This window comes from Cherax quadricarinatus, chromosome 18 (assembly GCF_038502225.1).
Source record: "Cherax quadricarinatus isolate ZL_2023a chromosome 18, ASM3850222v1, whole genome shotgun sequence".
NCBI lineage: Eukaryota > Metazoa > Arthropoda > Malacostraca > Decapoda > Parastacidae > Cherax > Cherax quadricarinatus.
Window position 1 is genome coordinate 40,966,627 of NC_091309.1, and position 133,863 is coordinate 41,100,489.

The window sequence follows — 133,863 nt, forward strand, 5'->3', positions numbered from 1 at the left end:
GGCGATAGTGGGAGGCATCATGTCCTGTAGTACCCGGTTTGCGGAAAGGGAGAACAATGGCAGATTTCCACAGCTGGGGAAGAACTCCTTGTGCCCAAATAAGATTGAAGAGGTGTAAGAGGACTACAAGGGCTGACCGATGTAAATGTTGTAACATACGAATATGAATGTCATCAGGCCCAGCTGCCGATGATCGGCAAGCTGAGAGCGTTGCCTCCAGTTCTTGAAGTGTAAAAGGCACATTATACTGTTCTTCTCCGAGAGAAGAAAAGTCCAAGGGTACTAACTCTCTGGCAGACTTTGAGGAAAGAAACGAGGGGCATAGATGGAGCCCTCGGGAAATACGGACCAGATGTGTGCCAAGTTCAATGGCAACGTCGAGAGGGTTTGCTATATCAACACCAGTGACCCGTAGAACAGGAGCCGGGTCAGGAGAGTATTTACCACTCAATTTCCTCACTTTTTTCCAGACTGCACTCATAGAAGAAGCAGAGGTGATGGTGGAAACATAGTCTCGCCAACAAGTGCGTTTAGCTTCACGGATGACACGGCGAGCGATCGCACGCTTCTGCTTAAAATCAACAAGTCTCTCAGCGGTTCTATTGTACCGGTACCTGCCCCATGCAGCACGTTTCAAACGTACTGCACGAGCACAAGCAGGAGACCACCAAGGCACGCACTTCTGAGAATGCCTGCCTGAGGTTTGGGGTATAGAATGAGAAGCTGCGGTATAAACTGATGTCGAGAAGATGTGTAGGAGCTCATCAATGGAGGATGAAGAAGGAACCTCACTAAAAGCAGTGAGGTGTGAGTAAAGATCCCAATTTGCCCGATCAAATTGCCAGCGAGGGCTACGGGAAGGTGGTGAATAGGAAGGAGAAGTAAGAATGATCGGAAAATGATCGCTGTCATGTAAGTCTGGTAGAACAGACCAGGTGAAGTCTAGTGCAGTGGAGGAAGAGCAGACTGATAGATCGATGCAAGAGAGAGTATGAGTACGAGGATCAAAATGGGTGGGAGTACCCGTATTTAAAACATGGAGGGGGTGAGAGGCAAGAAAAGCCTCCAACTGAATGCCACGTGAGTCACAATGAGACCCCCCCCAGAGGAAATGGTGGGCATTAAAATCACCAAGTAACAGAAGTGGTGGTGGTAAGGATGAAACAAGAAAGGCAAAGTCTGGGATAGAAAATGCTCGAGAAGGAGAGAGATATAAAGAACATATTGTAAACCACTTATTCAAGTGGATACGGGCTGCAGTGTAATGCAGCGAGGTATGGACAAATAGTTGACAGTACGGAATATCATTGCGTAGAAGAAGGGCACTTTCATTAAAGGTCCCATCTGAGAAAGGATCCGAAGAATACAATAAATTATAGCCTGAGATAGGTTGGAAAACAGCCGAGTGTAATTTTGGTTCTTGTAAGCAAGCACCAACAGGGGAAAACCTGGAAAGCAACATCTGAAGCTCACCCCGATTACCCCTGAGGCCGCGGATATTCCACTGTAAATAGGCCATGATTGGCGATGAAGAAAATATCAGGAATCTGTAGGTAAAGGCACCTACGGACTAGAGGGGTTAGAAAAGTCAACGTGTGGTGGCATTGGAAGATGTTCAAGTAGCGAAGGAACGGAGCGTTGCGAAGAATGGGGTTGTGAAGATGGAGGAGAGGGAAGAGAAGGAACAGGAAGTGAATCAGTGTCCATTGAAGGTTTAGTCTCTGCAATATATTCTGAAATGGCTTCAAGTGTTTCTGAATTCAAAGATGTATGGGAAACCATATTGGAGATCGGAGGAGGAGGGTGAGTAAAGATTGGGACAGTAATGGACTGTACCAAAGTAGAGGGGGAGGGAAAAGTGTAAGGGACTGGAGATGAAGTGTGGGGGGGGACAGAAGAGGTAGAAACCTGGGAGGTGACAGAAGAGGGAGAAACTTGGGAGGGGACGGGGGTGGAAGGCATAGTACGAGGAGGAGGGTGAATCTCCACACTTGTAATAGAGCCAGAGAGAGGGGAAGAACTAGGTACAGAGACTGGAAAGGTAACGTGTGGAGGTGGAAGAAGGGAAGGAAGGGGCAAAGAAGATTTGAGCAATGTGGATTTTTTGGACTTCTGAGTAGAGGGGCGATTGGTATTAGGTGTCGTACGAGGTCTTGTCGATACTGGGGCTTGTGAGGAAGGACGCGAAGATGTGAGAACAGACTGAGTTGTAGTCGGGACGTCAGAGCCAAGGACAGCAAAAGGATTAGATGCCATAGTGGCTATGGGAGGGGTAACAACAGAGGAGGCTGCAGAAGATGGGACCCCAGAAGTGGGGGGACGTTTGGAAACACGAGAATAAGAAACACGGGGTAGTCTCCCTTGGAGGCGGAGATGAGTAACTGCCATAGCATAAGGGAGACCTTCTGCCTCTTTGAGGCAACGGATTTCACGTTCATTTAAGTAGACCTGGCAACGGCGGGAGTACGAAGGGTGAGCTTCATTACAATTTAGGCAAGATGGAGGTTGACTGCAAGATGTATTAGAATGGTTGTCGGCACCACAGACTGGGCATTCGGCCATAGATCTGCAATATTTCGCTGGGTGACCAAAACGCCAGCAATTTCTACATTGTTGCAGTGTAGGTATCACCTTTCGAACTTGTAACCGATGTCCCGCGACATATACAGAGGACGGGAGTTCTCGGCTGTCAAAAGTTAAACGAGCCACATTGCAAGGGTAACGTCTCCGCCCCCGGGCAGGAAGGACATAAGTGTCTACTTTGAGGATTGGGAGATCCTGGAGTTCCAGCTGTTCAAAAATGTCATTGCCACATGACTGGAAATTCTGTTGGACTATGGTATGGGGCAGAATGACAGTACCACTACAAGAATTGAGAGAAAGATGTTTTTCAATAGTGATAGGAGTAGTATCGATATTCGAAAGGAGAGAAAGATCATGAGCTTGGGTAGCATTCTGGACAGTGACGATGCGTGTACCGCTCTTGAGAGCGTGAAATGAAATATCTCTGCCAACATGACGCAGGAGCGCTTTGGCAATACTATGGTCAGAAAGGTAGGCAGAAGAAGAAGTTGGTCTTAAAGTAAAGAATTTAGTCCATTGTGTGGTCCGAAACTGAGCGTGGAGAGGGAGTGCTTGACGTGTCGGTCGTTTCCGAGTAGAATGGGAAGGTAACGACGGAGCATCATCAGGAGATTGACGTTGGCGTTTAGGAGTAGGACCGGAGTTGGTCCGGCAGGAAATGGGTGGGCGATTCGAAAATTGCCGTACCGTAGAGGGAGAAGCCGGAAGCATAGTCAAAGGAGAGCGGAGTTCAGACAAATCGAAGGAGTCAGTCGAAGCCCCGGTACCTGAAGCGGGTGAGGAAACAGCACCAGCAAGAGGTACAGGGGCATCAGGAGTGTCCGAAGAGTGGTCTAAACACAAGGCAGGGTCAGAATGGGGTGCGGTATCAAGAAGGGGCCCGGGGGTAGTGGTTTCATGGACTAGGGCTGCCATGGTTAGGTTACTCCTTTGCTTTTTGTTTTTAAGAAAAAAAAAGAAAGAAGAAAAGAAAATAAAAATAAAAAAAAGAATAAAAAAAGGGGGGAGCGGGGAGGAATAGTTCCCAGGAGGAATGAAAGGGCCGGAAATCCCCCTCCGCGCCCAAGAGGACTCGACACCGCTAGTAGCGCAGATGCAGCATGGAACCCGTGCCATACCCTACCCTTCATGCCAGTAAACCAGCAATCTGGGATAGCAACCTCACATCTGCCGAGCTACCTCGGTGGACAAAAGAGAGGGCGGCCGGATATCCGCCACAAAGCATACCTCCTTCAGCCACCACCCCCGGAATCCGAAAGGTGGCTTCCAGAGATACACCCGTCGCCCAAAAGACACCCAAAGCCACTCCGGGATACCGGAGAGGGATCGGGACATCCCTAGGCAATCCAGATTCCACGGCAAACTACGCCACCGCCAAGAAACCTCAACGGAATGGGATGGACCCCGGTGTCCTTTCCCCTACCTAGGAACTAGCGCGCCTGTGGGAGAAATCACGAAGGCTAAAAAGAGGAAGGGCAAAAGGGAGGGGTGAGGAGGAGGAGGAGGAATGGAAAAAGGGGAGGATGGGGAGGATGGGATAGGGGAGGGGAGAATGGGGGGTAATTAGGTTCGGTCTGAGGAAGAAGACCGACAGGGCTAATTCCTCAGACCAAGAGCCTCTTCACCACGCCAAGGAGCCCCCCTTGAAGAGGATGGAGTCCCTGAGAAATACGGACCAGATGACTGCCAATTTCATTGGCAACATCTAGTGGGTTTGCTATATCAACACCGGCAACCCGCAGAACAGGAGCCGGGTCAGGAGAATATTTACCACTCAGTTTTCGTACTTTTTTCCAGACTGCACTCATAGAGGAAGCAGAGGTGATGGTGGAGACATAATCTCGCCAGCAAGTGCGTTTAGCATCACGGATGACACGGCGAGCGATCGCACGCTTCTGTTTAAAATCAAGGAGTCTCTCTGTGGTTCTATTGTACCGGTACCTGCCCCATGCAGCGCGTTTCAAACGTACTGCACGAGCACAAGCAGGAGACCAAGGCACGCATTTCTGAGAATGCCTGCCCGAAGTTTGGGGTATAGAATGAGAAGCTGCGGTGAAAACGGAGGATGAGAAGAGGTGTAAAAGCTCATCGATGGAGGACGAAGAAGGAACCTCTTTAAAAACAGTTAGGTGTGAGTAAAGGTTCCAATTTGCCCGATTAAATTGCCAGCGTGGGGTGCGAAGAGGTGGCGAATATGAAGGGGAAGTAAGAATGATTGGGAAATGATCACTGTCATGCAAGTCCGGGAGAACAGACCAAGTGAAGTCTAATGCGGCGGAGGAAGAACAGACTGAGAGATCGATGCAAGAGAGAGTATGAGTCCGAGGATCAAAATGGGTGTGAGTACCTGTATTTAAAACATGGAGGGGGTGGGTGGCAAGAAAAGCCTCTAACTGAATTCCACGGGAATCACAGTGAGACCCCCCCCCAGAGGAAATGGTGGGCATTCAAATCACCAAGTAACAAAATCGGTGGTGGTAATGACGAAACAAGAAAGGCAATATCCGCAATACATAATGCCCGAGAAGGAGAGAGACATAAAGAACAGAGCGTATACCACCTATGTAAGTGGATACGGGCTGCTGTGTAATGCAGCGAAGTATGAACAAATAGCTGATGGTACGGAATATCAGTGCGTAGAAGAAGGGCACTTTCATTAAAGGTCCCATCAGGAAAATGATCTGAAGAATGCAATAAATTATAGCCTGAGATGGGAGAAATAACAGCAGAGTGTAATTCTGGTTCCTGTAAGCAAACACCAACAGGGGCAAACTGGGAGAGTAACATCTGAAGCTCACCCCGATTACCCCTGAGGCCGCGTATATTCCACTGTAAATAGGCCATGATTGGCAATGATAGAGATACTTGAAATCCGCAGGTAAGGGTTCCTACGGACTAGAGGGGTTAGAAAAGTCCACATGCGGAGGCAGTGGAAAACGTTCAAGCAGCGAAGGAACGGTGCGCTGTGAAGAAAGGAGTTGCGCAGATGGAGCAGAGGAGAGAGAAAGAGCGGAAGGTGGATCAGTGTCCATTGATGGTTTGGTCTCTGCAATATATTCAGAGATTGCTTCAAGTGTTTCGGAATTCAGAGACGTCGTATGGGAGACAATATTGGAAATGGTAGGGGGAGGATGAGTAAAGATTGGAACTGTATTGGACTGTACCAAGGTAGGGGGGGGGCGAAAGGGTGGAGGGAACTGGAGAAGCGTGGCAGGGGACAGAAGAGGCAGAAACCTGGGAGGTGGCAGAAGAGGAAGAAACTTGGGAGGGAACAGGGGAGGAAGGTACAGTACGAGGAGGAGGGTGAACCTCTACACTTGTAACTGAGCCAGTGAGAGAGGGAGAACCAGGGACAGAGACAGGGAGGGTAAAATGAGGAGGTGGAAGATGGGTAGGAGGTGTTAACGGACCTTTTTTTGACTTTTGAGAAGTAGAGGGACGATTGGGAGGAGGTGTCGTACGAGGTCTCGTCGATACTGAGGCTTGTGAGAGAGAACAAGAAGAAGCGAGATCAGACTGAGGCGTTGAAGTAGGGACATCTGAGCCGAGGACAGCAAAAGGATTAGATACAGGAGTGACTATGGGAGAGGTAACCACAGAGGTGGGTGTAGAAGATGGGATACCAGAAGTGGGGGGACGTTTTGAAACACGGGAATAAGAAACACGTGGGAGTCTCCCTTGGAGGCGGAGATGAGAAACTGCCATGGCATAAGGGAGACCTTCTGTCTCTTTGAGGTAACGGATTTCCCGCTCGTTTAAATAGACTTGACAACGGCGAGAGTACGAAGGGTGAGCCTCATGACAGTTAAGGCAAGAGGGAGATCGATTGCAAGACGTATTAGAATGGTCATCGGCAACACAGACTGGGCATTCGGCGATAGATCTGCAATATTTCGCTGGATGGCCAAATCGCCAGCAATTTCTACACTGTTGTGGTGTAGGGATCACCTTTCGAACTTGTAACCGATGTCCTGAGGATGGGAGTTCTTGGCTGTCAAAAGTTAAACGAGCCACATTGCTAGGGTATCGTCTCCGCCCGCGGGCAGGAAGAACGTAAGTGTCTACCTTGAGGATTGGGAGATCTTGGAGTTCCAGCTGTTCAAGAATGTCAGTGCAACTTGTCTGGAAATTTTGTTGAACTATGGTTTGGGGCAGAATGACGGTACCACTACAAGAATTGAGGGAATGATGTTTTTCAAGAGTGACAGGAACAGTATCGATATGTGAAAGACGAGAGAGCTCATGAGCCTGGGTAGCATTCTGTACGGTAATGATGCGCGTACCGCTCTTAAGAGCATGAAAAGAAATATCTTTACCAACATGGCGTAGGAGTGCCTTGCCAATACTGTGGTCAGAAAGATAGGCAGTAGAGGAAGTCGGTCGTAAAGTGAAGAATTTAGTCCATTGTTCAGTCTGAAACTGAGCGTGGAAAGGTAGTGAAGGACGTGTCGATCGTTTCTGAGAAGAACGAGAAGGTGGAGAACGAGAAGGTGGAGAAGTATCATCAGCAGGTAATTGTCATTGTCGTTTAGGTGTGGGACCAGAGTTGGTCCGACGTGGAACGGGTCGGCGATTTGAAAATTGCCGCACCGTAGAGGGAGAGGCCGGAAGCATAGTCAGGAGAGCGAAGGTCCGATAAATTGAAAGAGTCAGTCGAGGCCTCAGTACCTGAAGCGGGTGAGGAAACAGCACCGGCAATAGGTATGGAGGCATGAGAAGTGTCTGAAGAGTGGTCCAAAGACGAGGCGGGGTCAGAACGGGGTGCGGTATAAAGAAGTAGACCGGGGGTAGTAGGTTCATGGACTAGGGCTGCCATGGTTAGGTTACTTCTTTCTTTTTGTTTTTAAGAAAAAAAAGAAAGAAGAAAAGAAAATAAAAATAAAGAATAAAAAAAGGGGGGACCGGGGAGGGATAGTTCCTAGGAGGAATGAAAGGGCCAGAAATCTCCCTCCGCGCCCAAGAGGACCTCAGCACCGCAAGTAGCGCAGATGCAGCATGGAACCCGTGCCATACCCTACCCATCATGCTAGTAAACTAACAATCCGGGATAGCAACCTCACATCTGCCGAGCTACCTCGGTGGACAAAAGAGAGGGCGGCCGGATATCAGCCACAAAGCATACCTCCTTCTGCCACCACCCCCGGAATCCGAAAGGTGGCTTCCAGAGATACACCCGTCGCCCGAAAGACACCCAAAGCCGCTCCGGGATACCGGAGAGGGATCGGGACATCCCCAGGCGATCCAGATTCCACGGCAAACTACGCCACCGCCAAGAACCTCAACGGAATGGGATAGACCCCGGTATCCTTTCCCCTACCTAGGAACTAGCGCGCCTGTGGGAGAAATCCCAAAGGCCAAAAAGAGGAAGGGCAAAAGGGAGGGGTGGGGAGGAGGAGGAGGAAAGGAAAAAGGGAAGGATGGAGAGGATGGGATAGGGGAGGGGAGATTGGGGGGTAATTAGGTTCGGTCTGAGGAAGAAGACCGACAGGGCTAATTCTTCAGACCAAGAGCCTCTTCACCACGCCAAGGGGCCCCCCTTGAAGAGGTTTCTGTGCCATATGTTGATTTTTAGGGTGTTATTAATACTTGATATTTTGTGCATAATTTACCCTTGCAGGTACAATCTTGCTGATTTTTAGGGGGGGTTATGCTCACCTAAATTTCTGGGAATAATTTACCTTTGCAGGTGCAGTAGCTTTTCTTTTTTTTTTTCTGCCAGGGTTTTCTTTTTGTGTGCAATCCTGTTTAATTTGAGGGAGTCACATGACAACTCCTTGTGAATATACTACTTTATTATTTTATATCAGTAAGTTCTGTGGCTGGTAGTAAGATTTGGTGCTATTATTTCCCAAAATGGCTGACACTGGAGAAAATTCTGAGGATGACATGCATTTGGAAGGTGACATTGAATCAAATCCCCGTGATAGGGACCTGGATAAGGAAGTAGTAATTTTACAAATGAAATTAGCCCTAGTTGCAGAAGAAAAGGAACAGTTAAGGATTGAGTGCACAAAGATCCAGGAACAGAGAGCCTTAGAGGAGCTTAGGGCTCAAGAAAGAGCTAGAGAGGCAGCTTGCTTCTCACCCAGACACAGACACAAGGGTAGATGTTTTTCATTTGGATAAAGCCATAAAATTTGTGCCCAAATTCCTAGAGAAAGCCCCAGACCAGTTTTTTCTGTTATTTGAAAGTACGGCCAAATCCCAAGTTTGGCCGGAAAAGGAATGGGCGACATTAGCAAGAACCGAATTAGTTGGTAAAGGGTTACAGGCTATTAATTCTTTGGAAGGATCTGCCTTTTCTGATTATTATAAGCTAAAAGAGGTAGTTTTACTGGCTTATCAAATGTTGCCGGAAAGGTACCGGCAGAAATTCAGAGGACTAAAGTTTCAGTCAGGGCAGTCTTTGGTGGAATATGGTAAGGAGAAGATGTCACTTCTAAATAGGTGGTGTCGCTCAAAGGGGGTGGTAGGCAATTATGAAGGTGTAATTACTTTAATTTTGTTAGAGGATCTTTTGGGAAATGTTCCTTCTGACCTTACGACATATCTTGAGGAGAAGGATCTTGGTCTGGGTGACAGATTTTTAGCTAACCAAAAATTTGGTAGTAGTTACCACACCCCACATACTAATAATGGTAAGTTTTCTCCACCCACCAATAGGAATAAGAAATTTCAGAAGTTTAAGCCACCCATTTATCAGCCTAATAACCACAAGAGTTTTAATAACCATAATTTACCAGTACCCACTCGAGGAGGTTTTAAGTCAGCTGTCACAGGTCCAGGACTACAAGGAACAGATGAGACAAGCCCAGTTCCCCAGAACCAAGGGATCCAACCTAGGTCAAATGGGCAGGGGGCCTTTAAACCTTATCACTATATATATTGTGTTGCAACCCCTGAACGGGTTACAATGATTATTATGTATTTTTTTTTTATTATTATTATCACACTGGCCGATTCCCACCAAGGCAGGGTGGCCCGTAAAAGAAAAACTTTCACCATCATTCACTCCATCACTGTCTTGCCAGAAGGGTGCTTCACACTACAGTCTTTAAACTGCAACATTAACACCCCTCCTTCAGAGTGCAGGCACTGTACTTCCCATCTCCAGGACTCAAGTCCGGCCTGCCGGTTTCCCTGAATCCCTTCATAAATGTTACTTTGCTCACACTCCAACAGCACGTCAAGTATTAAAAACCATTTGTCTCTATTCACTCCTATCAAACACGCTCACGCATGCCTGTTGGAAGTCCAAGCCCCTCGCACACAAATCCTCCTTTACCCCCTCCCTCCAACCTTTCCTAGGCCGACCCCTACCCCGCCTTCCTTCCACTACAGACTGATACACTCTTGAAGTCATTCTGTTTCGCTCCATTCTCTCTACATGTCCGAACCACCTCAACAACCCTTCCTCAGCCCTGTGGACAACAGTTTTGGTAATCCCGCACCTCCTCCTAACTTCCAAACTACGAATTCTCTGCATTATATTCACACCACACATTGCCCTCAGACATGACATCTCCACTGCCTCCAGCCTTCTCCTCGCCGCAACATTCATCACCCACGCTTCACACCAACATAAGAGCGTTAGTAAAACTATACTCTCATACATTCCCCTCTTTGCCTCCAAGGACAAAGTTCTTTGTCTCCACAGACTCCTAAGTGCCCCACTCACTCTTTTTCCCTCATCAATTCTATGATTCACCTCATCTTTCATAGACCCATCCGCTGACACGTCCACTCCCAAATATCTGAATACGTTCACCTCCTCCATACTCTCTCCCTCCAATCTGATATCCAATCTTTCATCACCTAATCTTTTTATCCTCATAACCTTACTCTTTCCTGTATTCACCTTTAATTTTCTTCTTTTGCACACCCTACCAAATTCATCCACCAATCTCTGCAACTTCTCTTCAGAATCTCCCAAGAGCACAGTGTCATCAGCAAAGAGCAGCTGTGACAACTCCCACTTTGTGTGTGATTCTTTATCTTTTAACTCCATGCCTCTTGCCAAGACCCTCGCATTTACTTCTCTTACAACCTATAAATATATTAAACAACCACGGTGACATCACACATCCTTGTCTAAGGCCTACTTTTACTGGGAAAAAAATTTCCCTCTTTCCTACATACTCTAACTTGAGCCTCACTATCCTTTTGACTGTTATATTGTTATTTGACTTATGTTGTTAAGATGTGACATATTATGTGCACAGTTCAAGTCTTGATTGTCAAACTAATGTAATTATCGCTTGTCACTCGTTAGACTGCCGGCTTCTGAGCTGTGCTGTCCACGGAGCTATCACGTGATCGAGGGGGGGTGTCCTCTCCTCGCGTGATGTATTCAGTCTGCTCTAGACTCGCTTGCTGGTTGGACAGATTGTCTGTCTCATTATTCTTGTTAGTTCTGTAGAACTCTGTTCACAGAACATTGTATAGACTTAGTGATTTTCGACGTTGTACTGAGGTTGTGTGTCTCATAGACACTCGAAACATCTCAGGTCCTGAACTATAGCTTATGACCTAATTTGTACTGGTTTCTGTGTATTATCACAGTCAGGTATTTTCCTATGCTGAACTTAGATTCAGTAGTATGGGAGTTTTGTAACTTTTGTGGAGGATCTGCTGATGGTCCCTACTTAGTGTCGTTATATTATCTCCCTGTTCCTGATTCTGTGTCGCAGTCGCTTATTGCATTGCTATGGGGCTTAGCATTCTTTGTTGTTCAAGCAGACTGTTCGGGTTGCCAGTCAGTCAAGAAGTTAGTTCATTTGAGGACTTGGTCAGTCACTTGTTTAAGTCTATTCGAGTCTTGAGACATAGCGAACTACTTAGAGCACTTACACACATACACACACTTGTACATATTTGTAATATCTTATTAAATGTTAATGTACCAGACGGTACTTAAGAATTATAAATGTGATATGTGCTTTCAGCACAATAATATTTTAACTCGAGAGATGTGATATTATTTTGATTACTGTGATTAATTTAATTTAATTTGATAATATACCTCTAGACTTAATAAATTTATTAAATTTTAATTTCTCTAGTTAGTAGCCTACCAGTTGTAATCCTGAAGCACTGTTGAATCCTACTGAATTCTTATGGATAATTGGACAAGGATACTGACTACTTGTTACGAAAACCCAGTAACAGGCTGGATGCTAGAAGGGCCGTCCTTTCTAGTGTTCACTGGAGATCTCTAAGCTTTTAGAATCGCGTTTTTTGTAACAAATGGGGGCCTGTCCGGGAGGCTCTTGATCCAAGGTGTTGGAGAAATTGTCCAGTTTGACATACTAGTAACTCTATGATCAAACACTTTGAGTACTTTCCTAATCTGAAGATTTTGAGTTTAGTCTTATACAACATACCAGGTGGATGTATGTACCTGACAGTCTCTTGATCCAAGGAGATGGAAATACTGTTTATGAGTTCTAGCTCTAAGACAACCAACACTAAAATTCCTATCAGGATTATAGTTTCTCATAATCACTCTCTCGTAGTACAATTATTTTCGTGATGTATGCCAAAGTGAAACAGTTAATTGATACTCTGACTTTGTCTGAGTTGAGTACATTAAAACTTCAGACGTGTTGGCGAGTAGCCAAATATCTCGGTGTGACGTATAACAGGAATTACACCGCAGAAACTGTCAGAGCGTTGATTAACCCTTTGAGGGTTTTCGTCGTACTAGTAAGTACGTCTTATGCGTAGGGGTTTTTGTCGTACTAGTACGCATAAATTCTAGCGGCCTCAAATCTCACAGGAAAAGGCTGATAAGCCTAGATGTGAGAGAATGGGTCTGTGTGGTGGGTGTGCGCAGTAGGAAAAAAATCTGGGACCCAGTGGTGCATTGTGGGAATGCCATCATAGTACACAATTTCCACCGTGCCCTGTGGTAAGAAGTTCCTCACTCCTCGGCGAATTGGGACACTTTTGTTCCCCAGTGACAGTTCTAATACAGATGGAAGTGACAGTGAAGATGAGTTTCAAGGTTCTGGTGAGGTTTTGACCGAAACTAATGACCATAATATGGGTAATAGTGAGGAAAACCCAGACAACCCACAGCCTTCCACCTCTGGTGCTGGGCCGTCGTTCAGTTGTACCAGAATCAAAGAGGAAACTCCTATTTCCCAAAATCCCAGACTCAGATGTGAGCATTGGTGATGATAATGATAGTGATTATGAACTACAAGATCTTCAAACTTGTTCCAAGAATGGAGGAGGAGGAGGAGGAGGAGGAGGCAGAGGAGGAGGAGGCAAGAGGAGGACGAGGCAAGAGGAGGAGGAGGCAAGAGGAGGAGGAGGCAGAGGAGGAGGAGGAGGAGGAGGAGGAGGAAGAAGAAGAAGAGGAGGAGGAGGAGGAGGAGGAAGAAGAGGAGGAGGAGGAAGAGGAGGAGGAGGAGGAGGAAGAAGAAGAATACGTAATGATAACAATAATACATAATAATAATACATAATAATAATAATACATAATAATAATAATAATAATAATAATAATAATACATAATAATAATAATAGGTAATAATAATAATATGTAATAATAAATGTTCACCCATGACAGTAACAAGATAAGGGGAGATAACATCTGATAAGTGCTGACGTTTGATGAGGGTAAATGAGGGTAGAGGTGATGCCAAAAGATGAGATGAACATCGCCCTCCCTTTGTTTTTGCTGGTATACTAACATTTCTGTCTGTCTATTTGCCTGTCTGTCAAGCTCCCTGTCTATCCATCTAGCTCTGTCTCAGAGAGCCACAAGACTGCGTCATCACTTTTACTCACATCTTCAAGCAGAGTATAGCACTTTGTCTGGGTTTCTTGGGTTATCCTAGGTAATTTATACCATGTATTCTTGTATTTATGTGTACCTGTGAGACAGAGATAGACAGACAGATAGAATGAGGGAGAAAGATAATTAGATAGAATGGAGGAGGGGAAGCAGCATCCGACCCCATTGTTTTGACAGGCCGAGGGGGAAAGAGTAATGAGCCAATATGTCACTTTGACAGCTGCGGACTCCTTGTAATTTACACTATGGACAAGGAGGAGAAGGAGTAGGGGGAAGAGGAAGAAGAGGAAGAGGAGGAGGAGGAAGAGGAGGAGGAGGAAGAGGAGGAGAAGGAAGAGGAAGAGTAGGAGGAAGAGGAATAAGAGGAAGAGGAGGAGGAAGAGGAATAGTACGAGGAAGATTAGGGGGAAGAGGAGGAAGAGGAAGAAGAGGAGGAGGAGGAAGAGTAGGAGGAAGAGGAAGAAGAGGAGGAGGAGGAAGAGGAGGAGGAGGAAGAGGAAGAGTAGGAGGAAGAGGAAGAGGAGGAAGAGGAAGAGTATGAGGAAGAGTAGGGGGAAGAGGAGGAAGAGGAAGAAGAGGAGGAGGAGGGTGGAACACTAGTACACTGGTACTGGTACACTAACATTTCTGTCTGTCTATTTGTCTGTCTGTCAAGCTCCCTGTCTATCTGTCTATCCGTCTAGCTCTCTGTCTCAGAGAGCCACAAGACTGTGTCATCATTTTTACTCACATCTTCAAGCAGAGTATAGCACTTTGTCTGGATTTCTTGGGTTATCCTAGGTAATTTATACTATGTATACTTGTATTTATGTGTACCTATGAGACAGAGATAGATAGACAGATAGAAAGAGAGAGACAGATTGAAAGAGATAGAATGAGGGAGAAAGATAAAACACCATTGTGTATGACACCATGTTTCAGAGTTCCACAAGCTGCAGAACTAATAGGAATATGTTCAGTGACTGTATATGGGTATATATATTATAGAACAATAATAATAAACAATGTTTTGTATTGTTTGTTTTTGTAAACAAGTTTTGTAAACAATATATTGATAATTATGTTTGTGTGCTTATTGTGTTGTATACAACGAGTGTATATATGTACATTGCACCTTACTTTGGTCTCACAGGCCACATAAGTTATGTGAAAAAATAAAATAGTGAAAAAAACAACAAACCTTCAAATACAAGTAAACTAAAGTTTACCGGGTGAGCGGCAGTCGCCGCTGTTGCCATACGCGGCTCATTTTCTGCAAACTTCATGCATCCATATCTCCGTAAGTATTGATGGTAAATTTTTTTTGTTTATCCTATAATGTTTAGAAAAAAAAACTATTTTTTCATAAGAAAAAATAATTTTTTTTTTTTTTGAAATTTGGCCGACCCTGAGAACGAGTTTCAGAGAGGGCCTGTCGACCCTCAAAGGGTTAAAGATATATTGTTTCCTGCTCATACAGAGATGTCTGATTATGATTCAGATTCAGAAAGCCTAGTGTCACAATTAGGAAGTATGACTCTATTTAATGTAGATGAAAGAGCAACTATGGCAGAAGTGTCTGAGCCTAGTGAACCTCCGCTCACACCTTCCCTCCTCACTGACACAATAGTACAGAGTGTAGCTGGTTGGATGACGCAGCCACAAACTAGTACAGTGTATGTTACTCCTGTATCTACTTATCCTAGACCAGATCTAGACTCTCTAGAGACGGCTGGACTAAGTGTCCGACCTAAGGACCGTCCAGACCACGTTAATTTCCCTACTCCTCCATTACCCACTGGTCCTATCTCTCAGGAACAGTTTGAGAGGTTTGAACGCCTCATCATGTTGCAGACTGCACAAATAGAGGCACAGAGGAAATTGAACGAAGAAGATTTCCAAGGAGAAAATGTTCGTCTGGGAAGACAGACTGATAGATCACAGGACACATTTAATGTGCAGAAAGCTGCCTCTATGGTTCCTAAGTTTTTTGAAAGTGACTTAGACACCTATTTTGATGTGTTTGAGAACCAGGCACGTGCTATGAACTGGCCACGTAAGCACTGGGCAACACTGTTGCATACAGCGTTGACAGGAAGAGCTCAAACTTGTACTGCTGCTTTACCATTTGCCAAGTACATTAGTTATGACGCTGTCAAACAAACTATTCTAGAGACATATAACTTGTTACCTATAAGTTATCAAAGCGCATTTCGTACGTTACAACGACAAGATCAAACTTGTGTAGAATTTGCTCGTGAGAAAAAAGTTGCATTTGAGAGATGGTCTAGAGCTGCCAAGTGTAACAACTACAACAGCCTTGTTCAGTTGTTACTACACGAAGAGTTTAACAACTGTATGTCTGCTGACATACAAGAATATCTGATCGATCATACTACCTCAGCTATTCTGGAAACTGCAGCATTAGCAGACAATTACGAGATTTCTCACAAACTTGTACGTACTAAAACACAAAGAAACAAGGTAACTAAAGATTGTCCTAGAAGTTGGCAACCTAAATCAGCTGCTCATTGCCGGCCTGATCTACCTGCTACTGTATCTTCTCGTACCTTTACCAGGAAAACTCACAATCCTGAATGTCTCTGTGGCTAGACAGAAATCTGATATCGAGAAGAAAGTTAAATGTACATATTGTAACAGAAAAGGACATGCTAGAGAGTATTGCTATAAGTTAGAAAGAGATACGAGAAGCAGTCATGCGGCTGGCGCCCCCACTCAAGTCGTATCTTCCGAGCAACAAAGACACCAAAATCCTAGTAATACCTCTGATCCTACTGTTTTAGATAATGTTACTCAGGATAGATGACTAGCCTCAGAAAGTGTATCTGACGAAAAGATTCGTTCAGCGATGAGTCCTTACTTTTCAAGAGGTAGAATAGGATTTGACGAATCACATCTGACTGAGATAATTACTTTCAGAGACACTGGCAGTTATCTCACGTTATTAAGAGAAGATGTATTGCCCATAATTGATGATACCTATTGCAAGATAGATGTATTGTTAGAAGCCTATGGAGGGGCTGTTATAAAAGTGCCTCTGCACAAAGTTTATATTCAGACAAGCTATTATACTGGTTATATTTCAGTGGGTATTTCCAGTGGTGTATTTCCCATCAGGTCAGTGGACTTGTTGATAGGGAACGATATCCTTCATGCTGGTATATGCAAAGAACCACTTGTGATTGATAATAACACTGATGATAATTATGCCATTGAAGCTTGTAGAGAGAAGCCAATTTTATTTCCTCTCAGCGCAATTACTAGAGCTATGTCAAAGATTCAGCAACCATCCTTGTCTCCTGTTGAGTTAGTGGATGACAATGATTTGGGCTTGAATATGTTGTTTAGCGACGCTCTGCGCCCAGGATCATTAACACCAACTCCCCCGTGTCATCAACCTAGTCAGGACACAACTGACGTTAAATTTCTAACTCATGATGATTTAATCAAGGATCAGTTTGTTGATCAGTCACTGGAAAGACAGAGATATAGCAGTTACTGAGAGTGAAGCAAAGGATCTCGATAATTGTTACTATTATAGTAATGGTGTACTGATGGAGAAAAATACATGTAAGTTGTCAGCTGATAGTGTTTCCACCACAGTCAAGCATCTCGTAGTGTTACGAGTTACATTTCGTGAACAATCCATTGATTTTGCTCACAAAAGTCCCATAGGAGGACATTTGGGTGTCAAGAAGACACTCGGTAAACTAGCAAAACATTTTACTTGGCCAAAGATGAAGGAAACACTTGCTGATCATATGCGACGTTGCCACGTGTGTCAAGTGAGGCAAGCAGCGCACACTCCACCTACACCTCTCACTATGAGCTCTAGTAGCAAAGTTCAGTCCATCTGGACTAGACATTGTTCAGATTTGTTCAAAAGGTTGAAGCATCTGCTTTCCTCTGCTCCTGTGTTGAAAAGTCCTAATTTCAATCTTCCCTTCTTTTTACATATAGATGCAAGTGGCTATGCAGTGGGTGTTGCGCTGCTCCAACGGTCAACATCCACTGATATTCTCCATCCTATATGTTACTATTCATCTAAGCTCAAACGACACCAGAAAAATTATGCTCTAGCTCTTGTGGTGTCCTTTGAACATTTTGATGAGTATTTGGGCACTTCCCCATTTAAAATTTACGTAATTTTATGCCCAAATACCTTTTGTTACTTGCTATGTCAAATTCAGTAAAGTAACTTAATCCCTCCAGCCCATATTAACTATATATACTCATGTCTAATTATTATATTTATATATTCACAGTATTGTTGTGTATGAGGAGGAGACAAGCTGAGTGTTGAGTGGGTAGTGTGGTGTGGGCGATGGTACTGTGTGACGCAACACTGTCCTGCCGCAGACCCCCCCCCTTCACTACACACCTTAAGCTGTTTCATACTCAGATATTCATACTGCCTCGCATTCCACAACCACTACTTAAGAGTGGAATGCAGTCTCCTCTACTGTGATCGAGCCTCAAAGTGCCCTGCTCATATGCGCTATCCTGTCTCTACACTTATGTACATAACCACGAGTATGCAGAGATACGATACTGTGTACTGCCCTAGTACTAGGGGCACATCCTAGTGACGGACGCTGTGAAATTGTAGAGGTGCTTAGGACGAGAGTGACTAAATAATTTTTATATTATATTGTATTGATATGAGTAATCAGTAATAATGTGAAAGACATTAATGCAACTCCTAGTGCGACCTTCTGTCGTGTTGGGGGGGGTGTTGCAACCCCTGAATGGGTTACAATGATTATTATGTGTATATAATGTATATTACCTTTTCATTTAATTTTATATTGCTTATATTTGCAATAATAGCTAAATCGTAAATGTATGACTTTATATTATTATTTGACTGTTATATTGTTATTTGACTTATGTTGTTAAGATGTGACATATTATGTGCACAGTTCAAGTCTTGATTGTCAAACTACTGTAATTATCGCTTGTCGCTCGTTAGACTGCCGGCTTCTGAGCTGTGCTGTCCACGGAGCTATCACGTGATCGAGGGGGGGTGTCCTCTCCTCACGTGATGTATTCAGTCTGCTCTAGACTCGCTTGCTGGTTGGACAGATTGTCTGTCTCATTATTCTTGTTAGTTCTGTAGAACTCTGTTCACAGAACATTGTATAGACTTAGTGATTTTCAACGTTGTACTGAGGTTGTGTCTCTCATAGACACTCGAAACATCTCAGGTCCTGAACTATAGCTTATGACCTAATTTGTACTGGTTTCTGTGTATTATCACAGTCAGGTATTTTCCTATGCTGAACTTAGATTCAGTAGTATGGGAGTTTTGTAACTTTTGTGGAGGATCTGCTAATGGTCCCTACTTAGTGTCGTTATATTATCTCCCTGTTCCTGATTCTGTGTCGCAGTCGCTTATTGCATTGCTATGGGGCTTAGCATTCTTTGTTGTTCAAGCAGACTGTTCGGGTTGCCAGTCGGTCAAGAAGTTAGTTTATTTGAGGACTTGGTCAGTCACTTGTTTAAGTCTATTCGAGTCTTGAGACATAGCGAACTACTTAGAGCACTTACACACATACACACACTTGTACATATTTGTATTATCTTATTAAATGTTAATGTACCAGACGGTACTTAAGAATTATAAATGTGATATGTGCTTTCAGCACAATAACATTGAACTCGAGAGATGTGATATTATTTTGATTACTGTGATTAATTTAATTTAATAATATACCTCTAGACTTAATAAATTTATTAAATTTTAATTTCTCTAGTTAGTAGCCTACCAGTTGTAATCCTGAAGCACTATTGAATCCTACTGAATTCTTATGGATAATTGGACAAGGATACTGACTACTTGTTACGAAAACCCAGTAACAGGCTGGATGCTAGTAGGGCAGTCCTTTCTAGTGTTCACTGGAGATCTCTAAGCTTTTAGAATCGCGTTTTTTGTAACATATTGCAATAAACAGGGCCACCTGCAGCCATATTGTCGAAAGATGCTTAGGGACCAGGCTGCGGCAGATGCTTCTCCAGTAAATACACTGATTACACATGATGTGGCTTGCATTGCAGTCTTGCCCCAAGGTATCCAAAGAAGACCAGCTGTCTTTGACCCTCAGATGAAGGCCTATTCAAATAAGTCTACTGTGGCCTTACACCAAAATGAAGGTAGGGTCACGGGTGTTATGTCTTTGAGGGACACTTGTAGCACATACACCTTGCTTCGCAGGGGTGTATTGCCAGTGTCGGATGACACCTACACCGGATTGGACATTTTTCTTAAAGGGATAACTGGAATCCCTGTCAGGACTCCAGTGCACAGGTTATGGGTAGAGTCTGCATACCAGTCTGGGTACCTACCTGTAGGTATTGCAGAAGATGTACCTTTTGCAGGAGTTGACCTTCTACTAGGCAACAATGTTGTGGGACTCCTCAAAAGTGAGGAATGTTTGGTTTTCCAGGACCCTGCTTTACAAGGTGGTAATGACCCAATTGGAGCAACGGTACCTGAACATTTTTCAATGTGCTTTCGGACTAAACAGGGGAACAAGGCAGGAGCTGTGCCTCCCTGTGACCCTTCTGCACACTGTGGTGATGGTTTGGGCATGGGGAGCCTGTTCATTGAGTCTGACCTGCAGGAGACTCTGAGCAGTGATGAACTGGTTCAACCAGAACTCGGTTGGAGAAGTGGTGCTGATGTGGGAAAAAATCCCGACTCTGCAGCAGCTGAGTGAGGCCCGAGAACGTTGTGACCTCCGGAATGCTATTCATTTATCAGTTGTCGCGGAGGATGTGGTTCCCAAATTTACCAAGTGTTTATTTTGCAGAGTTGATCAAATGAGCAAGACTCTTTTTAAGAGGACCTGTGCTTACGTGGCCACGGCAGAACTATTAGTGTCTTTGTCAGTATTTTTTACAGATTCTGAAGGAACGCCATTTCAGTGTTAAGACGGGAGAGCTAAATAATCAGTGTTTATTAATAAATTCCTTTTCTAACAGGTTACCAAAGTCTATACCCTTTCTGATTAATTTTGTGTGTGTGGTTTTAAGATTTCTGGTGAAACATTTTTCTCTCTTAGGCTTTGCACAAATCACCCAGAAGTCATATTTTATGAAATGTCATGTAGTTTTGAGAGGCCTACTTGAGGTTAAATTTACCAATGTATATCATCCTAGGAGTCAAAGAAAAGCACCATGGTTTTCCCAGTCTCTCAGGGCAATGCATGTTTGTTTTACCCAGTACCAGAAGGACTGGGAGGAGAGAATTCCCCTCCCTTTCATTACCGTGTGGGGAAGCACTCTGGAATCATTAACCCTTTGAGGGTTTTGGTCGTACTAGTACGTCTTACGCGTAGGGGTTTTTGACGTACTAGTACGCATAAATTCTAGCGGCCTCAAATCTCGCGCGAAAAGGCTGGTAGGCCTAGGTGTGAGAATGGGTCTGCGTGGTCGGTGTGCGCGGTAGAAAAAAAATCTGGGACCCAGTGGTGCATTGTGGGAATGCCCTCTTAGTAAACAATGTCCACCATGCCTCGCGGTAAGAAGCTCCTCACTCCTCGGCGAATTGGGACACTTTTGTTCCCCAGTGACAGTTCTAATAGTGATGGAAGTGCCAGTGAAGATGAGTTTCGTGGTTTTAGTGAGGTTCTGACCGAAACTAATGACCATAATATTGGTAATAGTGAGGAAAACCCAGACGACCCTCAGCCTTCCACCTCTGGTGCTGGGCCCTCTTGTTCACGTTCAGTTGTTCCAGAACCCAAGATGAAACTTCTATTTTCCCAAATCCCAGACTCAGATGAGAGCATGGGTGATGATAGTGATAGTGAATATGAACTACAAGCTCTTCAAACTAGTTCCAGTAGTGATAGTGAAGTGCAATATTCCCCAGTGAAGCGTCAGTATATACGACGATATATGCGCTCTGGTAGTGTGCCATATGTTATACCAAGGGGAAGGAGTGCATCTCGGAGTACATCCCATGGCTGTACAACAGGAACAGACAGTGAAAATGACGAAGATACTGTTGCAATTGGGATGGAAAATGTGCGTGGTGGTAGTGGTGCCGGCGGTGAGGCACCAGCAGTGGGCCATGCTGCCACCCACGCTGCCACCCACGCCGCTGCCTCAGCTGATCTAGAACAAAGGCCACCATCCCCCACTCACCCACCACACCAGCCTCCACAACCACCTCCTCCACAATCACAACCTCCACAACCACAACCACCTGTCATTGTCCAGTACCCACCAGCAGACCGCACCTGGGATTGGCAGGAAGCTGTCAATTTTGTTCCAAATCCCCACCAGTTTGATGGCAGCCAAAGTGGAATACGGCCATCTATTGTACCGGTACCTGCCCCATGCAGCGCGTTTCAAACGTACTCCACGAGCACAAGCAGGAGACCACCAAGACACGCATTTCTGAGAATGTCTGCCCGAAGTTTGGGGAATAGAATGAGAAGCTGCGGTTAAAACGGAGGACGAGAAGAGGTGTAAAAGCTCATCGATGGAGGACGAAGAAGGAACCTCCCTAAAAACAGTTAGGTGTGAGTCAAGGTTCCAATTTTCCTGATCAAATTGCTAGCGTGGGATGCGAAGAGGTGGTGAATATGAAGGGGAAGTAAGAATGATTGGGAAATGATCACTGTCATGTAAGTCCGGGAGAACAGACCAAGTGAAGTCTAATGCGGCGGAGGAAGAGCAGACAGAGATCGATGCGAGAGAGAGAGAGAGTCCAAGGATCAAAATGGGTGTGAGTACCTGTATTTAAAACATGGAGGGGGTGGGTGGCAAGAAAAGCCTGTAACTGAATGCCACGGGAATCACAGTGAGATTCCCCAGAGGAAATGGTGGGCATTAAAATCACCACGTAACAGAATCGGCGGCGGTAATGACGAAACAAGAAAGGCAACATCCGGAATAGATAATGCCCGAGGAGAGAGATATATAGAACAGAGCGTATACCACCTACGCAAGTGGATACGGGCTGCCGTGTAATGCAGCGAAGTACGAACAAATAGTTGATGGTACGGAATATCAGTGCAAAGAAGGGCACTTTCATTAAAGGTCCCATCAGGAAAAGGATCTGAAGAATACAATAAATTATAGCCTGAGATGGGAAAGATAACAGCAGAGTGTAATTTTGGTTCCTGTAAGCAAACACCAACAGGGGGAAACTGGGAGAGTAACATCTGAAGCTCACCCCGATTACCTCTGAGGCCGCGTATATTCCACTGTAAATAGGCCATGATTGCAAATGATAAAGATACCTGAAATCCGCAGGTAAGGGTTCCTACGGCCTAGAGGGGTTAGAAAAGTCCACATGCGGAGGCAGTGGAAAACGTTCAAGCAGCGAAGGAACGGTGCGCTGTGAAGAAAGGAGTTGCGCAGATGGAGCAGAGAAGAGAGGAGCGGAGGGTGGATCAGTGTCCATTGATGGTTTGGTCTCTGCAAATATATTCAGAGATTGCTTCACGTGTTTCGGAATTCAGAGACGTCGTATGGGAAACAATATTGGAAATGGTAGGGGGAGGATGAGTAAAGATTGGAACTGTATTGGACTGTACCAAGGTAGGGGGGGGGGCGAAAGGGTGGAGGGAACTGGAGAAGCGTGGAAGGGGACAGAAGAGGCAGAAACCTGGGAGGTGGCAGAAGAGGAAGAAACTTGGGAGGGAACAGGGGAGGAAGGTACAGTACGAGGAGAAGGGTGAACCTCTACACTTGTAACAGAGCCAGGGAGAGCAGGAGAACCAGGTACAGAGACAGGGAAGGTAAAATGAGGAGGTGGAAGATGGGTAGGAGGTGTTAACGGACCTTTTTTTGACTTTTGAGAAGTAGAGGGACGATTGGGAGGAGGTGTAATACGAGATCTCGTCGCTACTGAGGCTTGTGAGAGAACACGAAGAAGCGAGATCAGACTGAGGCGTTGAAGTAGGGACGTCCGAGCCGAGGACAGCAAAAGAATTAGATACAGGAGTGACTATGGAAGAGGTAACCACAGAGGTGGGTGCAGAAGATGGGATACCAGAAGTGGGGGGACGTTTTGAAACACTGGAATAAGAAACACGAGGAGGCGGAGGCGGAGATGAGAAACTGCCATGGCATAAGGGAGACCTTCTACCTCTTTAAGGTAACGGATTTCCCGCTCGTTTAAGTAGACTTGACAACGGCCAGACTACGAAGGGTGAGCCTCATGACAATTAAGGCAAGAGGGAGGTCGATTGCAAGACGTATTAGAATGGTCATCGGCACCACAGACTGGGCATTCGGCGATAGATATGCAATATTTCACTGGATGGCCAAATCGCCAGCAATTTCTACACTGTTGCGGTGTAGGGATCACCTTTTGAACTTTTAACCGATGTCCTGCTACATAAACTGAGGATAGGAGTTCACAGCTATCAAAAGTTAAACGAGCCACATTGCTAGGGTATCGTCTCCGCCCGCGGGCAGGAAGAACATAAGTGTCTACCTTGAGGATTGGGAGATCTTGGAGTTCCAGCTGTTCAAGAATGTCAGTGCCACATGTCTGGAAATTTTGTTGAACTATGGTATGGGGCAGAATGACGGTACCACAACAAGAATTGAGGGAATGATGTTTTTCAATAGTGACAGGAACAGTATCGATATGGGAAAGACGAGAAAGCTCATGAGCCTGGGTAGCATTCTGTATGGTGATGATGCGCGTACCGCTATTAAGAGCATGAAAAGAAATATCTTTACCAACATGGCGTAGAAGTGCCTTGCCAATGCTGTGGTCAGAAAGATAGGCAGTAGAGGAAGTCGGTCATAAAGTGAAGAATTTAGTCCATTGTGCAGTCTGAAACTGAGCATGGAAAGGTAGTCAAGGACGTGTCAATCTTTTCTGAGAAGAACGAGAAGGTGGAGAAGTATCATCAGCAGGTAATTGTCGTTGGCGTTTAGGCGTGGGACCAGAGTTGGTCCGACGTGGAACGGGTCGGCGATTCAAAAATTGCCGCACCGTATGGGGAGAGGCCGGAAGCATAGTCAGAGGAGAGCGAAGGTCAGATAAATCAAAGGAGTCAGTCGAGGCCTCAGTACCTGAAGCAGGTGAGGAAACAGCACCGGCAAGAGGTACAGAGGCATGAGGAGTGTCTGAAGAGAGTGGTCCAAAGACGAGGCGGGGTCAGAACGGGGTGCGACATCAAGAAGGGGCCCGGGGGTAGCAGGTTCATGGACTAGGGCTGCCATGATTAGGTTACTTCTTTATTTTTGTTTTTAAGAAAAAAAAAATAAAATAAAAATAAAAAAAAAGAATAAAAAAAGGGGGGACCAGGGAGGGATAGTTCCTAGGAGGAATGAAAGGGCCAGAAATCTCCCTCCGCACCCAAGAGGACCTCAGCACCGCAAGTAGCGCAGATGCAGCATGGAACCCGTGCCATACCCTACCCATCATGCCAGTAAACCGGCAATCCGGGATAGCAACCTCACATCTGCCGAGCTACCTCGGTGGACAAAAGAGGGCGGCCGGAAATCCGCCAGAAAGCATACCTCCTTCGGCCACCACCCCCGGAATTCGAAAGGTGGCTTCCAGAGATGCACCCGTCGCCCGAGAGATACCCAAAGCCACCCTCCGGGATACCGGAGAGGGATCGGGACATCCCCAGGCAATCCAGATTCCACGGCAAACTACGCCACCGCCAAGAATCTCAACGGAATGGGATGGACCCCGGTACCCTTTCCCCTACCTAGGAACTAGCATGCCTGTGGAAAAAAAAAAAAAAAAAAAAAAAAAAAGGCCAAAAAGGAAGGGCAAAAGGGTGGGGGGGAGGAGGAGGAGGAAAGGAAAAAGGGGAGGATGGAATAGGGGAGGGGAGATTGGGGGGTAATTAGGTTCGGTCTGAGGAAGAAGACCGACAGGTCTAATTCCTCAGACCAAGAGCCTCTTCACGCCAAGGAGCCCCCCCTTGAAGAGGAATGTAGTGTATAGATCACTTATCTATTCTTATTTTGCAGTAGACGAGTAGATGGAACCCTGGACCACCCAAAGGAGAAGGGCAGGTTGAGCTGGAGCTGGAGGTATCAGGATTCCCTAGTGTGTGTGTGTATTTAGGGGAGTAGTCACATCAAGGGCCATGCCTAGGTAAGGTATGCTACGTTTTTTAGGTGTTGGCTGGAATGCCTCGCCTCTGTTTTATGTTGATATAGGGACTGTTGGACCTAACGTTTTAGTGAATGTGGGGCTGGCGGTGATGCCCTCCACTGTTTGGGTCATGTCTTTTGATCCGAGGTGTTTTGGTTCTCCAGGACTTTTTCAATTTTTCCTTTTTGGATCACCGCTGGGGTGACTCCAGGGTCCTTGGAATGACATGTAGGTGACGGCCTGGGAGGTCCACCTTTTGGGGGTCTTCAGTGATGACTCCAGGGTTTTACGGCCGCAGTCCCACCAACAAGATTAATGTGCCTATCCACCCGTTGTTTTTGGGGGCCTGATATTTTCCCCTCTCCTGTGCTCTCCTGATTCTCGCAGAGGTCTGTCATGGGGAACCAGTTTTGTTTACTAAAGATTGCTGTGAGATGGGAGTGATAATGTGATGTTTTCTAAGTAGAATTTAACATGTAACATCTGTTTTTTCTTTTCTTTGAACTCCTGAAAAATGTACTTACTGTTTAAAAGTTTTTTTTGGTGGCACCTACAGTTTGGTCTGCCTTGCAACATACTGAACTTTGGTGTTACTTCATAAAACGGCATTCCTCAGGGGCACTTTTGTACAAAGTTAACTTGCTCGTTTATAAGTTTGCTTAATGTAATTTAGGTAAAATGTATCAACGCCAGCGCCTGGCCAGCACTGTGTTGTAATGGTGCCTTTTCCTAAAATAGCTGTCTAAGAGTGTGACTGTGAGCTTGTTGGGCATAGAACTTGATCACTTATGTTCGGCGAGTTTCATATGTCTGCAATCTAGTACCTCAGTTTGTTAATATTGCATATTTGTAGTACCAAAAGACCATGATTGTATGGTGGTCATTCCCCAGTTATCATTTTGCCCATTGCCTCAGACCTTAATGTGGGGCTTATCTTCTTTTTTTATTTTCTTTTTGCCTAGCGGTGTCCATAGGGACCCCGCTAGCAGAGTGAGACCTATGGTCTGGGGGTGGGGGTGTTATGCAGGGTTCTGCATGACATCGTAATGTATATATAGTGGAGAAGTGTGCCATAATAGTATGAATATTATAATTGTAAAGAATAATTTTATAATTATAATGTGCATTTGGGGGTACTGTAAAGTACTCTAACTGTAATTATAAAGAAATTCTGTTAATGATTTATTTTCCAAGGATGTTTGGGTACGCAGAGTAAGCATGGGTTGGGGGAGTCACATGACGTTAGCATGGTGTGTAGAGGCTGGCGTCGGAGATGCTGTGTATTTAAGATAAGTTTGTAGTTGTGCACTCATTTTATCTAACTCAAGCCATAGGCTCTCATATGGCTTACCTGTATGTTCACCCAGGCTCTGACATGGTCAGGGTGCTGTGGGAGGAGTGAGGAAATAAGAAATGAGGTTGGGAGTGGAGTCGAGTGGGCCTGGCGCTTACTAGGCATAGTGGTTATGGTGGCTGGACCTCAAGCCAGCTGTTGCTTGTGCACCCTCATTTGGGCATTTAGGATTAAGGTGTTTCTGTTATGTTATGTTATGGTGACTAAATAGATATATTTTCCTAATTGGGATTTTTTGCCTAACCCTCTGCTACCCAACCCCTTTAAGTACACATACTAGTTTAGCACTTTCTGTTTTGACTGGGATAGCCCTGGGTGGCCGGTTTGGGCTTGAGATGTGTGTAACTTTTACCTTTGCCCTTAGACCAGGCTCAAGCCCCTAGCTATCCCACATTTTTGCGTAACACCTGGTCATTTGTTTCAAGTCACTAATCAATCAAAGCCATAGAATTCTTCTTCATTTCCACTTCCATCAGAGTCGAGACTATCAGTTACGAAGAGGAGAGTACCAATTCACCTTGCGGCGAGGCATGGTGAACAAAGGTCACTGAGGCGGCGGTCCCACAATGCCATGTGGGCACCTACAATTTTTGTTTACGGCGCGCGCACAGAACCGTTCTCTCAGATGTAGGCCTACCAGCCTTCTCAAGCTAAATCTTACTCATTCGATAGAATTTTGGTGTAGATCTACTGTTTGGACCCTGAAAGGGTTAAGGACATATATGGAATGTGGAATAAGTGGCAAAATTTTGTGGAAAAATACCACCCTGAGCAAGCTGAAACAAGCCATCTCTGCAACATGTTCAGTGACAAAACAATGTCCCATTTTAGGCAAATTTTAAAGAGACTCCAGAAACAGAGCACTCTTAAAAGTTATTTTGTGCGACAGGGGTCCAGTGACTCAAGCTGGTTCTAGTGGCATAAAAGACAAAGAAGGGAAGTAACCCCAGATAAAGACTTGTTACCTAAAGTCTTAATGGAAGGGGATTCCCCTTCCAAACAATAAGTTCTCCCTCTCTCTCCTCTTCCCTGTCTTCCAGATGCCAGCAAGACTTCAATAAAGGTACATAAATATGATTTTGAATGTTTATTTATGTATTGTATTACTCATTTAAGTACTGTATGCAAGTTAAAATATAATCCTTAAAAAATGTATATTGTTGTGAATATTTTTGTGGGTCTGGAATGGATTAATTGTACTATTTACATTATTTCTTATGGGAAATACTGCTTCGACTTTAGGCCGTTTCAAGTTTAGGCCTAACTCCTGGAACGGATTACGGCCGAAACTCGGTTCCACTGTAGTAGGTTCACTGGTTTAGTCCCGGCCCAGGTCCTTTCCACCCTGATGAGTACCGAGTGTCTTTCTACTCTCAGAGCCCGGCCATGGGCAGCTACTGAATGAGTGACAATGAATGACTTGCCTTTTTCTTTAGGTCACCCTACCTTGGTCAGAGACTGACATTGTGTTAAAAAATAATAATGTACCAGGAAAGGGGCACAGTTTTGTAATACTAAACACAGCTGACCACCAGTTAACATGAGAGTTACATTCATTAAAATGGTGTGTAATCAAAAAATTATGTAAAATGAACTTACGAACATATGGGAAACATAGGGTTTGTAAAAGAAAAAGTTGCAACTGTATGGGAGATGTAGTTGGGGTTAGAGTGGTTGGGGTATGGGGATTAGGGTTTACACAGGAGGGTCAGAGCAGCTGGGGTGAGAAGAGGTTCACTGCGAGGACTGCTGGTTTGAGGGTGGGGATCAAATGATGGAGGACTGGGGACGGGAGCTGTAGGCTGGTGTTCAGAGGTGGAGGGTGCTGGAGATTTGAGAGGTGTGAACAGGAAAAAGCTGGAAGCAACGAGGCAGTGTGATGGTGGGAGGGTGATGGGGATTAGGCATGATGGGTAACTGGAGGCTTCCAGGGTTGAGTGTGCAGTTGATGGTGCAAGTAATAATGAGGAAGGTAAGTGGTTACATGACTAGGTGTGAGAGCTGTGAAAGCATGAGTGAAGTGTGGACATGGGAGTGGGGTTATGTGGGCTTGAATCTGTGGGTGAGTAGTGTGGGTGAAAGGTGAGGGTGTGCCAATGCCTGGTGTATATGGCAGAGTGGATGATGGGTAACTGGTTGGAAGGTGGTGTGGTTAGTAATAAGTGGTAACTAAATGATTAGAGACTGGTTAGCATGTTAAGAGAAACACTGAGCAAAATGTGGGCATGAGGTTGTGGGGAAATGGTGTGGGTGAGGTTGTTGGGGTGGACAAGGTGTGGTCTCGAGGTAGTAGGAAAATGTGACCATAGGGGAATGGTGTAGGTGTAGCCATGGGAGAATTCTTTGGTGGGTTGTGCCAATGGAGGATTCTGGTTGGGATGGTGTAGGTGAAGGCATGTGGCCATGGGGGAGTTGTGTGGGTGGAAGTTATCACTTGCATGACAGGAGACAGGAGGCGTAAAGCAGTATGACGAAGGCATGTGGCCGAGGTATAATTTTGGATGTGTACATGGAGAGCACTGTGGAGAGGGTGATTGTGTACATTAAGGCATCCCCAATAAGACAATGGGCATGCCTGTATAATCACCACATGACAGAGGAAAGAACCTGGCTTGTGCCACACTTTTCCCCTACATTAACTCGGTCATATATGCCACAATTTATTAACCGTGTTAATATAAAAAAAAAAAAAAGATGCATATTAACCAATGATCTACTGAACAACTAGGCACTAAATACCAACCTTAAACAGCTACAGAAGACTTGAATGTAATAACATACCTAAATTTAAGGCCAAAGCTAAGGGGTATCTAAATCACGAAGCTGAAGGAAGCAAAGTGACCTTTTATATTTGCATCAAGTAACTCACCTGTGACAGATAATGTATTAGCTGTAATTATGGCTGATGATATTTGTTCAATTAAAGACAGCCAACATATGCATGTGCCTCAGAAAGATGCAAAACAAAAGGAACTTCAATGAAAATAAATCAAACTATGATAAACATTTAAAACATCAATTTGTAAAAAATAACATTTAAAATTAATCTGAATAAGCAATACAACTTCAACACAATATGAGTCGCATTAATCCTCTTAAACTGCAATTATTAACAACATAAAACGATACTTATACAAGTAATTTTTCTTAGCCTTAATGTAATAGTGAATGTTCTCCAGCTTGTATGAAAACCATTATATTTACCCTGAGGTGATCCTCTGAGCTGAACTCTGACATAACCAACATTTCCAGAGTTGAGCCCTCTTAAGTAGACTGAAGTTGTTGGTGCTGTGCTGTGTATGGTCCAACAGGATTGTTAGCAGAACCAGCAGGAGGTCCAGCAGGAGGTCCAACAGAAGGTCCCTCAGGATTGTTAGCAGGACCAGCAAGAGGCCCAACAGAAGGTCTCACAGGATTGTTAGCAGGACCAGCAAAAGGCCCAATATGTCAGGCATGAGTGCCACAGAAGACACAACAGCCTCTTCTGCAATCTCATCACCTTCAGGTGCCAGAGTTGTGTGATACTGAACAAGAGTGAAGTTATCATTGGTATCACTGAAACCAATTGTGGGATAAATGGTGACAAAAAGGTGCCAGGGGCACCAGGAGGGAAGAAGTGCCAGGGGCACCTGGAGGGAAGAAGTACCTGGGGCAAGCCTTCCTGAGTGTGCATTCCCTGGAGTACTATTGCTCTACTCCTGGCATACACTCAGAGAAAACAAACTACTATCACCATTGATATGTCCCTCCAACCTTCCAAGTCATCACTACCAGGATGTCTTGTAGTTCCTGGTGAATCGGGGGGAGGGGGGAATGTTGTGTTTCACGCCCACAGGAGTCTCAGAAGGTACCACATGATGCCTAGGAAGGACACTCAACTTCTTGTTCCTCATAGGACCACCCATGCATTCTGACTTGGATGTTTCTGCCAGAAAAGCATTGACAGTATTTACGTCAGGGGTGTTTCTTGCCAAGGTGCAGCCCTCCATGGCATCTGCCCAGGTGAAAGAACAAGTGTACAGTTTTTAATTTTTTAATTTTAAGTTTTGACAATAAAAAAGAGCTTCTAAAGTCTAATCTCTGAATTATGCAGCATCTTATATGTTCAATAAATGTCACTGGTAATTTTAGCTATCAAATAATGTTCAATATTATTTCTGTCAAGCAGTGTCTTACCTGCCATTACATGAAGGTTAAAGAGGACTTGAGAGGCTACTGGTACAAGTGCTAAGGTAACGACCATCATCATACACACTGCCATGGATGAACCTCATACTGATATTCACCTGAATGATACACATCAGAATCAGAAAGTCACATCTTCACTACACCTGTTATTTACATTTACTGTAGATTTTTCCACTGGTGGCTAGTTCATTGTGCACCATTTATCCATTTGATGAAGATTAAAAAGGCACAACACAGTGGAACCTTGGTTGTCAAATTTAATTCATTCCAAGTGTCAATTCAACAACCAAAACAGACAACCACCAAAGAAATTTTTCCCATAAAGAATAATGTAAAAAGAATTAATCCATTCCAGACCCCAAATTACAATATAACAATTTATTAATAATAATGTACTACTTCATAAAACAATATGTAAAATTATACAGCAAACAGAAGCTGTAAAAAGGAATACTAAATGAAAATTTAACTGCCTCTTAACCCTTTGACTGTCGAGACCCCAAAGCCTGAAGCGTCTCTCTCTCTGTCTTGCAAAATATTAACCCTTTGACTGTCGCGGCCGTATATATAGGTCTTACGAGGTACCGTGTTTGACGTATATATACTCAAATTCTAGCGGCTTCAAATCAAGCAGGAGAAAGCTGGTAGGCCCACATGTGAGAGAATGGGTCTGTGTGGTCAGTGTGCACCATATAAAAAAAATCCTGAAGCACGCAGTGCATAATGAGAAAAAAATAACTCCGACCGTTTTTTTTAATTAAAATGCCAACTTTGTGGTCTATTTTCGTATAGTATTTATTGTTGTATTCTCGTTTTCTTGGTCTCATTTGATAGAATGGAAAACATATAGAAATAGAGGTGATTTTGATTGATTTTACTATAAAAAGAACCTAGAAATGGAGCTCAAAATAGGGGAAATGTTTGATTTTTGCCAATGTTCAAAAGTAAACAAATGATGCCATTGTCCAATAAATGTCCAACTAGCCATTCTAATATGCAGTCATGAATGGGTTGATGTTATTTATACAATTATTACAGTATTGCAGTAGTCTGCATAATAGTAAGTCTTCTATTTTTTGTTCGAATAAAAATTCAAAATAGAAAGCAAGAGTAATATCAGAGGGGCCTGGAGACATGACTGATGAGCAAAGATGATGTTATTTTAGAGCCAGGAATGTCTGCATTGTTCATTCTGGACCTTATTTTGAAATTGTCATATTTTTTAGTTTTCGTGAAATTGGCCAAATTGCAAATTTCTGACCACATTATTAGGTAGTTGAAATCGGTAAATGGGCGGTTTCTTGTACTCAATCGATAGAAAAAATGGAGTTCTAAAGAAATAGCTATGAGTTTGGGCGACTGGAACAAGGGAATTAGCCGAAAATAGGGCTCAAAGTGGGCGAAATCGCCAATTTGTAAACAGCGCCGAGGTCGCTAACTTCGCGAGAGCATAATTCCGTCAGTTTTCCATCAAATTTCGTTTTTTTGGTGTCATTACAATCGGGAAAAGATTCTCTATCATTTCATAAGAAATTTTTTTTTTTTTTTTTTTTTAATTTTGCGACACCAGGAGACACCTCAGGATTGGGGGTTGCGACAGTCAAAGGGTTAAAAAAATAAAAAAAAAATTTCTTATGAAATGACAGAGAATCTTTTCCTGATGGTAATGACACCAAAAGTACAAAATTTAATGGAAAACTTACGGAATTATGTTCTTGCAAAGTTAGCGATCTTATGCATCAGCAATTTCGCCCACTTTGAGCCCTATTTTTGGTCAATTCCATTCTTACAGTCGACCAAACTCATAGCTATTTCTTTAGAACTCCGTTTGTTCTATCAACTGAGTACAAGAAACAGCCCATTTACCAATTTCAACTATCCAATAAAGTGGTAAGAAATTGGCAATTTGGTCAATTTCACGGAAATTAACCCTTTGACTGTTTCAGCTGTATATAGTCTTACAAGCCTGTTTCTAACATATATTAATATGTTTCCAACATATATTATGTTTCTGACACAATACGCGTAAATTCTAGCAGCTTCATATCAAGCGGGAGAAAGCTGGTAGGCCTATATGCGAGAAAATAAGTCTCAATGGTTAGTTTGCACACTATAAAAAAAATTCGGGGAGCCAGTGGTGGATTGTGGGAATGCCATTTCAGTAGTTCTTGTTCAGCATGCCTAGCAGTAAGAAGTATGTGACTCCCCGGTGAACCTGGGACTGTTCTCTTCCAAAGTGATGGCTCTAACACAAATGGAAGTGTCAGTGAAGATGAATTTCATGGTTTTGAAGAGTTTGTGACTGAAAGCAATGCCCAGGATACCAGAAGGGAGAAAGAAAGGAGCAAGAAAAAGGAGAAAGAAAAAGAATGAGAAAAAGAAGAAAGAAGAAGAAAGGAGAAAAAGATAATTAGCTAGGAAGGATGGTGGGGAAGCAAGCATGGGACCCCACTGTGTTGACAGGCAGTACAGGAGTAATTATATAATACATGCATGTCATTTTGACAGCTGCTAGACCCTGACTCACCACATTTAGAAATCCACATACGCGCACACACACAAACACAAACTTCCTGAAGATAATAGCAGCTCTAGGAAAATGTCCAGTGACTATACAGGTCTGGCATCAGTGGGACCTGTAGTGTTCCGGATTACTGAGTTTGCCGGATTACAGAGTGGTTAGATTAGAATACACTTAATAAAATTAACCAACTTGACTTGCACAAAGTTCATTGAACATCGGCAAAAACCGAACATTTCCGCTACTTTGAGCTCAATTTCAAGATATTTTCATCACGAAAGCAATCAAAATCATGTCTATTTCTGTTATATATCTTCCATTCTATCAAATGAGACCAAAAAAACGAGAATACAACCATAAAAACCATATGAAAATATACCACAAAGAGGCGGTTAATGGCTGAGAAGTGAACTCCCTTATTCATCATCTGTCTTTTTTATTTTTGGTGTACATTAAGAAGCATCTTTCCATCATACATTGCCCAAGTTTCAATGAGATAGCCCAACAAACAACTGAGAAAAAACAATATTTACCAAAAATCATGGCAAGCCCAAGCCAGGTACTGGAAATAAGTCACTGACTTTTTTGGGTTATCCTAGGTTCTCTATACATACACTGCTATGTATGATAATCTAATCTATGTAACTGTATTTGTGTATAGTACCTGAATAAACTAACTTACTTCAAGTCTGTCGACTGAGTACAAGAAACTGCCCATTCACCTATTTCAACTACCCAATAAAGTGGTCAGAAATTGGCAATTTGGCCAATTTCACAGATGCCAATTTCAAAATAGGGTCAGAATAGACAATGCAGACATTCCTGGCACTAATATAACATTTTCTCTGTTCATTAGTCATGGCTCCAGGCCCCTCTTATATTACTCTTGCTTACCATTTGGAATTTTTATTCACACAAAAAAATAGAAGATTTACAGTTATGCAGACTACTGCATTATTGTAATAATTGTATAATTAATGTCAACCCATTCTTGACTGCGTATTGGAATTTGGACTGGTAGGCAGACAGGTATTGGATGGTGACGTCATTTGTTTACTCCACAATCGCTAAAGAATAGACCTTTTCTGCTACTGTGAGCGCAATTTCAAGGTACTTTTCATCATGAAAGCAATCAAAATCATATCTATTTCTGAAATATATCTTCCATTCTAACAAACGAGGCCAAAAAAACAAGAATACAGGTCTCCCTCAACATTCACATTTTCAACTTTCACGGGCTTCACACATTCGCGAATTCCCAACCGCCAAATTCCCAGCCACCAAATTCCCAGCCGCCAAATCATATTTAAGTTTCCCGCCACGTGCGAGTCCCTACTACCCTCCCTCCGACCCCCGCAACTGGCAGCCAGCCCTCCCACCACTCAGTGTGGTTGAGTGTTTTTTTTATTCATTATTTGCTATTAAACTACAGTATAAATAATGTAAACCCATTCATGACTGCATATTGGAATGGCTATTCGGACAGGTATTAGACGGTGACATCATGTGTTTACTCTTGAACACTGCAAAGAATTAAACATTTCTGCTACAGCTAATAATAACGATTTTTTTTTTTTTCAGTAAGTCGGTCGTCTCCCACCGAGGCAGGGTGACCCAAAAAAGAAAGAAAATCCCCAAAAAGAAAATACTTTCATCATCATTCAACACTTTCACCACACTCACACATTATCACTGCTTTTGCAGAGGTGCTCGGAATACAACAGCTTAGAAGCATATACGTATAAAGATACACAACATATCCCTCCAAACTGCCAATATCCCAAATCCCTCCTTTAAAGTGCAGGCATTGTACTTCCCATTTCCAGGACTCAAGTCCGACTATATGAAAATAACCGGTTTCCCTGAATCCCTTCACTAAATATTACCCTGCTCACACTCCAACAGATCGTCAGGTCCCAAGTATCATTCGTCTCCATTCACTCCTATCTAACACGCTCATGCACGCTTGCTGGAAGTCCAAGCCCCTCGCCCACAAAACCTCCTTTACCCCCTCTTTCCAACCCTTTCGAGGACGACCCCTACCCCTCTTTCCTTCCCCTATAGATTTATATGCTTTCCATGTCATTCTACTTTGATCCATTCTCTCTAAATGACCAAACCACCTCAACAACCCCTCTTCTGCCCTCTGACTAATGCTTTTATTAACTCCACACCTTCTCCTAATTTCCACACTCCAAATTTTCTGCATAATATTTACACCACACATTGCCCTTAGACAGGACATCTCCACTGCCTCCAACCGTCTCCTCGCTGCTGCATTTACCACCCAAGCTTCACATCCATATAAGAGTGTTGGTACTACTATACTTTCATACATTCCCTTCTTTGCCTCCATAGATAACGTTTTTTGACTCCACATATACCTCAACGCACCACTCACCTTTTTTCCCTCATCAATTCTATGATTAACCTCATCCTTCATAAATCCATCCGCCGACACGTCAACTCCCAAGTATCTGAAAACATTCACTTCTTCCATACTCCTCCTCCCCAATTTGATATCCATTTTTTCTTTATCTAAATCATTTGATACTCTCATCACCTTACTCTTTTCTATGTTCACTTTCAACTTTCTACCTTTACACACATTCTCAAACTCATCCACTAACCTTTGCAATTTTTCTTTAGAATCTCCCATAAGCACAGTATCATCAGCAAAAAGTAACTGTCAATTCCCATTTTGAATTTGATTCCCCATAATTTAATCCCACCCCTCTCCCGAACACCCTAGCATTTACTTCCTTTACAACCCCATCTATAAATATATTAAACAACCATGGTGACATTACACATCCCTGTCTAAGACCTACTTTTACCGGGAAGTATTCTCCCTCTCTTCTACACACCCTAACCTGAGCCTCACTATCCTCATAAAAGCTCTTTACAGCATTTAGTAACTTACCACCTATTCCATAAACTTGCAACATCTGCCACATTGCTCCTCTATCCACTATCATATGCCTTTTCTAAATCCTCCCGTAGTTTATACACTTTCACCTCCCTCTTACTTGTTGTTGCCACCTTCCTCTTTTCCCATCTACCTCTTACTCTAACTGTAGCTACAACTAAATAATGATCTGACATATCAGTTGCCCCTCTATAAACATGTACATCCTGGAGCCTACCCATCAACCTTTTATCCACCAATACATAATCTAACAAACTACTTTCATTACGTGCTACATCATACCTTGTATATTTATTTATCCTCTTTTTCATAAAATATGTATTACTTATTATCAAATTTCTTTCTACACATAGCTCAATTAAAGGCTCCCCATTTACATTTACCCCTGGCACCCCAAATTTACCTACTACTCCCTCCATAACATTTTTACCCACTTTAGCATTGAAATCCCCAACCACCATTACTCTCACACTTGATTCAAAACTCCCCACGCATTCACTCAACATTTCCCAGAATCTCTCTCTCTCCTCTACACTTCTTTCTTCTCCAGGTGCATACACGCTTACTATAACCCGCTTTTCACATCCAATCTTCATTTTACTCCACATAATCCTTGAATTTATGCATTTGTAGTCCCTCTTTTCCTGCCATAGCTTATCCTTCAACATTATTGCTACTCCTTCTTTAGCTCTAACTCTATTTGAAACCCCTGACCTAATCCCATTTATTCCTCTCCATTGAAACTCTCCCACCCCCTTCAGCTTTGTTTCACTTAAAGCCAGGACATCCAGTTTCTTCATAATAACGATGATAATAATAATAATAATAATAATAATAATAATAATAATAATAATAATAATAATAAATACGATATAATTGAAGAAGGAAATTGTACAAAAATATGAGGGAGAGGTTGACACATCGTCAGTTTGACTTTGTTTATGCTGGAATGAACATTAGTCTCCCTGCTCTTCCAAACATTTCACAATAATTCATTGTGTTTGGTGCTTGTAGATTGAGTGTGATTGGAGTGGTAGAGGCAGTGATTGAGGCAATGGTATTTAATAACATACATGTTAATAATAATACATGTTATTAACAATATGTACTATTATTATTTATAACATATATGTTATTAAATACCACTGCCTCAACCGCTGAATTATTGTGAAATGTTTGGAAGAGCAGGGAGACTAATGTTCACTCCAGCATAAACAAAGTCACACTGACGATGTGTCAACCACTCCCTCGTACATGTATTTTTGTACAATTTCCTTCTTCAATTATATCGTATTTATTATTATTAATTATTATTATTATTATTATTATTATTATTATTACTATTGTTATTATTAGCAATAGCAGAAATGTTCGATTCTTTGCTGTGTTCAAGAGTAAACACATGATGTCACCGTCTAATACCTTTCCTAATAGCCATTCCAATATGCAGTCATGAATGGGTTTAAATTATTTATTCTGTAGCTTAATAGCAAATAATGAACAAACAAAACACTCACCACACTGAGTGGTGGGAGGGCTGGCTGCCAGTTGCGGGGGTCGGAGGGAGGGTAGTAAGGACTCGCATTGGTGGAGGCAGTGGTGGAGTCTGTGGTATCTAATAACATACATGTTATTAACATACATGTTATTAAATAACATACATTATTAAAGCATAACATGTATATAGTATTTAGTACAATTTACGACTTTTCATGTATTTTATGATTATTAATGGTTCAACAAGTTAAGGAAGCAGTATATTAATATATTTCCCTACAATATACTGGGGCACCAAACATTCACAGTTTTTCAACATTCGCGAGGCTCTTGATCCCCTAACCTTCGCGAATGTTGAGGAGACCTGTATAACCATAAAAACCATACAAAAATATACCGCTAAGCGGCCGCTAATGGCTGAGAAGTGAACTCCGCTATTTATGGTCTGATTTCTTTCATTTTTGGTGTACATTTAAGAAGCATCTTTCCATCATACATTGCCCAAGTTTCAATAAGATAACCAAACAAACAAATGAGAAAATAGCAATAATAATAATAATTTACTACATGTACATGTACAAGGGATACAAACATAGCTGACATCAGTGACATACTACTACAGTGGTCCCTCGTTTTTCGTAATTATTCCGTTCCTGGAGGCGCTACTATAAACGAAATTTATGATTTGCGAATCAATTTTCCCCATAAGAAATAATGTAAATACAATTAATCTGTTCCTGACACTCAGAAGTATTAAAACAAAAAATTTTCTTACATGAAATATACATGTAGTACATAAACAATACAATGGAAAATGATGAATGAAACATTAACAGCATAACACTTACCTTTATTGGAGATTCTTCTTAGTGTATGGGAGACTGGAGGAGGAGAGAGATTGGATTATTTACAGTTTGGAAGGGGAATCCCCTTCCAGCAACACCTCAGGTACCAATTGCTTCTCTGGTGTTGCTTCTCTTCTCTGTTTCTTACTGCCACTAGGACCACCTTGAGAGTCACTCTAGTCCTGTCTCACAAAGTAACTGTGGAGAGAGCTCTGTTTCTGGCGTCTCTAACACTTCCCTAAAATGGCCCAAGACTTTGTCACTGTACATATTTCTCACCTTTACCACAGGCTTGGCACTAGGAGCTTTCTTTGGAGCCATGGTAGCTTATTTAATACTTGCAAGCACTAAAATGAGTGGAAAACTGTATTATGAAATATTTCGTAGGAGCACTTGAGGGGACCTTCACTCACTGGTAAACAATGCCAGACTGGCTGGGTAGGGAGGCCTCCCCGGCTCACACCGTGCGTACGCGTCCCGGACGAACTACCATTCGCGAGTCAACCTATGAAAAGCGAGTCCATGTTTATACGAAAATACCCCATGATTGGCGAAATTTACGATTGCCGAGAACTACGAAAAGCGAGGGACCACTGTATATAGAAAGCCACCTGCTATGCAGAATATTTCAAGCAAATTAGGTCAGTGGCCCAGGATAACACCCACACCAGTCGACTAATACCCAGGTACCCATTTACTGATGGGTAAACAGACAACAGGTGTAAAGAAACACTCCCAATGTTTCTACCCTGGCTGGGAATCGAATACTATTTACCAAAAAACTTACAGTGGATCCTCGCATACCGTTGGCATCACATAACGTTAAATCCGCATACCGATACATTTTATCACTAAAATTTTGCCTCGCATACCGCTAAAAAACTCGCTCAACGCTATTCGTCCGAGACACTTCTAATGTGCGGCCTGAGTCAGCTTCACATGTTCCGCCGGTGGCATTGTTTACAAGCCAGCCTCCGCGGTAACATCAAAGCATACAATCGGAACATTTCGTATTACAGCGTTTTTGGTGATTTCATCTGCAAAGTAAGTGACCATGGGCCCCAAGAAAGCCTCTAGTGCTAACCCAGTGGTAAAAAGGGTGAGAAATACTATTATACCACAGTCAGCTGCTGCTGCACCACGATCAGCTGTTGCTTGACCAGTCAGCTGTTGCTGGATCAGTCAGCTGCTGTTGCACCTCGATCAGCTGTTGCTGGACCAGTCAGCTGTTGCTGGATCAGTCAGCTGTTGCTGGATCAGTCAGCTGTTGCTGGACCAGTCAGCTGTTGCTGGATCAGTCAGCTGTTGCTGGACCAGTCAGCTGTTGCTGGATCAGTCAGCTGTTGCTGGATCAGTCAGCTGCTGCTGCACCACGATCAGCTGTTGCTGGACCAGTCAGCTGTTGCTAGATCAGTCAGCTGCTGCTGCACCACGATCAGCTGTTGCTGGACCAGTCAGCTGTTGCTGGATCAGACAGCTGCTGTTGCACCATCAGCTGTTTCTGAACATGACTCGTACCGAACCTGTCCGTCCAGCCTGAGCGCCTGCCTTGCCATCATTGTTTACAAGCCAGGGTGGCCGGTTGCATGCATACATTCGATACATTTTGTATTATTCCATTATTTATAGTGATTGTAACTGCTAAATAAGCCACCATGGGCCCAAAGAAAGCTTCTAGTGCCAACCCTGTGGTAAAAAGGGTGATAAATACTATCGTACCACAGTCAGCTGCTGCTGCACCACAGCTGCAGCTGCACCATGGTCAGCTGTTGCTGCACCACAGCTGCTGCTGCACCATGGTCAGCTGCACCACAGCTGCTGCTGCACCATGGTCAGCTGCACCACAGCTGTTGTTGCTGCACCACCATCAGCTGTATTACTCGAAAATGTGGAGAGTGTGTTGGTGTGGCTTAACGTGAAACAATTACCGAGAAACGATCAACCCCGGAGGGTTAGTCACCCAGGATAACCCAAGAAAGTCAGTGCATCATCGAGGACTCTCTAACTTATTTCCATTGGAGTCCTTAATCTTGTCCCCCTGGATGCGACCCATATTATTATTATTATAATCAAAAAGAAGCGCTAAGCCACAAGGACTATACAGCGCTGCAGGGCAGGAAGGAAGCGAGGGCATCAGGTGGCAAAAGGGAGATGGATGAGCAACAGGTTACGGATAACAGCGGGGCAGTGGATGGTGAAAGGGTAAAGGGCAGCAAGAGACTGAACCAAAAAGGGCTGAGGGGAGTGCGAAAAGTATCATCAGAGTTTGTGGAGTAAATCAGTCGTTGTCAAGAAGTCAATGAGAGAGTCAGGATTAAAGGAGGGTCCATCAGCAAGAAGGGAAGGTAAAGAGAGAGTAGGAGAACGAAGACGACGTTGGAGGTAAATTCTGCGTGCTCGTTGATAGAGAGGGCAGTCTAACAGAATGTGGCTAATCGATACTGGAACTTGACACTGCTCACAGAGAGGAACAGGGTGCCTCTCCATGAGATACCCATGAGTAAGACGAGTGTGGCCAATGCGAAGGCGGGAGAGAGTGGTCTCCCAACTTCGGCACTGATGACAAGAAGATGGCCAGTAACCTATGCTCGGTTTAATAGAATGAAGTTTGTTACCGAGCAGAGTTGACCAACGTTGTTGCCAACGGGTGCGAAGGTGGGTAGCTATTGCAGCAAAATAGTCCAGAAATGGAACACCTCGATAGGAAATTGGTAGGTCATATACTGCTGACCGCGCAGCAGTGTCTGCCTGTTCATTGCCCTGTACGTCGACATGACCAGGGACCCAACAAAAAACAATATCTTTATGTTTGGTAGAGATACGGCGTAGCCAAAGTTGGATACGGAGAACTAGGGGATGAGATGTATCAAATTTTCGTATAGCCTGTAGAGCACTAAGGGAGTCTGAGACTACTACAAATGATGACACAGGCATAGATGCAATACGAATAAGTGCTGCAAGAATGGCATACAGTTCAGCAGTAAAAATGCTAGCTGAAGATAGTAAATGCCCTCGTACGACGCTGTCCGGAAACACTGCTGCGAATCCGACGCCGTCTGAAGACTTAGAGCCATCTGTGTACACAGCGGTGGCATGAGAATGGGAGTGGAAGTGATCAAGAAAAAGAGAGCGGGAAGCCACCGTAGGCAGTTGAGCTTTCGAGCAAGGGAGTGAGAAAGAACAGACCCGAACAGCTGGAACTTCCCAGGGGGGCAGGGAAAAGTGAGATGCTACATGAACATATAAAGGTGGTAACTGAAGGGAAGACAAGAGTGAATGTAGGCGAAGAGAAAAGGGACGGAGCAAACAGGGGCGGCGAACGAATAAAGAATGTCTACTAATATCGGTGACCATTCTATAAATGGAAGGATTGTGTAGATCGTGAGAGCGTACATAGTAACGAAGGCAATGGGCATCACGGCGATCAGACAAGGATGGAACATTTGCTTCTGTATAGAGGCTCTCAACAGGGGAAGAGCGAAAAGCACCAAGGCACAAACGTAAGCCTTGGTGATGGATAGAGTTAAGGCTAGAGAGAGTAGCAGGAGAGGCCGCGGAATAAATCTGGTCACCATAATCGAGTTTCGATAAAACGAGGGCTGAATGTAGGCGAAGCAGAGTTCGACGATCAGCTCCCCAGGAAAGATGAGCAAGGGTTTTAAGAAGGTTTAGCCGGCTGTGACAAGTTGCCTTCAGAGAGGTAATGTGAGGTTTCCAGGTTAACCGACGGTCAAAGAGAAGGCCTAGAAACCTGACTGTATCACGTTCGGGGATACGGGAGCCATAGAGATACAAAGGATGATCGGAGATAACAGAGCGTCTAGTGAAAGTAATTTGGTGAGTTTTGGTACTTGAAAATTTAAACCCATGTGTGGTGGCCCAAGTGGAAACACGGTCGACCGCATGCTGGAGAGAAACTGCAATAAGGTGACAGTCAGCGCCTGCACAAGCAATAGCGAAGTCATCAACATAGAGTGATGACCAAATATTGGGTGGAAGAACAGAGGCCAAATCATTTATAGCAAGGAGAAAAAGTGTTGTGCTTAGAACACATCCCTGAGGGACACCTTCAGCTTGGACGAAGTCCGGGGAAAGAACATTATTGACTCGAACACGGAAATGTCTGTCAGTTAAAAAGTTCTTAAGGAAGGATGGTAGATTGCCTCGGAGGCCTAAGGAATGGGCCTGGGCCAAAATATTATACCTCCAAGTTGTGTCATATGCCTTCTCAAGGTCAAAAAATATGGCAATAACTGAGTGATTATTCGCAAAGGCATTACGAACATACGTATCCAAGCGTAGTAAGGGGTCTATGGTAGAACGACCCTTACGAAAGCCATATTGACTAGCGGAGAGACTGTTGTGAGTCTCTAAATACCACATTAAACGTCGATTTACGAGGCGTTCCATCACTTTGCAAACTGCACTTGTAAGAGCGATGGGGCGATAGTGGGAGGCATCATGTCCTGTAGTACCCGGTTTGCGGAAAGGGAGAACAATGGCAGATTTCCACAGCTGGGGAAGAACTCCTTGTGCCCAAATAAGATTGAAGAGGTGTAAGAGGACTACAAGGGCTGACCGATGTAAATGTTGTAACATACGAATATGAATGTCATCAGGCCCAGCTGCCGATGATCGGCAAGCTGAGAGCGTTGCCTCCAGTTCTTGAAGTGTAAAAGGCACATTATACTGTTCTTCTCCGAGAGAAGAAAAGTCCAAGGGTACTAACTCTCTGGCAGACTTTGAGGAAAGAAACGAGGGGCATAGATGGAGCCCTCGGGAAATACGGACCAGATGTGTGCCAAGTTCAATGGCAACGTCGAGAGGGTTTGCTATATCAACACCAGTGACCCGTAGAACAGGAGCCGGGTCAGGAGAGTATTTACCACTCAATTTCCTCACTTTTTTCCAGACTGCACTCATAGAAGAAGCAGAGGTGATGGTGGAAACATAGTCTCGCCAACAAGTGCGTTTAGCTTCACGGATGACACGGCGAGCGATCGCACGCTTCTGCTTAAAATCAACAAGTCTCTCAGCGGTTCTATTGTACCGGTACCTGCCCCATGCAGCACGTTTCAAACGTACTGCACGAGCACAAGCAGGAGACCACCAAGGCACGCACTTCTGAGAATGCCTGCCTGAGGTTTGGGGTATAGAATGAGAAGCTGCGGTATAAACTGATGTCGAGAAGATGTGTAGGAGCTCATCAATGGAGGATGAAGAAGGAACCTCACTAAAAGCAGTGAGGTGTGAGTAAAGATCCCAATTTGCCCGATCAAATTGCCAGCGAGGGCTACGGGAAGGTGGTGAATAGGAAGGAGAAGTAAGAATGATCGGAAAATGATCGCTGTCATGTAAGTCTGGTAGAACAGACCAGGTGAAGTCTAGTGCAGTGGAGGAAGAGCAGACTGATAGATCGATGCAAGAGAGAGTATGAGTACGAGGATCAAAATGGGTGGGAGTACCCGTATTTAAAACATGGAGGGGGTGAGAGGCAAGAAAAGCCTCCAACTGAATGCCACGTGAGTCACAATGAGACCCCCCCCAGAGGAAATGGTGGGCATTAAAATCACCAAGTAACAGAAGTGGTGGTGGTAAGGATGAAACAAGAAAGGCAAAGTCTGGGATAGAAAATGCTCGAGAAGGAGAGAGATATAAAGAACATATTGTAAACCACTTATTCAAGTGGATACGGGCTGCAGTGTAATGCAGCGAGGTATGGACAAATAGTTGACAGTACGGAATATCATTGCGTAGAAGAAGGGCACTTTCATTAAAGGTCCCATCTGAGAAAGGATCCGAAGAATACAATAAATTATAGCCTGAGATAGGTTGGAAAACAGCCGAGTGTAATTTTGGTTCTTGTAAGCAAGCACCAACAGGGGAAAACCTGGAAAGCAACATCTGAAGCTCACCCCGATTACCCCTGAGGCCGCGGATATTCCACTGTAAATAGGCCATGATTGGCGATGAAGAAAATATCAGAAATCTGTAGGTAAAGGCACCTACGGACTAGAGGGGTTAGAAAAGTCAACGTGTGGTGGCATTGGAAGATGTTCAAGTAGCGAAGGAACGGAGCGTTGCGAAGAATGGGGTTGTGAAGATGGAGGAGAGGGAAGAGAAGGAACAGGAAGTGAATCAGTGTCCATTGAAGGTTTAGTCTCTGCAATATATTCTGAAATGGCTTCAAGTGTTTCTGAATTCAAAGATGTATGGGAAACCATATTGGAGATCGGAGGAGGAGGGTGAGTAAAGATTGGGACAGTAATGGACTGTACCAAAGTAGAGGGGGAGGGAAAAGTGTAAGGGACTGGAGATGAAGTGTGGGGGGGGGACAGAAGAGGTAGAAACCTGGGAGGTGACAGAAGAGGGAGAAACTTGGGAGGGGACGGGGGTGGAAGGCATAGTACGAGGAGGAGGGTGAATCTCCACACTTGTAATAGAGCCAGAGAGAGGGGAAGAACTAGGTACAGAGACTGGAAAGGTAACGTGTGGAGGTGGAAGAAGGGAAGGAAGGGGCAAAGAAGATTTGAGCAATGTGGATTTTTTGGACTTCTGAGTAGAGGGGCGATTGGTATTAGGTGTCGTACGAGGTCTTGTCGATACTGGGGCTTGTGAGGAAGGACGCGAAGATGTGAGAACAGACTGAGTTGTAGTCGGGACGTCAGAGCCAAGGACAGCAAAAGGATTAGATGCCGTAATGGCTATGGGAGGGGTAACAACAGAGGAGGCTGCAGAAGATGGGACCCCAGAAGTGGGGGGATGTTTGGAAACACGAGAATAAGAAACACGGGGTAGTCTCCCTTGGAGGCGGAGATGAGTAACTGCCATAGCATAAGGGAGACCTTCTGCCTCTTTGAGGCAACGGATTTCACGTTCATTTAAGTAGACCTGGCAACGGCGGGAGTACGAAGGGTGAGCTTCATTACAATTAAGGCAAGATGGAGGTTGACTGCAAGATGTATTAGAATGGTTGTCGGCACCACAGACTGGGCATTCGGCCATAGATCTGCAATATTTCGCTGGGTGACCAAAACGCCAGCAATTTCTACATTGTTGCGGTGTAGGTATCACCTTTCGAACTTGTAACCGATGTCCCGCGACATATACAGAGGACGGGAGTTCTCGGCTGTCAAAAGTTAAACGAGCCACATTGCAAGGGTAACGTCTCCGCCCCCGGGCAGGAAGGACATAAGTGTCTACTTTGAGGATTGGGAGATCCTGGAGTTCCAGCTGTTCAAAAATGTCATTGCCACATGACTGGAAATTCTGTTGGACTATGGTATGGGGCAGAATGACAGTACCACTACAAGAATTGAGAGAAAGATGTTTTTCAATAGTGATAGGAGTAGTATCGATATTCGAAAGGAGAGAAAGATCATGAGCTTGGGTAGCATTCTGGACAGTGACGATGCGCGTACCGCTCCTGAGAGCGTGAAATGAAATATCTCTGCCAACATGACGCAGGAGCGCTTTGGCAATACTATGGTCAGAAAGGTAGGCAGAAGAAGAAGTTGGTCTTAAAGTAAAGAATTTAGTCCATTGTGTGGTCCGAAACTGAGCGTGGAGAGGGAGTGCTTGACGTGTCGGTCGTTTCCGAGTAGAATGGGAAGGTAACGACGGAGCATCATCAGGAGATTGACGTTGGCGTTTAGGAGTAGGACCGGAGTTGGTCCGGCATGAAATGGGTGGGCGATTCGAAAATTGCCGTACCGTAGAGGGAGAAGCCGGAAGCATAGTCAAAGGAGAGCGGAGTTCAGACAAATCGAAGGAGTCAGTCGAAGCCCCGGTACCTGAAGCGGGTGAGGAAACAGCACCAGCAAGAGGTACAGGGGCATCAGGAGTGTCCGAAGAGTGGTCTAAACACAAGGCAGGGTCAGAATGGGGTGCGGTATCAAGAAGGGGCCCGGGGGTAGTGGTTTCATGGACTAGGGCTGCCATGGTTAGGTTACTCCTTTGCTTTTTGTTTTTAAGAAAAAAAAAGAAAGAAGAAAAGAAAATAAAAACAAAAAAAAGAATAAAAAAAGGGGGGAGCGGGGAGGAATAGTTCCCAGGAGGAATGAAAGGGCCGGAAATCTCCCTCCGCGCCCAAGAGGACTCGACACCGCTAGTAGTGCAGATGCAGCATGGAACCCGTGCCATACCCTACCCTTCATGCCAGTAAACCAGCAATCCGGGATAGCAACCTCACATCTGCCGAGCTACCTCGGTGGACAAAAGAGAGGGCGGCCGGATATCCGCCACAAAGCATACCTCCTTCAGCCACCACCCCCGGAATCCGAAAGGTGGCTTCCAGAGATACACCCGTCGCCCAAAAGACACCCAAAGCTACTCCGGGATACCGGAGAGGGATCGGGACATCCCTAGGCAATCCAGATTCCACGGCAAACTACGCCACCGCCAAGAAACCTCAACGGAATGGGATCGACCCCGGTGTCCTTTCCCCTACCTAGGAACTAGCGCGCCTGTGGGAGAAATCACGAAGGCTAAAAAGAGGAAGGGCAAAAGGGAGGGGTGAGGAGGAGGAGGAGGAATGGAAAAAGGGGAGGATGGGGAGGATGGGATAGGGGAGGGGAGAATGGGGGGTAATTAGGTTCGGTCTGAGGAAGAAGACCGACAGGGCTAATTCCTCAGACCAAGAGCCTCTTCACCACGCCAAGGAGCCCCCCTTGAAGAGGATGCGACCCATAACAGTTGACTAACACCCAGGTGAACAGGAAAAAATGCCTGGAACTAGTGCTCATATTGGCGAGGTTAGTGGGGAGGATGTGGAAGAGTTGGTGGAGGAGGACAATGAAGAACTAACCACTGATGAGCTGCTAGATCATCTTCAACAGCAAAAGGCCAGACCTGAGGAAACTGCTCCAGAGGAGGAGATAGAGAAATTGAAGAAGCTGCCTACTTCAAAGATTAAGGAAATGTGTGCAATGTGGCTTAATTCAATTCAATTCAAATTCGAAGTTTATTCTCTATAAGGATTACAATGCTGAGTTTACAGAATTTCGTTATTGTGTGGTTTACATGAAGTAAAATAATAATTACAGAGTGTACCACTAGAACACCTAGCATGGCTAGGCATTTCAGGCAGACTTACATTAAATCTTAAGTTTAAAATATTACAAAATTATGAGGTAAGTTGGTATTATGGCTAAGTGACTAAATACTAGTTGTGAGTTTAGCAATGTGAATGCTTTTGTTTTGGCACTATACATAGTTTCAGTATTGGAGTATCACAGGCCAACTTATGACTAGTTAAGATTCATTATTTTGAGACTGAGATTGATATTTCTGTTTATGGTCAAATGGGTGAGCGAGTAAGTGTGAACCACCAGGTGGTATTTGTATTATTAGTTGACAGGGTGTATCAGGGAGATAAGAGGTTTTCTGATGGTAGTTTTGAAGGTGATGAATGTGTCTGCAGTTTTGGAATTTTCAGGTAGGGTGTTCCAGATTTTAGGGCCTTTGACATACATTGAATTTTTGTAAAGGTTTAGTTGGACACGGGGAATGTCATAGAGATGTTTGTGTCTGGTGTTGTGCCTGTGGGTTCTGTCACAACTATCAAGAAAGCATTTTAGGTCAAGGTTAATATTGGAATTTAAGGTCCTGTAGATGAAGTTTGCACAGTAGTAAGTGTGGATGTTCTGAACAGGGAGTAAGTTTAGATCTATGAAGAGTGGGGGGGGGGGGGTGTTGCCAGGGATGGGATTTAGTGATTATTCTTACTGCGGTTTTTTGTTGGGTTATTATTGGCTTTAGATGTGTTGCTGCAGTTGAACCCCAAGCACAGATAGCATAGGTGAGGTATGGATATAAGAACATAAGAACGAAGGAACACTGCAGAAGGCCTACTGGCCCATGCGAGGCAGGTCCAAGTCTCCTACCGGCTTAAGCCAATGCACCCAACCTAGTCAGGTCAGGTCACATTGACTTAAGGGAGGAACACGGCAACCGACATGGTAGCACAAGCTATCAGGTCTAACTCACACCCACCCACATCTACTCATGTATTTATCCAACCTATTTTTAAAGCTACACAACGTTCTAGCCTCTATAACGGTACTTGGGAGTTTGTTCTACTCATCCACAACTCTATTACCAAACCAGTACTTTCCTATATCCTTCCTGAATCTGAATTTTTCCAACTTAAAACCATTGCTGCGAGTCCTGTCTAGGCTAGATATTTTCAGCACACTATTTACATCCCCTTTATTTATTCCTGTCTTCCATTTATACACCTCAATCATATCCCCCCTAATTCTACGTCTTTCTAGAGAGTGCAGTTTCAGGGCCCTTAGTCTATCCTCATAGGGAAGGTTTCTGATACATGGGATCAACTTTGTCATCCTCCTTTGTACATTTTCCAGAGAATTTATATCCATTCTGTAATACGGTGACCAAAACTGTGCAGCATAATCTAAATGAGGCCTAACCAAGGATGTATAGAGTTGAAGAACAACCTGAGGACTCCTATTATTTATGCTTCTTGATATGAAGCCAAGGATTCTATTAGCTTTATTGCGAACACTTATGCACTGTTGTCTTGGTTTCAGATTACTGCTAACCAGAACTCCTAAATCTTTTTCGCAATCCGTAATATTAAGATCTACATTATTTAGTTTATATGTGGCATGGTTATTGTCCTGTCCAACATTTAGAACTTTGCATTTGTCTATATTAAACTGCATCTGCCACTTCTCCGACCACTGCATCAGTCTATTCAAATCTTCCTGGAGTGCTCGAATGTCCTCGTCAGAATGAATTCGACGGCCTATTTTGGTGTCATCGGCAAACTTGCCGATGTCGCTCTTTATGCCCTCATCTATGTCGTTTATGTAGATTGTGAACAGCAGGGGGCCCAACACTGACCCCTGTGGAACACCGCTCGTGACACTTCCCCACTCTGATTTCTCTCCATTTATGCAAACTCTCTGCTGCCTATTTGTTAACCATGCCTCTATCCAGGAAAAAATTTCTCCTATTCCATGTGCTTTAATTTTCCTCAACAGTCTCTGATGTGGGACCCTGTCAAAAGCCTTACTGAAGTCCATATACACAATATCATATTCATTACCATGATCTACCTCCTCAAATACCGTAGTGAAAAAAGTTAATAAATTCGTAAGGCAGGAACGCCCCTTTGTAAAACCATGCTGAGATTCGTTGATTAATTTATGCTTTTCAAGGTGGCTACGAACTGCCTCGGCAATTATTGATTCCATAAATTTTCCCACTATGGAGGTCAGGCTTATTGGTCTATAGTTCGAAGCTAAGGACCTGTCACCTGTTTTGAAAATAGGTATCACATTTGCCATTTTCCACTTATCTGGCACCATGCCAGTTTGTAGTGATATGTTGAAAAGATTAGCCAAAGGTGTGCTAAGCTCCTCTTTACATTCCTTTAGAACCCTTGCATACAGTTCGTCAGGGCCTGGGGATTTGTTAGGTTTTAATTTATCTATTTGCCTAAGGACCATGTCACTTGTGACCCTAATAGTGCACAGTTTATTATCGTCCTGTTCTACATAATTTTTCATTACTGGAATATCGCTGGTATCCTCCTGTGTAAAAACTGAGAGGAAGTATGTGTTAAAAATTCTACACATTTCCTTATCACTGTCAGTGAGCTGACCCGAGGAACTTTTGAGTGGGCCTATCTTGTCCCTGATCTTACTTCTGTATACCTGAAAGAATCCTTTTGGGTTAGTCTTCGATTCTCTTGCAACTTTAACCTCATAATCTCTTTTTGCTTTTCTAATTCCCTTTTTTATTTCTCTCTTTAACTGAATATATCGATTTCTCAATTGCCCCTCTCCTCTTTTGATTTGCCTATATATGCCTCTCTTTTGACCAATCAGATATTTTAATCTATTGTTCATCCATTTAGGATCATTTTTGTTTGATCTGATTTCCCTATTTGGAACATAATTTGACTGAGCAGCTAGAACTATGCCCTGGAAAGCATCATATCGGCAACCATCACCACCTACCTGACCCTTAGTCAGGTCATTCCAGTTCAGCCCACCTAAGTAATTTTTCAGTCCTATGAAATCAGCCAAGCGAAAGTCAGGGACGGAGACTTGATTGCCATTATTAGGGGAATTCCATGATATATTAAAACTGAGTGATTTGTGATCACTTTCCCCAAGCTCATCATTAACCTCAAGATTATTAATTAGTGTTTCCCTACTGGCAAGAACCAAGTCAAGGAGGTTATTTCCCCTAGTTGGCTCTGTCACAAACTGTTTTAAAAAACAATCCTGGATCGTATCAAGAAAGTCACCTGACTCTAAATTTCCTATCAAATTGCTCCAGTCAATCTGTCTATAGTTGAAATCTCCCATTAGCACAACATTTTCGTATGTAGATGCCTTACGAATTTCGTCCCATAGAAGTTTACTGCACTCCCTATCAAGATTTGGGGCCCTGTAAATCACACCCAAAATTAGTTTTTCTCGGCCCTCGAGAAGCTGTAACCAAACAGATTCAGTGGCTGACGCTTCTAATTTAATATCTTGTCTAACACAACAATTTAAATTGTCTCTGACATACATCGCTACTCCACCACCTTTCCTGTTGACCCTGTCAGTGTGGAATAATTTATAGCCTTGTATGTGACATTCAGAGGGCATCTCTCTTTCAGATTGAGCCAGGTCTCTGTTATAGCAATAATATCTATGTTTCCTGCACTTGCAATTAATCTTAGCTCATCTATCTTATTTCTTACACTCCTGCTATTAGTATAGTAAACCTTAAGGGACAGTCCCTTGCTGCCCTCTGCTGTCCCCCTTTGTTTGCTGACCTGATCTATTGTCTTTATTTATAACTTCATGCTGAATGCCTTTTATACATTTACTGTTTCCAACCCAAGTGTTGCAACCTGCTTGTTTCCCACACACACCCATACCTCTATCTTCCATCAGTTTAAAATCATAGGCATTTCACCAATGGCCTTCTCAATCGAGTCTGCAAGTGCTACCACCCCAGCCCCAGAGAGATGTACCCCATCCCTTGCATACATATCATGTTTGCCATAAAAGTTGTTCCAGTTGTCAATTAATGGGATTGCAAGTTCCTTGCAGTATCTGTCTAGCCAGCAATTTACACCAATTGCCCTAGACAACCATTCATTTCCTACTCCCCTTCTAGGCAAGATGCTACATATGATTGGGATCCCTCCCTTAGACTTAATGAAATCTATAGCTGACCTGTACTTATCTAGCAGCTCTTCTCTCCTACCCTTCCCAATATCATTTCCACCAGCACTGAGACAGATAATGGGCTTGTTCCCATTACCTGACATGATATTATCCAGCCTGTTGACAATGTCCCCAACACCAGCTCCAGGGAAGCACACACTATCTCTCATCTTCTTATTCCTATTACAAAAAGCACGGTCAATATATCTTACCTGAGAGTCACCAACCACAAGAATGCACTTACCTCCATTAGCAGGGGCAGTAGTACCCTTACCTTCACTGGCCACTGAAGTACATTCATCCTGAAGAACAGAGAAGCGATTTCCTACCTTCAGATCTTCACTCTTAACTTTCCTTACTCTGATGCGCCTTCCATTACTGTGAACCACTCGCCACTTGTAGCAGGTGCTGGACTGCACCTCACTGCTGGTAGCCGTTGCTACCTCCCCAACTACAGCCTCCTCACAGCGAGAGACAGACCGCACCTCACTTGAAGCCTCATTCCCCACAACTCCAGCCACCTCACACTCTCTCCCAGACCCATTGAAGTGGTCCTTCAGCCTCCTAATCTCCTCCTGGAGAAGCAAGACCTCCTCCTTCAACTCCCCAACCTCAATTTTTAAAACACTGCAGAAGCAAGCCATGCTTTGTAACCGTCCACACTAATCCCCAAAGCAGCTCAGGGTCTGTGACCTCACGTGACAACTGACCACTGACGACTGACGATATATAAGTGAATGGTATAGTGTGAGAAGGGCAGTTTGCGGCACGTAGTATCGTATCTTGGAGAGGATCCCAACCGTTTAGGATACTTTTTTGGTTATGTGTTGGATATGGGTGCTGAAGTTCAGGTTGTTGTCGAGGTATAGGCCTAGGAATTTGCCCTCATTATGCCTGGCAATTAGAGTGTTGTCGATCTTAATGTTAATTTGCGCATCTCCTGCTCTGCTACCAAACAATGTAGTAGGTTTCATCAACGTTAAGCGTAAGTTTATTGGCTGTCATCCAAGTCGATATTTTGATCAGCTCCTCATTAACAATGGTGTTGAGGGTTGCAAGATTAGGGTGAGAGATGACATAAGTCGTGTCGTCAGCAAAGAGAATGGGGTTCAGGTGTCGAGATACGTTTGGAAGATCATTGATGTATATGAGGAAGAGCAGGGGACCAAGGACACTTCCCTGCGGAACTCCAGTATCAAGTGGCCGTGTTGTTGATCCTGTGTCTTTAATGGTGACATACTGATACCTATTAGTGAGGTAAGATTTGAAATATGCAAGCGCATGGCCTCTTATACCATAATGGTCAAGTTTGTGGAGTAGGATGCCGTGGTCTACTGTGTCAAAAGCTTTTCTTAGGTCAATAAAAATTCCTAGTGGATATTCCTTATTTTCCAATGCTGTGTAAAGCAGATCTAGCATTTTTATGATTGCATCGTTAGTGCTTTTATTTTTCCTGAATCCAAATTGGCAGGGGTTGAGTATGTTTTGTGACGTTATAAATGAATATAGTCTCCTGTGCACGAGTTTCTCAAAGATTTTGGATAGCAATGGTAAGTTTGATATTGGCCTATAGTTGTTTAAATCTGTAGGGTCACCACCTTTATGTATTGGTGTAACCCTTGCCGTCTTGAGTAGTTTCGGGAAGGTGCTAGTTTCTAGTGACTTGTTAAAAAGTAATGAGTTAGTATGCGAGAGGACATGGGCCACTCTCTTGTACAATAATGGTGGGACATGAGACAGATTCCCCGAGTTATTTTTAAGTGACTTTATAATCTCGGTGACTTCCGTGGGCTCAGTTGGAGCAAGATAGAAGGAATTTGGGAAATTCCCATCTAGGTAGTCCCCGGCATGGGCATTGGTACGTGGGATTTTATTGGCGAGATTAGATTATTATTATTATTATAATCAAAAAGAAGCGCTAAGCCACAAGGGCTATACAGCGCTGCAGGGTAGGGAAGGAAGCAAGGGAATTGGATGGCAGAAGGGAGGGGGGATGATCAGCAGGTTACAGAAAACAGCGGGGCAGGGGATAGTACGGGGGTAGAGGGTAGCAAGAGATACAAGTAGAAAGGGCTGAAAGTATCAGAATTTGTGAAGTAAGTCAGTCGTTGTCAAAAAGTCAATGAGAGAGTCCGGATGAAAGGTGGGTCCATCAGCGAGAAGGGAAGGTAAAGAGAGAGCAGCGGGGCGAAGACGACGACAGAGGTAAATTCTGCGTGCTCGTTGATAAAGTGGGCAGTCCAACAGAATGTGGCTGACTGATAATGGAGCTTGGCAATTCTCACAGAGAGGAGCAAGACGCCTCTCCATGAGATATCCATGAGTAAGACGAGTATGGCCAATGCGAAGACGGCAGAGAGTAGTCTCCCAACCTCGACACTGGTGATAAGAAGACGGCCAGTAACCTATACTCGGTTTAATAGACTGAAGTTTGTTGCCGAGCATAGTAGACCAACGTTGTTGCCAACGGGTGTGAAGGTGGGAAGATATTACAGCAAAATAGTCCGTACATGGAATACCTCTGTAAGAAACTGGTAGGTCATGTACTGCTGACCGCGCAGCAGTGTCTGCCTGTTCATTGCCCTGTACGTCAACATGACCAGGGACCCAACAAAAAACAATATCTTTATGCTTAGTAAAGATGCGGCGTAGCCAAAGTTGGATACGGAGGACTAAGGGGTGAGGTGTATCAAATTTTTGTATAGCCTGTAAAGCACTAAGGGAGTCTGAGACAACCACAAATGATGACACAGGCATAGATGCAATACGGATAAGTGCTGTAAGGATGGCATATAATTCAGCAGTAAAAATACTAGCTGAAGATAGTAAATGCCCTTGTACGACGCTGTCCAGAAACACTGCTGCGAATCCTACGCCGTCAGAAGACTTAGAGCCATCTGTGTACACAGCAATGGCACGAGAATGAGAGTGAAAGTGGTCAAGAAAAAGAGAGCGGGAAGCGACCGTAGACAGTTGGGCTTTCGAGCAAGGGAGGGAGAAAGAACAGACTCGAACAGCTGGAACTTCCCAGGGGGGTAGGGAAAAGTGAGATGCTACATGTACATAGAAAGGTGGTAGTTGAAGAGAAGACAAGAGCGAATGAAGGCGAAGAGAGAAGGGACGGAGTAAGCAGGGGCGGCGAACAAATAAAGAATGTCTACTAATATCAGTGACCATTCTATAAATGGAAGGATTGCGGAGATCATGAGAGCGTACATAGTAGCGCAGGCAATGGGCATCACGGCGATCGGATAAGGATGGAACGTTCGCTTCTGCATAGAGGCTTTCGACAGGGGAAGAGCGAAAAGCACCAAGGCATAAACGTAATCCTTGGTGATGAATGGGGTTAAGGCTAGAGAGAGTAGCAGGAGATGCCGCTGAATAGATCTGGTCACCATAATCAAGTTTCGATAAAATAAGGGTGGAATGTAGGTGAAGGAGGGTTCGACGATCAGCTCCCCACGAAAGATGAGCAAGGGTTTTAAGAAGGTTCAGCCGGCTGTGACAAGTTGCCTTCAGAGAGGTAATGTGAGGTTTCCAGGATAACCTACGATCAAAGAGGAGGCCCAGAAACTTGACTATCACGTTCAGGGATACGTGAGCCATAGAGGTACAAAGGATGATCAGAGATGACAGAGCGTCTAGTGAAAGTGATTTGGTGGGTTTTAGTGCTGGAAAATTTAAACCCATGTGTGGTGGCCCAATTGGAAACACGGTCGACTGCATGCTGGAGAGAAACTGTAAGGAGGTGACAGTCAGCGCCTGCACAGGCAATAGCGAAGTCATCAACATAGAGTGATGACCAAATATTTGATGGAAGACTAGAGGCCAAATCAATAATAGCAAGGAGAAAAAGTGTTGTGCTCAGAACACATCCCTGGGGGACACCTTCAGCTTGGACAAAGTCCGGGGAGAGCACATTATTAACCCGAACACGGAAATGCCTGTCAGTTAAAAAGTTCTTAAGGAAGGATGGTAGATTGCCTCGAAGGCCTAAGGAGTGGACTTGGGCTAAAATATTATACCTCCAAGTTGTGTCATATGCCTTCTCAAGGTCAAAAAATATGGCAATAACTGAGTGGTTATTCGCAAAGGCATTACGAACATACATATCCAAGCGCAGTAAGGGGTCTATGGTAGAACGTCCCTTACGAAAGCCATATTGACGAGTGAAGAGACTGTTGTGTGTCTCTAAATACCACACTAAACGTCTATTTACTAGACGTTCCATTACTTTGCAAACTGCACTGGTAAGAGCAATGGGACGATAGTGGGAGGTTTCATGTCCCGTAGTGCCTGGTTTGCGGAAAGGGAGAACAATGGCGGATTTCCACAGCTGTGGAAGAACTCCTTGTGACCAAATAAGATTGTAAAGGCGTAATAGGACTGCAAGGGCTGACTGATGTAAATGTTGTAGCATACGAATATGAATGTCGTCGGGCCCAGCTGCCGATGATCGACAAGCTGAGAGTGTTGCCTCCAGTTCTTGAAGTGTAAAAGGCACATTATACTGTTCTTCTCTGAGAGAAGAAAAGTCCAAGGGTGCTAACTCTCTGGCAGACTTTGAGGAAAGAAATGAGGGGCATAGATGGAGTCCCTGAGAAATACGGACCAGATGATTGCCAATTTCATTGGCAACATCTAGTGGGTTTGCTATATCAACACCGGCAACTCGCAGAACAGGAGCCGGGTCAGGAGAATATTTACCACTCAGTTTTCGTACTTTTTTCCAGACTGCACTCATAGAGGAAGCAGAGGTGATGGTGGAGACATAATCTCGCCAGCAAGTGCGTTTAGCGTCACGGATGACACGGCGAGCGATCGCACGCTTCTGTTTAAAATCAAGGAGTCGCTCTGTGGTTCTATTGTACCGGTACCTGCCCCATGCAGCGCGTTTCAAACGTACTGCACGAGCACAAGCAGGAGACCACCAAGGCACGCATTTCTGAGAATGCCTGCCCGAAGTTTGGGGTATAGAATGAGAAGCTGCGGTGAAAACGGAGGACGAGAAGAGGTGTAAAAGCTCATCGATGGAGGACGAAGAAGGAACCTCTTTAAAAACAGTCAGGTGTGAGTAAAGGTTCCAATTTGCCCGATTAAATTGCCAGCGTGGGGTGCGAAGAGGTGGCGAATATGAAGGGGAAGAAAGAATGATTGGGAAATGATCACTGTCATGTAAGTCCGGGAGAACAGACCAAGTAAAGTCTAATGCGGCGGAGGAAGAGCAAACTGAGAGATCGATGCAAGAGAGAGTATGAGTCCGAGGATCAAAATGGGTGTGAGTACCTGTATTTAAAACATGGAGGGGGTGGGTGGCAAGAAAAGCCTCTAACTGAATTCCACGGGAATCACAGTGAGACCCTCCCCAGAGGAAATGGTGGGCATTAAAATCACCAAGTAACAGAATCGGTGGCGGTAATGACGAAACAAGGAAGGCAAAATCCGGAATAGATAATGCCCGAGAAGGAGAGAGATATAAAGAACAGAGCGTATACCACCTATGTAAGTGGATACGGGCTGCTGTGTAATGCAGCGAAGTATGAATAAATAGCTGATGGTACAGAATATCAGTGCGGAGAAGAAGGGCACTTTCATTAAAGGTCCCATCAGGAAAAGGATCTGAAGAATACAATAAATTATAGCCTGAGATGTGAGAAATAACAGCAGAGTGTAATTTTGGTTCCTGTAAGCAAACACCAACAGGGGCAAACTGGGAGAGTAACATCTGAAGCTCACCCCGATTACCCCTGAGGCCGCGTATATTCCACTGTAAAAAGGCCATGATTGGCAATGATAAAGATACTTGAAATCCGCAGGTAAGGGTTCCTACGGACTAGAAGGGTTAGAAAAGTCCACATGCGGAGGCAGTGGAAAATGTTCAAGCAGCGAAGGAACGGTGCGCTGTGAAGAAAGGAGTTGCGCAGATGGAGCAGAGGAGAGAGAAAGAGCGGAAGGTGGATCAGTGTCCATTGACGGTTTGGTCTCTGCAATATATTCAGAGATTGCTTCAAGTGTTTCGGAATTCAGAGATGTCGTATGGGAGACAATATTGGGAATGGTAGGGGAAGGATGAGTAAAGATTGGAACTGTATTGGACTGTACCAAGGTAGGGGGGGGCGAAAGGGTGGAGGGAACTGGAGAAGCGTGGCAGGGGACAGAAGAGACAGGAACCTGGGAGGTGGCAGAAGAGGAAGAAACTTGGGAGGGAACAGGGGAGGAAGGTACATTACGAGGAGGAGGGTGAACCTCTGCACTTGTAACTGAGCCAGTGAGAGGGGAAGAACTAGGGACAGAGACAGGGAGGGTAAAATGAGGAGGTGGAAGATGGGTAGGAGGTGTTACCGGACCTTTTTTTGACTTTTGAGAAGTAGAGGGACGATTGGGAAGAGGTGTCGTACGAGGTCTCGTCGATACTGAGGCTTGTAAGAGAGAACTCGAAGAAGCGAGATTAGACTGAGGCGTTGAAGTAGGGACGTCTGAGCCGAGGACAGCAAAAGGATTAGATACAGGAGTGATTATGGGAGAGGTAACCACAGAGGTGGGTGTAGAAGATGGGATACCAGAAGTGGGGGGACGTTTTGAAACACGGGAATAAGAAACACGTGGGAGTCTCCCTTGGAGGCAGAGATGAGAAACTGCCATGGCATAAGGGAGACCTTCTGTCTCTTTGAGGTAACGGATTTCCCGCTCGTTTAAATAGACCTGACAACGGCGAGAGTACGAAGGGTGAGCCTCATGACAGTTAAGGCAAGAGGGAGATCGATTGCAAGACGTATTAGAATGGTCATCGGCACCACAGACTGGGCATTCGGCGATAGATCTGCAATATTTGGCTGGATGGCCAAATCGCCAGCAATTTCTACACTGTTGCGGTGTAGGGATCACCTTTCGAACTTGTAACCGATGTCCTGCTATATAAACGGAGGATGGGAGTTCTCGGCTGTCAAAAGTTAAACGAGCCACATTGCTAGGGTATCGTCTCCGCCCACGGGCAGGAAGAACGTAAGTGTCTACCTTGAGGATTGGGAGATCTTGGAGTTCCAGCTGTTCTAGAATGTCGGTGCCACATGTCTGGAAATTTTGTTGAACTATGGTATGGGGCAGAATAACGGTACCACTACAAGAATTGAGGGAATGATGTTTTTCAAGGGTGACAGGAACAGTATCTATATGGGAAAGACGAGAGAGCTCACGAGCCTGGGTAGCATTCTGTACGGTAATGATGCGCGTACCGCTCTTAACAGCATGAAAAGAAATATCTTTACCAACATGGCGTAGGAGTGCCTTGCCAATACTATGGTCAGAAAGATAGGCAGTAGAGGAAGTTGGTCGTAAAGTGAAGAATTTAGTCCACTGTTCAGTCTGAAACTGAGCGTGGAAAGGTAGTGAAGGACGTGTCGATCGTTTCTGAGAAGAACGAGAAGGTGAAGGTGGAGAAGTATCATCAGCAGGTAATTGTCGTTGACGTTTAGGCGTGGGACCAGAGTTGGTCCGACGTGGAACGGGTCGGCGATTTGAAAATTGCCGCACCGTAGAGGGAGAGGCCGGAAGCATAGTCAGAGGAGAGCGAAGGTCTGATAAATCGAAGGAGTCAGTCGAGGCCTCAGTACCTGAAGCGGGTGAGGAAACAGCACCGGCAATAGGTACAGAGGCATGAGGAATGTCTGAAGAGTGGTCCAAAGACGAGGCGGGGTCAGAACGGGGTGCGGTATCAAGAAGGGGCCCGGGGGTACCAGGTTCATGGACTAGGGCTGCCATGGTTAGGTTACTTCTTTCTTTTTGTTTTTAAGAAAAAAAAAAGAAAGAAGAAAAGAAAATAAAAATAAAAAAAAGAAAAAAAAAGGGGGGACCAGGGAGGGATAGTTCCTAGGAGGAATGAAAGGGCCAGAAATCTCCCTCCGCGCCCAAGAGGACTCGACACCGCTAGTAGCGCAGATGCAGCATGGAACCCGTGCCATACCCTACCCTTCATGCCAGTAAACCAGCAATCTGGGATAGCAACCTCACATCTGCCGAGCTACCTCGGTGGACAAAAGAGAGGGCGGCCGGATATCCGCCACAAAGCATACCTCCTTCAGCCACCACCCCCGGAATCCGAAAGGTGGCTTCCAGAGATACACCCGTCGCCCAAAAGACACCCAAAGCTACTCCGGGATACCGGAGAGGGATCGGGACATCCCTAGGCAATCCAGATTCCACGGCAAACTACGCCACCGCCAAGAAACCTCAACGGAATGGGATGGACCCCAGTGTCCTTTCCCCTACCTAGGAACTAGCGCGCCTGTGGGAGAAATCACGAAGGCTAAAAAGAGGAAGGGCAAAAGGGAGGGGTGAGGAGGAGGAGGAGGAATGGAAAAAAGGGGAGGATGGGGAGGATGGGATAGGGGAGGGGAGAATGGGGGGTAATTAGGTTCGGTCTAGGCGAGATTAGAACCTATGGTTGAGAAGAAGTCGTTTATCTTGTTAGCTGTGTCAGTGGGTTGCAGTGGTGTTTCATTAGGTTTAGTTAGGACAATATTCTTGGTTTTTTTCAGTTTCTGGGTCCCTAGAATCTGAGTGTGTGTTTTCCAGGTCTTTTTTATATCTCCTCTTGTGTCAGTGAATCTACTGGAGTAGTATAGTTGTTTGGCTTTCTTTATTACTTTGGTGAGGACTGTTGAATTGTGTTTAAGAATATCTTTGTGAATTAAGCCCTGTCTATATTGCTTTTCATATTGGTGTTTCTTATCAATGGATTTCAGAATGGTGCTGGTTAGCCATGGGCAACCAAGCCGTTTGTTTGTGATCTGTTTCGTTTTTATAGGACAATGTTTGTTGTATAGTCTAAGTAGTTTGTTAAGAAAAATGTCTGTCCAGTCATCAATACAATTGGCCTTGGAGAATTCTGTAGGCCAGTCAACAGTCTCTAGGTCAGCTGTGAACTTCCTTATTGAGGCCTCATCATGGAGTCTAAATGAGACTTTGTTGTATTCAAGTGGTGGTTTACTACTGTTTGTCAGGAGGAAGGTAGGGGAGTGGTCTGTAGTGCTATCTGTGATTATCCCTGATTTAAGGGGGGCTAGTATATTGGTCCATATGTGGTCTATTATGCTTGCACTTGTTTCAGTGAGCCTGGTTGGTTTAGTTATTGTTGGTACGAGAAGTGTGTTCATATTGTTGATGAAATCAGTTACAGGCTGATCATCTAGTAGGCCAAGGTTGATGTTGAAGTCTCCAGCTAAGAGAAAGTGGTGCTTATTCATTTGTCTGTTTGTTATTAGTGCCTTTAATTTCTCACTGAAGTTTGGGATGTTTGTGTGGGGTATCCAGTAAATGGCACCGATTGTTATAGGCGTCTTAAGGTTTTTTACAGTAAAATTAGCAAAAATGTATTCTCCATATTCATCACTAAAGCAATTGGTGCTAATACAAGATAATTGGTTAGAGTAATAGATTGCAATACCACCCCCAACTTGGTATGGTCTGCAGTTGTGGATTGCTGTGTATCCTGGTAGAGGGTAGATATCTATTGTGTACTGTTTAAGCCAGGTCTCAGTAAGAATAATGCAGAAGGGTGCCTTTAGTGATTCAAGGAGTGCCAGGAGGTCATCATAGTGTTTGCTTAAGGACCTGATGTTGTAGTTAAGTACTGATAGACTTTTATCATTGTTTAGGATAGTGGTGGCTTGTGATGCTGTGTAGTAAAGGCAGTTACTTTCCAATAGGTTTTGATGGTGTCAGATTATGTAGGTTTAGATCAGGGTCAACGTGATCAATCATCTTCTAGGTTTAAATTATGGTTATTTATATCCTGAGTTGTGTGTTGAGTTTTAGTACTGATATCTGTAGTGGTGGGAAGTTTGGACAAGTATATAGCTAGAGTATTTTGGTCATGTAGAGTATAGTCACTAATACACATAATGAAGTTGATGTTGTCTATGTGTTGTGCTGGAATGAGCTAAAGTACAACTAGGTATAAACTAATAATATAAAAATAATATAAAAATACAAATTAAAAATAGCACAAGACACTCACTCGTAATTGCACTAAGGTCTAATATAATGAATTTGGTATAGTCTATGTATTGAGCTAGAATGAGCTATAGTGCAACTAGGCTTAATCTAATAATATAAAAATACAAATTAAAAATAGCACCAGGCTCTCACTAGTAATTACACTAAGGTCTAATATAATGAATTTGGTACTGACTGTACTGAGCTAGAATGAGCTATAGTACAACTGAGTTTAATCTAATAATATAAAAAAGGCACAAGACTCTCAGTTGTAATTGCACTAAGGTGTTATATAAGTTGTTTACAAGAATTAGAGTATAACTAGATTTAAATTGACAAGATAAAATATACAAGTTAAGGTAGCAAAAGAATAAAAAAAAAGTAGAAAAAAAAATATATGAGGTAGTTGGTACTAGTTAGCAAAAGATAGTTAAGGGCCTTGAACAATAATATAATTGAAATATACACTAATTGCACACACAATATAGTCACTAAGATATGAAAACAATCTTAGAGTAGGACTTATAATATAAACTTATAATATAAAAATACAAATTGAAATGGTACTTGCAATTGCACTAGAGTCTGGTATAGGTTGTTGACAAGATCAGGAGTATAACTAGATTTAAATTGACAAAATAAAATTCACAATTAAAGTACCAAAAGAATAATAGTAAAAAATAACAATGGTAATGTCTTGGTTATAATATGATAGCAAGATGGTAGACAGGTACAAAGGTACACAGGTACAAAGGATAATATAAAGGTTGGAGTTGAATATACAAACTTGAAAATTTGGCAACAAAATGTTATGGGAAGTATAAAATAATGTTTAATGTACAAAAGTAAAATTGACTGGTAGTAAATATGGTGTTTAATAAAATTTTAGTAAATAATAATGATTACAAAAAAAGTGAAAAAGTAATGCTTATTTCATTCAATATTGCACTGGTAGTTATACTAGAGGTTATATGGCAGCACAAGGTAATTAAGAGTACTCCAAGATAGTAAATGTGGTAATAAAACAGGTTATGGTAATTAGACAAGTAATGGTTATTAAATGTTAAAAATGTTAAGAGTAAATTGAAATTATAGTAAAAATGGTAATTATTAATTTTAGTAAGTAATATCAATTGATAGTATTTAAAAAAATATGAGGTAGTAATATGGACAGAGAAAGTATCAATTCAGCTAATGTTTAAGCAAACAATAGTAAATAAGAAAATTACATAAGGTGACTTATGCTTACTAGTAAAATCACAAAATGAGGTAGTTGATTATTTAATTACTAAGAAATTGTACAAAGAAATTTGAACAATAATGGAGCAAAACGTACACTACACTACGTAGGCTTTTAAGTTGGACATCGTTTAGTTATTCTCTGTAAGATTAGTATCCCTGAGAAATCGTGATAGATCATTCTCGTTCGTGATTGTGTACAGTTGACCTACATTTGTTTTCCTAACTAGAATTTTCCCATCCCGTGTGAAGCATTGGTGTATTGTGTCATTATTCTCCCGCTTAAGTGCAAACCTTTTTTGATGAAAATCACCCTCGCACAGCTATTGCAAGCCATGCTGGTGACTATTACACTGACAATGTTGTGAAACACTTTAGGAAAGTCATAAAGGAACCAGAGGTACAGACCACTATGGACAGATATGTGCGACAGAAGTCCAGTGACTCTGAAGCTGGTCCTAGTGGCATTAAAAGAAGAAGGGAAGTAACCCTGGAAAAGGACTTGACACCAAGTCCTAATGGAAGGGGATTCCCCTTCTAAACACTAAGACCATCAACACTCTCCCCTCCTCCCATCCCATCAATCATCACCAGATCTTCAATAAAGGAATGTGTCATGTAACTGTGCATGTCTTCTTCAGTTTGTGTGTATTAAAATTAATATTTCATGTGGTAAAAAATTTTTTTTTTCATACTTTTGGGTGTCTTGCACGGATTAAATTGATTTCCATTATTTCTTATAGGGAAAATTAATTCGCATAACGATAATTTCGCATAACATTGAGCTCTCAGGAACGGATTAATAGCGCTATGCGAGGGTCCACTGTATACAGGTCTCCCTCAACATTCGCGGGGGTTAGGGGATCAAGAGCCTCGCAAATGTTGAAAAACCGTGAATGTTTGGTGCCCCAATATATTGTAGGGAAATATATTACAATACTGCTTCCTTAACTTGTTGAACCATGAATCATAAAATACATGAAAACGTCATAAATTGTATTAAATATATACATGTTATGCTTTAATAACGTATGTTATTTAATAACATGTATGTTAATAACATGTATGTTATTAAATACCACAGACTCCACCACTGCCTCCACCACTGCCTCCACCACTGCGAGTCCCTACTACCCTCCCTCCGACCCCCACAACTGGCAGCCAGCCCTCCCACCACTCAGTGTGTTGAGTGTTTTGTTTGTTCATTATTTGCTATTAAGCTACAGAATAAATAATGTAAACCCATTCATGACTGCATATTGGAATGGCTATTAGGAAAGGTATTAGACGGTGACATCATGTGTTTACTCTTGAACACAGCAAAGAATCGAACATTTCTGCTATTGCTAATAATGACAATAGTAATAATAATAATAATAATAATAATAATAATAAATACGATATAATTGAAGAAGGAAATTGTACAAAAATACGAGGGAGTGGTTGACACATCGTCAGTGTGACTTTATTTATGCTGGAGTGAACATTAGTCTCCCTGCTCTTCCAAACATTTCACAATAATTCAGCAGTTGAGGCAGTGGTATTTAATAACATATATGTTATAAATAATAATAGTACATGTTATTATTAATAACATGTATTATTATTAACATGTATGTTATTAAATACCATTGCCTCAATCACTGCCTCTACCACTCCAGTCACACTCAATCTACAAGCACCAAACACAATGAATTATTGTGAAATGTTTGGAAGAGCAGGGAGACTAATGTTCACTCCAGCATAAATAAAGTCACACTGACGATGTGTCAACCACTCCCTCGTATTTTTGTACAATTTCCTTCTTCAGTTATATCATATTTATTATTATTATTATTATTATTATTATTATTATTACTACTATTACTATTGTTATTATTAGCTGTAGCAGAAATGTTTATTTCTTTGCAGTGTTCAAGAGTAAACACATGATGTCACCGTCTAATACCTGTCCGAATAGCCATTCCAATATGCAGTCATGAATGGGTTTACATTATTTATACTGTAGTTTAATAGCAAATAATGAACAAACAAAACACTCACCACACTGAGTGGTGGGAGGGCTGGCTGCCAGTTGTGGGGGTCGGAGGGAGGGTAGTAGGGACTCGCAGATGGCGGGAAACTTAAATATGATTTGGCGGCTGGGAATTTGGTGGCTGGGAATTTGGCGGTCGGGAATTCGCGAATGTGTGAAGCCCGTGAAAGTTGAAAACGTGAATGTTGAAGGAGACCTGTATAGCTAACCCAAGCCAGGTACTAGAAATAAGCCATGTTTTCTGACTTTTTTGGGTTATCCTAGGTTCTCTACACATATGTTGCTATGTGTGGTAATCTATATAGAGAAAATAGCTTTTTTGTTTCAGGTTTATGGTGCAGTACGAGTGTATATCACAGTTAGCCATGTGCTACACTCCGTTTTCTCTAATGTAAGCCCCCAACACAAGGATAGGAGAATGGTACACTTGTATCTCGTATCCTCTTCATACCTTCGTCGAACTACTTGGTATTATGCCAAATATTATTCATTCTGGAGTATTTAACATGTTTTATGTTATTTATATTGTTTATTATGTCATATTAGATCAATTGTGATAGGCAAATAAGCTGTAGTGTTGATATTAGCGTAATAATAAAGCATATTCTCCTGCTTCACGAGACTGAGCTCATGACAACCAACAGTGGCTTCAAAGCCACCTTATCTTTAATGGATAATGCACTGTGTAGGTGCTTTACATAATGAGAAGCATTTCTTTTATTCATTGGAACCATGGCTAGGGCTAAAAGTAAGCAGGTTATAACAATAAATGGAGAAAAAGAAATTAGAATGACTTATGCAGCAAGTAGCGCCACCTAACAGTACCAGAAGGTTGGTGTGGCGACCCTGGAAATTTGAAATTATGCTAGCCAAAATTAGTGCCAAATAACTGAAGGAACCGAATAACTGATTGCCAGATTTGTGATGGCGGACCTGTATGTACCAAATGAAGACTGACCAACCACAATAAATTATGTAAGAAACTTCAAGCTATCGGTATAGGTTCTGTAGACTGGTTTAAGTCCTACCTTAGCAACAGGAGACAAATTGTCAAAATCAACAAAATGGAATCAGAACCCCTGCCAATAGCATGTGGAGTTCCCCTAGGTAGTATTCTGGGTCCCTTATTATTCTTTTGTCAATGACATGCTTATCAGTGTCAAGTGCAAACTCCTACTGTATGCAGATGACAGTGCTCTATTAGCATCAGGTAAAGACCCACAAGATATAGCTAATGTTTTAACACTGGAACTGGAGTCTTGCAGCAAATGGTTAGTAGACAACAAACTATCATTACACCTAGGGAAAACTGAAGCCATTCTCTTTGGCACAAAACAAATTGAGAAGGGTAAATGCATGAGCGTGCATGAGCATGTTCGATAGGAGTGAATGGAGACAAATGGTTTTTAATACTTGACGTGCTGTTGGAGTGTGAGCAAAGTAACATTTATGAAGGGATTCAGGGAAACCGGCAGGCCGGACTTGAGTCCTGGAGATGGGAAGTACAGTGCCTGCACTCTGAAGGAGGGGTGTTAATGTTGCAGTTTAAAAACTGTAGTGTAAAGCACCCTTCTGGCAAGACAGTGATGGAGTGAATGATGGTGAAAGTTTTTCTTTTTCGGGCCACCATGCCTTGGTGGGAATCGGCCAGTGTGATAATAAAAAATAATAAATAAATAATTTTAATGTCCAGTGTAATGGGGAGCCCATCACTTTGGTTTCATCAGTAAAATATCTGGGAATCCCCTTTGACCCATGCATGTCAAGAGAATTGATAGGGAACAGTGTAGTAAAGAAAGCGAATGCCAGACTGTAGTTCCTGTATAGACAAGCACAGTGTCTACCTACTGAGGCTCGCAGGACCCTATGTCTAGCCCTTATACAATGCCATATGGATTACGCTTGCTCTTCATGGTACTCTGCCTTGACAAAAAAAAAACTGAAAGATAGACCACATATCACCCAGAACAAAATCGTAAGATTCATCCTGGGGCTGGGACCAAGAGAGCATGTAGGCCAGAGTGAATTACAGCAGTTGGATATGCTGAATGTTGAAGACAAAGTAAAACAACCGAAGCTAAATCATGTTTATAAAATTGCTCACAAACAGTGTCCAGAATATCTTGCTGTCAATTTTGTCAAGGTTGGGAACCAAAGCAATCACAGTACTAGGGGGGAGAGAACACAACTTTGTAGTACCAACAGTCATTGGCCAGGCTTCAAACACCTTTTATTGTACAGCAATAAAGGAATGGAACAGACTGCCCGCACATGTCAAAGCCAGTCATAGCATGAACCAGTTCAAGAAGACTGCCAAAAGGTGTCTGATGAATGTAGCTACAGAAAGGGAGGGGAATGATTTTCTATTTTTTAGCTAACATACGTGTAAATTTTACCTTATTCCTAGTAATGACCCCTGTATTGTAGAAAGTCTTAATGACCCTCGTGTAGTAGATAGTCTTTTTAGTATGATAATAAGATGTTATCTTCATTATAGAATAATAAGAAAATATTATAACCTTCATATTATAATAAGGTAAAAGGACCCCAATGGAAATAAGTCACTGACTTTTTTGGGTTATCCTAGGTTCTCATAACATATGCTGCTATGTATGATAATTCTATGTAACTGTATTTGTGTACAGGTCTCCCTCAACATTCACGTTTTCAACTTTCACAGGCTTCACACATTTGCGAATTCCCAACCGCCGAATTCCCAACCGCCAAATTCCCAGCCACCAAATTCCCAACCGCCAAATTCCCAGCCACCAAATTCCTAGCCGCCCAATCATATTTAAGTTTCCCGCCACCTGCGAGTCCCTACTACCCTCCCTCCAACCCCCGCAACTGGCAGCCAGCCCTCCCACCACTCAGTGTGGCAAGTGTTTTGTTTGTTCATTATTTGCTATTAAACTACAGTATAAATAATGTAAACCCATTCATGACTGCATATTGGAATGGCTATTCGGACAGGTATTAGACGGTGACATCATGTGTTTACTCTTGAACACTGCAATGAATTAAACATTTCTGCTACAGCTAATAATAACAATAGTAATAACAATAGTAACAATAGTAATAACAATAGTAATAACAATAGTAATAACAATAGTAATAACAACAGTAATAACAGTAATAACAACAGTAATAACAACAGTAGTAACAACAACAGTAATAACAACAGTAATAACAACAGTAATAACAACAGTAATAACAACAGTAATAACAACAGTAATAACAACAGTAATAACAACAGTAATAATAATAGATATAATTGAAGAAGGAAATTGTACAAAAATACGAGGGAGTGGTTGACACATCGTCAGTGTGACTTTGTTTATGCTGGAGTGAACATTAGTCTCCCTGCTCTTCCAAACATTTCACAATAATTCATTGTGTTTGGTGCTTGTAGATTGAGTGTGACTGGAGTGGTAGAGGCAGTGATTGAGGCAATGGTATTTAATAACATACATGTTAATAATAGTACATATTATTAATAATATGTACTATTATTATTTATAACATATGTTATTAATACATACATGTTAATAATAATACACGTCATTAATAACAACATGTATTATTATTATTTATAACACATATGTTATTAAATACCACTGCCTCAACCGCTGAATTATTGTGAAATGTTTGGAAGAGCAGGGAGACTAATGTTCACTCCAGCAAAAACAAAGTCACACTGACGATGTGTCAACCACTCCCTCGTATTTTTGTACAATTTCCTTCAATTATATCGTATTTATTATTATTATTATTATTATTATTATTATTACTATTGTTATTATTAGCAATAGCAGAAATGTTCGATTCTTTGCTGTGTTCAAGAATAAACACATGATGTCACCGTCTAATACCTTTCCTAATAGCCATTCCAATATGCAGTCATGAATGGGTTTACATTATTTATTCTGTAGCTTAATAGCAAATAATGAACAAACAAAACACTCACCACACTGAGTGGTGGGAGGGCTGGCTGCCAGTTGCAGGGGTCGGAGGGAGGGAAGTAGGGACTCGCAGTGGTGGAGTCTGTGGTATTTAGTAACATACATGTTATTAAATAACATACATTATTAAAGTATAACATGTATATATTTAGTAAAATTTACAATGTTTTCATGTATTTTATGATCATTCATTGTTCAACAAGTTAAGGAAGCAGTATTGTAATACATTTCCCTACAATATACTGGGGCACCAAACATTCATGGTTTTTCAACATTCGTGAGGCTCTTGATCCCCTAACCCTCGCGAATGTTGAGGAAGACCTGTATACCCGAATAAACTTACTAACTTACTTACTTACTAACAGACCACCATATGGTGAATTTTGTTTGTTATCAGACAATTCATAATGAAGTACACCTGCTATACAAAACCGTCCTCGAACTAATTTGCTCAGACGAGATGTGTTGTCTGTGCACAATCAAAATGACAGCAACAAAGACGCAAAGACACTCAGTTTGTGTGTGAAGAATGTAAGGTACCTCTGTGCATGATACCTTGTTTCATGGAGTTCCACAAGCTGCTGCAGTTCTAAAAACATGTCCAGTGATTGTACATATGTAAATATATAATAGAACATTAGTATTATACAAGATTTGTGCATGTTTATTGTAATAAACAAAAGGTGGTAAATATTATAATAACTTTAGTGCAGTTATTGTGTTCAATACAGTGAGTGTGTGTGTGTGTGTATATATATATATATATATATATATATATATATATATATATATATATATATATATATATATATATATATATATATATATATATATATATATATATATATATATATATATATACATACACACACACACACGCACACATACATTATATACAGAATTGGTCTCACAGGCCACAAATGTTACTAGAAAAAGAAAAAAAATTAGAAAAGAAAAAAGTATAAAAAACGTAAAATAAAGAAATGCGAGTTTGTGGAAATCGCCAATGTTGCAGTCACCCGGTCATTTTGGGTCAACTTCTCGCCTCTGTATCTTAGTAAGTAATGATCAGAACATTTTTTTTTTATTACCTTCACAAAAAAATAATCTTTAATTCTGTAAGAAAAACTAATTTTTTTTTTTTTTTTTTTTCAAAATTTCTTGGACACTGGGGCACCCCTTCAGATTTTGCCTATGGACCCTGAAAGGGTTAAAACCAACCTACGATGCGTTTCAGTGTAAAAATTTGACCTCGACGTACATTGAAAAACTCAACCTACAGCATTTGTCCGGTATGCGTCCACGTGTCTGTGTGGCCTGAGCGCGCCTCAGCTGGCCTGCCTTCAGTTAGTGTGCCATTGTTTACAAGCCAGAGCGGTCGCTCCCACGCATATATTCGGAACATTTTCTATTTTTAAAGTTTTTTAAGTGTTTTAACTGCTAAATATGCCACCATGGGCCCAAACAAAGCTTCTAGTGCCAGCCCTTATTTACCCCTATCTCACCTATGGAATTTGTGCATGGGGCTCAACAACAATTAACCATCTCAGACCACTAATTACCCAACAAAAGGCTGCAGTTAGAATGATAACAAATTCTCACTACAGGCAGCACACTCCACCAATATTCAATACACTAAACCTACTCACCATACAAAACATCCATACTTATTACTGCAACTATTACATACATAGAACACTTAACTCTGATATTAACCCTCCCCTCAAACATCTCCTTGCCAACCTCAACAGAACACATGACCATAACACAAGGCACAGATCACTCTTTGATGTTCCTCGTGTCCATCTCACACTATGCAAAAACTCAATGCACATAAAAGGCCCTAAAATCTGGAATTCATTACCTGTAAATATAAAAGAAACACTACCTGTTTATAAATTCAAGTCTCTTCTCAAAGATCACTTACTCACCCAAAACCAAATAAATACTGAATAACTGAACCTTATAAATTGTATATCTTAAATGTTTCTCACAATTATATCACATAAATGTTAAACCTAAAACCGAATCTAACTTTATTATTTTTTAAATACACTACCTAACAGAATCCTTCATATGACTGAATGCAACCATATGACCTGTCTTTGTAATACTCACTTGTGCTTTATAGTAATCTGTTTACATTAATGTTTTATCACTGATTTCATCATTGCTTAGTTAATCTTAAGTTAATTTTAAGCCAGCCCGTAATGCTATGCATAGTATAAGTGGCTTTGGCATGCTGCTCTTATCTGTATTTTTTTGTACCTCTGTATGTGTGCTCAAATTGGTAATAAATAAATAAATAAATAAATAAAATAAATGCATTCAACATTGCCACAATAAGCCTGAGTCACCTAGACATGAGAGAAGGGGTGTGAGCACTCACTGTGCGCCATATTAAAATAATTGGGGATGCCTAGGTACCATATGCTCTTTTTTCCTATTAAAAAAAGAATTTTTTCTCTCAAAAAATTTGGGGCGCTACGTGAGTGAACGTATATACATGTATACGTTTGGACCGTTTAACCCCTTCAGGGTCCAAGGCCAAAATCTGAAGTGGTTCTCCAGTGTCCAAGAAATTTTGAAAAAAAAAAAAATTATTTTTTCTTACAGAATTAAAGAGCATATTTTTGTGAAGGTAATAAGACAAAAAAAAAAATTCTGATCAGTACTTACCGAGATACAGTGCCAAGAAGTTTGTCGAAAATGATGTGGTGGCGGCAACATCGACGAATTCCACATACGCGCATTACATTATTTTGCGGTTTTTGTTGTTTTTTTCTTTTCTTTTCCAATTTTTTTCTATTCCTACTAACATTTGGGGTCTGAGAGACCAATACTGTATATAATGTATATATATAAACTCTCTGTATTGAACACAATAACCGCACAAAAGTTATTATCATATTATTGTTTACCACTGTTGTTTATTACAATAAACATGCACAAATCTTGTATAATACTAATGTTCTATCATATATTTACATATTTACAATCACTGGACATGGTCTTAGAACTGCTGGAGCTTGTGGAACTCCTTGAAACAAGGCACCATGCACAGAGGCACCTTACATTCCTCACACATAAACCGAGTGTCTTTGCGTCTTTGTTGCCGTCTTTTTGTTTGTGCACAGACGATGCATCTCTTCTGAGCAAATTTCTTCTGAGTTGAAGGAAGTTGTATTATGAAATGATCACCTTCCCTCCTCAAACGCTTGGGTATATCCTGAGGAATTCGAGGACCGTGTTGTATAGCAGGTGTTGTTACCTGGTACTTCATTATGAGTTGTCTGACAACAGACAAACAAAATTCACCATACGGTCTGTTGCCAGTCTTTATTTGGTACATATTATATGCATTCAGCATTGAAATGTCCATGAGATGGAAGAAAAGTTTCATGTACCACTTGTAACTCTTACGAACACAGTCAACAAAACCAATCTGCATGTCACATTTGTCAACCAAGCGCATGTTTTGTGTATAATCAATCACTGTCACGGGTTTTCGAATATGTTCATTAGTCACTCTATCAACTTTACCACTGTCTTGCATTTCATTACGGTGAATGGTTGTCAACAATGTGACATCTCGTTTGTCATGCCACCGTAATGCCATGATGTCATTGGCAGTAAACACCTGCGTTGAGCCTGGGCATATGTTTACAATTAGAACGCACTGTGCCACACACATCTGTCTTGTTCACTCGCATGAAATCACTGAGTAATGGGCTTGTGTACCAGTTATCGGTATATAATGTATGCCCCTTACCAACTACGTCACCTGAGATACCCAATAACATCTTGGTATCTTTCAATGTTTTACTACCCGTGTATACAACAATATCCAACACCAGGCCACTGTCACAATCACAGAGTACAAACAGTTTTATACCAAAGCGTTTCCTCTTGCTCGGGATATACTGCTTGAATGACAGTCTACCTTTGAACAAAATCAAAGACTCATCAATTAAAAGATTCTTGAATGGATAAAAGTATATGCTGAACTTTTGTTTGAGATACATGAAAACATTTCTAATCTTGTATAACCTGTCACTTCTGTCAGGCCTGGTTTTGTCAGAAGTGCAACATACGTAAGAGTAGGATAAACCTGTTCACTGGTATGATTTCACTGAAGACCGGGGTAGAAATTAGCCGATCTGTGGACCAGTATGCTTTTATATTATGCTTATAGACGTGAAACATAAGCATTATTGTTGCAAAAAGCAAATACATTTCTGCAACAGTCGTCTCTTTCCACCTGTGTAGTCTTGACTGTGGTGATAAGATCGTATTTGCCATGGTGTACTCAAAATACTTATTACTTTCCCTGACAATTTCCATCAATGGCTGGTCAAAGAATAATTCAAAGAATTCCAGTTCATTGGCTGTGGTTCCAAGGGGACAAGTAGGTAGAATTCCACTTTGAGAATCATCAAAGTGGTGAGGCTTGGGAACAAAATTGGGATTTTGCTGCCAATCCCACATACGGTTTGCTGGTGGATACTGGACATCATAGGCTGGTTGTGCGGGTGGTTGTGGTGGGCTGGTGGCTGGCGCTCCGCTTTGTCCTTGAACTGACGAGTCATCAGCGTGGGTCCCAGCGTGGCCTCGTGAGTCACGCATGGCGGTGCCACTACCATCACCACTAACACCATCCACTGATGCCTGTGGTCTATCCATGCCAAGTGTAGCCACATCATCCTCACTATCACTACCTAAAACTGGATTTCGGCCGATTTTTTGGCCGAAAATCTAACCTGGATTTCAGTCAGCAACTTGCAAATCAGCCATACTGGATGCGTCTGCCCGCCACTCCGCTGTGTTAGGGAGTCAAGTCTAACTGTCTCTGGGCGAGTGAGCAAGACTCCACACATTCATTCATCCAAATATTTCGTTGTAATCCATTTTTTTTTTTTTTTTTTTTTGAGGTTATCGAGTGCAACTGTGAAGTAAGCTACCATGGGCCCAAAGAAAGTTTCCAGTGCCAGCCCTTTGGTAAAAAAGAGTGAGCAACACGATAGAATTCAAGAAAGAAATTGTAGCAAAGTACAAAAGTGGTGTACGTGTGCTGGAGCTTGCCGTGATGTATGGGAAATCCAAATCAACAATCACTTTCATCCTGGCAAAGCAAGTAGAAATCAAGGAAGCTAATGCTGCAAAAGGGATAAATATGCTAGCAAAACAATAATCACTAATAATCGAAGATGTGGAGAAATTACTACTGGTGTGAATCAACGCTAAAAAATTAGCGGGAGACAGTGTTGTGGAGTCGATCATTTGTGAAAAGGCAAGGCAGTTGCATGCGGATCTCGTGAATAAAATGCCTGGAATGAGTGCTGATGTTTGTTAATTTAAGGCCAGCAAAGGCTGGTTTGAGAGATTTAAGAAGTGTAGTGGCATGCACAGTGTTGTAAGGCATAGCGAGGCTGCAAGTTCAGATAAACGTGCGGCTCAAGAATTCGTGCATGAATTCAAGGAGTACATAGAGGCTGAAGGATTCCTCCCCAAATGAGTGTTCAATTGTGACAAAACAGGCCTCTTTTAGAAGAAAATGCCAAAGAGGACCTACATCACGCAGGAGGAAAAGGCACTGCCAGGACACAAGGCTATGAAGGACAGGCTTACTCTTTTGTTCTGTGGTAACACTAATGGGGATTTCAAAGTGAAGCCTTTACTGGTGTATCACTCTGAAAAATCCCAGTGTGCTCAAGAAAAACAATGTCGTCAAGAGTAAATTGTGTGTTGTGGGTCACAAGGCAAATTTTCATTGACTGGGTCCACGAAGTGTTGGGCCCGAGTGTGAAAAAATACCTCCAGGAAAATAAATTGCAGCTCAAGTGCCTCCTGGTACTGGACAATGCTCCTGCTCATCCTCTAAACTTGTTAGACCAATTACCTGTGGAGTTGAGTTTTATAACAGTGAAGTTCTTGCCTCCTAACACCACTCCTCTCGCCCAGTCCATGGACCAGCAGGACACTGATAACTTCAAAAAACTCTGCATGAAAGCAATGTTTCACTGCTTTGAAGTGACCTCAGACACTGACTTGACCCTAAGAGAGTTCTGGAGGAAGCACTTCAATATCCTCTTTTGCATATGCCTTATAGGTAAGGCTTAGCAGGCAGTGACTTCCAGGACTTTGAACTCTGCTTGAGGAAAATTGTGGCCAGAATGTGTCCTCGACAAGGCTTTCAAAGGGTTTGAGGCTGACCCTGACCCTGTCAACCCTCTGCCTTTTGTGGAATCTATTGTGTCCTTGGGGAACTCCAAGGGGTTGGAGGCGAGTAGCGAGGATGTGGAAGAGTTAGTGGAGGACTACAGGGAAGAGCTAACCACTGAAGAGCTGCAAGACATTCATCTGCAACAGCAACAGATCACAGCTGAGGATTATTATTATAATCAAAAAGAAGCGCTAAGCCACAAGGGCTATACAGCGCTGCAGGGTAGGGAAGGAAGCGAGGGTATTGGATGGCAGAAGGGAGGAGGGATGATCAGCAGGTTACAGAAAACAGCGGGGCAGGGGATAGTACGGGGGTAGAGGGTAGCAAGAGATTGAAGTAGAAAGGGCTGAAGGTATCAGAATTTGTGAAGTCAGTCAGTTGTTGTCAAAAAGTCAATGAGAGAGTCCGGATGAAAGGTGGGTCCATCAGCGAGAAGGGAAGGTAAAGAGAGAGTAGCGGAGCAAAGACGACGACAGAGGTAAATTCTGCGTGCTCGTTGATAAAGTGGGCAGTCCAACAGAATGTGGCTGACTGATAATGGAGCTTGGCAATTCTCACAGAGAGGAGCAGGACGCCTCTCCATGAGATATCCATGAGTAAGACGAGTATGGCCAATGCGAAGACGGGAGAGAGTAGTCTCCCAACCTCGACACTGGTGATAAGAAGACGGCCAGTAACCTATACTCGGTTTAATAGATTGAAGTTTGTTGCCGAGCATAGTAGACCAACGTTGTTGCCAACGGGTGTGAAGGTGGGAAGATATTGCAGCAAAATAGTCCATAAATGGAATACCTCTATAAGAAACTGGTAGGTCATGTACTGCTGACCGCGCAGCAGTGTCTGCCTGTTCATTGCCCTGTACGTCAACATGACCAGGGACCCAACAAAAAACAATATCTTTATGCTTGGTAAAGATGCGGCGTAGCCAAAGTTGGATACGGAGGACTAAGGGGTGAGGTGTATCAAATTTTTGTATAGCCTGTAAAGCACTAAGGGAGTCTGAGACAACCACAAATGATGACACAGGCATAGATGCAATACGGATAAGTGCTGTAAGGATGGCATACAATTCAGCAGTAAAAATACTAGCCGAAGATAGTAAATGCCCTTGTACGACGCTGTCCGGAAACACTGCTGCGAATCCTACGCCGTCAGAAGACTTAGAGCCATCTGTGTACACGGCAATGGCATGAGAATGAGAGTGAAAGTGGTCAAGAAAAAGAGAGCGGGAAGCGACCGTAGACAGTTGGGCTTTCGAGCAAGGGAGGGAGAAAGAACAGACTCGAACAGCTGGAACTTCCCAGGGGGGTAGGGAAAAGTGAGATGCTACATGTACATAGAAAGGTGGTAGTTGAAGAGAAGACAAGAGCGAATGAAGGCGAAGAGAGAAGGGACGGAGTAAACAGGGGCGGCGAACAAATAATGTCTACTAATATCAGTGACCATTCTATAAATGGAAGGATTGCGGAGATCATGAGAGCGTACATAGTAGCGCAGGCAATGGGCATCACGGCGATCGGATAAGGATGGAACGTTCGCTTCTGTATAGAGGCTCTCGACAGGGGAAGAGCGAAAAGCACCAAGGCATAAACGTAATCCTTGGTGATGAATGGGGTTAAGGCTAGAGAGAGTAGCAGGAGATGCCGCTGAATAGATCTGGTCACCATAATCAAGTTTCGATAAAATAAGGGTGGAATGTAGGCGGAGGAGGGTTCGACGATCAGCTCCCCATGAAAGATGAGCAAGGGTTTTAAGAAGGTTCAGCCGGCTGTGACAAGTTGCCTTCACAGAGGTAATGTGAGGTTTCCAGGATAACCTACGAACAAAGAGGAGGCCCATAAACTTGACTATCACGTTCAGGGATACGGGAGCCATAGAGGTACAAAGGATGATCGGAGATGACAGAGCGTCTAGTGAAAGTAATTTGGTGGGTTTTAGTGCTGGAAAATTTAAACCCACGTGTGGTGGCCCAATTGGAAACACGGTCGACTGCATGTTGGAGAGAAACTAATGAGGTGACAGTCAGCGCCTGCACAGGCAATAGCGAAGTCATCAACATAGAGTGATGACCAAATATTTGATGGAAGACTAGAGGCCAAATCATTAATAGCAAGGAGAAAAAGTGTTGTGCTCAGAACACATCCCTGGGGGACACCTTCAGCTTGGATAAAGTCCGGGGAGAGCACATTATTAACCCGAACACGGAAATGCCTGTCAGTTAAAAAGTTCTTAAGGAAGGATGGTAGATTGCCTCGAAGGCCTAAGGAGTGGGCTTGGGCTAAAATATTATACCTCCAAGTTGTGTCATATGCCTTCTCAAGGTCAAAAAATATGGCAATAACTGAGTGGTTATTCGCAAAGGCATTACGAACATACGTATCCAAGAGTAGTAAGGGGTCTACGGTAGAACGTCCCTTACGAAAGCCATATTGACGAGTGGAGAGACTTGTGCGTCTCTAAATACCACACTAAACGTCTATTTACTAGGCGTTCCATTACTTTGCGTTCCATTACTTTGCAAACTGCACTGGTAAGAGCAATGGGGCGATAGTGGGAGGTTTCATGTCCCGTAGTGCCTGGTTTGCGGAAAGGGAGAACAATGGCGGATTTCCACAGCTGTGGAAGAACTCTTTGTGACCAAATAAGATTGTAAAGGCATAATAGGACTGCAAGGGCTGACTGATGTAAATGTTGTAGCATACGAATATGAATGTCGTCGGGCCCAGCTGCCGATGATCGGCAAGCTGAGTGTGTTGCCTCCAGTTCTTGAAGTGTACAAGGCACATTATACTGTTCTTCTCTGAGAGAAGAAAAGTCCAAGGGTGCTAACTCTCTGGCAGACTTTGAGGAAAGAAATGAGGGGCATAGATGGAGTCCCTGAGAAATACGGACCAGATGATTGCCAATTTCATTGGCAACATCTAGTGGGTTTGCTATATCAACACCGGCAACCCGCAGAACAGGAGCCGGGTCAGGAGAATATTTACCACTCAGTTTTTGTACTTTTTTTCCAGACTGCACTCATAGAGGAAGCAGAGGTGATGGTGGAGACAATCTCGCCAGCAAGTGCGTTTAGCGTCACGGATGACACGGCGAGCGATAGCACGCTTCTGTTTAAAATCAACGAGTCTCTCTGTGGTTCTATTGTACCAGTACCTGCCCCATGCAGCGCGTTTCAAACGTACTGCACGAGCACAAGCAGGAGACCACCAAGGCACGCATTTCTGAGAATGCCTGCCCGAAGTTTGGGGTATAGAATGAGAAGCTGCGGTTAAAACGGAGGACGAGAAGAGGTGTAAAAGCTCATCGATGGAGGACGAAGAAGGAACCTCTCTAAAAATAGTTAGGTGTGAGTAAAGGTTCCAATTTGCCCGATCAAATTGCCAGCGTGGGATGCGAAGAGGTGGTGAATATGAAGGGGAAGTAAGAATGATTGGGAAATGATCGCTGTCATGTAAGTCCGGGAGAACAGACCAAGTGAAGTCTAATGCGGTGGAGGAAGAGCAGACTGAGAGATTGATGCAAGAGAGAGTACGAGTCCGAGGATCAAAATGGGTGTGCGTACCTATATTTAAAACATGGAGGGGGTGGGTGGCAAGAAAAGCCTCTAACTGAATTCCACGGGAATCACAGTGAGACCCCCCCCAGAGGAAATGGTGGGCATTAAAATCACCAAGTAACAGAATCGGTGGCGGTAATGACGAAACAAGAAAGGCAATATCCGGAATAGATAATGCCCGAGAAGGAGAGAGAGATAAAGAACAGAGCGTATACCACCTATGCAAGTGGATACGGGCTGCTGTGTAATGCAGCGAAGTACGAACAAATAGCTGATGGTACGGAATATCAGTGCGTAGAAGGGCACTTTCATTAAAGGTCCCATCAGGAAAAGGATCTGAAGAATACAATAAATTATAGCCTGAGATGGGAGAGATAACAGTAGAGTGTAATTTTGGTTCCTGTAAGCAAACACCAACAGGGGCAAACTGGGAGAGTAACATCTGAAGCTCACTCCGATTACCCGAGGCCGCGTATATTCCACTGTATATAGGCCATGATTGGCAATGATAAAGATACTTGAAATCCGCAGGTAAGGGTTCCTACGGACTAGAGGGGTTAGAAAAGTCCACATGCGGAGGCAGTGGAAAACGTTCAAGCAGCGAAGGAACGGTGCGCTGTGAAGAAAGGAGTTGCGCAGATGGAGGAGAGGAGAGAGAAGGAACAGAGGGTGGATCAGTGTCCATTGATGGTTTGGTCTCTGCAATATATTCAGAGATTGCTTCAAGTGTTTCGGAATTCAGAGACGTCGTATGGGAGACAATATTGGAAATGGTAGAGGGAGGATGAGTAAAGATTGGAACTGTATTGGACTGTACCAAGGTAGGGGGGGGCGAAAGGGTGGAGGGAACTGGAGAAGCGTGGAAGGGGATAGAAGAGGCAGAAACCTGGGAGGTGGCAGAAGAGGAAGAAACCTGGGAGGGAACAGGGGAGGAAGGTACAGTACGAGGAGGAGGGTGAACCTCTACACTTGTAACAGAGCCAGTGAGAGGAGGAGAACCAGGGACAGAGACAGGGAGGGTAAAATGAGGTGGAAGATGGGTAGGAGGTGTTAACGGACCTTTTTTTGACTTTTGAGAAGTAGAGGGACGATTGGGAGGAGGTGTCATACGAGATCTCGTCGTTACTGAGGATTTTGAGAGAGAACACGAAGAAGCGAGATCAGACTAAGGCGTTGAAGTAGGGACGTCTGAGCCGAGGACAGCAAAAGGATTAGATACAGGAGTGACTAGGGGAGAGGTAACCACAAAGGTGGGTGTAGAAGATGGGATACCAGAAGTGGGGGGATGTTTTGAAACACGGGAGTAAGAAACACGTGGGAGTCTCCCTTGGAGGCGGAGATGAGAAACTGCCATGGCATAAGGGAGACCTTCTGTCTCTTTGAGGTAACGGATTTCCCGCTCGTTTAAATAGACTTGACAACGGCGAGAGTACGAAGGGTGAGCCTCATGACAGTTAAGGCAAGAGGGAGATCGATTGCAAGACATATGAGAATGGTCATCGGCACCACAGACTGGGCATTCAGCGATAGATCTGCAATATTTCGCTGGATGGCCAAATCGCCAGCAATTTCTACACTGTTGCTGTGTAGGGATCACCTTTCGGACTTGTAACCGATGTCCTGCTATATAAACTGAGGATGGGAGTTCTCGGCTGTCAAAAGTTAAACGAGCCACATTGCTAGGGTATCGTCTCCGCCCGCGGGCAGGAAGAACGCAAGTGTCTACCTTGAGGATTGGGAGATCTTGGAGTTCCAGCTGTTCAAGAATGTCAGTGCCACATGTCTGGAAATTTTGTTGAACTATGGTATGGGGCAGAATGACGGTACCACTACAAGAATTGAGGGAATGATGTTTTTCAAGAGTGACAGGAACAGTATCGATATGGGAAAGACGAGAGAGCTCATGAGCCTGGGTAGCATTCTGTACGGTGATGATGCGCGTACTGCTCTTAAGAGTATGAAAAGAAATATCTTTACCAACATGGCGTAGGAGTGCCTTGCCAATACTGTGGTCAGAAAGATAGGCAGTAGAGGAAGTCGGTCGTAAAGTGAAGAATTTAGTCCATTGTTCAGTCTGAAACTGAGCGTGGAAAGGTAGTGAAGGACGTGTCGATCGTTTCTGAGAAGAACGAGAAGGTGGAGAAGTATCATCAGCAGGTAATTGTCGTTGGCCTTTAGGCGTGGGACCAGAGTTGGTCCGACATGGAACGGGTCGGCAATTTGAAAATTGCCGCACCGTAGAGGGAGAGGCCGGAAGCGTAGTCAGAGGAGAGCGAAGGTCTGATAAATCGAAGGAGTCAGTCGAGGCCTCAGTACCTGAAGCGGGTGAGGAAACAGCACCGGCAAGAAGTACAGAGGCATGAGGAGTGTCTGAAGAGTGGTCCAAAGACGAGGCGGGGTCAGAACGGGGTGCGGTATCAAGAAGGGGCCCGGGGGTAGGAGGTTCATGGACTAGGGCTACCATGGTTAGGTTACTTCTTTCTTTTTGTTTTTAAGAAAAAAAGAAAGAAAAAAATAAAAAAAAGAATAAAAAAAAGGGGGACCGGGGAGGGATAGTTCCTAGGAGGAATGAAAGGGCCAGAAATCTCCCTCCGCGCCCAAGAGGACCTCAGCACCGTAAGTAGCGCAGATGCAGTATGGAACCCGTGCCATACCCTACCCATCATACTAGTAAACTAACAATCCGGGATAGCAACCTCACATCTGCCGAGCTACCTCGGTGGACAAAAGAGAGGGCGGCTGGATATCCGCCACAAAGCATACCTCCTTCGGCCACCACCCCCAGAATCCTAAAGGTGGCTTCCAGAGATACACCCGTCGCCCGAAAGACACCCAAAGCTACTCCGGGATACTGGAGAGGGATCGGGACATCCCCAGGCGATCCAGATTCCACGGCAAACTACGCCACCGCCAAAAACCTCAACGGAATGTAATGGACCCCGGTATCCTTTCCCCTGCCTAGGAACTAGCGCGCCTGTGGGAGAAATCCCAAAGGCCGAAAAGAGGAAGGGCAAAAGGGAGGGGTGGGGAGGAGAAGGAGGAAAGGAAAAAGGGGAGGAGAGATTGGGGGGTAATTAGGTTCGGTCTGAGGAAGAAGACCGACAGATCTAATTCCTCAGACCAAGAGCCTCTTCACCACGCCAAGGAGCCCCCCTTGAAGAGGTCACAGCTGAGGAAATTGCTTCAGAGGAGGAAAAGAGGGGAGAATGTGCCTTCTTCAGTGATTAAGGACGTGTGTGCAAAGTGGAGCGAGTTGCAAAGTTTTGTGGAGAAATATCACCCTGACCAAACTCAAACAAGCCATATCTGCAACATGTTCAGTGACAAAACCTTGTCTCACTTCAGGCATATCTTAAAGAGGAACCAGAAACAGACCTCTCTGGACAGTGTTTTTGTGCGACATGGGTGCAGCGACTCAAGCTTGTCCAAGTGGCAGTAAAAAACAAAGAAGAGAAATAACCCCAGAGAGGGCTTTGATACCTGAAGTCCTTATGAAGGAGGATTCCCCTTCCAAACAATAAACTCCTCCCTCTCCCTTCCTCACCTTCTTCCATATGCCAACAAGAGTCTTCAATAATGGTATATAATGTTCATTTATTATTAAAATTAGTGTTTTATACAGTGGACCCTCATTTTTTCGTAATTAATCCGTTCCAGAGTGTGACTATTTGCGAAACCATTTTTCCCATAAGAAATAACTTAAATCCAATTATAATCCGTTTCAGACCAACAGTAGTAACAAAAAAAATTTTTTTTACATGAAATATAGATTTACATACACAGAAAACAAAGACAAAGAATAAAACAATAATAACATCACACTTATCTTTATTGAAGACTCTTGTTGGTGTATGAATAAAATACAGTGGAACCTCTACTTGCGAGTTTAATCCGTTCCATGACCTTGCTTGCAACTGGATTTGCTCGTTTGCAGAGTCAATTTTCCTCATTTAAATTAATTGAAATGCAATTAATCCATTCCAGGGGAATTCTGTACTTCAATAATTTTGCTAATATCAACTCCTTGGCTTATTTATCTATCTCACTTCATAAACCATACCACGGGCAGGATTGAACCCACGGTCAGAGTCTCAAAACTCCAGACCGTCTCGTTAGCCACTAGACCAGCTAGCCACAATAAGATTCGTCCAACTAGGTATATTTCTACACCATAGGAAGGTTAGCATAGGCTAACGCGACGGTCTGGAGTTTTGAGACTCTCTGACCGCGGGTTCAATCCCGCCCGTGGTATGGTTTGTTTGCAATCATGTCATTACGATTTCGTGAGTCATGTTGACGGCATTGAGGGGACTTGAGCTAGAGTTCATCACGGCCACGCTAGCTGGAGATTTGTCTGTAAAAACTTGCATTTGTGGTCACAGTGGTGCCTACACTAACCTTCCTATGGTGTAGAAATATACCTAGTTGGACTAATCTTATTGTGGCTAGCTGGTCCAGTGGCTAACGCGACGGTCTGGAATTCTGAGACTCTCTGACCTCGGGTTCAATCCCGCCCGTGGTATGGTTTGTTTGCAATCGTGTCATTACGATTTCGCGAGTCATCTCGCTTCATCTAATATGACATAATAAACAATATAAATAACATAGAAACCTGATATAGTATACCCTAATTATTATTATAATCAAAAAGAAGCGCTAAGCCACAAGGGCTATACAGCGCTGCAGGGTAGGGAAGGAAGCAAGGGAATTGGATGGCAGAAGGGAGGGGGGATGATCAGCAGGTTACAGAAAACAGCGGGGCAGGGGATAGTACGGGGGTAGAGGGTAGCAAGAGATACAAGTAGAAAGGGCTGAAAGTATCAGAATTTGTGAAGTAAGTCAGTCGTTGTCAAAAAGTCAATGAGAGAGTCCGGATGAAAGGTGGGTCCATCAGCGAGAAGGGAAGGTAAAGAGAGAGCAGCGGGGCGAAGACGACGACAGAGGTAAATTCTGCGTGCTCGTTGATAAAGTGGGCAGTCCAACAGAATGTGGCTGACTGATAATGGAGCTTGGCAATTCTCACAGAGAGGAGCAAGACGCCTCTCCATGAGATATCCATGAGTAAGACGAGTATGGCCAATGCGAAGACGGCAGAGAGTAGTCTCCCAACCTCGACACTGGTGATAAGAAGACGGCCAGTAACCTATACTCGGTTTAATAGACTGAAGTTTGTTGCCGAGCATAGTAGACCAACGTTGTTGCCAACGGGTGTGAAGGTGGGAAGATATTACAGCAAAATAGTCCGTACATGGAATACCTCTATAAGAAACTGGTAGGTCATGTACTGCTGACCGCGCAGCAGTGTCTGCCTGTTCATTGCCCTGTACGTCAACATGACCAGGGACCCAACAAAAAACAATATCTTTATGCTTAGTAAAGATGCGGCGTAGCCAAAGTTGGATACGGAGGACTAAGGGGTGAGGTGTATCAAATTTTTGTATAGCCTGTAAAGCACTAAGGGAGTCTGAGACAACCACAAATGATGACACAGGCATAGATGCAATACGGATAAGTGCTGTAAGGATGGCATATAATTCAGCAGTAAAAATACTAGCTGAAGATAGTAAATGCCCTTGTACGACGCTGTCCGGAAACACTGCTGCGAATCCTACGCCGTCAGAAGACTTAGAGCCATCTGTGTACACAGCAATGGCATGAGAATGAGAGTGAAAGTGGTCAAGAAAAAGAGAGCGGGAAGCGACCGTAGACAGTTGGGCTTTCGAGCAAGGGAGGGAGAAAGAACAGACTCGAACAGCTGGAACTTCCCAGGGGGGTAGGGAAAAGTGAGATGCTACATGTACATAGAAAGGTGGTAGTTGAAGAGAAGACAAGAGCGAATGAAGGCGAAGAGAGAAGGGACGGAGTAAGCAGGGGCGGCGAACAAATAAAGAATGTCTACTAATATCAGTGACCATTCTATAAATGGAAGGATTGCGGAGATCATGAGAGCGTACATAGTAGCGCAGGCAATGGGCATCACGGCGATCGGATAAGGATGGAACGTTCGCTTCTGCATAGAGGCTTTCGACAGGGGAAGAGCGAAAAGCACCAAGGCATAAACGTAATCCTTGGTGATGAATGGGGTTAAGGCTAGAGAGAGTAGCAGGAGATGCCGCTGAATAGATCTGGTCACCATAATCAAGTTTCGATAAAATAAGGGTGGAATGTAGGTGAAGGAGGGTTCGACGATCAGCTCCCCACGAAAGATGAGCAAGGGTTTTAAGAAGGTTCAGCCGGCTGTGACAAGTTGCCTTCAGAGAGGTAATGTGAGGTTTCCAGGATAACCTACGATCAAAGAGGAGGCCCAGAAACTTGACTGTATCACGTTCAGGGATACGGGAGCCATAGAGGTACAAAGGATGATCAGAGATGACAGAGCGTCTAGTGAAAGTGATTTGGTGGGTTTTAGTGCTGGAAAATTTAAACCCATGTGTGGTGGCCCAATTGGAAACACGGTCGACTGCATGCTGGAGAGAAACTGTAAGGAGGTGACAGTCAGCGCCTGCACAGGCAATAGCGAAGTCATCAACATAGAGTGATGACCAAATATTTGATGGAAGACTAGAGGCCAAATCATTAATAGCAAGGAGAAAAAGTGTTGTGCTCAGAACACATCCCTGGGGGACACCTTCAGCTTGGACAAAGTCCGGGGAGAGCACATTATTAACCCGAACACGGAAATGCCTGTCAGTTAAAAAGTTCTTAAGAAAGGATGGTAGATTGCCTCGAAGGCCTAAGGAGTGGACTTGGGCTAAAATATTATACCTCCAAGTTGTGTCATATGCCTTCTCAAGGTCAAAAAATATGGCAATAACTGAGTGGTTATTCGCAAAGGCATTACGAACATACGTATCCAAGCGCAGTAAGGGGTCTATGGTAGAACGTCCCTTACGAAAGCCATATTGACGAGTGGAGAGACTGTTGTGTGTCTCTAAATACCACACTAAACGTCTATTTACTAGACGTTCCATTACTTTGCAAACTGCACTGGTAAGAGCAATGGGACGATAGTGGGAGGTTTCATGTCCCGTAGTGCCTGGTTTGCGGAAAGGGAGAACAATGGCGGATTTCCACAGCTGTGGAAGAACTCCTTGTGACCAAATAAGATTGTAAAGGCGTAATAGGACTGCAAGGGCTGACTGATGTAAATGTTGTAGCATACGAATATGAATGTTGTCGGGCCCAGCTGCCGATGATCGACAAGCTGAGAGTGTTGCCTCCAGTTCTTGAAGTGTAAAAGGCACATTATACTGTTCTTCTCTGAGAGAAGAAAAGTCCAAGGGTGCTAACTCTCTGGCAGACTTTGAGGAAAGAAATGAGGGGCATAGATGGAGTCCCTGAGAAATACGGACCAGATGATTGCCAATTTCATTGGCAACATCTAGTGGGTTTGCTATATCAACAACGGCAACTCGCAGAACAGGAGCCGGGTCAGGAGAATATTTACCACTCAGTTTTCGTACTTTTTTCCAGACTGCACTCATAGAGGAAGCAGAGGTGATGGTGGAGACAATCTCGCCAGCAAGTGCGTTTAGCGTCACGGATGACACGGCGAGCGATCGCACGCTTCTGTTTAAAATCAAGGAGTCGCTCTGTGGTTCTATTGTACCGGTACCTGCCCCATGCAGCGCGTTTCAAACGTACTGCACGAGCACAAGCAGGAGACCACCAAGGCACGCATTTCTGAGAATGCCTGCCCGAAGTTTGGGGTATAGAATGAGAAGCTGCGGTGAAAACGGAGGACGAGAAGAGGTGTAAAAGCTCATCGATGGAGGACGAAGAAGGAACCTCTTTAAAAACAGTCAGGTGTGAGTAAAGGTTCCAATTTGCCCGATTAAATTGCCAGCGTGGGGTGCGAAGAGGTGGCGAATATGAAGGGGAAGAAAGAATGATTGGGAAATGATCACTGTCATGTAAGTCCGGGAGAACAGACCAAGTAAAGTCTAATGCGGCGGAGGAAGAGCAAACTGAGAGATCGATGCAAGAGAGAGTATGAGTCCGAGGATCAAAATGGGTGTGAGTACCTGTATTTAAAACATGGAGGGGGTGGGTGGCAAGAAAAGCCTCTAACTGAATTCCACGGGAATCACAGTGAGACCCTCCCCAGAGGAAATGGTGGGCATTAAAATCACCAAGTAACAGAATCGGTGGCGGTAATGACGAAACAAGGAAGGCAAAATCCGGAATAGATAATGCCCGAGAAGGAGAGAGATATAAAGAACAGAGCGTATACCACCTATGTAAGTGGATACGGGCTGCTGTGTAATGCAGCGAAGTATGAATAAATAGCTGATGGTACGGAATATCAGTGCGGAGAAGAAGGGCACTTTCATTAAAGGTCCCATCAGGAAAAGGATCTGAAGAATACAATAAATTATAGCCTGAGATGTGAGAAATAACAGCAGAGTGTAATTTTGGTTCCTGTAAGCAAACACCAACAGGGGCAAACTGGGAGAGTAACATCTGAAGCTCACCCCGATTACCCCTGAGGCCGCGTATATTCCACTGTAAAAAGGCCATGATTGGCAATGATAAAGATACTTGAAATCCGCAGGTAAGGGTTCCTACGGACTAGAAGGGTTAGAAAAGTCCACATGCGGAGGCAGTGGAAAATGTTCAAGCAGCGAAGGAACGGTGCGCTGTGAAGAAAGGAGTTGCGCAGATGGAGCAGAGGAGAGAGAAAGAGCGGAAGGTGGATCAGTGTCCATTGATGGTTTGGTCTCTGCAATATATTCAGAGATTGCTTCAAGTGTTTCGGAATTCAGAGATGTCGTATGGGAGACAATATTGGGAATGGTAGGGGGAGGATGAGTAAAGATTGGAACTGTATTGGACTGTACCAAGGTAGGGGGGGGCGAAAGGGTGGAGGGAACTGGAGAAGCGTGGCAGGGGACAGAAGAGACAGGAACCTGGGAGGTGGCAGAAGAGGAAGAAACTTGGGAGGGAACAGGGGAAGAAGGTACATTACGAGGAGGAGGGTGAACCTCTGCACTTGTAACTGAGCCAGTGAGAGGGGAAGAACTAGGGACAGAGACAGGGAGGGTAAAATGAGGAGGTGGAAGATGGGTAGGAGGTGTTACCGGACCTTTTTTTGACTTTTGAGAAGTAGAGGGACGATTGGGAAGAGGTGTCGTACGAGGTCTCGTCGATACTGAGGCTTGTAAGAGAGAACTCGAAGAAGCGAGATTAGACTGAGGCGTTGAAGTAGGGACGTCTGAGCCGAGGACAGCAAAAGGATTAGATACAGGAGTGATTATGGGAGAGGTAACCACAGAGGTGGGTGTAGAAGATGGGATACCAGAAGTGGGGGGACGTTTTGAAACACGGGAATAAGAAACACGTGGGAGTCTCCCTTGGAGGCGGAGATGAGAAACTGCCATGGCATAAGGGAGACCTTCTGTCTCTTTGAGGTAACGGATTTCCCGCTCGTTTAAATAGACCTGACAACGGCGAGAGTACGAAGGGTGAGCCTCATGACAGTTAAGGCAAGAGGGAGATCGATTGCAAGACGTATTAGAATGGTCATCGGCACCACAGACTGGGCATTCGGCGATAGATCTGCAATATTTCGCTGGATGGCCAAATCGCCAGCAATTTCTACACTGTTGTGGTGTAGGGATCACCTTTCGAACTTGTAACCGATGTCCTGCTATATAAACGGAGGATGGGAGTTCTCGGCTGTCAAAAGTTAAACGAGCCACATTGCTAGGGTATCGTCTCCGCCCACGGGCAGGAAGAACGTAAGTGTCTACCTTGAGGATTGGGAGATCTTGGAGTTCCAGCTGTTCTAGAATGTCGGTGCCACATGTCTGGAAATTTTGTTGAACTATGGTATGGGGCAGAATAACGGTACCACTACAAGAATTGAGGGAATGATGTTTTTCAAGGGTGACAGGAACAGTATCTATATGGGAAAGACGAGAGAGCTCACGAGCCTGGGTAGCATTCTGTACGGTAATGATGCGCGTACCGCTCTTAAGAGCATGAAAAGAAATATCTTTACCAACATGGCGTAGGAGTGCCTTGCCAATACTATGGTCAGAAAGATAGGCAGTAGAGGAAGTTGGTCGTAAAGTGAAGAATTTAGTCCACTGTTCAGTCTGAAACTGAGCGTGGAAAGGTAGTGAAGGACGTGTCGATCGTTTCTGAGAAGAACGAGAAGGTGAAGGTGGAGAAGTATCATCAGCAGGTAATTGTCGTTGACGTTTAGGCGTGGGACCAGAGTTGGTCCGACGTGGAACGGGTCGGCGATTTGAAAATTGCCGCACCGTAGAGGGAGAGGCCGGAAGCATAGTCAGAGGAGAGCGAAGGTCTGATAAATTGAAGGAGTCAGTCGAGGCCTCAGTACCTGAAGCGGGTGAGGAAACAGCACCGGCAATAGGTACAGAGGCATGAGGAATGTCTGAAGAGTGGTCCAAAGACGAGGCGGGGTCAGAACGGGGTGCGGTATCAAGAAGGGGCCCGGGGGTACCAGGTTCATGGACTAGGGCTGCCATGGTTAGGTTACTTCTTTCTTTTTGTTTTTAAGAAAAAAAAAGAAAGAAGAAAAGAAAATAAAAATAAAAAAAAAGAAAAAAAAAAGGGGGGACCGGGGAGGGATAGTTCCTAGGAGGAATGAAAGGGCCAGAAATCTCCCTCCGCGCCCAAGAGGACTCGACACCGCTAGTAGCGCAGATGCAGCATGGAACCCGTGCCATACCCTACCCTTCATGCCAGTAAACCAGCAATCTGGGATAGCAACCTCACATCTGCCGAGCTACCTCGGTGGACAAAAGAGAGGGCGGCCGGATATCCGCCACAAAGCATACCTCCTTCAGCCACCACCCCCGGAATCCGAAAGGTGGCTTCCAGAGATACACCCGTCGCCCAAAAGACACCCAAAGCTACTCCGGAATACCGGAGAGGGATCGGGACATCCCTAGGCAATCCAGATTCCACGGCAAACTACGCCACCGCCACGAAACCTCAACGGAATGGGATGGACCCCGGTGTCCTTTCCCCTACCTAGGAACTAGCGCGCCTGTGGGAGAAATCACGAAGGCTAAAAAGAGGAAGGGCAAAAGGGAGGGGTGAGGAGGAGGAGGAGGAATGGAAAAAGGGGAGGATGGGGAGGATGGGATAGGGGAGGGGAGAATGGGGGGTAATTAGGTTCGGTCTGAGGAAGAAGACCGACAGGGCTAATTCCTCAGACCAAGAGCCTCTTCACCACGCCAAGGAGCCCCCCTTGAAGAGGAGTATACCCTAAAATGAATAAAATATGTCATTCATGTAGTGGTATGGGTGGTGTCGGCAGTGGACGAGAGTTTGTCTGGAGAACGGGCAAAATTCTTCATGAATAATTTCGCTAATATCATCTACACGACTTATTTATATATCACAGTTCATCTAATATAACTTAACAAACAATATAAATAATATAGAAACATTATATATACTCTAAAATGAATAAAATACGTCATAATGTAACAGGTGAAGGTGGCCACAACCGCCCCCTCTTTGTTGTGGTAAACACTGCCATCTAGTGACGGCCTTTTGAAGCCATCTATTATTATAATGTCTATTATTATATGTAGTATTATTATATATTATTATTATATATTATTATTATATATTATTATAATTATATTATTATATATGTATTATTATAATTATATTATTATTATTGTATTATATTATACTATTATATACGTATTATTATACATATTATTATTATTATTATTATATAAATAATTTGTAATTTTTGTTCAAACAAAAAATATAAGATTTACTGTTATTCCTTACTGCAATAATTGTATAAATAATGTCAACCCATTCACAGCTGCATACTGGAATGGACAGTGACATCATTTGTTTACTCTAAAACAGCCAAGCAATGGATCATTTCTCCTAGGTTGAGCTCTATTTCAAGGTACTTTTTGTCATGAAAGCAATTCAAATCATATCTATGTCTGTAATATATCTTCCATTCTATGAAATGAGACCAAAAAAAAAATGAGAATACAACCATAAAAACCATTCGAAATTACCGCAAAGGGGTGGCTAATTGCCGAAAAGTGAACTCCATTATTTATGCTTAGATTTCTTTCATTTTTGGTGTACGTTAAGAAGCATCTTTCCATCATACATTGCCCAAGTTTCAATAAGATAGTCCAATAAACAAATGAGATACAATTCCCAAGATCAAGAGCAAGAGCCCCTCACCAGTGTCAAGGAACCTGCCTCGAGGTCTGCTCGCTCGTGGAAATTTTGCTCGTGTATAGAAGCAAAAAATCGACCCATCGACTGCTCGTACTATTTGGAAAAACTCGCATGTGGACACGCTCGTAAGTAGAGGTTCCACTGTATGTCATTACATATGTTAGGAATTGTGGCGGTGGCAAGGGAGTGTGTTTGGAGGCAAGACAAGATAGTCCTTCAACACGACACTAATATCAACTCTATAGCTTATTTATCTATCACAATTCATCTAATATGACATAATTAACAATATTAATAACTGACACACGACATGCACTCTAGAATTAATAAAAAATGTCATTACATATGCCACGAGTGGTGTTGTGTTTTGTTGTTGGGTGTATAAGGGCCACTGAGAGCATAAGCCATACATAGTGGTGGAGGGCAGTGGTGTTGTCAATAGCCTTATATAACTCCAATAACACTGGAGGAGTTAGGTTTGTGCTGTCTTTTTTCTATCGATTAATCGCCTAACTTACTTGCTACACTGTTAATGCTACACTTGATCACTGGCTGGCGCTATAGCCTTTATCAATTCGTGCTGCTTTAGTATCGTACATATCGTAGAATCACTGAAGAAGGTACATTCTCCCCTCTCTCTTCCTCCTCCGCTTTGGTACTTTGCTACGAATTCTTCCTTGAATTCTATCGTGTTTCTCACCTTCTCTTTGGGGTCATGGTGGCTTATTTAGCAGTTGCAAGCACCTTAACCAATGGAATAATATGAAATGTATCGTATGAACACATAGGATCATCCTTACTCGCTGATAAGCAATGGCAAACTGACTGTGAATGGAGTGTGGGGCCACTAAGGGCCATGCATACGCATCTGGGATGAACAACTATTTGCGAGTCAATATTTTGACGAAAGAACGTCATGATTTTTTAAAATTACGACTTCCGATGCTTGCGAAAAACGAGGGTCTACTGTACGTATTTCTTTCTCATTGTTTTGCGTGTTAGTTTAATATCTTTATTATGCACCCCATACAGAGGTGCAAAACTGGTCCAGGGACTGGACTCCAAAGTTTTGAGAGCTGAACAAGTTACAAATGTAATTAACTAGATTTGGTCACACTCATGATAAGTTAAATTAGTAATGAGCTCCAGGTAGCGTTGGTCACAATCGTGACAAGTTACAAAGGTAATGAATCATAAGTACGTCCATACATCATTACAATTATGAATAAATTACAGAATAATGAGCAATTAAACATTCTAGGAAAATGCATCCATTGCCCCAACAACAGATATTGCTAGGTGCCTGTCCTTGTTTGGCAGGACAGCCAGACAGCCACTGCAAACAGCAGCAGGTTGTGCCAGGATCTGCTGATTGCAGGAGCACCATCGACCCTCCCCAAGAGGTCAGCGACTCCGCTAGCAGCCCGAGGGAGAGCTGCCCTAGGGACATGTCAACGTCCTGATGGATGCCAATTTGATTGCAGATCCCAAGCCCTCTGTAAAGGTGAAGATGCAGCAGCTGTCACCTCTGTCTGCTGGGAGGGGTTGTTGGTCGTTCCCACCTGGAGCCCTCAGTGTGCCCAGACATCCACCATGCGCACTGATGTTGAAGCTTGAGGAACTGAGTGCACACTACCTGTGGCACACCTGACAGCTACCTTGCAGTCGAACTCCACAGCGCTGTCCCTGCAGTGGAAGTTCCCGTGAGCCCAGCACACCCTGTGCCATCGCTGACATCGTGGGCTGGGAGGGAAAAAGTACCCTCTACAGTTGGGGTGGCGCTGGGAGTTGGGTGGGTGAGGCGGGGGAGTTGAAAGGTTGTGGCGCAGGGGTGAGGGGTTATGAGAGGGTCACTACTACACACGGGGCAAGTCCGGGGAGGGGAGAGGGGCACTTCTACACACTGATTGTGCACTGTTCACACTGTCCTTCCTACAACAAACAACATATATTTGTTTCCCATGACTCACGAAATCGTAATGATATGATTGCAAACAAACCATATAACGGGTGGGGATAGAACCCGCGACGGTCTGGAGTTTTGAGACGCTCTGATCGCGGGTTCTATCCCCGCCCATTGTATGGTTTGTTTCCCATGCACATCATGAAAGATATGGGCATGTGATTCCCCAAAACCAGTGTTCCCTTCATCTTCACCCACATACCCCCCCCCAGCGGCATGGGGGAAGAATAACTGACTGGTCCCGACATGGACACACTCAACACCACACCCAACCCTCACAAACTGTACAACACTTCCACTATTTACGTTGAAACGATGTACTAGGATGTCCTCTCACTGCTCTGGAATCTTTCCAAAGCATTCACACTAAGTCCTGTTCAGTCCTGACCTGGTCAGCCTCTGATCAGGAGCTATCCTTGAAAATCCCACAGCTAGTCCGCTACACGCCCTGTTGTGTCAGCCATGCCGAGGGAGACTTTTTGTGTATGCAAAACTATACATAGTTAATTGAACCCTTAAACTGTCCAAACACAGATCTACTTTTTTCAACATTTAAAAGTACGTAAAAAAACAAATTTTTTTTTTTACATTTGAAAGCGTGTAAAAAAACTTTGCTCTTTTTTTTTTTTTTTTTTTTTTTTTTTTTTTGTTATATTTGAAAATATGTAAAAAAAGTTGATCTATTTTGGAGCACTACACATGTGAATATAGATCTATGTTTGGACAATTTAAGGGTTAAAAATGTACTTTTGTTAATATTTTTGGGTGTCTGGAATGGATTAACTGTATTTACATTAATTCTTATGGGAAATATTATTTCGGTTTCCGGCCGACCTTCTGGAACAGATTACGGCCGATAACTGAGGGCCCACTTTATATGCAAATGGAGTCTACTCCACTATCCAGCCTGTAGCTGTTGGAGTACCCCAGGGTAGTGTCCTAGGCCCACTCCTCTTTCTCATCTACATCAATGATCTCCCCAATGCAACCCAACTCCTTAAACCAGTTCTATCCACAGATGACACTGTCTACTCTGACTCAAACCCAGCTATACTTAGACACTGTAAACAATGAGCTGCTAAAAATACATATTTGGATGATGACCAACAAACTCATTCTCAACATAGACAAAACATACTTCATGCTGTTTGGCAACAGAGCCTTAAATATCCAACTTAATATATCAATAAATGGTTCCCCTATATCAAGATACAGTGAGGGTAAATTTCTAGGTCTTCTCCTTGACTGTAATCTTCAATTTCATTCCAACATTCAACACATATCCAAGAATATTTCCAAATCAGTAGGCATCCTTCCAAGATATGATACTATGCACCACAAATGACACTCCTTAACCCTATACCACTTATTAATATATCCTTACCTCACCTATGGTATTTGTGCCTGGGGATCAATCACAGCCAACCACCTTAAAATTTAATAACCCAACAAACAGCTGCTGTGCAGTGGATTACCAGTTCCTGTGCTAGACAGCACAGCACACCACTTTTCAAAAGCCTGAACTTGCTAAATATATGAGACATACACTCACATTACTGTGCCTACTACATATACAGAACATTAAATTCCACTATAAACCCTCCACTTAAACTACTACTTGACGGTTACAACACAAGGCATAAGGCATTCAACATCCCTCGTGTCAGTCTCTCACTATGCAAAAACGCTTTAAGAAGATGAAATTAAGACACGTGCAACACCTGGGTATCTTTATTGTAGACGTTTCGCCATCCAGTGGTTTTATCAATACAAATTCCAGGACATAACTTGAAGACAGTAGAACTATGTACAGAAGCTGAGGTAATCAGTCCCTCAACATTGGAGTAGGTGCAATGAGCACCTACTCTACAATAAAGATAACCAGGTGTTGCACATGTGTCTTAATTTCATCTTGTCGGTATTGTATACCATTCTTGTACAACAAGAACATAAGAAGGAACACTGCAACAGGCCTACTGGCCCATGCGAGGCAGGTCCAAGTCTCCTACTGGCTTAAGCCGATTTCCTAACCTAGTTAGGTCAGGTCATTCACTTAAGGAAGGAGCACGGCATCTGACCTAGTAGCACAAGCTAGTCAGATCCAACTCACACCCACTCGTGTATTTATCTAACCTATGTTTAAAACTACACAATGTTCCAGCTTCTTTAGCTGTACTGAGGAGTTTGTTCCACTCATCCACAACTCTATTACCAAACCAGTGCTTTCCTATATCCTTCCTGAATCTGAATTTTTCCAACTTTAAACCATTGCTGAGAGTCCTGCCTTGGCTAGATAATTTTAGTATGCTATTTACATCCCCTTTATTAATTCCTGTTTTCCATTTATACACCTCAGTCATATCCTCCCTAATTCTACGCCTTTCTAGAGTGTGCAGATTCCGGGCCCTCAGTCTATCCTCATAGGGACGATTTCTGATACATGGGATCAACTTTGTCATCCTCCTAAAACCAAAGTAATATTTCCCATAAGAAATAATGTAAATACAATTAATGTTCCAGACACTCAAAAATAATAACAAAAAACACATTTTTTAAAGAATAACTATAGTATTACATACAGAAAATAATGAGAAATAAATATTAATTACTAATTTTAACGGTAAATGAACATTACATACCTTTATTGAAGACTCTTGTTGGCGCATTAAAGAAGGCGAGGAGGGGAGAGGAAGTCGAGGTTATTGTTTGGAAAGGGAATCCCCCTCCATAAGGACTTCGTGTATCAAAGTCCTCTCTGGGGTTACTTCCCTTCTTTGTCTTTTACTGGCACTTGACCCCTGTCACACTAAAAATCTGTCCAGAGAGCTCTGTTTCTGGGGTCTCTAAGACCTGCCTAAAATGGGACAAGGTATTGTCACTGAACATGCTGCAGATACGGTTTGGATCAGCTTGGTCACTTATTTCACAGTCGTAATCAATAAAGAAGCACAAAAATTTTGAAATGTTTCGGATGAATGTTCACTCAACCAGTGACAGAGCAGATGGAGACACGTATGCATGAGTGGCAGCATCTCGGGTGGACGGATGCATCTAATAAGTATGATTTCAGGATGGAAGTACGAAATTAGGACCAAATTTTCGCCCAAAAAAGTGTCCAAAATCCGAATTGTATGATATTCGGACCGTAAAAAAAAACCGGAGTTCCACTGTATATTAAAAATGTAGTAGCAAAATGTTTTTGTGAAGTGTTGAAGGGAGTAAACACAAGTGGAAAGATGACAGGCAGGAGAGGAGTGAGGGCTGCCATATGTGCATATACACTATTCTGAAACAACCTAGGTAGTAGGTTGGTAGACAGCAACCGCCCAGGGAGGTACTACCGTCCTGCCAAGCGAGTGTAAAACGAAAGCCTGTAATCGTCTTACATGATGTTAGGATTGCTGGTGTCCTTTTTTCTGTCTCAAACATGCAAGATTTCAGGTATGTCTTGCTACTTCTACTTACACTTAGGTCACACTACACATACATGTACAAGCATATATATACACACCCCTCTGGGTTTTCTTCTAGTTTCTTTCTAGTTCTTGTTCTTGTTTATTTCCTCTCATCTCCATTGGGAAGTGGAACAGAATTCTTCCTCTGTAAGCTATGCGTGTTGTAAGAGGCGACTAAAATGCTGGGAGCAAGGGGCTAGTAACCCCTTCTCCCATATAAATTACTAAATTTAAAAAGATTAACTTTCATTTTTCTTTTTGGGCCACCCTGCCTTGGTGGGATACAGCCAGTTTGTTGGAGGAAAAAAAAAAATTCTGGAACAAGCAATGACAGCCTGGACAGGTTAACACACAGTTGCCATCCTGTCAACAACAACCATGTCACCAGAGCTATAAAGTATAGGCAACATCACATATCCATACAAACAAAATGGTGGAATACAGCATTAAAACTGGATATGGTAAATACTGAAGACAGAGTAAAGCAATAGAAGTTAAATCATGTTTATAAAACTGCTCACAAGCAGTGTCCAGAATATCCTCCCGAAACATTTGTCAAGATTAGGTGCCAAAATTGTAATAACACATTGTAAACTATATAAAGAAATAAAATCCTTATTCCTTATAAAACCAATATGGTACTTGGGGAGGTGAACACAATTTTGTAGTACCTACAGTAGGTGGTCAATCCTCAAACACCTTTTATTATACAGCAATAAGAATTGTAGATGAATGGTTCACAGAACCGACACGTTGCCCAAACCCTTGGGCACGACCTACTTCCACATTGGGCAAATGTGACACCACCTACGACTGCTGCACCTCTCCTGCCTACGGTTTATAAGCTCCTTCTCCGCTCATGTGCCGTATTCTATTCAAGATTGATGGACTGACCACATCGACTTAAGGTTGAGGGACTGATTACCTCATTCTCCTCCTGTTCATGCTTCTCCTGTGTATGGACTGATGAAGCCACTGTGTGGCGAAACGTTTCCTTAATAAAGATACCCAAGAGTTGCACGTGTCTAATTTATCACAGCAATAAGAAAGTAGAATGAATTGCCTGAATATGTCAGTTTGTTCTAACATAAACCAGTTCATGAAGAGAGCTAAAAGGTACTTAACCCTTAAACGGTCCAAACGTATATATACGTTCACGTGCGTAGCACCCCAAACGTATATATACGTTTTCTTTGTCATTCATTCAACACTGCCACGATAAGCCTGAGTCACCTAGACATCAGAGAATGGGTGTGCGCACTCACTGTGCACCATATTAAAATAATTGGGGATGCCTGGGTACCATATGCTCTCTTTTCCTATTAAAAAAAATTTTTTTTTTCCTCAAAAAATTTTGGGCGCTACGCGAGTGAATGTATATATACGTTTGGACTGTTTAGGGGTTCATGAATAAAGCTACAGAAAGGGAGGAGAATCATTTCTTACATAGTTAACATTAATGTACCAATTATTTTAAGATGATCCTGTCTATTTAATATCCATGTAAATAACTTAGTACACTTTATCTGTATTGTATCTCCTTTTACGGTAACTGATTTTCACGCAGCCAAGTTATTTAGCTGCTTTAATTTTTATAGCTATAATCATTACTGATTTCTACAGTCTCTGACAGATACGCTTTAAGTAAGATATTAAAAGAACTCCAATGGAAATAAGTCACTGACTTTTGGGTAATCCTAGGTAATTTACACGTTACTATGCATGATAATTGCACTTATGTTTACCTGTACCTAAACGAACTTACAAGGTCACCATAGTACTTACTCTGGGGTCTAATGTTGCAACCGAATATTGATATATTCCGGGTGTTGCTGACAATGGTTTTTGCTCAACTTTCATTATTGTATAGTTATTTTCAGAAAAGTATTGATTACCAATTTGATTACATAAAACATTTAAATCAGGGTCAGGATAGAAAAGTGGCAGACATGGCAGAGATATAACATACTTAGCTGTTGTGACTGTTTATACAAATAGGACTAAATAAAATCAGTAACAAAATTAGGGACAATGTACAGTTGTAGTTTATGACAATGTAACTTATAAGAAAATAAAATAAAAAGCTAATCAGATAAAAAAAAATGCAGGTAAATACAAGACAATGAGATGAAGATAAAGGCTTGTGCACTGAGTAATCCTCAATATGACAGTGAAAAAAAATGAGAAATGGGTCATTAAAGCTAAATAAAAGAAAATTTACTAAATGTTGGGATTGAAAAGCAAACAAAGAAAAGTGTTCCACTTGATGGCCTTATTATTAGGGAAAACACCTCATCATACTATAAAACAATAACAAAAAAAGGCACAATACCGTGACTGGAACGATACACAAATAACCCGCACATAAAAGAGAGAAGCTTTACGACGACATTTTGGTCCAACTTGGACCATTTACAAAGTCACACTGACTTTGTAAATAGTCCAAGTCGGACCGAAACGTCGTCGTAAAGCTTCTCTCTTTTATGTGCGGGTTATTTATGTACTATAAAACAATGTATGGGGAGGAAGAACAGCCCAAACACAAGTTCACTTAGATCTGGATGGTTTAACCAGTTTAGAATGTGCAATGGTCATAAAGATGAGGAGCACTGCAGCAGGTCTACTGCCCCATGCTAGGCAGGTCAAGTCACAACACTACAGTACTATTCTAATCTATTTTTAATAAAGCTACCTAAGGTTTTCATTTCAATGACATTTCTCATTCACACCAAAGGTATTCCTATATTCTTTCTAAATCTAAATTTTTCCAATTTGAACCCACTGCCAAATTTATATCTCCTTTATTCCTGTCTTCCATTTACACACCTCAGGAACTTTGTCAAGTTGTAACAGCTTGACTATGACCCTGGAGAGAAAAACGTTGCCACAATAAAATGTCAATAGTTGCACCAAAGTCCTTTTACCAAATATTTTGTTGGTAATTCTACCATTATTACCAGAATCAGACAAGTGTGTATACAAAAACATGTAGATGCATAACTGCATGTGTAATATAAATTAGGAGTAAGCAAGATACAGAAGGGCCCCACTTATACGGCAGGTTAGGTTCCAGGCTACCACCATAAAGTGGAAATCGTCGAAGAGTGGAACACCACTTTTTTCCACTTATAAATACATACAAATACTAGATAACAAGTTTACACTAACATATATTACATTAGTAAGTTATTATCATTAATATAGCATCTCAAGACATAAGACACACTTACTGATTTTAATGTGTACCTGCATGCCAGCACTGTTTAAGTTTATTTAGGTACAGGTGTACATAAGTATAATTACCAGAGTATATATAAAACATGACATAACTTTTAAAAACACTTGAATTTTGGAGTTTCCAGACACAATGGAGAGAGTTAGTTCTTACGGATCTTACGGAGAAAGCAAACAAACTGGGTGGGGCACGGTGACCGTATTAGAAAGTCAGGTGGGGGAGCCGTATAGAGTTTAGGTCATAATTTGAAATGACCATATTAGTGGAACGCCGTAAAGCAAAACGCCGTAAAACGGGGCCCTACTGTACACCTCTCGTGTTACATGTTTACAAGACAAAGAAAAGACACCAGCAATCCTACCACTGGGTAAAACAATTACAGGTTTCCATTTCACATGCATCTGGCAGGACAGTGGTACCTCCCTGGATGGTACATATATAGTGACTATTGTACATGTATGTTATGGATCACAACACATTATAACCAAAATACACCTACCATCCGACTTACGACAGAGTTCGGTTCCGAGAAACCAGTTTTAAGTCGAAATGGTCGTAAGTCGAACTTTACTAATGAATATCAACAAAACATTTTTGTAATGACTATTTTATTGTTTTATTTTGGTATTTCATGTTTTACTTTACTTTTTATGTTGTTAGTACTGTATTTTATACTGTAAGGTTTAGGATAAACACTGTGTACAACACAAATAGTTGTTTGTTTCCCAGAAATTTGGCATAAAAAGCACGGTCGTAAGTCGAGTGGTTGTAAGTCGAGCAGGTCGTAAGTCGGATGGTAGGTGTACATATTTTTATAATGAAAGACAAATATTACATGCAAAGTATACGTTATAATGGAAGACAAACAAAAGGCACAATACCATGACAAACAAAAATAACCTAAACATAGGAGAGCTTATGGCAACGTTTCAGTCCGACTTGGACCATTTACAAAGTTACACTAAATGGTCCAAGTTGGACTGAGACATCATCGTAAGCTTCTCTCTGCTATATGCAGGTTGCATGTGTAATGGAAGACATATTACATGCAAATTATACAATTTTACAAGGTAATAATGGATCACAAAGCATATCATCACATTTATTTTCCTTGTTCTGAAACACATTATATTGAGAAACGTTGTATGTTCCCTTACTAAGACACTTAGGAGCAGCCCCAAGTGTCAACTCTTGGGAACTAACTACACAAGATTAACAACTGTAAGACTGACAGAACATCAGGCATCACAGACACCTTGTGAAGCTTTGATCTGCCACATCATTAACACAAGATGAGCATAAAAACTCATTAGCTGACTGTAATGTGGCACAAGACCTGACCTTTTATAAAGCTGCACTAACCCAAAAAAATAAAGATGTGGAAAAAGACATTTATGTACAGTTCAGGACATTTGTTAAAGATTTTGCCACATGAACTTCTTCACTCCTAACCAAGGTGAAAACTGCCATGTACATATAATGAAACTTTTGTTTCAATAAATGTCCTTAACTGTATACATAAATCTTTCCCTCACATGTCACCGGCAGAATATAAGGGCCCCATACTGACTCCTGTGGCACACTACTTGTAATGGTGGCCCCCATTCTGATATCTCCCCATTTATGGAAACTGTTGCTTATTGTTCAGCCATGACTCAACCCAGAGATAATTTCTCCTCATAAACCAGGTGCCACTACTGCTATAAAACTGCAGCATTAACACCCGTCCTTCAGAGTGCAGACAATGTACTTCCCATCTCCAGGAACCAAGTCCAGCCAGCCGGTTTCCTGAATCCCTTCATAAATGTTACTTTGCTCACACTCCAACACCACATCAAGTCCTAAAAACCATTTAACTCCAATTGCTCCTAACATACTCACGCAGGCTTGCTGGAAGTCCAAGCCCCTCGCACACAAAACCTCCTTGACCCCTCCCTCTAACCTTGCATAGACTGACCCCTACCCCGCCTTCCTGCCACTACAGATTTATACACTTGAAGTCATTCTATTTTGTTCCATCCTCTCTACATGTCCAAACCATCTCCATAACCCCTCCTCAGCCCTCTGGATAATAGCTTTGGTAATCCCACACCTCCTCCTAATCTCCAAACTATGGATTCTCTGCATTATATTCACACCACACATTGCCCTCAGACATGACATCTCCACTGGCTCCAGCCTTCTCCTTGTTGCAACATTCACCACCCATGCCACACACCCATACAAAAGTGTTGGTATAACTATACAGTGGACCCCCGCATAGCGAACGCCTTGCATAGCGAACATTCCACATAGCGAACGCTTTGTTCGCTAAAATTTTGCCCCGCATAGTAGACAAAAACCCGCTCAGCGAACTTCGTCCGAGACGCGTCCAATGTGCGGCCTCAGCCAGCCTCACATGTGCCGCCTGTCCCATTGTTTACCAGCTAGCCTCCGCGGTAACATTCAAGCATACACTCGGAATATTTCGTATTATTACAGTGTTTTCGGTTCTGTTTGTTGAAAATAAGTGACCATGGGCCCCAAGAAAGCTTCTAGTGCCAACCCTGTGGTAAAAAGGGTGAGAATTAGTATGGAAATTAAGAAAGATTTTGAAGGGTTTGGGGCTAACCCTGAGAAGCCTATGCCAGTTGTGGAATCCATTGTGCCTACTTCAAAAATTAAGGAAATGTGTGCACAGTGGGTTGAACTGCAAACCTTTATGGATGAAAATCACCCTGACACAGCTGTTGCAAGGCGTGCTGGTGACTATTTCAATGACAATGTTATGGCCCATTTTAGACAAATCGTAAAGGAACGGGAGGTACAGAGCTCTATGGACAGAAAGAAGTCCAGTGACTCTGAAGCTGGTCCTAGTGGCATTAAAAGAAGAAGGGAAGTAACCCCGGAAAAGGACTTGCCTCCTCAAGTGTTAATGGAAGGGGATTCCCCTTCTAAACACTAACACTCTCTCTCCCCTCCTCCCATCCCATCAATCATCACCAGATCTTCAATAAAAGTAAGTGTCATGTAATTGTGCATGCCTTTTTCAGTTTGTGTGCACTAAAATTAACATTTTTTTGTGGTAAAAAAAATTTTTTTTCATACTTTTGGGTGTCTTGCACGGATTAATTTTATTTCCATTATTTCTTATGGGGAAAATTAATTCGCATAGCGAACATTTCGCATAACGACCAGCCCTCTTGCACGGATTAAGTTCGCTATGCGGGGGTCCACTGTACTATCATCAGTGGCATCGCTAGGGTTGATATCACCTGGGGCGGCATCTTTGGTGTCACCCCCCATGAAATCCAAGGGCGGGGGGATGGGGGGAGTAAACTCCAGTTACGTCACTACTGCATGATAAGTGACTAAGGTTTAGCAATGAGAACATTTATGAGCCATAAACAAAGGAGAATACTTCAATTTTATTAATGATAAAATAAATAGTCTTAGTAATATTGAGGAAACAAACTCAAATACCACATTGAGTACAGGCAACAGATCCTACATTTATTCATCAACAATGAAAAAAAAAAAAAAAACTTGAAAAATAAACAAAAACATTGCAATATCAGAGAAACACCAGTTCCGATCTGACCTTGAGTACAGGTGTAACATCTCAATGAATCTGAAATTATATATTTCCTTGCCTTCAATCCTGCAAAATCATTATCACATAATGAAAATCAATGATTTTTCCCTATACGTATAGGCCTATTTATACTCTGTAATCACATAATAGGCTATATAGAAATGAAGGATTTTTCTCTTATGTTGCTGCAGCACTGTTTTGTGCATTAGTGTCACCTTCTTTAGAGGCTCTATGGTGTTACCCTCTAAATGGTGTCATGCGGGGCAGCCCGCCCCCCCTTACAATGCTATTGACTTGTACATTCCCTCTCTTTGCTTTCATGGATGTGCTAATGCTCCTGGGCACATGATAAAGCCAGGATTTATTTATAAATGTGCCAACCCCAGAGCACTGAAGGGACGCACAAGAATCTCTTTCCAGTATTCTTGAGGCACAATCCGAAAGCATGGACCACCAACGTCATCTGTATGGACTGGTTTCACCACTGCTTCCTGATGGAGGTACAGGCATATCTACAAGAGAAGGGCCTCCCAAACAAAATCCTCCTGCTTCTTGATAATGCTCAAGGTCACCCACCATCACTGGAGGGAATGTGTGACAATGCTGAGGTTATGTTCATGCCGCCAAACAACCTCCCTGATACAACCTCTTGATCAGGGTGTGATAGCTACATTTAAAGCCTACTACACACGAAGGTCAATGCAAAGGCTCCACACTGTGCTGGATGCAGATCCAGATACGAGTGTCACTCAATACTGGAAAAACTTCAACATCCCTGACAGTCTCTCAATAGTGCACGATAGTGTCAAGGATTTGCAACCTCAGATGGTAATGGGTTGTTCGAAAGCTTTGTGGCCAGTGTATGTGTGTGATTTTGTTGGATTTGGTCCTGAGGATGAGGTTAACAAAGCCATGAGGAAGACTGGAGTTAGCAAAGCTAGTTGGTGGTGAAGGGTTCGAGGATGTGCAGGAGGGCAAGGTGAGAGGACTGGTTGAAGAGCATGCACTGGGCCTAAATGATGAAGTTATTGGAGATTGTGCTGGCAGAGAATGAGGATGAAGAAGAAGAGAACGTTGCTGAGGCCAATCAACCTCAAGATCTCACCCTTGAAAAACTAGGGCAAGTGATGAGAATGAATGCACAGCTCAAACAATTTATGTACGACAGAGATCCATCGATGGTGAGGGCTTTGAAGGTGATGAATGACATTGATAGGAGCATAATTCCATACAAAATTCTGTTTGTAGATATGAAGAGGAAACATCTATATTCTACTGTCTTCTAATTATGTCCTAGAATCTGTATTGATAAAGCTACTGGATGGCAAAACGTCTACAATAAAGATATCCAGAAGTTGCACACGTGTCTAAACTTTCATATTGTAGGTGTTTTATACCTTTCTTGCACATTTTGAGAATTGCTGGGAAGGTGGAGGATTCGATGGATTTGTTAAAGTGTTGCAATTATTGGTGACAATACTCGTGAAGCTTTTATGCACATTAAACGTGGTAACTTATTTATGTCTCCTGCCTTGTTTTTAAGGGTGTTGATGATGAGTGAGACTTCTGCTGGGTTGCATGGGGCTAGGAATAGTGTATGCGGGTAGGTGCCCGTGAGGTAGTCTGATGGACGGGTGTTTGACATTGGGATTTTGCTCGCTACATTCTTTCCTAGCATGGCTAACCATTATCACCATCGTCATCACAAGTCATCAGATTTAGTTGAGTCGACCTTACGTGTGGCGAGTGTTTTGCAAGTTCATTATTTGTTATTAAACTATACATAACTTGTATATAGCACATACTAAATAGTACAACATTTCATGATGTTTTCATGTCTCTTATGATTGTTTATGGTTCAACAGGTTAAGGAAGCAGTATTGTATTATATTTCCCTACAATACAGTGGACCCCGCCTTACGATATTAATCCGTTCCCGAGAGCTCATCATATGCCAAATTTATCGTAAGGCAAATTAATTTTCCCAATAAGAAATAATGGAAATCAAATTAATCTGTGCAAGACACCCCAAAGTATGAAAAAAAAAAAAAAAATTTACCACATGAAATATTAATTTTAATGCACACAAACTGAAGACATGAACAATTACTACTCTACTAAGAATAGAATACATGACAATTACCTTTATTGCAGATCTGGTGGTGATTGATGGGATGGGAGGAGGGGAGTGTGGAAGTTATTGTTAAGAAGGGGAATCCCCTTCCATTAGGACTTGAGGTAGCAAGTCCTTTTCCGGGGTTACTTCCCTTCTTTTAATGCCACTAGGACCAGCTTGAGTCACTGGATCTCCGTCGCACAACAAATCTGTCCATAGAGCTTTGTACCTCCCGTTCCTTTAAGACTTTCCTAAAATGGGCCATAACATTGTACAGGTTGCCAACATGGCTTGTAGTAGCTGTGTCAAGGCGATTTTCATCCATAAAGGTTTGCAGTTCAACCCACTTTGCACACATTTCCTCAATCAATTTTTTCAATTCCATAGTAATTCTCGCCCTTTTACCACAGGGATGGCACTAGAAGCTTTCTCGGGGTCCATGGCGACTTATTTTGCAGTTACAAGCACTAAAAACACCGGGATAATGTGAAATGATCCGAATGTATGCGTAGATGTGACCGCACTGGCTGACTTGTAAATGCTGGCGCTGAGGCCACACGTGGGACGCATCCCGGACGAATCACGTAAGGCGAGTTTTTTAGCGCGAGGCAAGGCAAAACTTTTGCATTAAAATGTATTGTATGGCAGATTTAACGTAACGCGATGCCATCATAAGGCAGGGGTCCACTGTATATGGGAGTACCAAACATTGGCAAGGCTCTTGATCCTTAACCCTCGCAAATGTTGAGAGAGGCCTGTAATTATCCCATTATTTCATTTATCAATATATTACTCTATAAATAAACTGTAGTAGTATGTGGAGTCTTTAGGGAGAGGCGAGCGAAATCTCCAATTTTTTTTTTATGAGATTTCAATGGGATTTTGACAGTGGATTAATCAGCTTAAAAAAATGTATAGGCTGTGTTTGTTTTGACTGTTAGCCTTGAAGTTAGATAGGAAAAAAATATTTTTGCACAATTTTATGGGTCCTAGGGCTTTCCAAATTTTACTAAATTGGGAAGATGTACAATGCTCTAGTTGATGTCAGATGAAAGAAAAAGGCTGTGTTAATAATGACCCAGAGCATTTTAGCAATAATGTTAGTAGATTCCATAAAGAAGAAAAGTTGAAATTAGTATTTTTTTTTTTTTTATGTTTTTTTAGAGGAAAAAATCATTAACAAGAAGCTGTTCACAATACGGCAAATCTTCTCTGGGTGTTTGTAGAACCATCATTCCTCAATAACGTCTGCAAAAATCATGACAATCCAATGAATATGTAACGAAAAAATGGATTAGAATGTTAATAACTTATTACCGAGATTTTTTTTATTTTACAGTGTGAAACTCTTGGGAAGTCGCGCACCACCATTCAGCGTGTTGCACTCCTCCTATCTTCTCTACAGTCTGCCGACTACTGACAGGCTTACTGTTGCTCTCCTCACACTAGCCAGCACACAAGTTGCCATGTACAGTATTTACAATGAAAAAATCATAAAAATCGTAATTTTGGGAGAAAAAAAAAAAAAAACTAATTGCCAACATGTACTGACAGCAGAACAAAAAAAAATGCATTTAATGAAAAACATGCTTAGAAATATGATAGAAACAAGCTGATTACATCAAAATATTGCCAGAATTTTGCACCATTTTTCAGCAAGAAAACATTTTTTTCCATAATTTTTCAATTTTAATATCTTGTTCACTGGAAAAAGGCTTGCCCCTCCCTTATTTATCCCACTTAGTGCGAGTATTCATACATTTTTTGCTGCAGTGTTAATATTTGATTATGGGGTGCTGCCCTAAACCCCACCTTCGTTCTGAAATTCGAAAAATTTTGAAATTCAAATCACAACTGGCCCCAGGGGTTTCAGATAAAGGGATGTGGACCTGTATAAACATAGCTTTCTATAAAGAGCCCGCACATAGGAGAGAGCAGCTTACGACGTTTCAGTCTAACTTAGCCATTTTTGTTGTTTATAGGTTTCTAACTCATTTTGGAATGCTAACTTCAAACCTTAACATACATACCAAATGGCTCAGTAGGCAACACACTCGCCTCACACACTGAATGTCTGAGGTTAATTACACCTGCTGTCCTTGTTCACCTAGCAGTAAGTAGGTACCTGGGTGGGTGTGGGTGGCATCCTGGGAAGATATTAAAAGACCATTGTCTTCAATGACTCATTGACTTTCTTGGGGAATCCTGGGTGGCTAACCCTCCCTACCCTGGGTTATCCTGGGTGGCTAACCCTCCCTACCCTGGGTTATCCTGGGTGGCTAACCCTCCCTACCCTGGGTTATCCTGGGTGGCTAACCCTCCCTACCCTGGGTTATCCTGGGTGGCTAACCCTCCCTACCCTGGGTTATCCTGGGTGGCTAACCCTCCCTACCCTGGGTTATCCTGGGTGGCTAACCCTCCCTACCCTGGGTTATCCTGGGTGGCTAACCCTCCCTACCCTGGGTTATCCTGGGTGGCTAACCCTCCCTACCCTGGGTTATCCTGGTTGGCTAACCCACCCTACCATGAGTTATCCTGGGTGGCTAACCCTCCCTACTATGGGTTATCCTGGGTGGCTAACCCTCCCTACCATGGGTTATCCAGGGTGGCTAACCCTCCCTACCCTGGGTTATCCTGGGTGACTAACCCTCCCTACCCTGGGTGGCTAACCCTCCCTACCCTGGGCTACCCAGGGTCATCCTGGATGGCTAACCCACCCTACCCAGGGTCATCCTGGATGGCTAACCCTCCTTACACTGGGTTATCCTGGGTGGCTAACCCCCCCTCCCCTCGGTTATCCTGGGTGGCTAACCCTCCTTACCCTGAGCTACCCTGGGGGACTAACCCACCCTACCCAGGGTCATCCTGGATGGCTAACCCACCCTACCCAGGGTCATCCTGGATGGCTAACCCACCCTACCCAGGGTCATCCTGGATGGCTAACCCACCCTACCCAGGGTCATCCTGGATGGCTAACCCACCCTACCCAGGGTCATCCTGGATGGCTAACCCACCCTACCCAGGGTCATCCTGGATGGCTAACCCACCCTACCCAGGGTCATCCTGGATGGCTAACCCACCCTACCCAGGGTCATCCTGGATGGCTAACCCACCCTACCCAGGGTCATCCTGGATGGCTAACCCACCCTACCCAGGGTCATCCTGGGTGGCTAACCCACCCTACCCAGGGTCATCCTGGGTGGCTAACCCCCCCTCCCCTGGGTCATCCTGGGTGGCTAACCCTCCCTACCCTGGGTCATCCTGGGTGGCTAACCCTCCCTACCCTGGGTTATCCTGGGTGGCTAACCCTCCCTACCCTGGGTTATCCTGGGTGGCTAACCCTCCCTACCCTGGGTTATCCTGGGTGGCTAACCCTCCCTACCCTGGGTTATCCTGGGTGGCTAACCCTCCCTACCCTGGGTTATCCTGGGTGGCTAACCCTCCCTACCCTGGGTTATCCTGGGTGGCTAACCCTCCCTACCCTGGGTTATCCTGGGTGGCTAACCCTCCCTACCCTGGGTTATCCTGGGTGGCTAACCCTCCCTACCCTGGGTTATCCTGGGTGGCTAACCCTCCCTACCCTGGGTTATCCTGGGTGGCTAACCCTCCCTACCCTGGGTTATCCTGGGTGGCTAACCCTCCCTACCCTGGGTTATCCTGGGTGGCTAACCCTCCCTACCCTGGGTTATCCTGGGTGGCTAACCCTCCCTACCCTGGGTTATCCTGGGTGGCTAACCCTCCCTACCCTGGGTTATCCTGGGTGGCTAACCCTCCCTACCCTGGGTTATCCTGGGTGGCTAACCCTCCCTACCCTGGGTTATCCTGGGTGGCTAACCCTCCCTACCCTGGGTTATCCTGGGTGGCTAACCCTCCCTACCCTGGGTTATCCTGGGTGGCTAACCCTCCCTACCCTGGGTTATCCTGGGTGGCTAACCCTCCCTACCCTGGGTTATCCTGGGTGGCTAACCCTCCCTACCCTGGGTTATCCTGGGTGGCTAACCCTCCCTACCCTGGGTTATCCTGGGTGGCTAACCCTCCCTACCCTGGGTTATCCTGGGTGGCTAACCCTCCCTACCCTGGGTGGCTAACCCTCCCTACCCTGGGTTTTCCTGGGTGGTTAACCCTTCTTACCTTGGGTTACCCTGGGTGGTTAACCCTTCCTACCTTGGGTTACCCTGGGTGGTTAACCCTTCCTACCTTGGGTTACCCTGGGTGGTTAACCCTCCCTACCCTGGATTATCCTAGATGGCTAACCCTCCCTACCCTGGGTTATCCTGGATGGCTAACCCTCCCTATTCTGGGTTATCCTGGGTGGCTGACCCTCCCTACCCTGGGTTATCCTGGATGGCTGACCCTCCCTACCCTGGGTTATCCTGGATGGCTAACCCTCCCTACCCTGGGTTATCCTGGATGGCTAACCTTCCCTACCCTGGGTTATCCTGGATGGCTAGCCCTCCCTACCCTGGGTTATCCTGGGTGGCTAACCCATCCTACCCTGGGATATTCGAGGTGGCTAACCCTCCCTACCCTGGTTTAAAAATCCCAAAAAATCTAACCTTACCTTATACAATTTGTGATATCACCAAGACAAGAGAAGAAATACCAGAGCAAACATAACTTACAGTTTAGGGGTCAACTATTGCTGGACACTGGTGCGGGAGAGCAACGGTGACCACACTGGTGCGGGAAAGCAACGGTGACCACACTGGTGCGGGAGAGCAACGGTGACCACACTGGTGCGGGAGAGCAACGGTGACCACACTGGTGCGGGAGAGCAACGGTGACCACACTGGTGCGGGAGAGCAACGGTGACCACACTGGTGCGGGAGAGCAACGGTGATCACAAGATTAAAAAGCCTGAAAACACTAACCATAAATGTTTCTATGACTACCTGGGAACTGATATTTTTCAATCATACAGGGATCCCAGTGGAATTAAGTCACTAACTTTTTTGGGTTTCCTAGGGGGCGATGAGCCCCGTAACACCCGCCAGGTAGACTCCAGGCAAGTAGGTATTATGCAAGTTATGTATAAAAATTGTAATTAAATTTGCATGACCATACTTGTGTACCTGCACCTAAATAAACTTCACTCAATGAATTTGTGTAAATAAAACCCAGCATTTATCACTACATGAACCACACTTAGTATCTGCACATAATATAAATAAATATGATGCATGATGCTTCAACCTTATTAATTAAATAACCAAAATATTGTACACAAGATTGTGAAAATGCACTGGTGATCAATGTTGCAGAGTTAACTTAAAACAACCAATAGTATTTCTGAACTGATAAAAAAAAAGTTAAATTTTGTTGGTTAGTGTAAATGGTGTTATAAGAACCACAATGAATAATCAGACAAATGCAGCATAATGTGATTCTTTACTGATAACGTTTCACTCACACAGTCGACTTCACTGACCGTTTCACCCACACAGTCGACTTTACTGACCATTTCACCCACACAGTCGACTTTACTGACCGTTTCACCCACACAGTCGACTTTACTGACCATTTCACCCACACAGTCGACTTTACTGACCATTTAACCCACACAGTTGACTTTATCAAGTCGCAAACAGATCTGAGTAGAGTATGTACGGTGTGGAGTCAGGTAAACTCTCTAACTTGATAAAGTCCACTGTGTGGGTGAAACACAGCCAATAAAGTCCACTGTGTGGGTCAAACAGCCAATGAAGTCCACTGTGTGGGTGAAACAGCCAATAGTCCACTGTGTGGGTGAAACACAGCCAATAAAGTCCACTGTGTGGGTGAAACAGGCAATAAAGTCCACTGTCTGGGTGAAACATAGCCAATAAAGTCCAGTGTGTGGGTGAAACAGTCAATGAAGTCCACTGTGTGGGTGAAACAGGCAATAAAGTCCACTGTCTGGGTGAAACATACCCAATGAAGGATCACTAGTTACTATGAAAATGAACTCTTGCTAATAAATGTGAAAATAATCATTAGTAATTGTGTAAATAAAGTTAGAAGACGCTAGTGTTGCTGGTGCGTCTTGTAAGAGGTTATAAGAACATAAGAATGAACACTGCAGCAGGCCTACTGGCCCATGCGAGGCAGGTCCAAGCCACCTACTGGCCCATGCGAGGCAGGTCCAAGCCACCTACTGGCCCATGCGAGGCAGGTCCAAGCCACCTACTGGCCCATGCGAGGCAGGTCCAAGCCACCTACTGGCCCATGCGAGGCAGGTCCAAGCCACCTACTGGCCCATGCGAGGCAGGTCCAAGCCACCTACTGGCCCATGCGAGGCAGGTCCAAGCCACCTACTGGCCCATGCGAGGCAGGTCCAAGCCACCTACTGGCCCATGCGAGGCAGGTCCAAGCCACCTACTGGCCCATGCGAGGCAGGTCCAAGCCACCTACTGGCCCATGCGAGGCAGGTCCAAGCCACCTACTGGCCCATGCGAGGCAGGTCCAAGAATAAAGACCTCAACGAAAATAAGTCATTTCAACTTTTCTAGGTTATTTTAGGTTGTCTACACATATTCTAGGTTGTCTACACATATTCTAGGTTGTCTACACATATTCTAGGTTGTCTACACATATTCTAGGTTGTCTACACATATTCTAGGTTGTCTACACATATTCTAGGTTGTCTACACATATTCTAGGTTGTCTACACATATTCTAGGTTGTCTACACATATTCTAGGTTGTCTACACATATTCTAGGTTGTCTACACATATTCTAGGTTGTCTACACATATTCTAGGTTGTCTACACATATGCTGTTATGTATGATAATGTATGTAAGTGTATTTGTGTTTATGTGAATAAACTTACTTATGGAGGTAGTCTTGTTCCAGACTGAGGGACTGACCACCTCAAAACTACGTCTTCAACGACGATGGACTGATGATATCGTCTTCACATCTCTACTGCTTCTACAAACTTCTCTTTACTCGACTGAAGAAGCCTGCTGTGTAGGCGAAAAGTTTATTAATAAAGATATATTACACATGTGTCTTATTAACAATTTAAGTATTTATAAAAGAATTATCTTACAAGACATACACTGTTATTATTGTACCTACTACATATACCGAACACTAAACTTCACTGTAAACCTCCCCTAAAACTACTACTTAAGTTACAAGAGAATGTACAGTCACAATACAAGACGTAAAACACTTTTCAACATCCCCCGAGTCCGACTCTCATTATACAAGATTATACAATTACATAGAAGAACATTATACAAGAACATTATACAAAAAATTATAGACGAACATACAAGAACAAGAACATTAAACAAGAACATTATAGAAGAACATTATACAAGAACATTATAAGAACATAAGAAGGAACACTGCAGCAGGCCTACTGGCCCATGCAAGGCAGGTCCAAGTCTCCTACTGGCTTAAGCCAATGCACCCAACCTAGTCAGGTCAGGTCACATTGACTTAAGGGAGTAAAACGGCAACCGACCTGGTAGCACAAGCTATCAGGTCCAACTCACACCCACTCATGTATTTATCCAACCTATTTTTAAAGCTACACAACGTTCTGGCCTCTATAACTGTACTTGGGAGTTTGTTCCACTCATCGACAACCCTATTACCAAACCAGTACTTTCCTATATCCTTCCTGAATCTGAATTTTTCCAACTTAAAACCATTGCTGCGAGTCCTGTCTAGGTTAGATATTTTCAGCACACTATTTACATCCCATTATTTATTCCAGTCTTCCATTTATACACCTCAATCATATCCCCCCTAATTCTACGTCTTTCTAGAGAGTGCAGATTCAGGGTCCTCAGTCTATCCTCATAGGGAAGGTTTCTGATACATGGGATCAACTTTGTCATCCTCCTTTGTACATTTCCCAGAGCATTTATATCCATTCTTTAATACGGTGACCAAAACTGCAGAATGATCTAAATGAGGCCTAACCAAGGATGTATAGAGTTGAAGAACAACCTGAGGACTCTTATTATTTATGCTTCTTGATATGAAGCCAAGGATTCTATTAGCTTTATTGCGAACACTTATGCACTGTTGTCTTGGTTTCAGATTACTGCTAACCAGAACTCCTAAATCTTTTTCGCAATCCGTAATATTAAGATCTACATTATTTAGGTTATACGTAGCATGGTTATTGCCCTGTCCAACATTTAGAACTTTGCATTTGTCTATATTAAACTGCATCTGCCACTTCTCCGACCACTGCATCAGTCTACTCAAATCTTCCTGGAGTGCTCTAATGTCCTCGTCAGAATGAATTCGACGGCCTATTTTGGTGTCATCGGCAAACTTGCTGATGTCACTCTTTATGCCCTCATCTATGTCGTTTATGTAGATTGTGAACAGCAGAGGACCCAACACTGACCCCTGTGGAACACCTTACGTGATGCTTCCCCACTCTGATTTCTCCCCATTTATGCAAACTCTCTGCTGCCTATTTGTCAACCATGCCTCTATCCAGGAAAAAAAAAATCCTTGGCTTCATATCAAGAAGCATAAATAATAGGAGTCCTCAGGTTATTCTTCAACTCTATATATCCTTGGTTAGGCCTCATTTAGATCATTCTGCACAGTTTTGGTCACCGTATTAAAGAATGGATATAAATGCTCTGGAAAATGTACAAAGGAGGATGACAAAGTTGATCCCATGTATCAGAAACCTTCCCTATGAGGATAGACTGAGGACCCTGAATCTGCACTCTCTAGAAAGACGTAGAATTAGGGGGGATATGATTGAGGTGTATAAATGGAAGACTGGAATAAATAATGGGATGTAAATAGTGTGCTGAAAATATCTAACCTAGACAGGACTCGCAGCAATGGTTTTAAGTTGGAAAAATTCAGATTCAGGAAGGATATAGGAAAGTACTGGTTTGGTAATAGGGTTGTCGATGAGTGGAACAAACTCCCAAGTACAGTTATAGAGGCCAGAACGTTGTGTAGCTTTAAAAATAGGTTAGATAAATACATGAGTGGGTGTGGGTGGGTGTGAGTTGGACCTGACTAGCTTGTGCTGCTGGGTCAGTTGTGTTCCTTAAGTGAATGTGACCTGACCTGACTAGGTTGGGGCATTGGCTTAAGCCGGTAGGAGACTTGGACCTGCCTCGCATGGGCCAGTAGGCCTGCTGCAGTGTTCCTTCATTATGTTCTTATTAGTATTAGTTTGCCTGAAATACCTGGCCATGATAGTGGCCACATTACACATTGTAACCTTTATAAAGAAATAAACATTATTATAAAGTTAACATTAATAATGTAATAAGTTATGTATAAGATGAATTACCTTATAATCTGTGGATGTTAAATTATTATAATCAAAAAGAAGCGCTAAGCCACAAGGGCAATACAGCAGGATGATGTTAAAAACAATGTTAATATGATCAACGCCGCCGCTACCAACACGCCTCATATTTAACTAACTTTTAACCAATAATAATCAACTAACTGTCTTACATAACAAACACATCACAAACCTGGATAAATAACCAAGATAATGATGATATTTACAAGTTGTTGGATGACTCACCATCTTGGATGTTTGTTGGTAAAGTTGAGAGAGAATAACACATGTGTCTGAGTCTGGCTGCTGACAACAACATTCACTACCACAAATATCTATATTATAATATTTTAATAATACCAATTATTTATCAAAATTATATTTTTAAAAATTAATTTACAACTTATTCAATTATTTTCAATTATTATATGTAGAATAAGTAATTTATACCAAAAACATCTATATTATATTTTAATTATATTATTAATATTTTAACTATATTATCATTATTTTAACAATATTATCAATATTTTAACTATATTATCAATATTTTAACTATAGTATCAATATTTTAACTATATTATCAATATTTTATCTATATTATCAATATTTTAACTATATTATCAATATTTTAACTATATTATCAATATTTTAACAATATTATCAATATTTTAACTACATTATCAATATTTTAACTATATTATCAATATTTTAACTATATTATCAATATTTTAACTATTATACATTTTTTTTACCAGATTCATTAATGAAAATTATATTTCAATAATTGTATTTGCGTAATTATTTTTATAAAATAATAATAATAATAATAATAATAATAATAATAATAATAATAATAATAATAATAATAATAATAATAATAATAATTATAATCATAGTAATAATAATAGTAATGTTTATTTGAGTCTCGACCCCTGCAACCACAATTAGGTGAGTACATAACCATAACTGACATCAATATTATTAGTAATCAATCAATCAATCAATCAATCAATCAATCAATCAATCAATCAATCAATCAAGTTTATTCTCCATAAGGATTACAATGTGGGGTTTACAGATTTTGAATATTGTGAGGTTTACATGTTATAAAATACTAATTACAGAGGGGGCCACTAGGACACCTAGCATGTCTAGGTGTTTCGGGCAGACTTAGATTAATTCTAAACTTAAAAATATTACAGATTATGGTATTAAGGGGGGCTAGTATATTGGTCCAGATGTGGTCTATTATGGTTGCACTTGTCTCAGTCAGCCTGGTTGGTTTAGTTATTGTTGGTATGAGAAGTGTGTTGTTCATATTGTTGATGAAATCAGTTACAGTCTGATCATCTGGTAGGCCAAGGTTGATACTGAAGTCCCCTCAAGGAAGGTTCCTTGATGTTGGGGAGGGGCTCTTGATTTAGGGAATTGGATCTGTGCTCCAGTTCCCCGAATTAAGCCTGAATGCCTTCCACATCCCCCCCCCCCAGGCGCTGTATAATCCTCCGGGTTTAGCGCTTCCCCCTTGATTATAATAATAATGATGTTTAAGTTTCCAGCTAAGAGAAGGTGGTGCTTGTTCATTTGTCTGTTTGTTATTAGTGACTTTAGATTCTCACTGAAGTTTGGGATGTTTGTGTGGGGGATCCGGTATATGGCACCGATTGTTATAGGCGTCTTAAGGTTTTTTACAGTAAAATTAGTAAAAATGTATTCCCCATATTCATCACTAAAGCAAGTGGTGCTAATACAATATAATTGGTTAAAGTAATAGTTAGAGTGATAGTTTTCCTGGAGAGAGTTCCGGGGGTCAACGCCCCCGCGGCCCGGTCTGTGAACAGGCCTCATGGTGGATTAGAGCCTGATCAACCAGGCTGTTACTGCTGGCTGCACGCAATCCAACGTACGAGCGACAGCCCGATTGGTCAGGTACCGACTTTAGGTGCCTGTCCAGTGCCAGCTTGAAGACTGCCAGGGGTCTATTGGTAATCCCCCTTATGTATGCTGGGAGGCAGTTGAACAGTCTCGGGCCCCTGACACTTATTGTGTTCTCTCTTAACGTGTGCAAGTTCGGTACTCGTTCCTCTAGGATTTTCCAGGTGTATATAACCATGCATCTCTCCCGCCTGCGTTCCAGGGAATAAAATAATAATAATAATAATAATAATAATAATAATAATAATAATAATAATAATTAAGTAATAATAATAATAATAATAATAATAATAATAATAATAATAATAATAATGATAATAGTAATAATTTTTATTTGTACAAGTACATAATACAACTTATACATACCATAGCTGACATCAGTAACACTATATATAACAACAACAACAACAACAACAACAACAACAACAACAACAACAACAACAACAACAATAATAATAATAATAATAATAATAATAATAATAATCGTTATTTGTACAAGTACAAAATACAACTTACACTGCCACGGGGGTCAACGCCCCCGCGGCCCGGTCTGTGACCAGGCCTAATAAGCACTTGGGAAATCCTAGAGGAATTAGTACCAAACTTATACACGAAAATCACTCCCTATGAACGAAAAATACTCGGCAGGAGATGCAATATTCCCCCAATGAAAAGCAGGGGCGCCACGAGTACACTGAGAGACGACACAATAAGTGTCCGGGGCCCAAGACTGTTCAACTGACTTGCAGCATACATAAGGGGGATTGCCAATAGACCCCTGGCTGTCTTTAAGAAGGCACTGGACAGGCACGTAAAGTCAGTACCTGACCAATCGGGCTGTGGTTCATGCGTCAGTTTGCGTGCAGCAAGCAGTAACAGCCTGGTTGACCGAGCCGCGGGGGCGTTGACCCCCGAAACCCTCTCCAGGTAACTCCAGGTAAATGATGCTTTTTAGCACCTAGTGATTTGGTATGACTGCGCTGCCTTCCTGTAGCACGTCACTTTTTTCTGTGGACATGTGTCAAACTAGCTGTGTTTCTCACATACTTTACTCTTAATCTGCCTCATTCCCTTCTTTACTTAGTCCATAATAGTCCAGCGATGAGGAGGAACATGGAGATGCACCTTTATACCTCTTTCGTTTATGTGGGCTCTCTGAAACCAGCGGCGAGGAAGATGTAGAAGAGGTTTCCTCCTCCTTTCGTTTTGTGGATCTCACCTGAGGATACAGCAGTGAGGGAGATGAAGACGAGGTTTCCTCCCTCTTTCGTTTTGAGGATCTCACCTCATGATCCAGCAGAGAGGGAGATGAAGACGAGGTTTCCTCCCGCTTTCGTTTTGAGGATCTCACCTCATGATCCAGCAGAGAGGGAGATGAAGACGAGGTTTCCTCCCGCTTTCGTTCTGTGGGTGTCGCCTCAGGATCCAGTTGCTATGATGTAAACGAAGGTGGACATTTATCCCTCACATTATTTAGAATGATTTATTCTATTAACTCAAACATTAGCAACTCTTTTGTATGTGAGTGTGATACTTTACTAATTGTATCGAGAAATTGAAGTATGTATGAATCCGGCAGTGAGGAGGAGGAGGAGGAGGAGGAAGAGGTACTCTCATACCTCATTCTTTTAGGTGATGTCCTTTCTGGATCCAGCAGCCAGAAAAGAAGCGAATAGGTACTTTCATCAATCTTTCGTTTCTGTGGCGTGTCTGATTCCAGCGACGAGGAAGATGAAGACGAGGAAGATGAAGACGAGGAAGATGAAGACGAGGAAGATGAAGACGAGGAAGATGAAGACGAGGAAGGTGAAGACGAAGAAAATGTAGACGAGGAAGATGAAGATGACGTTTCCTCCCTCTTTCGTTTTGAGGGTCTCGCCTCATGATCAAGCAGAGAGGATATTGAAGACGAGGAAGATGTACACGACGAAGATGAAATTTCCTCCCTCTTTCGTTTTGTGGATCTCACCTTATGATCCAGCGGCGCGGATGAAGATAAAGGTGTACCTTTATCACTCTTTCGTATAGGTGATCTTATCTGTGGATCCAGAGGTGAGGAAGAAGGGATTTCATATGACTCTCGTTTCAGAAGTTTCCTTCCAGAATCCTGTGGTGAGGAAGGCGAAATTTCATGAACCTTCTGCTTCAGCAGTTTCTTCCCTGGATCAAGTGACGATGGTAAACAGGTAGCTGGTAACTGCAACAGTTACTAAGACTATGGTAAGGCGTATTTACCTTACATGTACATCAACTGATTTATTTACTTTTCAAGAGAAGTCATAAAGGCCTAGTTGGAAGGCCTATTTATCGCGTCCTCTTCTAGCGATTTTTATATTAAGTTTTTTATTTCGATAGGGAGATGTGTGTCTCCGAAATATTTATTCCACATTGTTCCAAGGCTAAAAATATCACTTGCCTCAGAGCATGGTGCCCCTCCCCATATCTCCGGGGAAAACCAGTCACGTTCATGTTGTTTAAAGCTATGTTTATCATAACTAATAACTGTCCCATATTTGCTACCAAAACCTAAGTCAATCAGGGTTATATTTCCGTTTAATATACAAATATTACTATCCCTGATATCATTATGAGCGAAATCCTTCTCCACAATTCTCTGCACGACACTATGCACCTTAAACATCACTTGAAGCTTGCTCAGCAGCGTGTCTGTGTTGTTACTGAGAAACCTCCCAAGGGTTTCGCCTGCATAATAAGAAACCATCTGATTCCTCTTTAGGCAAACACCCAAGAGTTCCTGCACTCCTTTTACTCCAGCAAGATAATCCAGCACGTTACACTCTCTTATCAAGAAAAGTTTAGCTTAATTTCTGACTCCAAATGTAGTTTTTTCAACACGTGTATGAAACGTCTTTACAACTGTATCGGGTTTATCATTTCTGATCACTTAGCAACAATGACCAAATGCTCCCGATTCTAATGGTACGACTTTGGCGTTCTTGCACAATAAGTCCATTTAATGACCGCTATAGATTTTTACGCTTTTACTAAGTGGCTCCTCATCGGGGGTCTTCAATTTCATTCTGAACTGGCGATATTTTATTTGTAGAAAAATAACCGATCAGAGGAACTATTTAATCTACTGCAGTGACTCTTGCCATCTTGACGAAGTTATCTTATTTTAGTAATAAAGTGAACTTGGAGGTAAGAAAAACAGGACAAGACCATAAGGGAGAAATTTTTTGTAGTTTATTAAGTTATACAAATTTAGGTGATTGCAATTATCAATACATAGTAACATGTATACATTACAAACGATAACCCAAAGAAGTCAGGCTTGTTTCCACTGAGGTGCTTTTATATATACATGTCGTGCCGAATAGATAAAACTTGAAGCCTGGGTTGTGTAACATCAGTTATACAACCCAGGGCAACATGGGTTTAAAGCAGGTCGCTCCTACCTGTCCCAACTACTGGATCACTATGACAAGGTCCTGGATGCTATAGAGAATAAACAAAATACAGATGTAGTATACACAGACTTTGCAAAACCTTTCGACAAGTGTGACCGCGGTGTAATAACGCACAAAATGCGTGATAAAGGAATAACAGAAGAAGTTAGTAGGTGGATTTATAACTTCCTGACAAATAGAACACAAAGAGTAATAATAAACAGAGTAAAGTCTGAGGCAACTACGATGAAAAGCTCTGTTCCACAAGGCACAGTACTCGCTCCCATTCTATTCCTCATCGTTAAAACATTTTTTGATTTTAGTAGTTCGTCCGGTTCTCGAACCCCGGACCCCAGTGATGAGAGTCGCGCCTCTCAACACTGGGCTACAGTCTAGGTGTTATTTTTTGTTTTTTGGACCCCCCATCCCCTCTGTCCTAACAATTACCTCCCCACCTTCCTTCCCCTCTGTCCTAACAATTACCTCCCCACCTTCCTTCCCCTCTGTCCTAACAATTACCTCCCCACCTTCCTTCCCCTCTGTCCTAGCAATTACCTCCCCACCTTCCTTCCCCTCTGTCCTAGCAATTACCTCCCCACCTTCCTTCCCCTCTGTCCTAGCAATTACCTCCCCACCTTCCTTCCCCTCTGTCCTAGCAATTACCTCCCCACCTTCCTTCCCCTCTGTCCTAGCAATTACCTCCCCACCTTCCTTCCCCTCTGTCCTAGCAATTACCTCCCCACCTTCCTTCCCCTCTGTCCTAGCAATTACCTTCCCACCTTCCTTCCCCTCTGTCCTAGCAATTACCTCCCCACCTTCCTTCCCCTCTGTCCTAGCAATTACCTCCCCACCTTCCTTCCCCTCTGTCCTAGCAATTACCTCCCCACCTTCCTTCCCCTCTGTCCTAACAATTACCTCCCCATCTTCCTTCCCCTCTGTCCTAGCAATTACCTCCCCACCTTCCTTCCCCTCTGTCCTAGCAATTACCTCCCCACCTTCCTTCCCCTCTGTCCTAGCAATTACCTCCCCACCTTCCTTCCCCTCTATCCTAACAATTACCTCCCCACCTTCCTTCTCCTCTGTCCTAGCAATTACCTCCCCACCTTCCTTCCCCTCTGTCCTAGCAATTACCTCACCACCTTCCTTCCCCTCTGTCCTAACAATTACCTCCCCATATTCCTTCCCCTCTGCCCTAGCAATTTCCTCACCTCCCTTCCTTCCCCTCTGTCCTAGCAATTACCTCCCCACCTTCCTTCCCCTCTGTCCTAGCAATTACCTCCCCACCTTCCTTCCCCTCTGTCCTAGCAATTACCTCTTCACCTTCCTTCCCCTCTGTCCTAGCAATTTCCTCCCCACCTTCCTTCCCCTCTGTCCTAGCAATTACCTCTTCACCTTCCTTCCCCTCTGTCCTAGCAATTTCCTCCCCACCTTCCTTCCCCTCTGTCCTAGCAATTTCCTCCCCACCTTCCTTCCCCTCTGTCCTAGCAATTACCTCTTCACCTTCCTTCCCCTCTGTCCTAGCAATTTCCTCCCCACCTTCCTTCCCCTCTGTCCTAGCAATTTCCTCACCTCCCTTCCTTCCCCTCTGTCCTAGCAATTACCTCCCTACCTTACTTCCCATCTGTCCTAGCAATTTCCTCCCCACCTTCCTTCCCCTCTGTCCTAGCATTTCCTCACCTCCCTTCCTTCCCCTCTGTCCTAGCAATTTCCTCCCCACCTTCCTTCCCCTCTGTCCTAGCAATTTCCTCACCTCCCTTCCTTCCCCTCTGTCCTAGCAATTTCCTCCCCACCTTCCTTCCCCTCTGTCCTAGCAATTTCCTCACCTCCCTTCCCCTCTGTCCTAACAATTATCGAAAAAAATATATTTCATTTTGTTTGCTTATAATTAAATTATTATAAACATGTCTAAAAGATATTTAGCTTGATTAGGGTAAATTAAACTGCGTTTGTTATAATAAGGTTAGATGAGGATGAGGCTCATCCTCGTACCTTATGTTCCCCAGATTGAATTGTTCCTGCTGTGTAGTCCCTTTGTCCAATCTCGCCCATGCATTCCATTTCCTTGAAACTCCATCGGTTTTTTATGAGCAGTGCAACCCCTCCTCACCCTCTGCTTCTATCTTTCCTCAGGATCTGATATCCCGGTGGGAAGACTGCGTCTGTTATTGTCTCAGTGAGTTTCGTTTGTGTCTGCATTGCTTTGCATTTCTAGTAAAAATGACAGTAAAAGCAAATATTTACCTAGTGGCTTAGTGTGGGTTGATAAGCCAGATGGCTTTAAAGAGCGAGTAATGTTCGGTAGAGCGGAGTTTTTGGTCTCTACCACTATCACCCACATATCTCTCCATGCTTGTGCTGTTCAAACCACCTCTCACAAACCAGGTGAAGAAAGAAGATATTCTGAGCGCCGACGAAAAAGCCGCAGGTTCTGTGAGTCGTCAGAGAGCGCATATTCATCCCTCAGAAGTCGTTTGTCAAGATACTGTGTAACTGCGTCAACTTTCTTTCACCTCTACACTAGGATTATTTCTGATGTTCGGCAACAGTGCTTCACTTTATAGACAGTTAATTGTCACTTGTAAGCCTGTATTAAGACTTTAAAAGGCTCAGAGTGTATTTCATTGTAGTGAATCATTACATTTATACATTTATACATGATCTGCTCAGTGTAACTGAACTATTAAATACGGTTACATAATTAAGTTGCTTGTCCTAGTGTCATTGCTGTGTTTTCTAATACATTTTCTCGTTCAGACTGAAATTCCTAGACACGTGTGCTAGCTGTGTTAAGTGCTGTGGGTTTGGAGTAATTAACGAGTAGTGCAATATTGGTAACTCTCGAGACGACTGTGGCCCCGTGAATGACCTTGAAAATCGCACTGCGACCCGCAGGCCACTACACCCATATTGCCTGTGTATAGCGAGGTGAATATCCCTTCCTTGTCCCTTCTATTCACCGGTATCCTTTAGCCCATCGCCAGTGTGAAACTCCTGTCAGCTATGAGTATAGCTGATGGTGTTGACGTAGATGATGGTGAAGGCAGATTTGAAACATATTTTAGTAAACAGGCTCGGAAAAAAGAACGAGGCTTCCAGAGAAAGCTTGCTGAAAGCAATACAATGGGCGCACACCCTCCCAAAGCTGTCAGGTTAGATTTCCCTAACAACACTGATCAAGAGACCAAGTGTAACTGGTTTTTCGAAGCTAGTATAGACAACCTAGAGAAAACGATCAAGTTTGTCCACGATGAGGATAACTACGTCTTTGTGCCTAATGAATCAGCATTTATAGACAAACTTCTCACTCGCGAATATGCCAACATCAAACTCCGAGCAGCCCCACCAAGGGCACATAAAGTGCTTATTGTCATCTATAACGTCAACAAGCACTTGAATCCTCAACATCTGGTGTCAGAGCAAGTTGCAAGCCCTCGTCGACTTTCCAACGGTCTGATATTAGCTGAGTGGACTGGCCAGGGGACTCTGCCACGCTATATTCACTCCCGCGCAGCCCTCAACAGACGCTATTACATTGCATTGTACAGACCTCCTCAACGTCAATGTTATAAGTGTCAACGCTGGGGCCACATTGCCAGGAAATGCCCATCTAAGTCACACTGGTGTGCAGTGTGTGCCAATACTCATCCTTCTGAACGGTGTTATGATATGATCAAACAGCAACAGACTGTTGCTAAACAATGTATCAATTGTAAGACCTCAGGAGTCACAGCAGCTCATACTGACTGCAGTGTGAGGGCTGATCGCATCACAGCCAACCGCACTTCACCCTGTACCCCTCATTATGACCCCCGAGGACTACCAGGTACCTCGAGTCTGAATACTGGCTCATGCCTGCCCTCAGACAATGGGGTTGAGCACCTCACCTGGGGAGCACGTCAACAGACCCCCATCACGTCGGCTGTCAATACCAGCCTAGCTGAGTCAGCTGACAGTCAGCCAACGAGCTCAGCTGACCGGGACTTCACGTCTCCAGATGTTCCAAGTCTTGCTCCTGTGGTATACAACCTGATGTCGCACATAAAAGTACTGGAAACACAACAATTTCTCCTGAAACAACAACTTGAACAACACAAGGAAAGATGTGTAGAGTGTACCAATAACAAGATTGTCACAATTTGTGAAAGCAAGTATAAGGTTGCTGAACAAGGTGGTGGTGGTGTTCTTAATCACAGTAATGACGAATATAATACTTGTGTTGATAACTATAGTGAGCATCATAATGAAGGCTATAGTGTCAATGATGTTCGTAATAGTGATGACCGTAATATGAGTGGTGGTGAAGAGTGTGATGAGGGCAATGGTGTCTATAATGTTAGTAATAGTGATGAGAGTAATATAAGTGGTGGTGAAGAGTGTGATGAGAGCGGTGGTGTCTATAATGTTAGTAATAGTGATGAGCGTAATATAAGTGGAGGTGAAGAGTGTGATGAGAGCGGTGGTGTCTATAATGTTAGTAATAGTGATGAGCGTAATATAAGTGGTGGTGAAGAGTGTGATGAGAGCGGTGGTGTCTATAATGTTAGTAAAAGTGATGAGCGTAATATAAGTGGTGGTGAAGAGTGTGATGAGAGCGGTGGTGTCTACAATGTTAGTAATAGTGATGAGCGTAATATAAGTGGTGGTGCAGAGTGTGATGAGGTTAACCACATAGACATTAACGTTGAATACAATACTGTTGATAAATGTAATGAACACAATGTTGGTAGTGGCGCTGGTGATGACAGTTGTAGTGTTGCGTGTAATGTTAGTGGAGGAGGGAATGTGAGTGGTGGTGTCACCTATCATACATTCACACATAAACAGCGTCATGCTCTGGGTTTACGAAGACTCCCACGAGGCCTCACAACTGGAAGTGCACTTACAAAACTCATGGACAAGGGTAGCACTGTTGACATTGATAAGGTCTGCTATTTATATGAACATTTTTTTCATTATGCTGAGAAACTCAAGATGATCCCAGGACTACTATAATGGATCAAAACTCGTATAAACTTTCTATATTAAGCTGGAATATTGCATCACTTAGAAAAAGACTTCCTGACCTTCATCATAAAGTAACCATTGAACCCATTGATGTTGTGTGTCTACAAGAGTGCAGAGTCCCTGAAAAATCCCAACCCCCTAAATTACCATCATTTGTTGCATATAACCTCAAATCTACTAACTCTTGTGTTCTATATATTAAAAAATCGCTTCCCCATCAACTTCTTGCACACAAGAAAACAGAGGGGCTACAGTATCATGGTGTTAGAATTTATATAGGGAACTCTGCTCTCAACATATTTAACTTGTACGCTCCTGCTGATAAGTTTAATTACTTGGAGCTCCCAACTTGTGCTCATTCTGAGCCTACTCTTATTATTGGCGATTACAATGCAAGACACAAAAGCATTGGAAACTCACAGTTTGGTAATCGTAATGGTAATCAACTGTTGTCACTCTTAAACAGTCATGATAATGTCCAAATTGTAGGTGACCTTGAACCCACACATATCCATGGAGGCGTCCTTGATCTGTGCCTGGGCATCAACATTACTTCTGCCAGCTGTGAGTCTTCCATTGTAACAGATATAGCGTCTGATCATTTCCCTAGGCTAACCTCACTAGATATTGGTAATACTATCCTCCCTGGTGGGATATTCAAACGGAAACGTTTTAATGTTCCCACTGATCAGCATGATGACTTTGCTGCACATGTGACTGACTGGTATAATTCCTATGAGTGTTCCTTTGTAGAGACCTTTAACAATGACCGTGTGAGCAGTAGTCAGAACTACTTAGAGCCGCCACTGCAACCTCTTGGTACTCTAAACCCAACAAACTTCCATAATAATCATACCTCCTTCAAAAACCATACTTATTACAATGATTCTAAACTTCGTACACTGAAACGTACTGCTCGCAGACTAGGCCTAGGCTATAGAAAACATCGTACCCCTGGAATGCTGAGGCTCACTATAGTTATCAACATTCATAAGTCCAGTCCCTGGACCAATTATGTACCTCTGTAATCTTTTGACTACCGCCCACAGGATGGGTATGGGGTGCATAATAAACATATTAAACTAAAAAAACTTCCAAACTGCCCTTGCTGCTGCCAGAGAGCGTATGACAGAGCTGCGGCAGACTGGGAAAAATTTGTCAACGGTCTTAATGCTCACACCCCACTTAGCCGGGCATGGAGGGACATGAACATTTAAGTGGTATAAAATACCGACAGGTTGGTAGGAAAGACACATAGGCAACATTTAGGCAACTTTATTCCGAAACGTTTCGCCTACACAGTAGGCTTCTTCAGTCGAATACAGAAAGTAGGCAGGAACAGTAGAGGTGTGAAGATGATGTAATCAGTCCATCACCCTTAAAGTCGTAGAATTTGAGGTTGTCAGTCCCTCAGTCTGGAGAAGTTCAGTTCCATAGTCAGGAACTATCATAAATAGAATTAAGGGTAACAGAACTGGGCAGATCGCGCACCCTCATCCCTTACATAGGGCGAATGAGTTAGTGTTTGGGCTGCTACGTCTAGCTATGACAATCTTCCCAGTACCACACAGGCAAAATTAAATGACAAATATGATGCAAGGGAGAGACTTGTTTGCTTTATGCTCAGCAAGGCAGATGATTGCAACATTCCTTTCACTAATTATGAACATGATGCAGCACTAACTAAGGGCAACTCCACGTCACCTGGTGAGGATGGTATTACAACATACTCAGATTGCTGTGTCGAGTACCAGGTAATCCATTACTTGAATTATATAACATGAGCTATGTAACTGGGGAGCTCCCTCAATCTTGGACCAACAGCCTCATCATTCCAATTCCTAAGCCCAATCAACAAAATGCATTTCGCCCAATATCTCTTACTAGCTGCTTGTGTAAAACATTTGAGAGAATGATTCTTAATCGTCTCATGTACAGAATCAAACAATTTTTGTCTCCCCGGTTACATGGTTTTATGCATGGAAGGAGCGTGCATCATTGCATAGCCACCTTTCTCACTCTGCACACTGACAGCTCATACACTACCTTCCTTGACCTTAAATCCGCTTTCGATGTAGCCAACCAACATGTAATCATTAGTGAACTTGCCAGAATGGATGTTGGAGGATGGCTTCTCCGCTGGATTAAAGGTTACCTGTCCAACAGAAAATCGTCTGTGTTGTTCCAGGGACATAGAAGTGTAACTAAAGACTTTGAATTAGGAACCCCACAGGGAGGTGTGCTCAGTCCCACACTGTTCAATATTCTAATTAATGCATTACTTAATGCTATGCCTAGTCAGCCTCATCATTATGTGATTAGTTTTGCTGATGATATAATGATTCACACCACCGGATTCTCCAACACCCAAAACATTCTTAATCATGTACAGGAGGGCCCCACTTATACGGCAGGTTAGGTTCCAGGCTACCGCCGTAAAGCGGAAACCGCCGTAAAGTGGAACACCCTTTTTTTCCACTTATAAATGCATACAAACACTAGATAACAAGTTTACACTAACATATATTAAGTTAGCAATAGAACCAGGCATCAAAAAACAATAAAAAAGTATAATACACACATAGTGCACTCATTACTTACCTTAAAATATTTATAGTCTTAATCTAGGGTGAGACAAGTAGTATTTATTGTAAGAAATCAAGTGTGGTATGTATGGTGTCAGCCAGGCTACCATACCAGGCCACCCCACCCACACATACTATTCTATGATATTTAAGCATCCCAGAGCGATAAAATGTATATACAGTTCACTCATTACTTACCTTAAAATATTTGTAGTCTTAATGTAGGGTCAGGAGTAAGTAAATGAGATAAAACGAATAAATGAGAGAGAGAAAGAATGAATACATGAGAGGGGACAGGCGCAGAGTTATGTAAACAAACCAGGCGAACGTAAGTTTTGTAAACAAACGAAGTGTACACGTCTGGTTTGTGTACAAGTTACATTGTATACAGGTTGTCTCTACATTGATACGGTAGAATTAATAAAGAAGAACACTCCCATTCTCATGTAACATCATTTTGAGAAGAAATGAAGCTCTGAGTGAAGGCAATGGAAATAAGTCACACTGACTTTTTTGGGTTATCCTAGGTTCTCTACACGTATGTTGTTATGTATGATAATCTATGTAACTGTATTTGTGTATACCTGAATAAACTTACTTACATACATACGAAAGGAATAATTTTCTACAGTTACCCCCAGTAACACATTTTCTCTTATGTTAGATTAGAGAAAATGTTATTCTTGCCGTCACTTGTACAAGTTATGTGGCTCCCACATCTTATATTTATGTTTATTTATTCTATTGTGGGGTGTATTTATCATCTTTTTATGTTATGTATCGTGTTTATTATATAATTTTGAAAAAAATATCATGGATGGATTAATGAAAATGTGTATATTAACGTAATATACGACATTTAATGAGACTCGGTGAGTATTGTTATTATTATTATTTCTAATATGGCGTCACTTGTGCAAGTCGTCTGCTACCACATCTCACATTTATGTTCATTTATTCTACTGTGGGGTGTATTTATCTTATTTATATGTTATGCATCGTGTTTATTATATAATTTTGAAAAAAATATCATGGATGGATTAATGAAATTGTGTATATTACCGTAATATACGACATTTAATGAGACTCGGTGAGTATTGTTATTATTATTATTAACATTTCTAATATGGCGTCACTTGTGCAAGTCGTCTGCTACCACATCTCACATTTATGTTTATTTATTCTACTGTGGGGTGTATTTATCTTATTTATATGTTATGCATCGTGTTTATTATATAATTTTGAAAAAAATATCATGGATGGATTAATGAAAATGTGTATATTAACGTAATATACGACATTTAAATGACTCGATGATTATTATCATCATTACTAATATGACGTCTGGAGACATAAGACACTTACCAATTTTAATGTGTACCTGCATACCAGCACAGTATGTAAGTTTATTTAGGTACAGGTATACATAACTATAATTATCAGAGTATATATAAAATATGAAATAACTTTTAAAAACATTTGAAATTTTGGAGTTTTCAGACAAAATGGAGAGACTTAGTGCTTACTGAGCTCATGGAGAATGTAAACACACAGGGTGGGGCACGGTGACCGTATTAGAAAGTCAGGTGGGGGGAGCCGTATAGTGAGTTTTGGTCATAATTTGAAATGTCCGTATTAGCGGAACGCCGTAAAGTGAAACGCCGTAAAGTGGGGCCTTCCTGTACTAGCCTCGTGTCAGGACCTGGGGTTGATAATCTCTACTGATAAAACAAAGATACTCAGTAGGCGTCCTCCTCGACAGAGAGGCACAGTTCGTCAGATCCAGTTGCATGATGGGTCTCTTCTAGAATATGTAAGCAGATACAGCTATCTAGGCTTTGAGGTACCACTACTTGGACCTGTTGTAACAAGTCTTTGTCGCCAATACAAAGAAAGACTAAGAGCACTTAGAGTTGTGGCAGGGTTTCACCCCAGGTATGGTGCTAATGTTAAAATTGTGAAAATGATGTATCTTGCTTATATTAGATCATTGGTTGATTATGCTGCGCCACTACTTGCTCTTGTGTCTGACTGGTAGCTTGGAGGGCTGGAAAAACTGCAGAACGAAGCAATGAGGATCATTTTAGGATGCCCTCGTACTGCCAAAATTTTAAATATGCAAAAAGAACTTGATATTCCAAGCATCAGAGATCGTGTTACTGAAAGAAATATCCTAATTGGGGTTAATATGCTCAAGCAAGCTCATTCAAACCCCTGCACAGAAGCCCTCCAAACTTTCCTCAGCAATGGTGAACACTCCTCCAGATGGATCGAAAAAACTGCAACCGACCTCCGCATGAATCAGATACATGATCTATGTCAAGTAAGGCAACAGCGGCACTTCTCCGCTCCATGGAATATTACCCCATTCCAAACTACCATTCCTCCATTTCCCCCCAAACTACTTCTTAAATCACAACCAAAACTTCGCCTTGAAGCCAAACATGAGGCCTTAAGCTGTATTGATAACTTAGTCACACAGCACACACTCTCGCAAATTATTTACGCTGATGGTTCTGTTCACCAATCCACTGGTGCAGCTGGTAGTGCTGCTGTTGTCGTACAGAGTGATGGCTCTCTTAAAGAAATTGGAGCATCAATAATTGGGCCTCTACCCTTCAGACAGAACTGTTTGCCATACTCCTTGCACTGAAATGCATCTATGTATCAAAGATTGACAGTTTAATTGTAACTGATTCTCTGTCATCCATAAATGCTCTCAACTCATTAAGCATAAATTGTGGCATGCTTGTGTCAGAAGCCAGACACAGGTATGGTAGGATTGTGGACAGTGGAGTCAGAGTGCACATGCTGTGGATTCCATCTCACATTGGTCTTCAGATGCATGATAGAACTGATAAATTGGCTAAGCTGTATGCTTTCAAAGAGGGAGTAGATTACAATCTTGGCTTGTCAGGTAGTAGTTTGAGAACAATAATACGAAAAGAACTTCAACTGAATTTTATGGACTTAAGGCTCAGGGAGATTGACACCAGTGAGTCCATCTATCATCACTCTATCATGCAGGAGGAGCCACATGTCTATGGTGCATCCAACAAAATAAGCAGACTCTTGGATGTCACTACTGCCCGGCTCCGGCTGGGTTACAAGTACCTTTGGCAGGTTAAATCACCACCACCAGATGTAGACCAAACGAAATGTAAACTTTGCCAGATGGACTATTGTCACACCCTGCGTCATTATGTACTGGAGTGCGATAAAATTAATGAATTTAGAAACAACTCACTCAGAAATGTTCAAGAAATGGCAAAGTGTTTTATCCACAGTGGTATATTGCAGACCATTCTGGAGAAATACCCTGACTTTGCTAGCTGTAAATAAAGCATTACCACATGTGTGCATGTGTGTGTGTGTGTGTGTTAGTTACCATTTTGTCCTAGGCACATGTCGATTAGACACTAGGCCTGTTGTTGTTGTGTGTGTGTGTTAGTTACCATTTTGTTATAGGCACATGTCGATTAGACACTAGGCCTGTTGTATATGTGTGTGTGTGTGTGTGTGCGCTGAGGTGTGTGTGTGTGTGTGTGTGTGTGTGTGTGTGTGTGTGTGTGTTAGTTACCATTTTGTCCTAGGCACATGTCGATTAGACACTAGGCCTGTTGTATATGCGTGTGTGTGTGTGTGTGCGCTGAGGTGTGTGTGTGTGTGTGTGTGTGTGTGTGTGTGTGTGTGTGTGTGTGTGTGTGTGTGTTGGCGTGTGTGTGTGTGTTGGCGTGTGTGTGTGTGTGTGTGTGTGTGTGTGTGTGTGTGTGTGTGTGTGTGTGTGTGTGTGTGTGTGTGTGTGTGTGTGTTAGTGTGTGTGTGTGTGTACTCACCTAATTGTGGTTGCAGGGGTCGAGACTCAGCTCCTGGCCCCGCCTCTTCACCGACCGTACGTAGTTGTGTACGCAGATGTCGAGTCGTAGCTCCTGGCTCTGCCTGTGTTAGTTACCATTTTGTCCTAGGCACATGTCGATTAGACACTAGGCCTGTTGTATATGCGTGTGTGTGTGTGCGCGCTGAGGTGTGTGTGTGTGTGTGTGTGTGTGTGTGTGTGTGTGTGTGTGTGTGTGTGTGTACTCACCTATTTGTGGTTGCAGGGGTCGAGTCACAGCTCCTGGCCCCGCCTCTTCGCTGATTGCTACTAGGTCCTCTCTCTCCCTGCCCCATGAGCTCTATCATACCTCGCCTTAAAACTATGTATGGTTCCTGCCTCCACCACATCACTTTCTAGGCTATTCCATGGCCTGACTACTCTATGACTGAAGAAATACTTCCTAACATCCCTTTGATTCATCTGAGTCTTCAACTTCCAATTGTGACCTCTTGTGTCTGTGTCCCATCTCTGGAACATCCCGTCTTTGTCCACCTCGTCTATTCCGCGCAGTATTTTATATGTCGTTATCATGTCTCCCCTGACCCTCCTGGCCTCCAGTGTCGTCAGGCCGATTTCCCTCAACCTTTCTTCATAGGACAATCCCCGTAGCTCTGGGACTAGTCTTGTTGCAAACCTTTGCACTTTCTCTAATTTCTTGACGTGCTTGACTAGGTGTGGATTCCAAACTGGTGCTGCATACTCCAGTATGGGCCTGACGTAGATGGTGTACAGAGTCTTAAACGAATCCTTACTGAGGTATCGGAACGCTATCCGTAGGTTTGCCAGGCGCCCGTATGCTGCAGCAGTTATCTGATTGATGTGCGCCTCAGGAGATATGCTCGGTGTTATACTCACCCCCAGATCTTTTTCCTTTAGTGAGGTTTGCAGTCTTTGGCCATCTAAACTATATTGTGTCTGCGGTCTTCTTTGCCCTTCCCCAATCTTCATGACTTTGCATTTGGCAGGGTTAAATTCTAGGAGCCAGTTGCTGGACCAGGCTTGTAGCCTGTCCAGATCTCTTTGTAGTCCTGCCTGATCCTCGTCCGATTCGATTCTTCTCATTAACTTCACATCGTCTGCAAACAAGGACACTTCTGAGTCTATCCCTTCCGTTATGTCGTTCACGTATACCAAGAACAGCACAGGTCCTAGGACTGACCCCTGTGGAACCCCGCTTGTCACAGGCGCCCACTCTGACACCTCGTCGCGTACCATGACTCGTTGTTTCCTCCCTGTCAGATATTCTCTGATCCATTGCAGTGCCTTTCCTGTTATGTGTGCCTGGTCCTCTAGCTTTTGCAGTAACCTCTTGTGAGGAACTGTGTCGAAAGCCTTCTTGCAGTCCAAAAATACGCAGTCGATCCACCCCTCTCTCTCTTGTCTTACTTCTGTCACCTTGTCATAAAACTCTAGTAGGTTTGTGACACAGGATTTTCCTTCCCTGAAACCGTGCTGGTTGTCAATTATACACTTGTTTCTTTCCAGGTGCCCCACCACTCTCCTCCTGATGATCTTCTCCATGACCTTGCATACTATACACGTTAGAGATACAGGTCTGTAGTTTAGTGCCTCATGTCTGTCTCCCTTTTTAAAAATTGGGACTACATTTGCCATTTTCCATACCTCAGGGAGTTGCCCAGTTTCAAATGATGTGTTGAAGATCTTTGTTAATGGCTCACACAATATCTCTGCTCCCTCTTTAAGGACCCATGGAGAGATGTTGTCTGGTCCCACCGCCTTTGAGGTGTCAAGTTCGCATAGCAGCTTCTTCACCTCCTCCTTGGTTATATGTACCTCATCCAGCACTTGCTGGTGTGCCCCCCTGTTCTGATTTCTTGGAGTCCTACTGGTTTCCACTGTAAATACCTCTTTAAATCTTGTGTTGAGCTCCTGACATACCTCTCGGTCGTTTCTTGTGAATTCCCCATCACCCTTCCTCAGTCTGATTACCTGGTCCTTGACTGTTGTTTTCCTCCTGATGTGGCTGTACAACAGCTTCGGGTCAGTCTTTACTTTTGATGCTATGTCATTTTCATATTGTCTCTGAGCCTCCCTTCTTATCTGTGCATATTCGTTTCTGGCTCTTCGGCTGATTTCTTTATTTTCCTGAGTTCTCTGTCTTCTGTACCTTTTCCATTCTCTATTACACCTAGTTTTTGCCTCCCTACACCTTTGGGTGAACCAAGGACTCGTTCTGTTCTTCCCATTATTTCTGTTTC

The 133,863-nt window shown here is 43.1% G+C and overlaps 1 long non-coding RNA gene across 3 annotated transcripts; it reads right to left on the minus strand.

The window, feature by feature from the left end:
- Positions 1-29,832: 29,832 nt before the first annotated feature.
- On the minus strand, positions 29,833-115,152 carry LOC128689510 (uncharacterized). Of its 3 annotated transcripts, none has more exons than XR_011392164.1 (6): positions 115,077-115,152; positions 112,371-112,506; positions 110,184-110,378; positions 37,986-38,083; positions 31,007-31,116; positions 29,833-30,824 (listed from the first exon to the last, which is right to left on the minus strand). It is a non-coding gene; the product is annotated as an uncharacterized lncRNA (long non-coding RNA). The 3 variants fall into 3 exon arrangements; XR_011392163.1 differs by lacking the exon at positions 37,986-38,083 and adding an exon at positions 69,244-69,320; XR_011392162.1 differs by lacking the exon at positions 37,986-38,083.
- Between the last annotated feature and the right edge of the window lie 18,711 nt (positions 115,153-133,863).